This window comes from Prinia subflava, chromosome 7, assembly GCF_021018805.1.
Source record: "Prinia subflava isolate CZ2003 ecotype Zambia chromosome 7, Cam_Psub_1.2, whole genome shotgun sequence".
NCBI lineage: Eukaryota > Metazoa > Chordata > Aves > Passeriformes > Cisticolidae > Prinia > Prinia subflava.
In genome coordinates this window covers 14,084,431-14,228,609 of record NC_086253.1, presented here as the reverse complement: position 1 = coordinate 14,228,609, position 144,179 = coordinate 14,084,431, and positions in this window count along the sequence as shown.

Genomic DNA, 144,179 nt, shown 5'->3' with positions numbered 1-144,179 from the left:
ACTGACTTTGAAGCAAATGTGTCATCAAACAGTGTGCATAATTATGCTTTTATCCATTATATATATACATGCATATGATTTTATCCATTCTGTATATTTGTCATATGACATTTTAATGTGGACCATCGTAAGACACCTTCATTTCCATAAGTGGCTTCTGTTAAGAAGCTCTAAGCTTGTGATAAGTTCATGATCTCTGTCTTCACTAAGTGCATTATTCATGCTACCTCACACAATTGTCTTTCCTCTTTTTCTTGTTTTTGATTTCTACAAGAGACACAAATGAAAGGAACTTGTGCTATTACATTCTGACATTTAGTATTCCTAATAGTCCATCATGCATATAGACAGTAACAGCATTTGCTTTCTCTTGGATCACCTCTTTTCCATCCCCTATTTTTTTAACTGTCATTGCCTTACACAAATATGCAAGGTGAGAGACTTCCCTTGACATTTCTCTGGGAGTAATGATAGTCTCACTGTCTTTTGCTGCTTTTTGTGCCCCTATGACTAAGTCTGAAATTAAAGTTGAGCTTCCTGCTACACAGTCCTTGCCTACTTAGCTGCAGAAATCTGAACATTGGAATCTACATCCTGAGGCAATTAACAGGAACTTTTGCCAGAACATGACTGCACTGTCTCACCAGTTCAGATAGCCCAGAGGACCAGAAATGACCTTGTTGTGGTTTGTTTAAATTCCGTTAATGAACTATTCTGTATCCCCATTTCCCTGGATTAATGGTTTTGTCCCAAAGGTTGTTTCCACCCTCTGAGCTGTCAGTTGTACCTAACCCAACCCCTTTTTCCTGAATGTTCTAAATTAATCCTTCCCTTGTGCCAACCCTTGCCTAAACACCTCCCAGGAATTCCCCTAATCCACCATGTCCCATTGGTCCATGTGACCTGTTCTCCTGTTTTCCTACTGGTTCCTGAGTATGAAACTCCTCCTTGTTCTCGTCTCACATTCTCTCCCTCTCCCTGGTGTTTGGAATTTGATACCTGCCCCTGAGACCTCCCCCATTTATAAGCTGTTGCAGACTGTATTCTGAGTTCTTTGTGTCACTGGTCATTCAGAAGAGTGAACCCTTCTGGATCACAAACAGAGGGCCTCCCTCTCATTCCTTGCCCCCAGCCTGTGCCAATCTACAGAACCTTTGTGCCCTGGAGCAGGAGCTCTGAGCCGCGTCTCCGTTGCCCGCTCGGGAGACGTGTCCCACTCACGGCGCTGTGCCGCGGTGGCCGAGAGAGATGAAAGACTCCGGCACAACGTCAAGACCTTCCACAGATCTGACTGACACTGAATTTAGACTCATTTCAATTTCCTAACAGTTTCGTCCATGTAGAGGTTTACTGCTTACCCCTGTCCTTGTAGCCCATCAGTCTGAAACTTTGTCCTTCTAGACTATGTGGTCCAATATACAGATACTTGCTCATCATGTTACACACAAGAGTTGTTGGAGGGGTTTCAGAGCTATGACACTTCAGAAAAAGATTGGTTTGTGCTCTGCTGCGGTTAATAGCTTTGCAGAACTCATAAAAGCATTCAAAATTGTTCTTGACTGAATCATCATAACAGCAAGCAGGTGCTTATATATAATCATATGTTTTGGGAACTGTCTCAGATCATTTGTCTGGCTCAAAGGATATACCTCACAGCTATTCATCTGAAAGACATAAAATGACTCAAATTGGCCGCTTGGCTTTCATTTCTACCAGAAACTGTGTGCAATTCAAGATCACTTTGTTGTTTACACATCTTAAGCAAGCAACATAGAAATGGCACTTCTACATGTCAGAAGTGGTTTCTTTTCTGTTAATGAGTAAAAAGTCCTTCTACTTTTTCATCCTATTCTGCAAAGCCTATTATGTAAGTTTGATTTGTTTCATGGGTATAAATGTATAAATGTTCTTTCTAGCCACTAATAGTTTTCATCTGAGTTCAGGCAGCTTAACATATAGATTATTACAGGTAAACAAACTCATTGACAGAAAAGCCAATGACCCTTTAACACATATAGTGATGTTTTTTAAAAGAATAGAAAATTTTAACTTTATTGCTTGATTTTAAGATAAAAGAGCTAATTCTTTTTTTAAATGAAAAGTTTAAAATAGTTACATGTTTCTCTTTGAACTGTCCGTATAATCATTGAAGAAATCTCACTTTCTTATACTGCTGCTTCTGGACTTATATCCATGTGATTTAGATTCTTCAAATCAATGTTTCAATTATTTTTAGTCCTTTTAGGTGATACAAGTAGCATACAACTTTTGAATAGAGTAGTTCATAAAGAAGAGCTCCCACAATTCCACAACTGCTCGTTGTTTTCACAACGCAGTTTGTCTAGTTTCTCCTACTACAGTAAAGATGTGCAAAGTGATGAAAGACAGACTACGACTTGATGACGTTTCTTGCTCTTTGCATAGTCAAACTGCAAAGGCAATGCAAAATCAGGGGACAATACTACCAGAAGGAGTGTAACAGCTTTACAACTACTTTGCAGTTTGTTTTGCACAAAACAGTGGTACAGCACACCTGATAGACAGAGACCCCTTAGTCCTCTGAGCAACCTATGTTATTGCATCTCCTTCTTCAGATGCTGAAAGAGTAAAATGGTTTGCTACTGTAAAAAAAAAAAAAAATAGGAACAAAATGGAAAGAATGTATGGTGTCCTCCTGAAAATGGATCATTTTTATTAGGGTTTTTTATTCCCATTTGTTCCTTTGCCCTTAATACTTTAATACCATTACCTTGCAGCAGAGAATCAAACCACTGAAAGAAAAGCTTCCAGGACTTGTTTCTAAGTCTCCAGGAGAGGTTGAACAGTCATCAGGAAAATGTCTTGGTTTCTTTATGACTTCTCTTTTTGCTTTGGGATCAAAACTTGATTTCAAAGTGCATCTATGAAGTTATATCTGACATCTCAGTGAAATACCTGGGAGGGCCCTTCAATGTCAATGAATTGCGTGAGATCTACCAAGTGTTGTGTGCCTTGTTTCGATCAAGCTGTGTGATGAATTGTACATTGATTTAGCAACTGAAGTAAGACCTGCGTGATTGATTATAGAAATTTTTTTGAAGTACTGAAGTGTCCGAAGTCAAGTGTTGCTATACTAAATCAGTAACTCTGGTAATTCAGTGTTTTTATTTTTTTTTCTTTTGCAGAAATGTGCAGACAAAGGCAGATTTCACACTTTAAAAGTAGAAAACTTTTGTTATAACAACTTTTCTCAGTAAAAGTGATTGCCTTTGGAAGGTGTGATATTCATGTGTCTCTCCACAGATTAATTTTCTTATCAGCAGTGGCAAAAGAAAATGGAACTTCTATCTCCTTTACTGTAATTTAGGCATGCCTAAGCATTGCAACCACTATTTTTTCTAGCCCTTTAAGGATAAATTATCAAGTGGTAAGGAAATACTAACCTTGTTTGCATTAGGTTTCTTTCAGTACTGGTTTTTCTACTGGGTGAAAAATAGTCTCTTGTACTGAGATTTTTTGGGGAGTGAAAATCTTCGGATATACAAATTTGCACCGCAGAGAAAGGAAAATGCAGTTTTCATTTTTTTTTCCTCTGCTGCGATAACAAAGACACCAAAAATATTTCATCCTTACATGTTGGTTTTTTTCTATGTGCTGTTCTGCTTAAGTTCATCGTCCAACTAGGGAAAGAAAATCTAGCCTGTTATTAACTATTCATGGAATTCACAGTGGAGTCTAATGTAATTGTGGTGCTGTTGGGCTGATTACTCTCAGGGAGAGGTTTTCTCCTGCCCTTTCCAGACCCAGACCTCCAGCTGACAGTGCAGTCAGCCTGCAATTGGCCATAGGCAGGTGTTCTGAGAAACCCGGAGCAAGTCAATAAACAACTGCAATTGAACCTACACTCTGAAGAAACAGATAGCTCGGGGTAGTTCTGCAGCAGTGGTGTCTGAGCACAGCAACCCAATTCCTCTTCGTAATGGATGACCAGAGGGGAAATAAAATGGATGCAGAGCAAAGTAGGAAAAGAACAAAAAGTTCTCTAGAGACTTAGATGTCAAATGAATGTATAAGGGAACAGTTACAATACGTCTTGTTCAACTGGAATTAAACTTATCTTTAAGGACATTCTCTAACTTCCACTCTCCTAAGAATGACTGATTGTCTTTATTTAGTATAATATTATAAGATATCTACTTAAACCAGCTGTTAATTAATTGCAGAAGTATACTATAAGTAGCTTTTAATGAATAGTACTTATATAGATAAACATTTGTATAGTCAATATATCGATTGAAAGTTTAAGGAGGAGAAAGGCTCAGGCCAATATCTGCAAGACCAGTCAATGTTTCTTTAATTATAATTTTGGAGGGATTCGCACTACTTGTTTTTAAAAAGTGAGGTGATCTGTTGCAGTCATGAGTCTGGTCACACTGGCTTACTCTACGCTCATCTCTGTAAGTATCTTAAGAGTTAGGTTTGCCTGAACTGAGTTTTCTTTGTAGTTTTCCTCTAGAGATTAAAGTGCCCTCCATAGCAAGAATCAATATATGACATCTTTCATGGGAACTGGGCTTGCTAGAATATTTACTAGAAATTAGTGCCTGGAATAGTAAAAAATCTGTCCTTCACAGCTAAAGTTGACCAAATGACTGCAAATAGACTGCAAATGCTTTAGGAATCATGTCAAGAAAACACTTCCCCATGACCCACAGCCTAAAACCATGACAAAGGCCTAGTGCCCTGAATATGAAAAAGAGGACAAGTATTTGGAGGCGCAAAATTGTTTTGCCACTCCAGCTTGTACCAATTATGCCAAAACAAGCTTCTAGGTCTGGTTTTCTACCTCATAATTAAAAAAAAAAAAGAACTTCAAAAATTCCATGCATCTCGCCTGTGGTCCAAAAGTTTTCTGACAATGGAAAACACAGAAATTTAAATCTCATTAATTTGTCCAGAGAACACCAACTTTGATAAGCTTTGATTTGATGTCATGCATGCCATTCTGAAGAGAAGATTCTGAAGAGAATTATAATGTGCTAGAAAAAGGCACTGTAAGAACTAGCACCTAGAAGTTAAATCTGCAGATTCAGCCAGAAGGAAGGCACACAGGTGCTCAGCATGCACTGGAAGAGACTGCTGAAAGAAGTGGTGAATTTTTCATTTCTTGGGGCTTTTATATCAAAACTGACTGCCTGTCTTGAATTGCCTGAGTTGAAATCACATCCTTATGTTCAATAAAGGCATGCCTGGATGTAAGTCTCGATCAAGGATCTCCTGCTAAATAACCTAGTCCTCCTTGTTGACTTTAAAATCAGGCAATCTATTTCTTCTACAGGCTGAGAGGAGAAGAAAAAGATAAATATTATTTCCATATTTTCATTTTGAGAAGGTGCTCAGAGAAGTGTGATGCTGTGATGTATATATAGATAGATGGGCAGATGAGAATTGATGACTTCTTACCTTGAAAAGAAAATTCTCATACTTGCAATATAGTAAGAGGAACATCACAATTAAACAGATTAATTTTTCCTTCAATTATCACCGTTTCTACAGCTGTTGAGAAAATTATATCTTCTTTAATATGCCAAATTTCATATTATAATCAGCAGAGAAAATAAGGTTAATTGGAATTAAATTTATACAGTGGAGAATTCTCTAGTTTAATGTTGTCTAAATGGGTTTTAACATATTGAAACTGCCAGAAATTCACATGTGGTTAAGAACTGTTGAAGAAAAAGAAGAGGAAAGAAAAGTAGGATATCAAGTAAACACAGTTCCAGAAAACTTTTGAAGTAAAATAGTGCATTGCAACTGGCAGCTCCTGTGAAGTTCTACTGCCATTGATCAGTGCTCAGTTAACATAAGTTAAGTGCCAACACTGATAAGGAATAGATAAGTCTCACAAAACATGATTCGCCTAGGTGGCAGGTTATTTTCCTCCATGACACTAATCCTTTATTTCTTGCAAGATGAGAAACTTCAGAGGAAGTTCAGAAGGAACAGCAACTCTCTCAGAGAACAACTAATTTTGATGCTGGTATTTGTTTCAGGTCAGCACCAGTCGTGTTCAGAGTTCCCTCCTGTGCAAAGCTCTCCCACAGAAGCATGGAAAGTGACCTTACACATTTGGTCTTGCAGCTGAAATCACCAAGATACAAGGTGGGAAGTGAAGGGAGCAGAAGCTGAGGTGACTTGCTTGAATACTCAAGTAGATTTGAATTCAGTCCTGGGACTCTGGGATTCTGAGCACAGTGTTGTTTGCTGTCCCTGACTGTGAGAGCTGGGATGTGAATTACCACTAAAGGCTAAGGTAAATACCAAGAGCATAGCCTCTGCTAGTCTGCAGCATCTTCCTGCTGAGGCACCTGGGTGTCCTCAGCCAGCCAGCCAGCCAGCTACTACATAGAAAAAGCACCATTTCATGATCTTGTCTTTTCCAGTTTTTATTGCTGAAGGAGGTGTCTTGGGTTCACACAAACCTTGAGCAAAATTTTAGCTACATAAATCTCACTGGGAAATGTTCTGTTCACTTTGGTGAGAGGAGAGTTTTGCCTCTCAGGCTCATGGATCATAAACAATGCAAAGATAGCTTTGAAAGTGTGGTTTTTCAATGTCATGAGTAGGAAAGAAGTCTTTTCCTGGGCCATCCAAGATACTAACTTTTAGGGGTTGGCCAAAATACATGGACAAAAATAGTCTTCATATGTATAGACATCAACGGTGGGCATATCTGCATTATTACCATTTTATTTTCTTTCTCAGGTGTAAGAAACAAATTTGTAAGTAAATCTTATGATTGCCCCTCCTTTCCTGCATTTGTTATCAGTTGTGGAGTGATTTTGAGCACATGAACTAAATGCCTTACGAGTGAAACAAAACCAAAAGGTGGGTTTGGGGAGAGCCCTGAATGTGCTCTAAGTACTGAGAGGTGCTCTGTCCATGGGGCTAGAAGAGAATTACTCCAAAATAGACCATGGTCAAAGTGTTTGTGGGTGCTGCTCTGCATGATCAAAACTTTTGCTCTGCAGATTTGATCCTATTGTACCACATTCCTTATTAATATAAGCACAAATATCTTTTCAGCAGTTATATATCCAGGTTAGCACTATATTGAAACTGGCCTTTATACATCTTCTGTCTATATGTAACCTAAAAAATTTAAACTAGTGCCCATCATTAGATGTCATATCTAAGGCAGTGTTTGAGCTATATCTGTATAGGTATAAGAATGAGTGAATTCATGTTGCAACCCACATTGATTCCATAGATCTTTTGGCTATCCGAAAAGTCAGATTCTCTCAAAGTTAGGGCTCCCATAGTTCTTTAAATCATGTGATCCCAAAATCATTGGAATTATTCATATAGTCAGAGCAGAAAGGCTGCAAGGTCTTGCTTTTTTTTCTCCTCCAACCCAAGACAAACAAATGAGAGCAGTGCCTTTATCCAGGATGGGTGTTAGGTACATAGGGAACTGCTAGTGCCTGGTTATGCCCACACTGTGCAGAACACACAAGGTTCCTTGTGTCTGTACGCTGGCCCAAGGCAAAACTGTCATGGATTATCAGAAAAAAAAATCAGTTGATATTATATCATGGTATAACCTGAGGCAGTAATGAAAGGAACTCTCTTTTTATGTGTTTCATTTAAATGTTGGCTTCTGTAAGAATGCACTGAAAATAGATCATGTCACTAGCTCATGACTGAGATTTTCCCAACCCAACACCTTGCTCTGTATATTGGAGGAAAATAGATTTTTTATGCTATTAGCTTCAGCATTTACAATTCTATTACAAACATAGAAAACTAAGAAGGAAATAAGTTCACTGTATAGACAGAACTCCTTATGTGGGAATAATATAGATAATTAATACTTAGCTAAAGTATATAATGATGGCTGTATCAATCTGGACTGCTAGTTCCTATGTCCCTTTCATGCCTGTTTTACAGTAAATAAGATTTCTGAACGGCACAAAAGTGTTCTACTTAAGATGACATGATTTCTAGGAAGCTGTTGGATATCAAGGAAAAGAGACAACACCTCCTGGAAGGGCCAGAAGACATTCTCAAGAGAGTAGGTGAAAAGATGATTTTATGACATTGTATTCTGACACTGTGTGAATCAATTTTAATGAAGGAAATTTTACTTGCTTTATTTTGCAGTGATGAATCTGAAAATATTGAATGCTCTAGGCCTGAAGGAAAAAAGATGGTTTTATAATGGAGTTAAACGGTGCTATGTCTTTGTATTGAACATGAATTTGAGAAATAAAACTAGATTAAAATACTTTTGTTGTCATATTTTTTCCTACAGAAATGGAATAAAAGCAGGACTGTATACTTTATCTTTCTCTCAGTAGCTGGGATCTGCCTATAAATTCCTATTGCACATGTTATTTTACTCAGATTTTTAAAGGAGGAAAAGATCCTGCTTCCTAACTCATCCCAGCTTCCAGAGAACCAAATAAACATTTTTTTTTCAGAATTATGAGCAAATTAAAATCATCTAACAGCAATATAATTTAAACTTCTATACATATATATATACAAAAAATGTCAAGGTGATGCCTGAAGTTTCATGTTTTCAGATTCTGTGCTGCCTAGGGGTGCAGTTCTGAGCCTCATGTTAAGTGCTAGTAAGCTCTCTTCACAGAGTAGGTAGAAAAACAAATCCTTTTCCTGCTGAAGACCAAGGACAACTTTCAGGCCCAAAAGCATAAACAACAGTGGAGTGAAAGGGGAAACAAGAAGGATGAGACCTCACAGCCTGGAGCTGTAGTTGGACAATTAAACCCCAATGTGCAAATGGACCGAAACTTATAAAAGTGTGAGACCTCGTGACCGTTTGTCCATTTTGTGACCATTCTAAGTCCACCTTGGGTGTAGCCCTGGTCAGGTTCCTGTCCTGCCCAAGGTGGATCCTGGAGGCCTTTCAATAAATACCTACTTAATTCTCTAGCTCTGTGCAGTCTCTGTTTCAAGTCAGCCTTCCCAAGGCATCACAGGAGTCTTTTAAATCTCCTTGTGAACTGCAACCATTTTTGCAGAGAGATGCAACAAGCAATTAATAATAAAAATACATGATACTTTGAGATGACAGGTGAATGAAACCTCTTCCTGTCACAAGTGTGTCACAAGTAGAAACAATGATATTATACACTTGGAATTTGAGAGGGACATTAGAATTAACATACTTATTTCTCAAAAGAAATGGAAGGATTTACATGTTACAGAGGAAACTAAAAGTACCTTAAAGAGACTTGCTGTATACAGGCTTTGGCTTTGCTACCATTGAAATAAACCAACTTTTCTTACAATGGAGAAAGTTTGGTTAATCACAAGTGCAAAAATTCCCTCCTAACAGCTTCAAAATTTGTCTTACCAATATGATCCTATGGGTTCTGCAATCACATTCTCATGGATATTTATGCATTTCTCTCAAGTAAGAACCAGTCAACATGACACACTAACTGTTCTTTATGGTGGTAATAAGGTCTGATGCCTTTATTCTCAACAGTGGACTATTTCTAAATTTTGGATGCTTCTGAAAGTAAATAGACTAAACTGATTATGTCTATTTATTTAATAAAGCTTTTGGTTTCTTTGGTGTTTGGTTATGCTTTTTAAAAGGTAATGATAGCTGATAAGATCATCTCCATCCTTTTATTCTTTCCACATCTGTTTGAACAATTTTGCCTAACTTATGCAAAAAGTTTGGGATTCTTTTGGTTTTTTTCTTAGTTTTTTTATTCCCTGTCTTTGCATTTGGTTCAAATTATGATGAATTAATTCTCATTACAATCATTGGAATAATTGTGATTGTTTGCTGAAATGAAGAACAATCAAGTTGCCCCAGAAGATTACACACTGCATTACCCAAAAATACCTATAGTGTAGCACCATGGATAGGAACAATTAGAAAGATGAATTCTGCCATGCTACCAGTGTGATAAGAAGCCTCCTTAGTCTCACAGTTATGATTTAATTTCCTGTAAATATCAAAGAATAGCATACAAATTGAGCACTATTTGAAAACTGCTCTTCCTTCAAATGTAATCCACAGGTATGGTTCTGTAGGTACCTGATTCCACTATAAGCATCACGTGTGTGAATGGAAAAGCTGTTTGTTAAGCTTTTATAGTCCTTAATGTTAATTACTGCAATTAATGACTGGAACTGCAATTAGAGTTCAACTAAGGGTTTTCTAAACTAATAATGCCTCATTAATATTGCTCATGACTGTCTACTGGGAATTATTTAGCAGCCATGAGACTTATTATGTATAGGACCTCAGTTTGAACTTTCATGGCCCCTCTTCAGATAAATTAGTGATGTCCCACAAACTCATAGGACCACATCTTCCATTGTTTTTTGGATTTTTTTTGGAAGAAAGATGATTTTAAAGCTAACTTAGCACCCAAAAAAATCAAAATGAAAACTTATAAGTCTTACATCACATAAAAATCTTCTAGATGAGAAAATTTACTATACTTTTCACTCCATAATGCAGGATCCCACTTGGAGGACAAAGACTACCCTGACAATAGACTCAAGCTTCAAGAACAAACCTGCTAAACTCTTTTAGGTCACTACAGCCTTAGAGAGCCTTCCACAATAAGGTTGGATTAACAACAATAAGGTAAATTATGCCTCATCCTTTCAGCTAATAATGTTCCTATAAATTTGACTTCTTTATAAGCATTCCTACCATAAAACTGCATTTGTTCACAGAAGATCTGTGTCTGCTCCACAATACCAGAGCACAGACCTCTTAAATGCATGCCTGCAAAAGATTGTGTACATGCTTGTCTCCAGGTTTGTCAGTGGATTCTTGCCTTTGAATTACTTGATCTGTCAAAGCTGAGACTGTGCTCAGCAGCTTGTGTCTGCAGTTTTGGGTCCCTAACCAAACAAGTTTACCAGGGGCTCTTTGGCCATTTCCTGAATTCTCTTTGAAAACAGGACCCAGTCAGTCTGATGCACTCCTACCCTGCTCATAGGTCCCATGAAAGTGGCTCAAACTAGTACTCAGCTTATTTTTTTTTTCCCTCAGGAGACTCTCTTCTACTGTATGCAGAAGAAGAGAGTATTCTTCTTCTCCAGAAATGCCTGCCATATGAGTACAATTTGGTGTGCTGGGCACATGAGTTTTAAGGCAGATTTTTGGCCAGACTACAGTAATGATGACCACAAGCTTCCTCAAATTGGCCCTTGCACCAGACATTCTTCCCATAATAAACTCTTAACAATACTTTTTTACAAAACATTCCCTTCACAAAAAGTCACTTTCATTTATTTGGCCAAGTATTTTACTTGCTATAAGCTTTCAGCCTAGCATCCATACAAGAGCTGAAAAAAACCCACTAGAATGCCTATCACACAAGGGTACCAATGTTTTAAAACAGCTCATGAGTTTGTGAATTCTAATGAAATCTGAAATCTCACAATGGTTTTTCATCATTATATCCTCACCAATTATTTCAGTGTCACCAGTATGATTTGCTTAGTAGCCACTGTTTTATCTGCTTTGTGTTCTCTTATGAAAGTGCATGTCATGACATGGAAATAATCTATTTCAAAAGTTCTCAAGTAAAATCCAAAAAGATCTTTACATTTGCACCTGAAACTTTAATATTTGAACTCAAAATTATATATTTATTTGTTCAAATGATATTTTTTAATGGAAAGTCTGGAAGATGTGCTCTAAACAAGCTTTAAATGCAATGTACAATTACAACGAGGTTTACGTGACCTGCACTTAATTCTGCACAATGGACACATAGCTGAGGTGGACACGTTAGTCCACCTAAGGTGGCTTTAGTGTTCCTGAGTTTTAGTGGGCAGTCTCTTTCAATAACTGAGGTGAGGACTGCTCACAGATGCCTGATCCAAGTGTAACAGGGAGAGTCTATTCAGAGCAGGTCCTGGCTGTGTGAAATGCTGACACTGAGCTGATGTGACAAACCAAGAAATTTTCTCCCATTTCTCAGTGCTTATTCACACTGAGCTGTGTCATGAGGTAAGTCATGCCAGGTGAAGAATGCAGAGATTTCCCAGATGTGGGGACAAGGAGATAGAACAGACGTGTCATCTTTGTTGCCTGTAATGCATCTATAAATGCACTAGCTACCTGCTGGCAATTCTGTACCAGAATTACATAATAAAAAAAATAAGCTGCATGATAATAAAGCAGAAAGAAAAAAGTAATTTAGTCTAAGAACAAGTGAAAGGGCCCCAGGGTTTAATGAGCTAAGTTACTTGAGTTAGCATAGCAAATTTCCAATGAATTTACCATACCCTGATAATTCACTTTTCTTGTATTGAGTTCTCTGCTTATTCATTGATTATTCTATTTTTTGTTTGTTTGTTTTTAGTAGGAGTGGTGGTTTGTCGGAGTCTAGAACATCTCTCTGGCCACCCTGGAGGGTTTGGAGACCGGACAGGGTGGTCTGGGATCTGTACAAGGGAGTCAGACAGCCTCACACAGAGCCCAGGAGGACACTGCCTCTGATCCCCGGCCATGGGAGAGAATGCCCACATTGTATGAAGAATCATAAGCTGAGAGAATTCAAAATAAGTAATAGTTAGTTTATCACAGAGTGTAAATGTAGAATCTAGGATTTTTAGTATATGGGTTTGAAGAGGAAAGATGGAGGAATTGGGGAGTGGTCCTGTCCTCCTTGTTCTTGCTCTTTTCCCACATTTTCTGCTGAGCTGTATCACAAGGATTGATTTAGAGTAGAAATGACATGTTAAATAGGTAGTAAGTATTGGTAAAAATCTGTAAATAAAAAGTACGTTTTGGACAATGGTTGGATCAGTGAAATGGCACAAAGGGTCCGGGACCCTCTGATCTGCCCCAGTCCGCCACATGTCCTACACTGCTGGAGATGCCTTGCAGAGCTGAGAAAGAACTAAGATAATGTACCCTGCCAGGGCAGCCTGGCAGAGCTGAAAAAGAACTGAGAGATAATGAAGAATAAACAACCTTGGAAACATGCACTGGCGGACTCAGCTTGTCATCTCTGGCTCCGGCGTGAGACCCTTTGGGCAAGAGAAGCTCGAAAGCCTTATTACCTCGGGGAACAGCAACCCCGAGGAAAGTTTGAGGGAACAGCAACCTTGAGAGAAAACCCTTTTACCTTGGGGAACGGCAATCCCGAGGAAAGTCTCAGGGAACAGCAACCCTGAGAAGGAGAGAGAGTCCCAAAAACCTTATTACCTTGGAGAACAGCAACCCCGAGGAGAATCTCAGGGAACAGCAACCCTGAGAGTGGTTAAGGTGGTGCAATGAGAATGAGGAGATCTAAACTAAAGCCCTTCCTCTGCCATGGATTTCCCCTAACACTTTAAAAAGTCTTTTTATTTTTTAGACATCCCTGCATTGAGAGCTATCATTTGGAAAGGTCAGTAAGTTTAAGAAGATATTGGAGACAGTCTAGCTATGATAGCACCTGCAGAAGAATTTGTTTGGAGCAAGTATCTTTGGTACCTTTGAAATGAAAGGTTATTTGCAGGATCTTCTATGAGAAGCATACATCAGGATTTTTGTAGTCTTAAACCAGGACATTTCTAGGGTTTGAAAGTATACTGATTCACTAAAGGTGTATTGTTAGCTGGAGAAGGAGAAAAAAAAGGTGTGGCCTGTTGATTACAGCAGGGAATGACCCAGGATAAACAATTGATTTTACTTCAAGCACTATGAAAGAAAGGATGGATTTCTGGGAAAATGTAAGGAAGGAACAAGTTGGGTTGGTTCACCTGTTGGTCTGTGTACAGAATCAGCATTTCCTGAACCAAGATGGAACCTGCAAATTTTCTGCTGTTCAAAGACGAAAAAGGACATTGATCTTGACATTCAGGCTACTTATAAATATGCAATATGTAGATGCCTAATTCTATACACTCCTTTAATTGTATGGGATAAGATTATAGGCAGTGTTCCCATACTGAGACAGAGCTCTTCCTACTGTAAGTAGGAATATGCATCAATGAAACTCTTGGCTAAATGGTCAGGAAAAGTGGAAGGTGAGTTGGGGCACACAGGAATAGTATCTCTTCAGTGGAACTAAATCCAATGCAACAGCTATAGTTTACATGGTCCTGAATTTTCTATTATCAGTAATGCTGACTATCGTTTAATACCAGAGCCAAATTCACTATAGCTTTTTAAACAGGTAAAAGTGTTATGAAGAGCAGATACAGAGTACAATCTACCCAGTAGGCACTAAATACTGAGGGGGACAAGCTGAAAAACAATTACATTCAAATAGCATGCACAGGCCTGCTCTGTTCTCACTTACCTGCAACAAGTCAGTTTAAATAACAAGATCTTAAAGCACAAAAGAAAAGAAAAGCCTCATGAAAGTCTCTTTCAGGGGCAACTGCATCACCCCAATCCTTTTACTTTGCCTCTTCAAGGAACTCTTTCCCTGATGTGGAGATAAAGAATTAATCATCCTGTTACATAAAATGCATACTCCATGGGGAAGATGTTTAAAGCACGCAAGAGACAGATGAATTTTTTGTAGAGTAAGGTCACCCTCAGGGGGTGAGAGCATGGGGAAAAGTGCTCACTGAGTAATTACTATTTCAGGATCCTCTGGAGAATTGCGGGCTTGATACCATCTGAGAGAGCCTATGATTTTCAATTAACTCTTTGCTCCTGTACAATGGTAATTACCTCAGTATGTGTTGGGGAGCAGAGGAATTGGAAATGGTTTCATTTGCGTGGTGGTCAGTGTCAGCCACAGGTGTGAAACCCAGGCAGGGCTCTCCTGAATTGGTTGTCAAGAGCACAAGAATCTCAGATCTTGAGGAAGACCTCTACTGCAGGGTTGGGAGGAGACAAGTATAGAGCAAACTTCAAGCTTATAATTTCCTTATCTGTTTAGAGTTTCATCTAAAGAAAATGCCTATCAGTGTCCTGCTGACCAGGTGATGCTGGCAGGCTGAAACCAGTGCTGGATTGCACTGAGATTTGGGGGACAGGAACAAATGTTGCATAAGTTCAGTACATGCTGAGGCAGCAGGTACCATCAAGGAAACTAAGATATGATGAGCTAAATAAAAAATGAGAAGATTTTTGAGTTGAGAAAGGGGATGAAAAAAGGGTATCAGGTTATAGAGGCTTCACTATGTTTTAATTACTGCAAACTAAATCTCTGAGGTAGTTTCTTAGACATACTAGAGTTTAAATTAAGTAATTGGGGAGTTTGATGAGGAATACAAGGATTTTAGAATTTAAAGTATTATGTATAGTCAGAGGAGTCTTTTTTCTCAGGTGTCTCCATACTATACAATGATTAACCTTGAATGAAATGTTATGGGAAGCACTGAGAGCTTTTATTCATGAGTCACAAGCATAAAACTTGACCCAAAAGCTCTTTGAAAAAACTCTGCAAGGAGAGAACTTTGTTAGTGTGAAGCCTGTAGCACTTAGGTCAAAATGTGCATTCAGGTATCAGGTAAGGTGTAGCAGAATAACATTTATGTCTTAAAAGGACAGACTTAATGAGCAATATCCATAGAAATAAGAAGAACTTCTGTGTTAAAATGTTTTGAAGAGATAATGTGGTTGCATTTAGGTTATGTGTGACAGAAGTTTCAGATTTCCCACTGAATGTCTTCAAAGAAAAGAAAATACAGTATGAGAAAATGAATACAGTTGTCCTAATATCTATTATTCTCCCATCATTCACTGTGTAAACTTATGTCCTTCTGAATGTACTATCATGAGATTTTCATAGAAAGGACAAATACAAGTTCATGGGAAAGGTATATTGTGCTTGCTGTCTTGGGACAGCAATTGGATTTGTTATGGTGATGGGAAACCCAATGTTCCCAGGTTAGCACCAGTGCAGAATGTGCCCCTAGAAGCCTTAAGGTAACTGCATGAGAGCTGATGACGTTGTTCAGTTGGGAGAGTCCTTCAGCTTTTTGAGGTATAAAGAGTAATTCCATCCTAAATAGCATTAACTACCAAAAATCTCTTCAAGAGCGTGTCTACTCAAACACATGAATACTGAATAAGCAATATAAACTCTGTGCTGGTAGCGTGCATTTGGTAGCAATCTAGTTTGTTATTAATGAATCAGTATATTTTGCTCAGTGGGGCACAAAGGCACATTTAATCTTGAAATATCATTAGTGATGTGTTATTTTGTGTCACATTTCACCTCAAAGATTACTGCATTCACTTCATCTTGAGTAGAAAGTCTAATCCATCAGTTAGTGCCATCTCATTATAGTTCCATCAGAGGCACCTAATGACTATGGATACCTAATACAAGTTTGTAGATGATTTCAAAATGTGGCTCAATGCACTTGGGAGGCATGAACATCTTTCTTATATCTGAGGAAACTGAGAAGAAAGGAAGAAAGAAAGAGGAGCTAAAAAAAGGGGGAAAATTAGAAATAGTAACTCTGTAACTGCAGGAAATGAGTCTTTTAAAATTATTTAAAAGTAAATAAATTTAAATGTAAATAAATCCTTCCATAATTAAATATTTATATAGTCTTTTATGAATGAATGTGTATTTTCTGTTGCAAGTCTGAAACTGCATAGCAATTATAATTATGTTTATTTATATCTATTTTTATATTACCAATTTTATCTACAGATCCATGTTGATGTATACTATGTACACAAACAGGTGGATATAAATGCAGGCATTTTGAGTATGTGTATATACATAAGAATTGCATTTTTTCATCACTAAATACAGACAGTTCTATGCTGGAATTAATTTTCTATCGTAGCTGCACAAAAAGTATTCAGAAGAAGAAAAATTGAATCAAGGAAAAGGCAGAATATTATATACTGAAATAAGATAGACTGCTATGGTCAAAGTACTGCAGAAATGTCAATGTAGTTACAAATAGCCTGACACAGTCCAGTTTCTTACTTTCATTAGAGATTACAATTCTGTGAGAGTAAAATTTATCTCTGTAGTGCAGATTTTGCTGGTTGGTCTAGGCTGGATCTTAAATCAAAATAAAACAAGCAAAACTGCTGGGAGGGTGGTGATCACCTTTGTTTTGCACCTAGAAGTGACCCCCACTCTCCAGCTGGTTTGCAGGGGGAGGCGGGCCTGGTTGGTTTTTTATCCTTTCTGATTGCAGTCTCCTGACAACATACACCATCTAAGTATCTCCACCTAAATTTAGGAAATTATTATCACTCCTCTATCACAGTATAAATATGTCTGACTTCTGCCACAAACTCTGTTGTTTGAGACCAGAGCAAATTACTCAGAAAACCTATGGAATCTCCATCTGTGGAAGTTTGCAAGTTTGCTCAGCTAAGAAAGGGCACAGCCATTCTGCTTTCAGGCTGCTGAGACCTGCTCAGAGCAGAAAAATGGTCTTGAGACACCCAGAGGGGTCTCTTACAAACACAGTTTCTATGATTCTATAAATATGTTTGACTTGTGCTACAAACACTCCAAGTACTGGGAAAAAAACACTCCAAACTTGTTAAAATATTATAATAATTTCAGCTAGGGAATTTTGAATGTTTTCAATTTCTTGTTAATTTATTCCTGAGCTCTGAAATGTTTGAAAACCCTGAAAATAAATGTCTGACTCACAGAAGATATTTTCTATGAAAAACTACCAAATTTACAAATGAGTTCTTTGAAACTAGGAATTTTAGACCAAAATGAAACTAAAGGCTGTCATAATTTGGAATGAATGCCAGTACTATGCCAGATTGCACCATTAGTGAATAAACAGGGGATGATGGCAACAGAGCAACAGTATAATTAGCTCAGTTTAGCATTTTCAGGGTTTTGCATCAGTAGCTCTAGCAGAAAACAGACAGCTCTGCTTTTTGGCCACATCAGTATGCAACCAGCACTGAAGAGATCAGGCATAACCAGTGAGCTGAAAAAAGCAGTTTTCCATGCACACATCTGCTAATCTGAGGCAGAAGGTGTTTGGCTTCATACCTGGGGAGTTTGGTGTGAGCTCCTGGTAGCTTTCAGTGGAGAACAGCCCCCCTTCTCACCACCTTTGTTCTGCAGCATTAACCTGCAGCAATTGTTTAGAAAATGGATGTGAGTATCTTAGTCTTGGGAAGAGCTAAAAGAACATCGATCTAGGGCTGTATTCAAGGCTTTGGACACGCAACACTTCTTCTCAGTAAGAATGTCCTGAAAACAGAGCTAAGGACATTTCCAAAGATTGCTTTTATATGATTCTAACCATGACTTTGTTACCAACTCACACACAGCCTAGAGCAGCAATGTTAATGTTTGAGGGTTTTTTAGCAAAGAACCTATTCTAAAAGAGATGGGAAAATAAATTTGTAAGTGGAATTTCAAAATGCTTTATTCTGTCCTGTGAGTGTTTGAATCTTTATTGTTTGGTAAATGTATTAAAAAAAAAAATAACAGAATGGTGCATTGAGGTTAATAGGTTGTTTCCTTAAGTAGAAAGTCAGAATGCATGATGCAGGACACCTGAGAGCTTTATCTCCAAAAGCATTGGTGTAACAGGATCCTCAGGATAGGATTTCAGATGCCTTAACTGACAAGATGTGTAGTAATACTCATGTGCTATTCCACAAGAAATTTAGCTTTGTAACTATGACTACTTACTGTTACAGAGAACTGGAGGAAGAAAGAATCCATTTTTGTTCAGAAGTGGAAAAAGGTGGTTATTTTCATGAATTTGAAGTAACTAGAGAATTCACCCAGCTTGCTGTAGCCTCTGTAGCTTACCATGTTCATAATGCACTTTATCACAGCAAATTAGCTCATAACTCCCTCAAATCTCAGCTCAGTATTACTTGACTGACCACATTTTGTTTGCTGCAAAATCCTTCTATTTGTTTTGGTGTTGTTTTTTGTAAGAAATGGAACTTTGAATGATGCTTTGTTGGCAGATATATTTGTCTCCCAGGGCCATGAGTTGCATGGGTGTAAGTGAGGGCAGAGCTTGGCTCTAAATGGCTAAAATGCTGCTCTCCTCTGGCTGTGAGATGCCGAGGCAGTATATAAAAATAACACAGAGCATGAAAGCTTCATAAGTGGCAGAAGGAAGGGTCTGAGTGACCTGGTGTGCCTCCTGCTCCCAGGGGGCTGCAGAAAGCTTTCTGTGCCCTCAGCTGGAGAGCTGGAGAGCACAGACCAGCTCCAAGGTGTGGTGCGTGGCTGGGGAGGTGCCACACTCCGAAACCAGAAGCGGTTCCCTCCCTGGCCACAGGGGCTGGGCTGACACTTTGCCTGGAAAAGGGTGGGATGCACCATGAGCTTGGGTGCAGGGCTGCTGGTCCCAGTCTTTGCTCACCACATTTCCAGTTTTGTGTCCATGCTCACTGCAGTTTTCCTGCAATGTGACAAGCGGATGAGTCTTCTACGTTTTGAATGAGTTATAGTTTCCATGGTATATTGTTATGGTAGAGATGAGATAACCTCCCTGGACAGTTCAGTCTGTACAACTGTACTCTCTGCTTCATGGAGCATTTCTGTTTTCAATCATTATACCTCTTGAATGTTTCAGAATGTGTGTTTTTTAGGTAAACTGAAAATGGAAAAGAAATACAAGTGAGGTTCAGTAGAAGAGAGGCAGTTTAATGAGAGAGAAAAGCTAACACTGCAGTTCTTAAAGCACAGGGGAAATTTAAGCATGGAGTACCAGAAATGGGATTTCAGCCTTTGTTCCTAATACGTGTTGCATCTAACAATTCCATTTGTTCCACTGTTCTTCAGTGCCAGAACTAAGCAAATAGTTTGCAATAAATAATTTACCCTTTGAATTTAACCTTCATTCCTGCTCATGGAGTCACAATGTGAAGTGGTTTCAAACTTATTTGCAACTCAAGATCATGCAACTTTTAGGGGTGAAGGGAAGTTGGAGATATTTTTTATTGTGATGTGCCAGTGTGATATGACTCTCCCAAGGGATCACGAGGTACTGCTCATCTTCCCTGATCTGATGGTTGCAGTGGGACGGTGAGGAAGGAAAGCGAAAGCTGTCATTTTGAAATGAAACATGAATTTCTCCTTTTGAAAAGATTAATATCTTGATACTTTTTGAGTAGGAAGGTTGACAAGACTTACTACAAGAACTAGGCAAGATTATTTGTGACTAAGTAATTCTAAATACTTGGTGTAGGGTTGCACCTAAAGGGGACACTTGAAAACGGGGCACCCTAAGATGTCTTCCATAATAAATTTCACCTTTTGCATTGCATTGTGAAATGGACTTTTATGTCAATGAGGAAAGAAAAGGATTCCCTGATGCTTCTACTACAAAACAGAGGCCAAAACCAGGTCACTTTGGGTTGTGTTTTTTATCAATCTTCCATTCCTAGCTCTGGCAAAACATATGGCTAAGATTTCAACCCAAGAGATTGTTGGCTTTGCCTCAAACAGGGACATTTTTGCAATAAGGAGTCACAGAAATTTGGCTAAGAAAATGCCACAAAAGAGTTTCTCATACTGCAGCTCAAGGCGTGCAGAGTAAGCTGTGAGGATTATTGCTGAGCTGCTTTTCCAAAGAGAGAGAGGGAAGAGCAAGTTGTATGTATCTGTAAATATCATAATAAAATACTACTATGGTAACAACTCACTGTTTATCTGCTTAACTTCCATTTGTAAGGATACAAAGAGCACAAATATGGAAAAAGAAATTATATTTTATCTGCTGTTCTTTTGGTGGGTAATTTTATGTCTCAAATAAATATGTAACTTTTCAAAATTAAAAGGGGAATCTTTGGCATTGCCAAAGTGTCGGTCTTTCTCTGGGTGATTATGATGGAAAAAATAAAGCCTCACAAGTGACCTTGCTGGAAGACTACAAGGTTTTGAAAGATCTCAATAGTAAAGAGAAACCTCATGTATCTTCCTTCCAGTTTGGAGATGGGAATCAACAATATTTAGAATGGGTTTGGAGGAAAACATTAGAGAAAAATAAAAATAATTCTATATGCAAATGGGAAAAAGCACTAGAGTAAAACAGTAATAAATTGGTACCAATCTGAAAACAATGAGAGGGTTTAAATTGATCTCTCAGCTTGTAAAAAGCACGTAATTTTTTTTTATAGGTAAGCATGAAGTACTTAAGATTTCAGATAGGTTTCTTACAGACATCCATAAGCAATTTCCCTTTAGCCACAGTGACAGATAAGTATCACAGTGTTTGGACAGTGAGGATTGAAATCACTGAAAGGGGTCTTGATAGTCATATTTTCAGAAATCTAAACTCAGCTGACAAAAAATATTAAAAATTCCACTGTTTTTAAGAAAGAGAAAAAATACCTAGACACTAAAAATTATTGAATCCTTTTTAAAGGTGTGAAAACACCACTTAAATGACAAAAATATATTTCTGTTTTTCTATCTTTATGTCTTTACTATTTTCCTTTTGAAAAAATATGAGGTCTCTTTTATAACTTGCTATCTTAAGTTTTCTCTCTTCATTTATATCCATTCTTGACAACAACATGCAATTCATTTTCTAGCAAAATTGGACAATAGGAAAAAGTAGAATGAAAAACATCCTCACATTTTAATGGAGAGACACTGGCATATGCAGAAGTAAATGCCAGGCGCTATGCACAATCCAAGGATAATCCTTTTGTGTACTACATGAACTTGTGAAATCATTATCCCAACAATTAACCAGCATGATTAATGAGGCTGGGGAAAAAAGAAAGAATAGTTGCTGCTGCTATTCAGTTGATGCAGAATCTAAATGTCCCCTGACTTCATCTATTTTTCTGTACCTCTTCCTGGGGTGTCTTCAGTCTTTTAGAAAGAGATGTTGCCATGAGTCTTGGCCCAGCTATTTTTGACTTTAGCAAACATTACATTGATGTTGTCACACTGTCCCAGCTACCATTCTCTTTTTTCTTTCCAATGAATGCACCAGGGTCTTAAAAAAAAAAAAAAAAAAAAAAAGGAGAGAAGGGAGGGAGGGTGAGCAAGGCACAAATGAGATGAAGCCGAGTGGGCTCTGTTTGCAGGCTGTGGCCTTGCTCCCACTGGGCCCACACAGCATGTGCCCTTTTATCTTAGTGCCTTTAAGCTATGGTGGTCTGTTCAACCTTCTGGGGCTACATATGTCTCTGCACCAGGATAATTGTTCTCAACAGCATGAGCTTAACTCCATCATCCCTCCTGCCTCTTGACTTACTGTAAATTAAACAGTGGCTCTATGAAAAAAAAAAAAAATCAGGCTTGGATGTTTCAGCAGCTCTTTAAGATTACCTTTGTAAAAAGATAGCTTAATTTATAGGAACTATGGAAAATTTTTCTTGTTTCCATGTGTGAAATGGAAACAATTTTAAATATTCCCTTTGCACTTTTTTAACCTTTTTTTTTTTTAAGCCTCTGAAGCAAAGAGCATTCAAAAAGAAATTAGATTAATGGGGAAAGAAGACTAGACATGGACAAACAATATATGCATGGAAAACATGCATGAAGCCAAATTCCCATTCAGAGTTTGCCAAATTACCCACAACTTCTCTTTCAAAGCCCTTCTAATAATGCTCCATTGTATGCAAACCCTATAAGAATAGAGTTAATAACAGTGTATGAGTATCAATTACATATTATGGATGTAACTTTTACAAGCCCCCTCTGCTTGGTAGGAAAGGGGTGATCTTTGTGCCATGCACAGTCAAGAATGCTCTGTCAGCAGTGAGTAAATAATAAAAAATAGTAATAACAGTCAGAAAGTTCAACTCACATTTTAACTACTTGGTCTAAAACTCAAACAATGTAAAGTTTTCACAGATGTTGTCATCCTGATCTGTACTGAAAATGTTCTTTAACTTCTTAAAATCCCTTAAATGTCTTGTTCTTTTTACATATCTTTGTCTTTTTGAAAAGATCAGGAAATTTTAAACTTCCTTTGTCTTCATCCTAATGCCTTTCCCAGCACCTGTATCAATTCAAATGAACATTTTTTAGCAGAGACTTAGGCTAAGTCAAATGACATTTTACCAGCACCTTTTATGCTGGCATCCTTATTCTTCTCTCTCTGGAAATATCTGCATTGAATGATTGATTTTATTTTTAGAAAACACTAGAAGAAATTATCTTTTTTTCAAAATAACAGAGAGAATGGAAATCATTGAGCCATAATTTTTATGTTCTTCACTGGAATCTGTCCAAACTGGGATTTAAGTCAAAGCAGATAGGATCATATGAGGGTTTAGCTCTGTCAGCTGGGCAACTGCAAATTTCAGCATATGCATTATTGCATTGCTGTGTGCAGTGGCGACAGTGCTGATACAGCTCAAGATTTTAGGTCTTCCTTGTAGAACAACCATGATCTCTCATAAAGATTGTGTGCTTTCTGTAATTCTGATAACTATTTCCCTAACTTTACAACAAAAAATTACTTTGTCTGAAAGAACACAAATTTTCCTTTTCTTCACATAATGTATTAAGATGCAGTTATACTGCAGCATAACAAGATTCTTTACTGAATTACTCTCCTTGGGTCCTAAGCAGGACTGCAGAGGCCCCATGTGGAATTTAGATATTGTCTTAGTGGTGTCTCTGTGAACTCAGGACTGTCAGAAAGCCTTTGTGTCCTTTTCAGACTTTTTACACCAGGGATTTGAGGTTAAGCACCAAAGGGAGCTTTACCAACAGATCTTGAAGGCTGTATGGGATTCTTGCCCAGGCTGCAATGTCCTCAAAGGCAATTCACAACTTGAAACTTTTTCTAAACCCAGGTTTTAAAAAGGCCTGTGTTGGCCCTTTCCCCATCTTCCTTAAACAGGTCTTAAAGAGTGTTGCACAAAACCTAAAATAGTTCTGCGTACAGAGTTAAAAGGTCTGGAGATGAATTTTTTGATTTTAAGTAGTTGTTACTGAGCTTCCCAGTCAAGTTATAACTTCTTTATTAGTAAATAAAGACTAAAAGTTCATTGTTAACTTTTCCACACCCTTGCTATGCTGATATCTGTAAAGACAGCATGTTTCATTACCAGGTTTGTCTCAGTGGCAGTAAAAACTCTGGTTCACTGATCCACAACTACTGTAATGGCATTCCCTATAGAAACCTGCTGTAGCTGTTTATGGAAAAATGGATTTACTAGATGTGTATAACATACATACTGAAGTATATATGTGACAGTACACCCACACTCGGTGCAAAATAAACTCTGGTGATGTAACACATTGGTAAAATGTCCAAGCCTACAATGACTGCTGCACACCTCCAAGCTGAACAAGCTGTGGACACCCATGATCCAAAAGCTGTCTAGACCTTCCTTTCCCAACACCTCAGCATTTGAAGCCCCACAATGACACACCTGAGGGTGACATGTGTGACCCCTCTGTGGGACCTTCAAAAGAGGGCAGCAGGACACGCTCTTAAGGGATTTGAGGAGAAGCTGTGAAACTGTTTTTCCTTCAGAAAAAACAGAAAATGTAATGGCACATTCCTTTGGCCTGCAACAGGAGGTAAAGCCTGTCTCACAGCCATAGTTGAATGCTCGTACTGTCTGTGTGCCTGCACCTGCAGTCTGAGGGGCAGATGCTCCTTGCCCCTCTCCATTGCAGCCTCAGGGATCATGCAAGGATAACAGGAAGGCGCACAGTCTCTCACGTGTTAGCTGAAAGACCAGTTTTTGGCCCCTGCCTTGACACTGTCTCGTTCCTCATCAGTGCAGATGAGCTCAGAGATCTGCAATTAGACAGCTGTAGGTTTCCTCTGTGATAGCCCAACAAAATATTCATGTAAGACGGGCCAGATTCAAGCTACATATTTTCTACAGATTTTTTTCTGAGGAAACATTTGGCCTCTGATGTTGCACATTTCTGTGTGTGTGTAATTTGGCGATATCTCCCGTATGTAGCCTCTTTAGGTCCTCTCAGTTGGCTTTGCTTAAGTATCTGATTCATCAGAAAACTTTGTGCAAATTGGGCCTGGTGCAAAGCCAGTTTAAGTCAACACTAAAGCAAACCAGGCCTTTATATACTCTGCTTCAGTATGGATTTATGCATGATGTTTTAGGCATTCACATTAAACAGCTCTAGACCAAATCCTTGTAAATAATAATAGTTGTTTAGAGTATAAATGAAGCAGTAAAACTTACATTTTAAGAGCTACTTGAGCTGTAGCCAAAGTACTAAATAAAAAAATTTTACACATTTAACTGTTGACCATACTGAGCTTACTGGGAGGCTAAAAACAAAGGAAAAACTTCCCCAGCAAAAAAAATCCATGCTAGACTAGACAGAGAAAAAGAGGCTGCTAAGTTGCAAGAAGGTGAAATAAAGTAGAGAGTCAGAAGATAGTTAAAATGCTACTCTTGTCTCTAGCGAGAAACCTGACTACATAGCAGTAAGAATGTCTTTTTATTTCCAGAGCTTACTAAGGCTGTGATAGATGTATATCTGGAATATATTTCTTCTTGTGTGAACAGACTACATATCACTATCATTAACAGTAACTCAGCATGTTTATCACATTGCATTTCAAGGAGGCAAGAAAACACACAGGTTACTGTTCTAGTACTGCAATAAGTCATGGAACTATCAACCTACTCATTGTTTTTAGTGTAAATTTCATATTTCACAAAGTTTTTTCTCCTTAGAAATGGCTTATGCAAAACATAACAGAAATATATTGGAATGCCATGCCTGAGTCTGGGTAGCATTTCTACAGATCAGTTCAAAGCAAAGAGTATTTCTTCACTCGAATGTGTTATGTTGACTGAATAATGTGTTAGTGCAGTCAAGAATACAGTATTTGTCATCTCTGACACTTTGAGAAGATATTTGCTCAAATAGAGTTCAGCCTAGTTCTGCAAAATATTTGTTGCTAGGCTCCTATTCACTATTTGTGGGTAAGATTGGATGCCCCTATTATTTTTAAATTTGTTCCATCTAAGACACTGTTCAGGAGTCGTACTCCTTTCAGCATTCAGATTTTGTATCAGTAAGAAGTAATTACCTCCCTGAGAAAATCCCATTTCCTCCTGATTGAGGCCATGTCACTGCAGCAGAAATGTTATTCAGCAGCCACTGGGCATCCTTGGTGGTGACATCTGTTTGGTTGTCTGGTGAGGGATTGAGGTATAATCAGTCATATAGGTGTTGAATAGTATTGGCTTCCTGACAGACCATCAGAATGGCCATAGAAACAGCTTAAAAATCAGCCTTTTTGTTTCTGCCACCCAGTGAAACGCTGTGACATTTGGAGATCAGTTTTACTTACAGTATTTCAGAAATCAAGACCAGAAGTTACTTCCAAGACAAAAAAATAATATGCTAACAGGGGAAAAAACAGAAATTGCTTTGCCTATCAGTTTTTTCTTTACTGATTTGTGAATGGCCAGCTGACTAACTCACCTATGACATCAGACACAAAGAGGAGTTAAACCTTCCATTTTCTCTAGAATTTCTACATTGATTACATATTATTGCCCTAAATTTAAACAAAGGTAAGGCAAAGCTTACAGTTCTATTGTTATTGGTTTGTAAATAAAAGATGAAGATTAACATGATTAAAGAGAAGTGAAACAGGGGTTCAGCAGTATTAACTCAAGAGAGTAATTCTCCTGGACACTACTGGGACTGTGTCCATGTCTGAGGACAGAAGAATTATGCTCTAAGGAAAGCAAAAAGCAGACCCTGTCTAACCAGTCCCCTAGGGGAAATGGGAGTGATTACAGGGCAGGCTGTTTTATTTTATGGGCATAGGCAGCCAACTGAAAAACATGAGAAGAAACCAATGCAACTGGCATCAAAGATAATATAACTGAGTCCAGACTAGCAGGTGAAGATTATGGGCTATTGTTTGAGAGCTGAGAGGGAAAGCAGGGACATAGCTGCTGAGGTTTTGTATATTAGAGCAAGACCCACAGTAAAAAAACTGTTGATACACCTAATTTTCACAGAAGGAAGATCATATGGATAAAAGAACTGAAGTAGAGATTTGGTGGGTATAGCCTTGGCAGGAAAGCAAGCAAGAGAAATTTGGGGGATTCACCCCACAGAACTGTAGGCACTACACTACAGATAGCTATATTACAGCAAGTCACCCAGACTCCCTTTCAAGCCAGTAGAAATAAATAGTTGCTCTTAGAGAGTAATTCATCTTAACCTCAAGTAAATATCTAAAATATCTGTGATTGTGCCCCAGAAATGCCTGTTTCTCTGCTTTAACCATGCAGCTGTTCAGATGAGACTTTGCACACAGTAGATGGAGATATGGATCATCCCATGAGGTTTCAGAGGGACTGCAGGAACAAGAGACTGCCAGGGCACTGCCTGCAGAAGGTAGGTGCTCCCCCATTCAACTCTCCATAGGCACATGTGGAGGAAATCTGCAACTAACCCAGCAGATTTCTCTTGAATTTCTTTGTTATGTTTGCTCAGTACCTCCACCTCTGCTAGCTGTAGATGGAGGAAAACAAAACAACAGAAAACCATATTGTTCTTTCTTGGTTGTTACATAATTAAAAAAATAAAATATAAAAACAGCTTCTCAGTAGAACAGCATTTCAGTACATATTTTCCAAAATTAACATCTTTTATTTATGTGTAGAATATGTATGCAACAGCCTTAGATGTCATAAAAGAGGCTGGATTCAAGCCACAGCCCAGAAATAAGTGCTTTTGCACTCAGTTCCAATGGTTTCACTGCAAGCTTTGCCTAATGAGTCCTCCAGACTTACTGCAGGCACCACACTCAGCTGGGTTGGTGTCCAGACTTTTTAGCTGCTGGACTTGAAAAAGTGCAGTAAGATCTTAAAGCAGGGAAACTCAACCTACATCAGATAGCTAGCAAGACATATTTATTGCACAAGTACTCTTAGGATCCATTAGGGTCTCCATTAAGACCAGTATATTGAAAAGACTAAAGAAATGGCAGAGGAACTGTTACTTACTTGATGTTATGAACAGCATAGGCAGTACCATAAACTTCCAGAAACAGAAACATAAATCATAAGAAAGTTATTGTTCTTCTGGTAACAGGGAGCTAAGAAAATGTTTTTCTCACATTATTTCTGAAGGTATTTCTAGCTAGGCAACTATATGTCAGACAAACCCAAGACATTACAAGGTAATGTCTTGGAGTAAAACTGCCTGATGATACCACTCAGGAAGATACTACACTTTGCTGACCTTTTCTCTAACACTTGGGTTTAGATTTAGCTGCTGTATAATACCAGAATATTTATGCATTATACAATTCATATGTGTTTTCTGTGACTTTCTGCAAAGCTTTTGTGAGTCGTAAAACCTGATGAAGCTGACATGATAAGAAAGAAAACTCTTACACAGTACTTTTAGAAAGTTGTACTTCAATGCACTGTGATTGTTACTTTTCCTTCAGTTATTGTTTAAAAGAAAAACTAAGGAAGCTGTGATTCTTTGAGCCTTGTTTCACTAGATATTTTACAAGAACTTTAGAGCCAGAAGGACTTTACAGTGCTCTATCCTTGTTCTGTGAGAGGCAATAATGTAAGACAGTTTCAGCCTGAAACATTACTAAAGAACCAGATATTTAGTTTTTCTGACTTAAAGGGAACAAGAATATTTTAATATGCATTCTTTTCAGCAAGAGAAAGAAAATGCATAATAATGCTTTTTTTATTGTGCACATGCCAGAAAGGAAAATATCACCCTCTGAATGTTCCAATCTTAAGAGGCATACAAGAAATGAGGCTCTCCAGCTTTGCCTTCCTGCTTCCCAGCAGTCAGCTGAGGCCTTGGAGCTCACACTCACATTGCTACATTCAACAGCCAGTCTAATCCCTCACCAATTTGTATTTTCAGCTTTCAGTACTTCCTCTGGCCATGAGTTTTACAATTTACGTGTTGTTTGAAAAGTACTTCCTTTTGTTAGGTTTAAGTCTACTGTCTAATAACATTTTATATGACCTGTTGTCAATATGTTGCCTCTGCAACTTCTGCCTGGCAAAATCTGATTTTACAGACCTCTATTATATTTTCCCTTACTCATTGCTTGAAGAGTCATACTTTATTTAGTCGCTCTTCCCCAAAAAAGCTATTCAATAATCTGATTTTTATTGCTCTTTTCTGTACTTTTCCATCTCTACTCTGTAATTTTTGTAATAGTGGGACCAAAAATGCACATAGAATCCCAGAAATGAGTGTGCCATTGATTTCTACAGTGACATAGTAATTTCTGTTCTGCTTTGCTCTTTATTCTTATTCTGACAATTCAGATGATGCTTTTTGCTCTTGTAACTATCAGTAGGCACTGAGCTGACATTTTCCGAGAGCATTCACAATGAGTCTAAAATCTCTTTCCTGAGGCTTATTAGGTAATTTAGAAGCTCTTGAAGTATACATCCAGTTAAAATTGTTTTTCTCACATGCACTGAACTTAGCAGCACTGAATCTAATCTAATGTTTAACCACTTGGATGGTTGATATTGTGAGATGTAGCTGTGACTTCTCACAATCCACTTAGGACTGACTTTGCCATTCCACTATACACCTCACTTTTTACTGCTCCATCTGTAAAACCTATCAATCTCTGTCTAATTTACCAGTGCAGTTAATTTTTTTATTAGCATGGCTTATCTGAAGTCTTGGCATAAATTGCTCCAGGGATTCCTTTAAAGTACCTTGTTTTATATTGTAACTTTTTCATCACTGTGTATGCTTAGTCTTCTGAGACAAGACCTGTTTGAACATTTTTTTGTTCGGTAATTTTCTTTTCCATTTATTTTTCTGCTTCTCCTTCTTTTATTTTAAACCTTAAGCTTCTATTTTATGAGATAGTGTCACGAAATATAAAATAATAATATGGGTCTGAAATCCATTAATTTGTGAAGTGTATTCAGCATTTAATAAAAAGAAGAGTGAATTAAATAATGATAGACTTCCTGTTGGAAAACAAGTGAAAGGTGGCACCAGAATGTATTCCATGCACTATTTGTACCAAAGTTGTAGATATGAAAATAGGCTGCAGCCTACTTCCGAGGCACTATCTCCACTCACAGACAAAAAATTCCTCAGAAGATGTGCAACTGTACAACCTGCATTTTCTTCATCCTTCACAAGAACAAGCAGCTGCTTGAATTATGGTTTAGGATTTAAAATAGAAAATATATCCAAATTTTTTAGCAATATGATATTTCAAGTGAAAAACCTTCCCTATGCACTAGGACTTATCTGAAATCTGCTTTTCATAACAAATCAAAATTTGCAGGAGCTTTTCAAAACTGAGATGTTCCTTGTTTGCTGTTCTCTCTGCTGTTCTCTCCTTGTCAGCTCTAGAGAAATTTTGAAAACTTCTATCTTCTTGATTCTGATGTAGATTATAGAGTGGGAGGTTTTGGTACTACAAAAACAAAGTCATTGCTTGCCTACACTGTAATGAAAGCTGCTGCATGAAACATGACTGTCATAAGTGATGATGGCATTATCTAAAGCATTTGGGTTTATATTTGATTTTAGTGACTGTGCTGATTATAAAATGAAGAGTTCAATTCTAATGGTATGTATGCATTCACTGGGGGAAAAAAACTATTCACTGCCACTGTTCCTTTCTGCACTGACATTGCTGAATCAAATAATAGCTATGAAATGTTGGGCCTGCTACTCTTCTGGCTGGGCAAATTAAGAATAACTCCAGAGGAATCTATGAAACCAAGATAATCCTAATTTATCTCAGTGTCTGTTCATGCATATTCCCCTTCTCATTGTTTTTTTACTTCCTTTCTCAATTTTACTCCTCACTACAAATTGGGTTGGGGCAATTTTATACACCTATAACTAACAAAACAAAATTATCTCAAGTATTTCCAGGGAGAAAATATGTAACACCACATCATGAAGAGTAGTCTTATATGAGAGTAAAACAGATGTATATTTCATTCTGCTCCAGCAGAATGGCTCTCCTCTACAAATGCCATCATCCAGCTGGGACTGAGCTTTTACACAGCATAGATTCTCTCTCATCTTCCCTATTCTCAAGTATCTATTTTTTTCAACCTTGGATAAAGTTTTCAGAGACTGTTTTCAAATGTTTCTGCACTGCAAATGTGTTTTTTTAAATGGAGAGCTTTCTCTCCCCTCTTAATTTGCTACTGCATGTGGCCCTAATGTGCTCATCTCTTTCATCATCTCCTTCTGCATGTTTCCACACTTGGTGTTTTTCTTGCAGCTCCAGTTCCTGTGTTGTGTGGCTATAGGAAGACATCATCTTTGTGTAAATGAAAAATGATTTTTTTTTTATTTGTCATACCTACAAAAAAGTGATGGAAACATTATTCAGGTGGATCTTAAAATATTAAAACTCACTACTGTTCTTGAAAATCAGCAGGTTTTGGAAACAGAATTATGAAGCAAATTTCATAATATCAAAAAGAGGGTGAAGATATTGAAAGAGGTCCTTGGACCTGATTACAAACTTCCAACTGCACTGTCAACCACCAAGTATTTTACTTCCCTCCTGACAGGGACTCTAATGTCAAACCTGCTGGTTTCTAAGCAAGGATGAATAGAGGAGAATTCTGCGTGGATTCTTTTAATCCATAATTTTATTACAAGATTCTAAATGTCTAGCTTCCTAGTGGAGCTCTCACATTACTGTATGAGGTACTTTCTTTCTTTTTTTTTTTTTTTTTGATTTATTTTTCCACTCTAGAGCACAAAAACTTTTTTTAGAAGATAAGAAACAGAGGGTATTTTTCATCAGATCAAAAGGGTTGAAATACTTTCTACTGTCACTTCTTTGTCTGTGGCACTTCAGAGTCTTTTATAGGTTGCTTTTACTTTATTCTGTAGTGGGATAGCTTCCCAAAATGTCCTTCCAGTTTTCCATTTAAGAGATATGTGGGATGAGTAGATTTTGTAGCTGCTAAAGCTATTTATTTTTTTCCTTAATGTGGATTATATTTTGTTGCCTATAAGAAGGCAGTCATGGAAAGGATAATATCATCACTTAATATTTATGAATATATCGTTTTCTTTTAATGGTGAAATCAATTCTTATCCCTAGAACAGTTTGTTTTACTTATAAAATGGCACAATAAGCAGGATCACCAGATAGCTTTTCAGATCCCATAAGTAAAAATATCTGCTTGTTAGCTCTTGTTTTATCTAGCTTTTTGAATCTTGTTCTTGAGCCATTTACAGAGTGTTCAAGGGAGGTTATTCAGTAAGCCTCTAGTTTTATCATATTCTCCTTGGTTGTGCAATTCATTTAAAGACCTGTTCCATATTTCACTGAAGGTTATACACAGAGATGTGGTTATGGATATGTGCATCTGTGTGAGTATTTATGGAATTGTCAGCCTGCAGGGAATTGCCTGTGACGTACACAGATTTATTTATCTGGGTTTTTTGGAGCATAGTTTCAAAATAATTGCCAGGTGAGACTGAGATTTTATTGCTGGTCTTCTCTATTTCACAGCTTTGCTGAAGTGGTTTAATTATCAGCTATTAGAGGTGATAATTCATGCACCAAATCTAAAGGGAGCCTTAAAAAAAAAAAAAAAAAACCAAAAAAACCAAAAAAACAACAAAAAAACCCCTAAACCTCAGCACGCCTCCAATGCTAGAGAGAAGAGTTCTGCATGCTATTTATACCCTTTAAACTTGCCTTTGCTTTACCAAATAAGCCATGGTGTAGTGCTGCCTTTTTTTTTAGTCATTTTGTCCTTCAAGGTGTGGTCACTGGCTGTGATTTGCCAAGGGGCTGGTGGGCTGTGTGACACCACAAATGGTGCTGCAGAGGAGACACAGGCTCACTGCTGCAGCTCACACTCCCCCAGGGCAGAGCTCTGGCAGAATTCCTGCTGTGCCCTGCCAGGGCCAGGCACAGGGGATGCCTCCTGGTGCTTGGGCTCAGGACCGATGAGTGCACACAGAGTGCTGACCCCTAAACTCTCCTCCAAAGGGAAAGCACTTGAGCAAGGGGTTTATGGGGTAAAACGGGGGAAATGGCACCCCCATGGGAAGACTGTCATGAGGAAAGAGCAGGAACAGATCTGGACTTTGAACTATTCTGAAATCATGGTACCAATATCTAGGCATCCCCCATGGAACCACGCTAGTCTGATGTTTATGAAGTTAAAAATAATGCCATAATCTGTGTCTGATGTGAGGTATTGATAAACATCTAGTACACTGATAAGGCAACACATCAATAACAACTTTTTTCTATTTTTATTTTTTTCTCCAACAAAGCTGAATGTCTTTGAATCCAAGGCCCCTCAAACCCAGGTGGCTCAGGCATCTTGGTTTCCTTTTGTTTGTTTTATAAAGCTATATGTACCCTGAAGATGAAATCTCTACTTCCATCACTTGTTCCTGTCTTGTATTTTTTCTCAGCTTTTCTCTATTTGCAAAGCAAATAGAAAACCTGTTTTGAGATCTAAGGAAAACGGTAAAGGTCTTTGTAGATTACAATTACTTCCATTAAATTGCCTTCTGTATTAAAATAATATTATGCTTTAGAAAGTGTCTTACCTGGAGAAAAGTTAGTATTTTTAATTTGTACTAAAGATTTTGATGTAAGCTTATATAAGCATATGAAGTAGTAAAATTATCACTATGGTTAATGTCTTAAAATTCTTAATTAATTTTAAGTAAAATGTCTTCCATTCTGAGCTTCCATTAAAAAAAAAAATCTCAGACATTATTCCCTTATTTTTGCTGAAGTTTCAAATATCAAAAAATGCACTGAATTAAGAAGAACACTGAAACAGAGCCAAAAAGCAGAAAATCAGAAGTAGTTTATACATAAATAAAAAATATTTTAATTAGTAAAAATAAGATAAAAATTAACATAGAAGGAATAGAATAAAAAAGATATGTGAAAAGGAATATAAGCTAAATGTATTATTTATGTTAAAAAGGAAAGTAAAATAAGAAAGCCAGGGAGGTCACATGACTTCATTTTGCAGCAGCCCTCTTGTTAAAGAGTAGAAATTAGTCAAGACACAGGCTCATTTCAAATAATTCTTCTTTATCACAGCGTGGAAAGGGCCCTGGTTTATTCCTCTTTACATCTCAGCCATCCTGACTCCAACCATTCACTGACTCTGGCTGCAGGAATCTCCTGCTGTAGGTTTCCCTGGCAGACTCTCACTGCTGGTTATTTCCTGCTAAACTCTGACTGCATGTGTGAGTTTGCAGACTCTGAGTGCAGCTTTTACCCAGCTAGACTGTGACTGCAGGTTCAGCAGTAATTCTCTCTCCCCAGGATTTTCCTTCTTCATGATTCTCATGATTCTCATATTCCTCCATAATAACCTTCATCAGCTCACCCACTCCCTTTTATCACACTTATCTTTATTTGATATAGCTGTGACTCATCAGGGTGAGACTGTATTGGGTAATTAACACAGCTGTTACTTATCAGGGGCGAGGTCACCTGTTTTCCCTTCTCCTACAACTTCAGTTTTAAATTTATTGATATTACATGTCAAGAAGTTTTGGTTTGCTTTTTTTTTAAATTTATAGATATTTCAAACTCTCAATTTCATCCTGGTTTTGTTTGGTTTTTTCTGCCCTAGAAGGAAATTACATCTCCCCAGTCAATATTTTCTTTTATTATATTTCAAACTGTGGTTTAAAATACTATTCCCTATTTCTCAGTTCATGCAGTGACAGTAGAATTGTGTGTTGCCATTTGTTCTTTTGACTAGAATTTGAGAGAAGGAGGCTGCACTGAATGCCCTAATACTGCTTCAGTGACACCAAGGACTCCATCATCCTGGAGTGGCAATTGAGGGAACTATTGAGGAAACACCACAACTGACACATTTCTTCAGTATTATTGAAGACAATAAGGCAAATTATGCCCCTGACATTAAACATAAATTATGTGCTCTGGATTTTTTTCATATAGATTTGGCTAAAAACCTTGTCCATATTGGATGATAGTACTCTAAGTGTGTTGTAAAGGGATAGGGAAAAGGAAAGCAGAGGAAAAGTAGAGAATTTTGGGGGTTCTTCTATGGATAAAATTACATTTTTATTGACTCATTTTACCTCAGATGAGTATGTTGTGAGGATTTTTAGTTTAGCTTCTTACTGCAGCAGATGGGGATCCCAGCTGCTTGTTTCTTTCCATCCTGACAATCTGGTTATATCAGTTTTTTTAGCAGCTTGCACGTCGAAGGCTTAATCACAAAGAAAGAGGCTAGAAATATCCTTTCTTTAGAAAACAGAACTGAAGCTAGAAATCAATTTCCACCTTTTCTTCCTACTTGGGTCACTGGTAGTGGTGATACCCACTAAGGGCATAGACTTTGCTATACATAATATCTTTGTTAATAGAAGGGTGACCAGAGTATGCCGGGGACACCTTGCTTATCATTAAGCAGCCTATAGTCCTCTTCTCCTACAAAATACAGGTGATCATCAGCCCAAGAGGTGTTTCATCAGACTGGGACGAGGCAGGCTTTGCATTTCCAAGTTAAACTTTGAAAATTTGCTCAGCTTTATAAAATTTGAGGATTTTATTTAACACCAAGTTAAGGTAATTGGACAATGTGAGCTGGATGACGCAGCCTCTTAACCCAAAAGCCGTAATGACAATTTATTTAGAGGGAGACCTGATATTAAACTGCAGCACTGATGGCTGTGACTCCCCAACCAATTGTCTTGAGAAACTTTACTTTTGAGATTGTTCCTAACCTAATGAGGCAGAGTATAGATGGTATTGAATCAGAGAGAAAGACAACATGAATTTTTGAAAGATTCTGAAGAATGAAAGAAGAAAGGGACAGTGAAAAAATTTTAAAAGCTAGTCACATTGAGAATGTCTTCTCTGTCTGGTAAAGTAGACATATAAGAAGAAAAAAACCCAAGCAACTGCAAGACTATTTTCATGAAGTTTTGTGGAGCAGAATTTCAAAGTATTATAGGTAAGGTCTTGAACCCTTCTTCAGCTACACATTTAAAACATAGTGAATACTCTAAGGAGGAAAATCTAAAAGGTTTGTTTAATGAAATGTTTTTCGTGGGACCTTTGCAGAAATGGGAGGAAACAAAGCATTAGCTACAGTGGGAGGAAAGATTTGCAATTAAGTTATTTATCTAATGATACAAAGAAACCTCTGCCTTTCTCTTCCATTACATTCTCTTTTAATATGAAGCAGGACATTCAAACCAAACCTTTTATAGCAGTCATGAATTAAAAAAAAAAAAAATCCCATTTTTGAAACATTCAGCTAGCAGAAAGCATTTGTGGTCTGCTTTTCGAAAGTTTAGTGGATTCACTGTCATGAGTTATATTGATGAAATTTGTTTCTTTTACATGGGAAATTCTATATAGTGCTGTCTCTTCTGAAAATATCAGGTGATAGCTATCTTAGAATGGGTACAAAAGGCTAGTGGATATTTTGACCTTTATCCCTCTGTGCTGCTGCTGCAATGTGTTCAGCTCCCCAGTACTGACACTGGCTGGAACTGCAGGCAGAAAGGAGCAGTCCTCTCTCCAGAAAGTGTTTGAATAGTGTGGAGTGTGGGGCCACATATTAAACAACTCTCCATCTCCATAACACTCTGCTTCATCTTCTCTGAGAGGTATATTGGGCTTTAACTGGATGAATGTTCCTGCTACGAGTGCACAGCGAGTGCTAATTCCTGAGGGGGCTGTTGGTAGCCTCTTTAGAGCTGTAGTAAATAATGACTAAGTCCATGAATTACACAGAGTTAATGCACTGAGGCTTGTGTTCTCTATATGCCTTGTCTTGCATTGTAGCTGGTCTACTATTTACTGTATACTCTGCAGTTTCAAAAAATGTTTAGGCAATCTTTGACCATGAATGCTCTCAGAAGTGCTCTGCTCTGTTTGCTGAACCCCAAAGTGAGGACTGTTGCCCAAAATGTGACTGAAGTATTCAACATCCTTTACTTTTTCAGCCTGGGAAAAAAAAATCCCACGGGAGCTGCTTTGTGGCAGAGCCAAGGTTGATTTTCTTGTGCTATTTCACCTCTTCCAGTTCTAACCTGAAGTGGAAAACATGTTGGTGCATGAAAATTTGAAGATGATTTCCAAACATTTTCTCACTAGCAAAAAGGTACAGTCTGAGCTCAGATTAGATTGCAACTGCTCTATTTATTTGTCTTAGAGAAAGATTTGTCTCTTCTTCTAGCATGATAAATCCCAGCAAAGGAAAACACTATCTCCAAAAACAGAGTGTACCTACCTGTGGAGTGGGAATCACCTTACCTAACTTTATCAGTTTTCTTCTCCAGGTTGACTATGTTCCATCTGCAGGCAAAGGAGAGAGGGGAGCATTTCTAAAAGCTGATTCATCCCATCCTGACTGTTTAATCCAGGTGAGCAAATTGCCACCTGGATGTGGCATTTGATTTTTCTCTCTGCACAAGCTCTAGAGGAAACCTAAATAATCAGTTTAGACTATACAATTTTTAGATGAATGAAGATAAGTGTGATGACTCCTATCCTCAGGTGTGTGTCTGTGTGGGAGAAAAAGCATAGGTGGGGGGAGAGATAAAAGATGGGCACCATTTAAACAGTGTGAGAGTTATCTTAGTCTTTCTGTATGTGTTTGCTTATCTACTGTCTGTGTGTGGTTTTGTTGGTGTGATTTTCTTTTGCTCCAGGATAACCACAAAAAGGGGTTGCAGAGCAAATGATGTTTCCCATCAGCAGCAGGCAATACTGCCAGTCTTGGGATCCTGCTGAATATCCACACAGAGGATCACCAACATCTTGGAAATCTCATGAGCAATACTTCAAAGCACAGACTGGCATCATGTTGCATGGCGCCTTAAGGGTTCAAATGGTTTGGAAGTGAAATCGCTTCCATGGTTTCTGTGATTTGCATGTGAAATTGATTTTATTGGATTTATTTGATCAGGAGGCACAAGTGTTTCCCCAAGGAGTATAAATAAACATGTTACTAGAAGCTGAGTAGATGTGATGAACCATAAATCTGGTAAGCAGTGGCTGAATGTTAGCAAATTTTACGTAACTGCAGTTATTTTATTACGTTTTGATTTCCTGTATCAGTTCAAGTTAGAGAAAGACACAACACAGTGAAAGGACAAATTGAATGAAATTCTGGTGGATGCCAAACCCCATCATTTTCCAAAATACCTTCCTGGCTTTGAAATCTATTAATACTTTGTACTTGAAACCTAGAGACATCGCTTCCTCTGACTGATTAATAATTTTCTTTGAAATGTTAACATTTATTATTCATCACTGATCCCTATTTAAAAGCCCATTTTTCTCCCTCAGTTATGACAGCGGAAAGCTCAAATCTATTACAGCAAAGCCCGCAGTCCTCAGCATCTTTAATTGCTCAGTTGTGGCCTGTACCCCCCTTGCAATGCAGTGTCTCTGCACAGACAGAACGAAGCAGTACCAGCTGCTGATGCACCTGCCAGGCCCTGTGTGGGGGTGTCACACCCCTTGAAGTGACCCTTAGTGTGTCACATCCTCACCAGCACACGCCTTCTGTGATGCCTCTCGTTACCATGTTGTTAGCTTAAATGTCCTGAAAATTAAACTTTTTTTTCCTCTTCTCATTTTATAGAACAAGTAATGGGAACTTCAAATGCCCACTTGTGGAGTCTCATAATGTCTGTGGGCTTTGTCTTTTTTTAAAGCCCATCAGCTCTCCTGAGGCTGCAAGGAGAGGCCAGCCCCAGAGGTCACTTTCAAGCAGACCTGGCTTTTAATGGTGGAAAAGTATGTAGGGCATCATTCTTATAAAAAGGAATTAATCTCACCTAAATTTAGTTGATAAAAATTAGGTTTCTGGTCCCAGCCTGTCAGCCAAATCCTTTTATGGTCAGTGGAGAAGGACATGCTCTTCCAGAGCTGATTTAGTAAGACAAGTGCTGTTCTTGTTTCTTTGTCAAAAAAAAAAAAATTGAGATAGGAGTAATTTTTTTTAATCATAGCTGTCTACCAGTTCTATGTGCAGGATGATGAATGGATGACAACCACTATGAAACAAATTAATCAGCCCAATGTTGGTTCTTATATATGAGTTTGTTCTAAGGAGGAGCCAAAGGTAACAAAGTTTCAGTCCTACACAAGTCCTTCAATAAGATGTGCAGAACTAAACCACAGGTAATTAGAATATAAATTATCTCATTGTTTAATATTCAAGATAAATATTTTCTTATGTTTAGATTTACAGTTTAGGGGGAAAATTACTATTATCTGCAAGGTCCAAAATCAAGGATAATATAGCAAGTAAAGTAAAAAAATCTGCAATAAAAAGTTGTAATTTAATTGAAAGAATTTTGGTTTAGAAAAGTATCATTATTTGCATATTTTTTCCTATTCACATAAACATAAAAAACCTCAAGAAAATAATAATAATAATAAGAATATTAGCTAGGATGGAGACTCCTCACATAAGAATTGGTATTACCCCCTGTGGCTGTTAATTGGTATATGTAATTTCAGTTGCTTGGTAACAACAACCTAGAATTTCCACACTTCTGTGTGTTTAAAATCTCAACCTAAAAATCAGAGTTGTCTGTAGAAAAACATCCAAAGCCAAAAGAAGACAAGTAGAAGTGCTGAGCATGAAAGTTTCACAAGTATTTAGCATTTTGCTGTAATTTCCTGATGCAAAATTAAGCAACATAACTCCATAATTTTCATGAAGTTTTTTGTTGTTTTGTTTTTTTGGGTTTTTTTTTTGTGCATGGAATTCCCAAATAGAAAGGAAACTTCCTAACAGGAATATGGAAGCCTTGTCCCTATTCCCAATTCTAAATTTGATGGTTTCACCGAGTCCAGTGAATTTGCTTGCCTTGGAGAGTCTTGACCTTCTCCCAAGTTGAACAGAGCTCCTCCCTCATATCAGGCAAAGGTAATTGTGGTTGCTCAGGTCTTGGGCCATGCCAGGTCATAGGTACCATGCTGTAAATCCCTTACTGTGGTCCTCATGTACCTGGAGTTATTTCTGACTAATTATTGCTTTGAACTAGAAGCATTCATTTTTTACTCTGTTATTCTCCTTTAAAATGTTCCTTCTAATTTTCCCTTTCTGTTCTATGTAACATTTTTGAAGAGTAGACTGCTTATTTGCTGGAAATGCTTGTGAGGAACAGGGTCCATGATACTTATTTTTCACACTCTTGTGACTATTTGCCCAAAGCCATGTGCTCTTGCTCACCTTAAACCTCATTTCTAAGCTTTTGAGTGTCTTTGCCATCACAAAGCCTTCTGGTTCCTGAATAGAATTTTGAGACACCATGGATATGAATGGTGTCTTTTATCTTTACAGAAAGTCACTAATCTTATGGTGCTCTTTGCTCACCTTCAGATCCTGCACTGTCTCATCCATCAAAATCTTACCTACCCTCATGTTTAAAAGCAAAACCCACAGAAAACTAGTAATCAGCAAAACCCTCTGTGAGAAACAGAATGACATGAGCCTCACAGAGCCATAGGGAAACAAGCCCATTGCTTTTGCTGAGTTTCATCTATATTTAGCATTTTTGCCATGACTAATCCATTCTTTCTCTCTAAATTTGCCATGGCAAAATGACACGCCTGGATCTTTATACTGAACACCAAGCACAGCTAAACCCTTCACATGTGCTATCAGGGAGCTGCTTGCTTTCACCACCAGAAAGGTCATGTCAGAATGGTCAGAATACAGAACAGCCCGGAATAGAGGGAAGTGACATATTGTTATGCAGAAATCACCCTTTTCACTTGTGTATGAAATTACAATGTCTATATGCATCACTCTCTAAAATAAGACCAAACCATATGGAGAGATTTTAACCTCCCTACCATAGCAAAATTGCATTACACCACTGTAATTCTCATCCTCTTTTAACTCTTGCAGTTACTGCAGTTACATGCACAAACAGTCTGCAGTGTTTCTTCTTCCTATTCCTCAGCTGGGTGTTCAGTTTCATGCACAATTCTATGAGAATAATATCACATCAAACTCCTTAAACTTGAACTAGCAAACAACAGAAGGAAGATAATGCTTAACCTCTTACACACCCACGACAGAAAATCAGAAAAAGAAAATAAATGTGGTTATTTGGCCTTCCATCTGTTCTATTTTTCCAGAAAAATGCAAACCATGATCCTGGACACTGCTGTGGTTTCTTGATTTGACATATGTTCCCAGTTTTTGTGAGAGAAGGCAAAGGACAAATGAAGTTCAGTAGACTGTCTCCTTTGAACTGTCCATTTCTGCTCAGATCATGGAGAAAAGAAGCTCTACTCCCAGTATGGAGCAGAATACCGAAGCCAGACTTTTACAATGTGCAGAAGTTTGGACTTTCTTTATGACCTTTCTCTTGATTAAGCTTCTGTGATGATAATGAGAGAATAAATCACCTCTGTTAATTATGAAGTACGAGCTCAACTGCTTAGCTTGTACAGCAGAGCAGAACAAGAGCACAGCCTAATGTTTCCTGTGCCTTAGAGATATTGTCAGCTTCCACCAAGGCTGTGTGTCTTGGCAACCAACCCTTATGGGGTGTGCTCTGCTCCTCCACAAGGAGCCCACCTTTCCCTTCTTGCTGCTGGGGGCTGCACTCATGTCTTGTGATAGCTGGAAAGATGTGCAACACCTTTAAAATGTGCTGTCACAGATGGCTCATTGGACAAGTCTCCTGCCCTGGCTCACAAGCAGAGGAGAAATTTATGTTTCCTACATTTTTCCTATAGCTGCTCAGCAGAGGTTAAGACAGAGCCTCAGGCATGTTCTAAAGCTTCACTAATGTTTTCCATATCTGCAGAAATAGGGCCAAGTCCGAATCCCTTAGCAGTCTATGGTGAAACTCACTTTGAGTATTGGGACAGATATTTGGCCTATGTTCCTTAATTTGTGTTATTTTATCTGGTAGCCCCTTGTGCTTGAGGAATAAACCATTAAGACTGGATTTATATATCCCCTAAGAAAGAATGAGAAGTAACTCAGAATACAGAGAAAAAGGAGAAAAAAAGAGAAACAAAGCTCCAAAACACTTTTTCATGGTACTGACAGCCTACAGAGGAGAGAAATGGGGCAGCTGTGTTGTACTCCCAGTCCTGGAGGACCTAGTGAGGGAATCTGAGCATCAGTCTTGGCAAGGCTGCTCTGCATTGCTGTGAGGCAGGGTGGAGCATCCTGCACTGGGTCACACGGTGAGCAGAACAAATTTGCAAACGTCTCACCTCTTCAGAACATACCAAACCAGTGAAAGCATGCATAGCCTTAAGCTCAACTGCCCATGACGGTGAAATACTTTCTGTGATGGCTTGCTTTGCTTTCTTCATTTTTATTTCCTTTCCCAATGGTAAGTTTCAAATTAACAAAAAATTAGTACTTTTATTTAGATTGCATAATATGCAATTTTTTCAATCCCCCTTCTCAAGGGTGTAGGAGAATTTATGAGGTCCAGCTTAACTGGTCTGCTGCTGTAAGATATTGAAACTGGGGTCGTTCCTGTGTACCAGAACAGCAAAGCCAAGAATATGCTGTGGGACAGACAGCTGGTGACTCAGGAGAAGGGACTTTGAGGCTGCCATGTCCCTCTCCCTGCTGCCTTCTCTGAAAGCTACATAGTGTCGTTGTTTTTTTTTCCATAAAGGACTGTATGTTCCTTGGCACCCTGATTAAAGAACTGCAAATTGGGCAAGGTGTGTGTATGTATGGGGTTGTGGTTTGGCATTTGCTTGCATAGATTTATCTTCTGTTTGGAGCTGCATGAGCTCACTCAGAGAAAATCCCATTCTAAGAGGTGATTGCCAGGAATACAGTAGATAATGTCTGTTACTCCTAGAATTTGTTACCTTCGCTTGCCCAAGAAGTTAATTCTATCATCCAAGCCAATTAGGATGAGGAGAGAACTAGGAAAATAATTTCTAGGGTTTTTAGAATGTGATAAGCCTCAAGATGACTGGTTCCTCCAAAAACATTATTTTTTGGGCTTGACTTTTAGCTCTGTCCTGCCTCAGGGAAGGAAATCTGCCCAGTGCATAAGGGCTTCTCAGGGCAGAAGTTATCTCCAGCCACCTGGGAAGGTGTCCAAGGGTGCCAGTTGTGTGGCCGTGGACTCATGGAGCACTGCCCCACCCTGAACTGCAACTACTCTGTCTTCACTAAGTTTCTATCACCATGAATGTCAGACCATCCAAGTACTTCAGTTAGATCTAAGTGGGCTGAAAAGTATGAGTCTTTTTTCCCCCCTCTTTCTTTAAGTGTGCATGTTATTTTGTGTTCCTGTTAGAGAAGGCAGATGGAAAGATTTGCAACTTGCACTTGAAGCTGAATGTGTTGACATTTACTGTAGACCTTAGAGACTTTATGTGCCTTGACTGTCTCAGATTAAGTTTCAAGAAAGTCTTTGCCCAGACAATCTTTGCCTCCTCAGAGAAAGTTCCACTCCATTAGGGCAATGGAGTTGATGCTAGATTGGAATTGTCTTTCTCTGAAGTTTGTACTGAGCAAGCACTACAAATTAAGTCAGTATACCCAGAATCCACCCTACATATACCATCTAACAGAATCATAGACAAGTAGGTTGTTTTGTATTGGGAGAAACCTTAAAGATCATCTGGTTCCCACACTCTTCATGGACAGCTTTCACTAGAACAGGTTGCTCAAAGCTCCACCCAGCCTGGCCTTGAACACTTCCAGGGATGGAGCATCAATATTTCTCTATTCTAGTGTCTCATCACCCTCACAGTAAAGAACTTCTTCTTGATATCTAATATAAATCTGCTCTCAATTTAAACCCATTCCTCCTTGTCCTGCATACCCTTGTATAAAGTCCCTCTCCATTTCTCTCATAGTACCCCTTTGGATATTGGAATAGGGTGCTATAGGGTCTCCCTGAAGCCTTCTCTTCTCCAGACTGAACACCCCAGGTCTCTCAATCTGTCCTCCCTGGAGGGGTGTTCCAGTGATCATCCTCATGGCCCTCCTGTGTACTCACTCCAACAGTGTTCCTGCTGCACTGAGGACTTCAGACCTGGATGCAGCACTCCAGGCTGGTCTCAGCAGGGCAGAGTAGAGGGCCAGAATCGTCTCCCTCCACTGCTGGTCACTGATACAGCCCAGGATACAGATGGCCTTCTGGGCCATGAGTGCATGCTGCTGGTCATGTCCAACCCCTCAGCCACCCATACCTATCCCAAATCTCAGAGCTTCCCTCAATCCATTCTCTTCCCAGCCTGATTTTGTGCTTGGGATTATCCTGACTCATGTGCAGCATCTTGCACTTGGTCTTGTTTCATAAGGTTCACGTGGGGCTACCTTTGGGAGGCTGGTAACAGAGAATCTCTCTCCTCTGCTGGTGTGCTGCATCCCAGCAAAAAAGTCATTTTTACTGCTTGATATTTGCATGAAACCAGCAGATTTTGTTGCACCAGATATCTCTGTTATGAGCTGAAAGCAGGCAGGGGTATCAGTTGTGGAGATTTTCTTATCACATTTGTGATTTTATTTTGCAATATGTGTTTCTCTAAACAAGCAGAGAGATTAATTTTCATATATGAAAAGATTTACTACCTTCAATATTGCACTGAAGTAGTAATATTTTTTGACCACTCTTGGAGTGAAATATTTTAGTTCATATTTTTAAAGACTGTGAGAAAGTCAGAAATCATGGCAATAAAATAAAGCTGTTTGTTATTCAGAGCAGAATGTTATTAATAGGAATATATTATGGATAAGGGGATAATTCAGTCACTGTACTAACTAAATGTGCCTGTGTCAAGGGCAGGACTGAGGTGAGGTATCTTGTTTTTTATTATTATTTTGTGTTGTTTGTCAACCTGAATACAGCAATGTTGAAGCAGGAGGGAAGACAGACATAGACACGGGCACAGGGTTGAGAATTGATATCCTGTTATGCAGCTGTGCTGCAGTCTTTTCAAGAAAGGCTGCTTCTATAGCATTAAATAAAGCCAGCCACACATTATCCTCTGCTCCTTGGGGGAAAGAGCCTGATGTAATTTGTCTGCATGGTTGGCCCTTTGGTCATTGCAGAATACCTTTCTGGGCTCAGGTTCCCCAGTGCCCTCCTCTTCCCCCAGAATCGACAGGGTCAGTGTAGCACCAGCCCCAGAGAGCCACGGGCAGCTTGTGACAACATCCAGCCTGGACCCTTGGCCCTCTTCCCTGTGCTGATATATTTATTTTCCAACTTTGCAAAGTACTGGATATTGATTTTTGCATTTGTTTGCTATTAAAAAGAAAAAAGGCCACTGAATATGTGCCTCATTTACATCCTCTTTTGCATCATTGTTGCCAATCTAGATATTTTATCTTGACATTCTACATGTAGATTCTTATGTAATGAGGGTTAATTTATGTTCTGGAATTTACTTTCAGCCACAGCTCTATAATATGTACTTACAAGAAGCACTTTTCCAAGTTTAAGTATCCTCCTGTAATGTATGCAACAAGAAAGAGACAGACACAAAGAGTCCTTAGGAATAAGTAAAAATAAGAAAAATTAGTACTTTGCTCTAGAATAATGTTCTGGATGAGCTTATCCTTCCCCACCAACATAACAGATAGTATTAGAAGATTGATCTAGTTAGCTGAGGTTAACCAGACATGTCCTGGGATGCTGAGCATCCCTTATTGTTGCTTTCTGTGAGATTAGATTCACAGTTGGAATAATTGCTGCTACTCACATTTTATGTATCATATTTCACATCACTGTTATTTTGCACTTATTGGGTCACATTGCCAAAATTAATTAATAAACCACAGTTCACAACCTGTCATCTCATGTGTAGCTCCAGCTGGACTGCTCTCTTCTGACACTTGCCTTTGGAATGTGTAGTGTCCCAGTGTAAACAAATGAAGTTCCTTATGTGAAAAAAATGTTCCCAAAGGGAAGAAAATGTTCACAGTCAGACTTTGAGTTTATTGTACATGTTAAGGTCTGATTATTAAAGATACTTCTACCCGAATTAAGGTGCAAATGAGACCATATGCTGAAGTCGATGGTATGGATTTTATTTAACAGTAATGTGAGATAGAGATAGAAAGAAATAGAAAAGAGGGGAGAGAGAGGGGGGAAAGAGAGTGAGAGAGAGACAGATTAAGTAGAAAGATAATCACCACTGCAAGAATCCAGACAGTCTCATTGGTCCTCTTCACCCTGGCTCCTTGGGGCCCTGCAAAATAGAGTTCAGTGGGTTAATACATGTTCAGGTACAGTGGGAACACCCAAGCACCTCCCCTGGAGGGCAGAGGTTTACACTGTCTTTTGCAACACTGGTGGATCTGGCACTGGTGGAAGGCCTCAGAAACAAGTCTGGGAGAGCTTTGGAAGTCTTTGATGGTTTATGGCACCTTCTAAAACATGACATGTCAGCGTAGTTGAGCCAGTTATGCCCCATCAGGAGGGAAGAGTACCCTCAAACCTACCTATGAATGTGAATGTCCTTTGTGAATTTGACCTTCTGGAATAGAGGGAGTGAAAGAAGGAGTTTTACAACAGAGCCAGTTGTGTAAGGAAGGAGAACTGGCATAATTGTCATGGTAAAAAGCACCATCCTGCCTCTGCATGGTTTATTTCTTATCTGGCTCAAAACCCAACTTGTAACTTCTGGGAATGGGCTATGTGGACCAGAGGCTTCACCACCACAGACCCCAAAACTCTCCTGCTTCCCCTCAGCTGGGCAGGGGGAGAGTGTGCAAACCTGGCCTTATCAAATGGCTGATTGTTTCACTAACCATGAACATTTCAGTCTCTCATAGTACAAATTCCCAGAACCCAGCAGGCACATTTTGTGGGGGGTGGGCTTTGGTGGTTTTGGATGAGTAGTTGCTTTTTTGCACAGTTTGCTACTGCAGACAAAATCCTTCTGTGATCTTAACAGTGTTTGAGGCAATTGTGATCTTTACATCTCTAAAAACATGCTTGGAGCTAAGTACATTACTGGAAAGAAAGCATCTTTTTCTCTTTTCCTGCAAAATGTCTAATTGTAAGATGTTTGATTTTATACCCTCTAGGCCATTTATGCATGTAGCAAAATTATTTAGGAAAAATCTGTAAATCTGAATGTGACCCATAAAGCAAAACGATAACAGTGATTCTGATAGCAGGAAAAATATTTCAAAAGGTGATTCACAGACTTCAAATAATGCTCTTTTAACTATGTTTGATTAGCTGGATTAGCTCTTTTCTTTCTCCAGGAAGAGAGATGTGACATGATACATAGAGGGGACACAGTTCATTTAATGTGACAGCTCAGCCCATGGGTGAGGGAAAGGATATTTTTCAAGTCAACGTTAGCTATGAAGCTACTTCTCTAAACTACATCACTAAAATTTCCCATGGTGATATCACAGAGAAGATAACCAGCTTAATAGGACTGCACAACCTTCTCAATCACATCACCTTTGACATTACTGACATAACTGGATATCAGCCATGGAGTTGTTTCTTTAAGGTTCTCTGCATATGCACACATGGGACTCCAGTGTGTTTTTTTTATCTCAACGCCACTTGCATTATGAGTCTTATGAAATCATGTGGATGCCAAAGTACTGCAGTTAATAGGATTAATAAAGACTGCCACGAAATTGACATTTTTTACGGACTCAAAACCAGTTTTATAGATTTCCACTTTATTTTTATGTCTGACACTTTCCACAGCATGATGGATAATGTTACAGTGACAGTAAATAGAGTTGACAGTAGAAAGACTCCTCATGGAAGGCAACATTTTTTTTTAATGGTTCATCTGTTGGATATCTCTGCAGAATTGACTTCAGGTTGTAACCATTTTCATACTATAACCAGAGAGTCATGTGGACTGTGATTTTACCTTGCAGGTTTAGCTAATATAGAATCACAAGGCTTGTGCAAAAGTGATTTTTATTGCAGTCCTCTGAAAAATTTTCACTACATTCTGACTTTGTAGGGCTTTTGACTTTAAGTTTGCTTTTGAATAGTTATCCATAATGGTTGCAGGTGTTTCATTTAAGTCAACTGCAAACCAAAGAAAGAAGTCAGTTGCAGAGAATAAAGAGATTCTGATATTGAGCCATAAGAAATCATTTAAAAATGAATCATATGGTAAAAGCTGCCCCACTTAACTGATTGTACAGAAAGACTTTGCAATAACTAGCCACATTATAATGCATTGTCTGTATCCAGGTGTTTGGGCATCACAGTAATGAGTGCTAGGGAAACACAGAAAATTCATATTAATTAGCAATTTAAATAAGATGATTGGAAAAGCTCTCATGAACACCTTTTCACTAATCCCATTCCTTATGAGTTGCTGTGGGTCTGCCTGGACCAGTCTACATGAGAGATTTTAACTGGCATGGCCATGGACAACTAAGGCTTAAAATTTGCTGATATGATAAAATAGAATAAATATTAATAGATTAAAATTTCCAGATTGATAGATTGCAGATAAACTTGAGAAAGTGTTTATTTGTTCCTTATGGAATGATGGCTTAGCCATAGGGTCCTGGGAATAAATGTCTATTGTCTCCTTTTTTTACAGCTGATTTTGTCTGAAATGGTGCCACCTGATGTTATCCCAAGGCTTGTATTAAAACACAGTCGAGGGAAGCTCAGTGTATTCATATGTAAAAATGATTAGCCAACAGTATGATGAGTCACCACACTGGATCTGCAGTGTTTTACAAAGTTCAGCTTGTGACCTTTTTAGTGTGAATATGATACAATGGAAATGTGCAAGACATCTACATTAAACCTTGGATTCAGTCATTTTACCATCAGTTGGAGGTTTGATGAATTTTATGAACATTGCAGTGCTCGAGGAATATGCACATGGCTTGACAATGAGGTGCTCCTCATGAAGGTAAAGATTGCCAAAGTGTTCCCTTTCCTAAGCTCTCAGCACAGCTTCTGGGATCCACATCTTGGTATAAATCCCAAAATGAGCTTGAAGTACCACAAACCGGCTTTTCAGAGACATTCTTTTTGATTAAATTCATATTTTTCTTTGGCTGGCTACAAATAACCACATTTACTAGCTAATGGAAAACAAAGACCTAAGAGGTGTGAATGTAGAAACCCAGGCAGGTAACGAGGTGAATATATGTCTTTTCTCAGAGGGAATTTCTTTGTGATTTTCTCTAACCTGCACACCTGCTTAAACAATTAATCTTAAAAGTTTTTCTGGGTTTATTTGTTCTTTTCATTGGCACTTCTCTCTATTGCCAAATAATATTTGGCATTTCAGAAGGATTTCAATTTAATGAGAATTTCGGGGCAAAATTCTAAACTTGAACACACTGGTGCACAGCTGAATTATCTCAGTTTATGCTTTGTATATCCTCATATTACATAGATTGAAATGTCATTTATTCCTACTCAACTATGATCTTGGCTTTTCCTTCTGTGCAGATTAATGAAAGTTTTTCCAAAGGGTCTAGGGAGATATTACTTCTGATACAGTGTCATTTTCACTAAGACCTCTGGAAGTGCCAGCATATACACACTCATGAATTTAAGCTGTCTCTACATATTAATGAATTAATTATTCAAATATTACTTAGTTTTTGTTCCTCTTTATCACTATTTCATTTTTAAAGGAGCAAAACAAATAAAGCCAGCAGCAGTTCACAAGACATTGACACTTGTTAGACTCGCAAAAGTTTTATCTAGATACAAGGAAGAGGCAATTATTTAATTGGATTTAAAATCAGTGGGACTAAAAGGAGGTTAATGCAATCTAGTGATCAAAAATCGCTTGTACCACCATTCATGACAAATGTCTGTAAATATTTTGCTGTATTAACTCTAGCTACTGTGTTGTTAAATCTGTTTTGAAAAGTGAATTTGATTTTCCTGTAGCTGGTCACATTTTGATAAACACTTGGTTTTGAAAATTAAGAGAATGACTTAGGAAGCAGGGGCACTGCAAGAGCTGAGGGGAGTTCCCAACAGCACCATAGCTGGTGGGAGTGTTTCTCAGGTGAAATGACTCAAGTGATGATACTGAAGATTAAAAGTATTTCATCTGTGAGTGGGATTTTGAAGAGTTGGGAAGGGGGGGGGTCAGGGTCCTTCTTTGACATGATGTTTGTCAGCCTTTGGTTGGTCACAGAACATAGCTACAGCCTATTAAAGTATGAGTGAAGGCACACTGGGGGCTCATTTAGTGCTAGGACTTGCTGAGCAGCATAAAATGAAGAGCTGTGTTGGGAAGAAATAGTCCTGTATCTGAAGGGAAGTTTGCCTGGTTGTTTTTAGGAATGTTTTGTGGTCTCTTGAGGGCTAAAAAGTCAAAATACTTAGTATTTTGCTAATTTGCACACTTACTCATTTCTCTTGTGGATAGCATAGAGATCTTTTATTTATCTGATGAAAATGCCTGAGGCTCCAAACTTTCGCTTGCCTAACTTCTTGTGTCTGCACTTGAGATAAATGGGTGATCTAGAGAACAGCAGATAGCACTACATGGTCCTGCCCTCCCTGTCTGCAGTTTCCAGGAGTCACTAGCTTGGAGGCTTTCTGAAGCAGATACAGCTTCTCTGGGGCAACTCCACATTCAGTGAATGGAGATCCACCTTCTTTGTATCTAGTTCAGTTTCTTTTTGCTCCTGAACATTTGCAGTGAAATAAAGAGTAAACAGTCACTTCCCAAACACCCATACCAGTAATGACTGCACACATTTTTTTATTCTCCAGGCTGAAGACCCATAGTCTAATTAGATATCCCTTACACAGAAGTGATTTTTCATTATGTTCTTCTTGGGTTGGTTGTTTTTTTCTACTTTTTAAGAACTGTGAGCAAGTATAAAGCATAATACCTGAAATGTGGGCAAACCACAGATTTATTCAGCAAGATTTACTCTCCTTGTTCTGTACTCCTCTCCTAATGAGTCCTACTATTTAGATGACTTGATTGTTATTAATCAGTGAGGTGATAGATCCATGAAATTACCTATTATAACCTCATGATCCTATTACTAATTAGCATCAGTCAGAGAAGTGGTGTTGGATCGGATTTCACGTGTGTTTGGTCAGGGTTTTCTCCATGTGCATTAACTTACATTTTTCTACACTGATCAATAAAATCACTGATGAAAGTCAGTACTGTAAAAGAATGCAACTCTTCAGAGGTGGCCCTCAGCTCTGGTTTTATGCATAGTTTAGAAGACTTCTAATCTTTTCAGGTCCCTCCAATCTTTTTTTTCTGTGACCTATGTGAGTAGGGAGACAAGAATATTATTATTTCTCTAGTGGCTGTCAGAAATAAGAAATCTAATTAAGTCTGTCTTCTAGGTGTGTACTGTCTTGAGGAGGTAGTTGTCAAGATAAAGAACAGTTGAAGTGAAAATAGCAGTGGTTTTGTCTGGCTCAGAAGCATTCCTAAAGCAGACAAACCCCTTTTGTCCTTGTGGCTGCAGATGCCATCTCCAGAAGGTGCTGTCCAGTGCCACCGGGGTCAGCACTGAGGGTCGCCGGGGGACACATGAGTTTCAGCCCACCAGCCACACAAGGGGCAGGCTGTGAGCAGCCACCACAAGAACTGCAGTTCTTCTCTGCACTTTTGGGGTAGGCTTTTCCCACGTTTCTCCAAGGTGTGGGGCCTGGAAAGCTACTGCACTATTTGTTTTTCCTCTCTTGAATTGGTATTTGTATACAAAGCATGGGCAAGGGCTGGGTATAGGATGTGACTTTTTGCTGTTCACTCAGATTCAGAACTTTGGTTACAGGCAGCTCAAAGCTGAATTTTTTGCCCATCATCTCAGGCCAGAGGAAAGAGCTATTCAGGAAACTTCTGTCAAAGGTTCCTCTGAAATTCTCTTCCATCACTTCAAATGCAATATAGTTGATTAAGACTGTTTAAATCAGACTCTATGAAACACAATTTGAAAACATGAAAGATGAAATAAAAATTTTCATTTAAAATATTTAAGATAAAATTAAATTGCTTCACCAATTTTGGGAGTATGTTTTGATTTAGTTTTTGTTTTATCTAAGAAGGCCATTCCTGATTAAAATTATTTTGTCTCTATATTAAAGATGTTCAGAAACTCGACAACTAGGATACAGTGTTTGTGTTCAGGAAACAAAATATCCTATTATGACTATCATAACTTTCTGATATATCTACATATTTTTTTAATCAAGAACCATTGAAATGTTTGTTTCTATTCCAAAAATGGGAAGAAAGAAAATCAAAATGGCAACTGTCTTTTTCTTAGCTCATTTCTATATGTGGAAATTCCTGGCATAGTCCCTCATCTCCTGCTGAGGCTATAGTCAGCAACTTGAGGTTTACATAGTACAAAAATACTGTCAAGGTTTTAAGGACATTAAATAAAGCAGTTCATCAAATTCCTTTTCCTTACAAATGATTCAGATATTTGACAGCAAAATGCCAGCATGTTTAAATAATAATAATAATGAAAGAGGCATCATGTAATCTTAATATCTTCAAGGGGAAAAAAATCCATTCTGGAAGACCTTAGTCAACAAAGAGATATCTGATTTAAACTCTCTGAGATTAGTTGTGTTGTAGCTGCTCTTTGGCATCTTGTTCTTCCAACTGCTGTGACTGAACTATTTCAAACAATGAAAACTGTATCTTTCTGTGGACCGCAATTTAAGAACAAACTTTCTGGACTCTGGATGTTTGAAGTAACTTCAAAACTAAGCTATCAGTGCAGTGGCAGAGCCCGGAGCTTTGGGGCTGATGAATAGCATCCAGCAAGCAGAGATGTGCTTGCTGGGGTGCCAGGTGGATGCAGCAACCTTGGGCTGGTTCATTGCTCTTAATAGCTTTGTGCCTTCACCACTCTCCTGCTGTCATCCCACTAGTCCAAGGTGATGTAAGACAGACAACTTTTAGTATGCTCTCCTGTGTCCCCTGCCAATTTCTTGTAATTAAAACCCCCAAAACCGCCATAGAAAGGTGTTTCAGAATGTTGTAATTAATCAGGAAAACTATTTATGAAGGTTGAAATGATGAAATACATGCACAGGAGTCAGTATGGACATGACACAAGAGGGGTTCTTCCATTTTCTGCTGGTGCCTGAAAAAAAAAAGAAATTACTGCAAAATGACTCATCTGTAACAGCAATGTCAGTTAACAAGAAAATATTTCTCCACTGTGTTTTTTTTCCCCTTGTATTAGGATGGTATCATGGTATTGGAACTCTATCGCAAGTTCTACTTTAACTATAAAATGCTTTGTGAAGAGGCAGGTGAAGAGTCAATAGGTTTTAATTTTTATGAGTCATTCTGTTTAGCTGTAACCTCTGTCATACACTTGAGTGTTGAAATAATTCAAACTTTGCTTTGAGAGGACTGTTTATCAAAAAAATAGTGAATGACAATTCTGATTAGAAAAAAATTCTGAAACTTGTTAAACCTTTAACAGAGAGTTATATGGTGTGATTGCCTGCAATATTAAATGGTATAACCTGATGCTTCAGGTAATTTCTTGAAATGTAATCAGGTCTCCTGTGTCCCTAAATTTATCTTGTGCTTGACATTGAATTTGTTTTTTAAGTGCTGCCTTGTGATTTATTTTAAAGGCCTTAAGTCTGTCAAGCCCTGTCTTTGTCTGGACATTAGGACAAAGTTTTGTCACCTGCAAATATTGATATGTCTGTTTAGCTCTTTTCCAAACAACCTTATTAACTGCAGTTTCAAAAATAGCTCAGCATTTTTTCATTATAAGTTTCTAATTTGGGAGTAAATTACATACTTCTATCTGCTGCATTTTTGTCAATCACTTGCTGATCTTACAGCAGAGTATTCAATTTTCTTTCACGATTACTTTGTTTTCCTAATTGGTTCCTGGGGAAATACCTTTCCAATTAAATACATTGTCTTTCAAGTGAACTTATTTATGAAATGGTCTTCAGTATCCATTGTTTAACACTCTTGATGCATTACAATAGACTAGAAAAGTACAATTTTCCTTAGTAGAAGATATGTCAACTTGGCCTCATAGCATTCTTATTTTGGTGATTTGCTACTTTTTTCTTAATTATTGTTCCAAAAACTTTTCTGAGGATTCCTAGCCTGTAACTCTGAGAATTCCCTGGTTTCCCTTTTTGGAAGGAAAGAGCAATGTTTGCTACCCTGCCATTCTGTGTTTTTTAATGAGCTATTCTGTACTCTTTGTTAGAAGCAGCAGCTATGTTTCTAAGAGATCTCCTGGAGGGTTGCCATCAGTCAGGTGACATGCTGCTCTTTAATTTATCAGTCTAATTTTCCTACTCTTCTTATTTTGACAGATCAGCCTGACACGGTGTGCTCTTTATTTCCTGATAAGGATAGAGCTTGGATAGGTATCTTGGCTGTATTTGCTATGGTGTAAACTGATATTGAATTTTTGGTGCACTGTAATGCTGTTCCTAATATCTAAACTCAACTTCTTTCAGCCTGTCTTTCATTATGTTTTGCAGTCAGGTTCTCTTTTATTATGTAAAATTCAGATTTGGCCATAGGTTTCTGAAAAACCTATTGCATCATGACCTTACTACAATGTCAGGCAATGCAGTTAAGTGGCTTCTGCTTAAAAGTTGTTGTCAGTATATGGACACATAAGGGCTTCTTTCCCAACACAGGCACTGTGCCTGCTCCTATTTAATTCCCTTTCCAAACAGTGGCTATAACCTGTCCCCTTCCATTTCACCCCAGCTGCCCTTGCATTTCTGACATCCCTTGCAGATACCTGCCTGACTGAGGCTGTCCCTGGCTCTTGTCAATATTTCTCTTGTTCCATATCAAAGGGAAGTCTGAGAACTTGGAGAGACTGTGCCAGCAATCTGCTTGCACTTTGGTTTAAGGTGGAGACTATTTCTATGCTGAGGCTTTTCTTGTGCACCTTCCCTCGTGTCACCCTCCCTGTACACCGGGTGTCCAGATGTTCACTGATTCCATGTGGGATATCTGGTGTAACTTGTCTGGTTCCTGCTGTGGGCACACTGGGTCAAAGCATTTTTCAGCCACCTAAATCTAACTTAGAAGACCAAATCTCACTTTTCCTGATATATTGCATTAACATGATGTAACTTCTCTGAAGCATTTTTTTAAATGCTTGCTGCTTCTATTTGAAATATGGTCATTTTATTTAAAATAAAAATTTTAAATGAATAATGTGTTAATAAAGACTGACCTTTCCATTTCCAAAAGTCTAAGTAGAAAACAATTGTACAAAGAGCAGCTTTTAATGGGAAAGTCAGTTTTATGCCAATAGCCTATGTGAAAAGATGATGGCATCATTTCCTGCAAAACCTATTACTGTATAGGGAGATTGTCACTTATTCCAACACAGACTGTGCAAAGATCAATGTTTACCCTTCTCTGAATCACATATAAAACAAATGATGTGAAGAGAAGATTCACCATCTATTTAAAAACACTGGTTTCTATTTTGGACATAACATGTAAAATTTCTGTTTAGCAATTTCCGTTAATTGTTAGATTAACATTTTTGGGAACAGATTGCAAACTTCAAAATGGAAAAGATCATTTTAGGGAGGGAACCAAGGCAGCTGTCAGTGAGCGGAAATTAACATAAATTTGCATAACAGATGTACAGTAAGGTGTCTATGACAGACAATCGCTGAATATTAATGATACAGACCACGACATCATTTGCGTAAACGCTGTCTGCTGGGTATTGAGGCTGCTGCGCTATTTGCAGAAGACAAAGGAGCGCAGAGCTGAACAGATGCACCAAATACATCGATGCATCTTAATTTATGACATCCTCATGAAAGACCTTGTGGTGCGATTTCAGGTTTTATTACAAATAATTCAGAGATAAAGGAACTAAGTAATTATCTTTTCCACTACAGTCAGTCCTTTCAAAGGGGAGGGAAGCTTACTTGTGACAACCATTGTGATGATTTTTCTCTTTTTTTTTGGTGGAAAGCCTCTTTAAGAAAAATACCCCCCATACAAAGAGTCAAATATTCATCATCATTAAAAGATTAGCGCATATTAGCATGCTTCATGGGACTTGCCAGCTAACGTACCGTCACCTCCACAACTGGAGCCCTCCAACAGACAATGCATTTCAACGAATCTGCAAGGAGAAAAGCTGGAGAGAAAGATGATATCAGCTGTTCAAAAAAAAAAAAAATTACCAATGTAATGATGTTTTAGATGACTGTTAATTAGACTTCACCCTCAATCTTTCCTGCCCTTAGTCTTTGTTATAAGCTGCAGGTACAACTGGAACCACCCAAAGATTTAGAGGTATCTATAGAAATACAGAATATTCTTACTATGTTATTCCTGCAGCTGGAGAAACTGATGGAAGTTATTTGCTGATAACAGAAAAAAAAGGTATTTGGGTCCCTGACTATACAGTGCAGTATAGTTAAAGAATGAGGAAGGGATAAATATAAAAAAATAACATCAGACTAGATTTGTAAGCAATATGTATAGAAAACTAGTCAAGGCACAGGATTCTTCTCTTCTGTGCTATTAATTTATTTGGGCCTTAATGGATTTCTCTCCAAGCCCATGCTACCATAAGAAAATGAATTGCTGACATGATGGATCTGTTGGTTGCACATATAGAGTTTTATGTGCATAGTGTTCAATTTCATTCTTGTCAGCTAATCAGCAGCAGCCAGACTTTTTATTTCAAGGGATTTCCTTTTCCCATTTGAACAGAGAATGTAACCCAGTAATCACTCTGCAGAGCCACTCTGTGAGCTGTTATTTCCACCTGCTTTTTCCTCAGAATCTCTATCAAAGCCCTAATCCAGTAACCTGATAAAATCTTTTCAAGGTCCTGTAGGGTCCATTGTGGAACTGTTCATCTGAAAGGATTGTGAAATAACAGGAAAGTTACCATGTCCCCAAAAGAGCCATATGGTAATTATTTTAATGGAAGCTTACTGTATGGCCAGAAGGCAGTTAACATGTTATTTCACATTTTGTGTGAAAGAATGGAAAAACTGCAGTCTGACACTCTTCTGTCCAATTTTGTTCCCAATGCCTTTTACAGAAATGCAGCTTTATTCTGTGTTTCAGTATACTAACAGCAGGTGATAGGCTGATGCCCAGATATGCTAACAAGAGTTAATGGTAAAAATCTCCTTCCTTTTAGACTTTGTCTGCATTCACATTCTAACTCCACTCGGGGAAAGAGATGGTGTGGTAAGTGGGGAAGGAGCTTGTCCAAGGTGTACAAAACAGGGATGAACAATGGAAATGGAAACTTGGATGTGATGGAGATCATTGTGCTTTATTGTCTCAATAACAGAAATATTCTTGCTGACTATGAGTGGCTCAGCATTTAGGTGGTCTAAGGTTTTATACAACTGTTGGTAAGCACGTTGCTGATATTCCCTTCAGTAAATTCTGAGCCTTGTTGACCAACTTCAGCCAACACTGGCAGAGGAGACAGCTCAAAGACAGCTGCACTAAAGAAGTCTGTTTTCCTGTATGAGAACTACTTTAGGACTCTTCCTCCTACTCTGCCTTGTTGGACCACAATTTCCTTTTCATTTTCTGAGTAACCAGCTGGCAGGGTTCCTTGGGCAGCAACAATGGGGAGAAGCTTCTGGCAACTTCTTATAGAAGCCACTCCCATGGGCTCACCCTGCTACCAAAACCTTCCTACCCAACCCGATGCAATTACTACTTTCACAGAAGTCTCCAGGCAGCTCTGCCAGTGTGCTGGCTTCCCACTGGAGGGGCAGTGACCTTTTTGACCTCTGGAGGGAGGTGGTTCATTAATGGCAGCACCCTCATGTTGGGAGCAACTTGGAGAGTGCTTTCAGTATTGAAAACTGAGATTTTGGAGCCCAGCATTTCAAATTGAATTTACAGAGCTCAAGATCACTTTTTGATCTGTCCCTTGATTCGTTAAGAATAAGCAAAATTAATTATGATATATGACTCCATATTCTTTCAGTAAACATAGGTTGCTAATAAATAATGTAAGTAATTTAATGCAAGGTTGAAAGATTATCTACAAAAGGAGATGATTTGTTCTGAATGAATAAAGAAACCCTGTTCCTGGGTACTCTGGAAGTGTGGGGAGTTTGAGCCCAGGTTTGAAGGAAGGAGGAAGAGTAGGTGACTGTTTGTAATTTCTGTTTAATGTTCTTGCTTCATATTTGGGGTTTAGCAAAAAAAAAATTCTCAACTACCACATCAAGGGAGCATTCAGCATGCATTTTTCCTTACAATTTAGCAAGTATGCATGTGAGGACAACAAACCAGTGAGAGGAGCTGCTATGCTTCTGGCTAGGAAGTACAGTCCTGGTAGCTCTTGCAAATGGCTGCATTGTCATGGGGTATAATAGGGCTTCTTTGGTGCCTGCCAGAGGGCTCATGAAACCTGTACATCCTGTCACTGTCCACTTGCCAGCATAACATGAAAACACTTGGCAAATAAAACATGAAGAGCTTCAGAGCTCGATTTGTTTGCTTTTACACTATTATAAAACCATTGATTTCATTGGATTTACTCTGAATTTATGCTGATATAACTGTGAGGGGAAAAAAATGGTTCTGTAGAGGTAATATATATTATTTTATTCATTCAGTCTTTCTCTAAAACAATTTAAAAACCTTGGCAAAGAACCCCTAGGTTGATGCATAATATACCAAACTGAGCAGTAACTAAAATAGATCTTTTTTCCACCACTGTAATTCTCCCTAGGTCACTTTTTGAAAACTACTACAACATATTTTAATAAACAAATACTTTTTGTATTCATTTGGGTTGAGATTTCACAGTGAAGTCACCTTCAGAGTGGTATCCTGGAGCTCAGGCACTCTCAGCAAGATGTGCCTGAGGAATGGGCTGCAGAATTCCCTCGCCTATTTTGGACAAACAAATATAATATTTGTTCTAAATGTCATGTGAAGATCTCCCTCCATGTCTGAACAGGTAGAAGATATAGTGTGGTGACATATTTTCCATTCTGCTTTTTCAGGTGATACAGCAAGTTCATCTACTTTCTGGTTACTTTGTAAATAAAAAATTATTGTTAGCAATGAATAAGTTATAGTTAAGCTACTTTATTACTTTTCTACTTTTGTTGTGAGCTCTCAGACTACTTATTGGCCCATGTTCCACCCAGTCTGTAAAAATCCTCTGGTCAGAAGCTCAGGGATCAGCCTGGCTAAGCATGGGGAGTGTATACTCTGGGGGCAGTGACCCATTTGCTCACAGTCTCCTTGAGAAAGTGAGAGAGAGCAAGATTTTTGATGAGACACGGGAAGGATGCCTTAAAGCTAAGCTGTAGATATTATCAAAAATGCCTTTTCAGTACTTTGGAGCCCACTGTCCTGATCATATCTACAAACTCAATAGAATAGTTTTGGGAAGGAAAAGACTAGAATGACGAATATCACATTAGAGTGAACAAAGGCAGGCAAGGATCTTGTTGCTGTGGTTACTCAAATTGGTTATGCAAAGGGTAGTTCTGGGCTTTGGAGGAAGTGAGGATGATGTTAGTAGATATCCATCTGCAGGTATTAGGAGGGAAGCATTCTATGCAACTTTTACATAAAGGATTTGGAGAAAAAAAAAAGGAGAAAATATATTAAATATATCAGCTTGAGGATGAGCACAAATGGAGAAAAAATAGAGCCAAGAAAATTCCACAGAGGATCCAGAGATGGTGAGGGACAGAGAACACATCAGAAACTTATATAGAAGTTCAAACTAGGAAAAGCATTCAGTGAAACATGAAAGGCAAATGGTGTCAGAGAATTAGTCTGGTGAAAGAAAAGAAAATGGTGAAATAAAGTAAGAGAAGGTAAGTGAAAGGTGAGAGTGACTGGAGTATAAGCTTAGTGTTCAGAGAACTTAAAATGGGAAGGTGAAAAAGGGAAAAAGCAATAAATTTCAGATAAGCTGTGAAGGTGTAAAGAGGAAGAACTTTTTGGTGTGAAATTGATTAAATGCTAAAGAAAATTTTGGTCTCTATTTTTTCATTTAAGATTAAACCCTAGTGAAACATGCCAACCACACAGTCTCAGCAGAAGTAAATTCCAAAACTAATTTGAAGTATCTTACCCCAGAGCACAGCAGCCATACTTTATAGGCAAAGTTTGGAGCAAAGCTTGATGCATGCTGTAGGTAACCAAAAATAAGAATGTGAAATGCCTGTAAGACAGACTAGGCCACAAAAAAGACTTCTGCAAGAAAGTTACTAAAATAATATAAATAATAAGAATGATAAGGAAGTGAAAAGTCCTTCAAAAGGAAAAAATTGTATTGATATATGCATTAGTACCTTTATTATAATCTTGAACCTTCCATCCAAATCAAAAACAGATTGTGGCATAAAATGTTATCCCAGTTCTGAGAAACTGATAATATAATAAATGGAATCTATTCAGTCTGAATAAAGTGGGCAAATATCCACTAAACACCACCTACCTACCTCAAGCCTGAACTGACCCATGTTACTGCTGTTAACTAGTGGAATGTTCTCGGGAAGCCCAGCCAGGAATAAGAAATGTAGCCCTGAGATCGAGGCATATGTGTCAGGAAAACAGCTGTGTAAATAGTGAATCTATTATTTTGCTGGTATTTCTGAAAGTAAAGAAAAAATAATTTCAGGTTTAGTGTGCAAAGGAAACATTTTTAAGGTAAATTAAATTTCTTTGGCCAGAATACTTGTAAATTGCACTGCTTAAATGTTCGGGAGGTTTTTTTGTTTATCTGGGTTATTTTTAATTTAAAAATAAGTTGTTTCAAAATTTTCTAAATGAGAGTTTTGAAAGGAAAAAGTATAAGTACATAATTTTCTTTAAATATCAAACTTATTTTGGTGGGAAAGGAGGGCTACTTTAAGCCTCTTGTGCCTCTAACTAGTCAGTAAATTCAGTGTGTTTGTTATTATAGTTTTTATATTGTGCTGTTCGTTGAATAATTTCCTCCAGAGATACTTTATCCAAAAACTTTCACAGAAAGTTTGTCTAAGTCAATCCATAAATCTGTTTTTCACAATAGCACAAGAAAGAAATGAAGCAGATAGCAAAACTAAAAAAATAAAAGGACCAAACAAAACCAAAAACACAAACATAAAACTAAACAAACCAGACAAAACAAACAAACAAAAACCCCAAAATGTTGTTTACAGGTATCCAACAAAAGAAAATCACTGGATCTAGAATACTGCTGGTGTTTCTTCACTCTCTGGCTTTCATGGGATGCTGATGCTGGTTTTTTAATCCCATTTGAAAGGGGCCAAATATCAGCTGGGAGCCTTGCCATGAGAGGCTGGAGGATGGATGGATGGATGGATGGATGGATGGATGGATGGATGGATGGATGGATGGATGGATGGATGGATGGATGGATGGATGGATGGATGAGGGTTCCCCAGGAAGGGTGAGCAAGGTCTCTGTGCTGGAGAAGAAGCCTGGGGGAGCAGGTGGCACACAGACAAGATAATTGTCAGTTCTAGGATCTAGTGGTGGCAAGGAGAGAAAGAATAGGCTCTAGGAGGAAGATTAGGCTATAAAAAGGAAGGTTTATTGTATTTCCCATGGTCAGAAATTTAGAAAAAAGCTCCATGCCTGAAAACAGGAAGAGTCAAACAGCCCAGGGCAGTTACCCAGCTGAAAGCAGTAAATCTCTTACAAATAGCACCTTCTCAATTTCTTTCTCAAAACCTGTTATTCAGAAGAACTGTAGGATGCCCTTTTCAAGACATATGAGGTTTTCTTATCTGACGAAGGTTATGTTTGCTCATCCCCTTTCCCAAAAACTCACTCAGGCCAGACCTTTTGCCCAAACCACCCAAACTCCTCATCAAGACCATGCTTTGATGGGAGCCACTATGAATACACACAGAAGCTGGAGTGCAGCAAGATGTTTGGAAGACCTGCACTCAGGAGTCTCATGGTTCCTTTCCATCCCGTGCTGCCACTGCCTCCTCCCTCTTCGTGGCTGTCTGAAGTTGGCACTTGTGAGCCAGTGCATGAATTCCAGGCAAACCACAGCTTTGTGAGTTTAGAAACCAAAGGAAAGTGTTAAGAAATGACAAAATTTTGAATATTTTGTGCAATGAAAGTGTTTAACTGAGTTTGGGAACATTTGAACTGTGGTCTTTATTTCTACCTACAAGGAATTTAGGAAACTCGTAAAATACAGCTTTCCAACCAAATTTCAGTCATGCCAGGAATTAAATTGTGCTTCTAACTGAGAATTTGGTTGTGTTTTCTTCATAAGGAATCAGGTTTTTTTCACAAATGTTTTTTCTCTTCTTTTTTTTTTCTGCTTATTCTGTTAATATTTGAGTGTTTAACCTTGGGTTTTGTTCTCACTCCACAATACTAGAAGATCTCTGGGTGACACATATTCCTTAAGCTATTGTCTGACATGCAGGTGGTAAATGTTCAAGGTCATGGTCCTTGTTGAAAGGCAGGAGAATGTGAAACACAAAAAAATGTGCTTCTTTTTCTTTTATTGAAACTGAAGCTTATATTGAATAAGGACCTTCTTCTTCTTTTCACTATAATATGAACACAGAGTATTTGTTTTGGTATTACCAGGACTAATTTTCAGTTTTCAAAGTACAGCACAGAGAAATATGGATGCTGTGAAATACAGGGAAGTTAGTACATGGCTAGTTGATGTCCTCATTGAAACACATATATAATAATTTACTGTCTCAATGTGTTTGCAGAACTGAAAATGGAGGAAGAAGGGCACGGGAGTGGGGATGAATTAATATTTATACTTTTGATGGTTTGCGCCGGGAAAGATTTCATTTTCTTTATGGTATTGGAATATGTTCTGGATTTACACTGAAAACAGTGCTGAAAACTCAGGGATATTTTAGCTCTTGCTGAGCAGCTCTTCCACAGAGCCAAGGCCTTTCCTGTCCACCATTCCACCCCACCAGTGAGGAGGCTGGGGCTGCACAAGGGGCTGGGAGGGGACACAGCCAGGACAGCTGCCCCCAGCTGACCACAGGGATGTTCCAGATCATGTGGCTTTTCAGTGAGCACATAAAGCTGGGGAAGAAGGAGGAAGTGAGGTATTTATGGAGTGATGGTACCATGGGGTGTGATGGAACCCATCTTTTCTGAGAATAGCTGAACACCTGCCTACCAGTGGCAAGAGGTGAATGAGTTCCCCATTTTGCTTTGCATGTGTGTGTGGCTTTTGCTTTACCTCTTAAACTGTCTTTATCTCAACCCACGAGTTTTCTCCTTTTCACTCTTTTGATTCTCTCACCCCAAGCAAGCAGCTGTGTGGGGCTGAGTTGTCAGCTGGGGTTAAACCAGTTTTGTCTTTTTCAAGAGAAAATCATATCTAAATGAGAAAGCGACACTTTTGTGGGGGTTTTTTTTGTGGTTTTTTTGGGGTTTGTTTGTTTGTTTGTTTTATAAATATTAAAATTAGACAGTGGAAACAAAAAAAGAAAAGAAAAATTTCAGAAAATTAATCTGCTTGTCATACCTGTTAACATTACATTTAAAATACTTCTTTCATTCTGAGACAGCAATTTTTCACCCATAAATAAATTTTGTTTGGAAAAATACATATCCTCAAGCCTAGATATTTCATTAGTTAAAAATCTGGCTGCTGAGAATCTGGAACTTCACAAGGAACAACTAGAAGAGGATGTGAAATATCCAGGACATCCGTGCCATAAATGTGTAAACTATAGAGATGTACAGAGATTAGACTTCTGTTTATATGCATTTGTATAGACAAGTATTTTATGTAGCTTTTCCAGGACCAGATTAATCTTGGTATCCAAGCCCAAGAATTAATCTCTATTCATGCTTGCAGCACATGTGATGGGGTTTAAGCATAACCAACTACCATTCCCAGCTCAGGTCTGATTTACTCCCTTGTGTTTCACAGCCCAGTAAGGAGGAGCAAGTTTAAACACTATTTCTGCCACAGAAATGAACCTCTGGTCCTCAGACAGGTCTTATGGAAGACCTGTAGCTGCAAGGAGTCCAGTGCTCTTCATCAGTGATGCAGTGTCATGTAGATGACCTGAGGATCAATACTGGAGGTGCATTATTTAATTTTTAATCAGTTTTTTTTCTCTGTTTATTTCTTTGTCAACAGAGGAAAGTTTCTTCTGTATTTATATGTTAAAGATCTTGTATTCTAACCTATCTGATCTCAGGAGATGGTTAGTGGGGGTTTTTTCAGTTGCATTGTAAAAATTATTTCCTCCAGAACAATTGCCCTGTCAGCAGTGTAGTCAGCAATATTACACATACATTTCATTTTTCCTTCACTCCCAATGTTATATTGCAGTACATTTTTGGAGCAATCTCCTCCATAAATCTGCTCTCTTCAGTTCTAGAAAAGCAATTTGCAATGTTGTGCTTTCTCCCCAAACTTTACCAGGTACTGTTGCTTTCTTGGTGCAAAATAAATAATAGAGTGTGATAAAGACATCTATTTCGACAGTACTGATTAACTAGCACAGCCATGTCCTTTCCGAAAAGCAGCTCCTTTTGAGTGAGCAATCCATTTCAAATGGTCTTTGGTCTTGTTGCTCTGCTGTGTAATCCGTTTTTTGTTTGTGTGTGTGTGTATGGGCTCTTGAATCATAGCCAGCTCCATTGGTTCCAAGTGATCCTTGGAAGTGTGCCAGTGTTGAAGTAGTGAGAGGACAGGAAAAATTAGACGTTCTTCTTTTCTTTTCCCCAAGAAGTTTTTGCAAAAATCAGGACCCTTCTAGGACTGTGCAGGCCCATCACCACAGCCGTTAGGGCTTGGTTCAAAAGAATCAAAAGCCTGCAACCAAATCCATTCTACGTATATATATTTTATAGAACAAGGATTAGTAGTTATCTGTTGTTTTAAGGAAATGAAAGAAACATCACAATGGAACAATTGTTTACATCTGCACCAGCCTTTGAGTTCTGTTACTGCATTCCCAGTAACTACCTGAGCTGGCTCTTCCTGCAGTGGCAGCTGCCTTCTGCCACCATGCTCCTTGTCCTTTGTTGAAAATGGGGCCAAAATTGTTTTACAAATTTCCATCCTATAAAACCAGTTCCAAAGCATTTGTTTCTAACTCTGGATCCATCTAAAAAGAAGATCTTAGAGTTGTTTAATTACCTGCAGAAAGATCTACTTGGCCACTGCATGATTTCTGTTGTCTTTTGACCAAGATGTCCAAAGAGCTGATACAAGCTCAGCTATTTCAGGCTTCAGAGATGTGTTTATGAAATGCTGAGGGGGGCTGATAGCAGGTGTCTAGGCAGAACCAAAATCTCCTGTGTAGAGGACTTGTGATAAAATCAAGGCAGAGTATGTTAGTGTCAAAGAGTGGATGAGTGTTTCTGGAAGAGATAGAAGTATTTTCCTCACAGCATTTAGGCAGGTAGATTTGCTCTGGCATAAAGCAAGGGCACAATGTGCTAAACAATGGCAGGACTTCAGTGTTCAGGCATGTGACCTCCTGTCATGGATTTGTCATTTTTCCCTTAGTCTCTGATAATTTTATTCTTTTTCCTTCTTACATCCTAGCCTATTCTCACTATCATCCCATTCTGATGCACATTCTTAATTTATTTTCTATTCTGCAATTGATATGCTGCACATAAAAAGTGTTACAAAAATTCTGAGGTCTAATGGGCAAATTCTGCCTCAGCTACTAGATTTTCTAGGGCTGCTTGTATCATAGATCCTTGCAAAATCAGGAGTAGATATGAGAATGAAGATACATGACTGAAGTTATACTTAAGTCAAAAGTTACATTCTTTTGTTAGGTACAACAACTGCTGCTTCCTGTCCAGAAAATGAGAATAGCACAACTCTATCATCACTTTTGCAGTCTTGGGAAGGGGAGATCAAACTGGAAGATGTCATGTAGGAGTAGGAAAGTCTCCATGACCCATCTAGAATAACCTTTTCCCACCCTTGAGTGATTTTTATCAGTCTTGTTTTATACTATTTGAATTGATTACTGTGGTCTTGTGTGTCTGACAGTGATCTTGAAACCAGCTTTCTGTGAGCACTGGTTCCAGCTGAAGGTCTCTCAAACTGACTTCCAAGTTCATGGCTAGCTATGCCAAGGATGTCCTCAGATGAGAGCTCTGGTTAGACTTAACTATACTCCCTTAACAACCACAAACAATTTCCCCACTGGTTCTCTGTGTTAAAGAAGGAAACTTGGTTTGAAGATTAATTTCAGCTTCTGCTTTTCCCAGGGTGTTAGAGGTCAGTCCCCTGCTGATTCTGGTTTAACTAAGCCTTCAGGTCATTCCTGAATAGTCTTAGAACTACAAAGCATAGTTTGAGTCCTTGGGAGCAAAGAAAAGTGCTGCAATGCAGATCAGCAACATAAGAATATCAAGATGAAAAATGACAGCCCCTGAGTAATTTCATTAGTGTTGTTAATACTTGAAAGGGCTGAGGGCAGAATTTGTACCAACCTCATGCATCAGAGTAAGATTAAAACTGAATATCTCAAGCCACATCCTGTGGTGATAGAGAGGAAGGAGCAGTTCTCCATTATATGTATACTTGGTAGGGAAGCCAAAAGGGTTGTTGTCTCCTGTTAGTTCCAATGGGTAATTCTAGCCCCATGGTGTGACAATTATTTCCTCTGACTGAGGAAAATACCCAGCCTGGATGCAGATATGTTCCTATATTTTCCTGGATCTAGGAGAGCATTTAGTTTCTATGAATCTGTAACCCCTTATCCTCACATCTGCAAACAGTTGAGAGAATAACTTGGATGTATGTTCAATGACTCTGAAGTTTTAGCTTAGCTCTTGCCTGTTACCCCTGTGTGCAAAGAAAAGCAGAAGGAAGGGAGAAAGGAAGCTTAAGAGAGTGAAGAAAAGGTCAGTGTAAATGAAAAGCAGTGTGGGACTGTGGGTGGGGCAGCAGATGGAAATAAGTCATTTTGTTTCTCCAGAGGTTGTTCCAGCCCAGCTAGATGACAGCAAGCTGATTGCCTCACCTTTACAGTTTATATCAGATTAGGATTGGAGTTTCTTGGTCCAGATGTTGGGACAATGAGTTTCTTTCTGCAGGCTCCCACTCTTAGCTGGAATGTCTAGATGTCATTGTACTACAGATAAGTAAGTAAGTAAATAAATAAATAAATAATCATAGCCATGGCCAACACTTAGATAATGGTGTGCATGGCCTCTCTTCTGACAAGGTGGTTTTGCCTGTGATGATTTCTCCAACCAATACGAATGTCCCTTCACCTAGTTTATTCCAAATTGCTTCCATGAACTGCTGGCACTTGAACTATCCATGAGGGGCCTAACAGTTTGTTGTGTAGGTTGTGCCATAGGGAATAAAATTTGTGCATTAGAATGCAGTGGGGTTAAGCAGGGGAGACTGCAAAATGCAGCAACTACTCTTGGGCTGGAGTTTTCCCAAGCCTCTCAGTTTTCAGAAGCAAATTAAGCTCTCCACTGGGAGCAGGCAGAAAAGCAAGTGTGTTAGTACATCAAGCATGAGCTTCTGAAAGAATCACAGAAACATTTATGTTGGAAGGGACCTTTAAGACTGGGAAATCCAGCTGTTAACCCACCACTGCTATGTCCACCACTAAACCTTGTCCCTGTGTGTCACATCTATGCACCATTAAATACCTCCAGCAGTGGTGAATCCACCACTTGCCTGGACAGCCTGTTCCAGTGCTTGGCCACCTTTCCAGTGAAGACATTTTTCTTAAAACCAAGCTGAAATTTTCTCTGCTACAACCTGAGACCCTTTCCTCTTGTCCTGTATTTTGTTCCTTGGGACAAGAGACCAACATACCCACCTTCCTACAACTTTCCAGGGATTTTTAGAGAGTGTAAAGGTCCCCCATGAGCTCTTTCCCTCCAGACTAAACACCCCCAGCTCCCTCAGCTGCTGCTCATAGGACTTGTGTTCCAGACCCTTTCCCAGCTCTGTTGCCCTTCTCTGGACACGCTCCAGCACCTCAATGTCTTTCTTACAATGAGGGGCCCAAAACTGAACATGGGATTCGAGGTGTGACCTCACCAGTGCCCAGCACAGGGGACAATCCCTGCCCTGGTCGTGCTGCCACACTATTGCTGGTACAGCCCAGGCGCCATTAGCCCTCTTGGCCACCTGGGCACACCTGGCTCATGGTCAGTCACTGTCACAGCACCCCCAGGTCCTTTTCCACTGGGCAGCTTTCCAGACACTCTGCCACCAGCCTGTAGCGCAGCTCCGTAAAACCCTCCTACCCTTCAGTAGGTCAACTCCCACCATACTTGGTGTCATCTGAAAACTTGCTGAGGATGCAATCAAACCCTTCCTCTGGATATATTCCTTAAACCTCATTTCCTTTTTAAGCTTTGCACACAGGAAGAAAGGCGGGGACTAACAGTACAAGACTGTACTTAGGAAGCTTCCTTAGTTTTCCTGAAACTGAAGCAGAGACGTTCCTATGAAATCCTTTCCCTAAATTCCCAGCTTAACTTGAGTAAATTTAAAGGTTGATCCAAAGTGCAGGGAAGTCAATGAAAAACTGTCCATTGACTTAAAAAGACATTGAAAGAGGCCCAGGATGATGAAAGGGCTTTCTACATTGGCTGATCTTTTCAGATTAATTCATGAGAGCCAAGTTCAGTCAAAGTTAAGTGGTTTTGAAACACTCCCCCGAAAGTTTTCTATTTCAATAAAACAATAAATGGTATCCCCCTACTTCAGAACAGTTGCTCTCTGAAACAAGGCCAAGCCATTTCATTAACTTTGGATCATCAAGTCAAAAACAATAATATTTTTTCTGTGTGAGAGTGCATATGCAGCAAGCCTTGTGAAATAAATTTGTTTCTTTTTCTTTGGGGCAACTTCTAATAATTAGGAAACAATTATATGTCAAGCTCATTAAAGCAGGGTTTCTTTAGTATATATAAAACAAACCTTATGTTCTGAAGTGGTTCCAGTGTATTCAAAGCACAGAAATTGGGTCTGAAAGAAAGGACTCACATCTGCCTCTCAAGGTCTACTCTCCCTATAAACTCATGAATAATCATTGTCACTAGCTTATCACTGTCAGATTAGTATTACATTTTCTTTAAACCTGATCCAGATGGCTGCCAAGAGATTTCCAGGCAAATGAACTGTGAGGCAGACTATCTTCAAGGGACATTTTACTGTTTGTACATACAAGTGTGTTCTAGGTCTCCAAAGTAACTTACAAATCTGACAAACTACTTTTATTTTAGTTTTTTTTACTTTGGTGCCTGTGAACTTAATCTTCACCTGCAGCTCATCAACATAATTTTTCTGGCACAGGAATATAGTCAATGATCCATCCTTCATCAGATATTTAATTTACTTGTATTTACCAAGTCATTCAATTAACTAGCTAGTCATTCTTTAACTAGCTAAAGAATAGAAGCAGAAGCCATGAAGTTATGTGTGGCTTTCTGGGCATGCAGTGACTTTGCAAAATTTGACATTCAAAAATACTACCCCAGCATACCTGGAAAACCCATCTGTTTTTTTTTCCTTGTAGTTTTTGTGTTTCCCATTACTCAATGGACGTGCTCACCTGTAATATGTCTGCAGTAAAAAAAATTCCCCTCATAAGAATATGGAGAGATTTCTTTGGCAGTGACTGACGCAAAAGCGTCCCTCTATTTGCAAGTCTGTGATAGAGGACAGGAGAGCTGAATACACAGCAGCCATTCCTACAGGGCATCACTCTATATCCAAATCATATCCCCTTTGATTTCTGAATGATAGACTGTATTTAGCTTCTTTTTAAACAATGCATGTGTGAATGTATATGATATGCAAATGTGTAAAATAAGTTAATGGTTCACTTTCATTTGTGCAATATTTTGATTTTAATTCACATTTTAATATACATTTATGCCATGGTTTAATTTTATGTTTTATTTTAATATTAAGTCATATCCCCAGTTCCACATCCCCCTCAGGAAATGTTTCGTCTGCAAAGAAATATTTGTTCCAGGCCTCCTTTTTTTAATTAAATCATTTCATTTGGGGAAAAAAATCCCTTGAGGGACTTTTTGTTTGTTTGTTTCTATCGTATTTTTTTTATTTTGTTTTTAAAAAGTTACATTTATTCATTTTTGTTGCATGTTTAAATTAATTTTTATTTCAAAAGTCATTATTATTTAACTTCACTGGAAGTAGGTGACATCTTAACTCAGAAAAGATGACTTTTCTATCAATGTTAGCTAATTAATGTAAAAAATTTCCACAAGAAAATATTTCAACTCTTACATCTTCTTAGCCCACATCAGTAACAGTACTATTCCATTCTGAGATTGCCATGCTAAGAAATAATGCAAAAAGAGGCTTTTCTGTTAAAAAAACTCCACAAAAACCCTTAGAAAATAAATGAAAAATCTGCAATGAAACTGTTTTTTTTTTCCCCCAAAGTTCCAAATATAAGGAATTTTGAAGATACTGATTTAATTTTTCATTTGAGGTGGAATAATTTTCCCATGAAAGCTCCTGTGCTTGATATTTTACTGTGGTAAAGGCCACCACAAATCCCTTGTGATTTCTGTGACCTTCAGTCTTGAAATTATCTTGTACTTAGCGTATTATTTTCTCTCAAAAAATAGGCTGAACTTTTTTAAATGATGGAGGGGACATAGACACATTAACATTAATGGTGACTGTGTACCTCAGTCCCCCTAGACAGTTTTGACAATCTCAGCTGCAGATGTCAGATTTGTTATTTTATGATGAACTACTATAGTGGCATTGCATTTGTACAGATAATGGAGTCATTATCTAATCATCATCGTTCCATGTTTCACACTCTGCTTGAACTCGTGTATCAATGATTTTCCGCATGATAAGTGCATTTTTTAGATATATTTGAGATAGCATATAAGGTCTGTAGTGGCCCATTCTGATGGCTGCAGAAATCCCAGTGTCATTATAAAATCCTTGGTGATGTCCAGCCCCAAATCATAATTTCAGCTCATGACATCAAACAGTGAGGCACAGTCTGGGAGTGGAAGATGGCCCTTCCTAGAGTATGAAAACAAAATGGGAAACAAAATGAGGAGACCCTGGAAGGGCAGCACAGCAAATGCCCACACTCTGACCCAACAGTCCCACTGCAGTGTCAGGCAATGCACTCTACCCCCTGTTTATTAACTCGGGGAGATCTGAGGGTGATGGAGGGACTACAGAGTTACTGCTCTGACCAAACTGTGACACTTGGCTCCTTGTATGAAATCAAGAGTTGAAAGGACTGCAACAAGTGTGACTGGTGGTCTTAGCAGTTTTAGTTGGCTGAGAGGAGAATGTCAGGAGGCTGTGACTTCAAGAAGGCATGCCCAGGAACTTCTAAAAGTCAAACACTTTTTCCAGCCCTTGAAGTGACTCACTTTCCCGTGAGAGAAGGTGGCAGAGATGAAGAACTTGTCTATTTTTCTTACTATGGCATAAACTGAAGAGCAGCTCGTATTTGTGTCATGTTCAAGCACCAATAAAAGGGGGACCATAGGATTGTCTTTGCAGCCCTGGTCACATCTCAAACCCAAGATTAAGAGCCATATTATTGCCTCTAAAATGGAGACTCTGCTTCCTTCAAAAACTGACTTTACTCTTGGGGCTTCTCATTCCTCTGTCACATGCTATGTTATGGTGTGTTTTGTCCTATTATCAATAAAAGGACAGAATAGATAAGTTATCAAAGAATATAACATAAATTAAACTAGATTTTCATTTATGGGTTTCTAAGGATGGTTTTGGCTTGCGTTACTTAGTATCATCTATTATTGATCTCACTGCGGAAAAAATGTCATTCACGGTGTTATTACAAAAAAGTACACAGTAAATTTGAAGTGAAAGGAAAGCATGGCAATTGTAGAAACAGCAATAGAAAAAACTCTGCCATGAGTAAATTTAGCCACTCCCCTCTATTCAACCTGCAAATATTACAATGATGTCTTTTCCTCATTGATTAAGACATACAATTTCTCCACTGTCACTGCCTTTCATCTAGTTTGGTATTTCTGTATGGACAGAGATCTTGAATGACTCCGCTCTTGTCTTCATTTCCAGCTTGGTCTCAAATCTTGTCCCCCTTATGGTCATGTTGTTCCACCAAGAAGAATATCCTAAATGTCTTCTCCTCCTTCTGCCTTCTTTTTGATCTGTAAAGAATAATTTTCATTTCTGCTCTTCTACCTTCAAGTCTTGTCAAATGTGAGTAAGATTTTTGTTGTTGTTCTTTTTGTTTTGTTTTTTTTTTCCTTTTTTCTGTCAGAATTTGAGTTTAATAAATTGAAAATCATATCTTGCCATCTCAGGGAGTTTCACTGCATCCATATGAGCTCATAGTCTCATCAGGATAGGTTTTATTGGAGAAAAATTTGAGTGCAACTGTGGGTGCTTGGCAAGCAATTATAAACTATAGTGTTAAATCCATTGTCAAACCTGGTTCTTGGTTTCCAAAAGTGGTAGAAAACTAGAAAGGTAGAAAAGTAGGATGTAGCTTCTGACAGCATTGCTCATTTCTTTATATAAAGAGATTTAATTATTTATAATTAACATAATTTCTGCTGGGCTGCACAGGCTGGACATTTCCCTTCATTTGATACAAGGTAGGATGCTCAGTCACTCACTGCTGAGGTTATCTTTGAAACTTGTTTCTTTTACAAGTCTCTCTGGATATACACTGTGTTGAGAGGGGCAGATATTCTTTCTTCTCTGGGTTGAGAAGAGAGAGCATTAACAATCTCAGAGCTCTGATGTACTCTTCAGTCAGAAATATCTGCAACTTTCATGCTTAGCACCTCTCAGGACTTGAAATGTGTTCCTGAATGTCAGGGAGAAATGCTGTGCTAGCAACACGTGCCCCAGCATCAGTATTTGAAGGTGATATCTTTCTTTTCACCACCTCAGCTTTTCATGCTTCTGTTCATACTCTCATTTATGCAATGGGGAATCCCTGCTAAGCACACTTAGTGAAATCCCAGGCAGGATGTTTTCCTTGTGATTAGTTTGAATATCAAACAGCTGTCTCAATTATATGTTGATGTTACCAAAAGTAATATCTGACATTTACACAGCAACCTGCAACCTTAGGTATTTTCTTAGAATTATATAACAGGGAGGAACAGGCTTCTGTTACAAATTCAGACTATGAAACAAAACCCTGCTACACTAAGACATCCAGCAGAGTGGCACTCACCTTAGCTCCACTCTTTAGTTTGGACATAATTCCTGGTAGGAGCTCACCACTTTTCTATCAGAATCCATGGCCACTCATTCTCTCATTCCTCTATTTAGTGTTCAAAATGGTGAAATCCCAAAAGGCTTTTTTTGACAAAACCTACTTGCTTTTTTTATGAAGAAAATTTGCTCTGGAAGAAAATGCCCTATGGGTTTCCTAAGCAAAAACATATTGATACAGCCTCTGACCAAACAAGTCTTTGAATTTCTGGCTGCCAAGCATTAAAATTGTATCCTACTGCTACATCTTTTTCCTAGGCATCAGCTGTTGGCCCCAGTTGGAGGGGAAAACAGGGATAAATATTTCATTTGATCCAGTAGAACAGTTCATCTCTGAAGTTAGCATTGACCTGTTTTACCCCACTTAAATGTGTCCCCCCCCCCCCCCCCCAAAATTGCAGATGTCTGTTTGTAGTGGAGCTATAAAATCAGAAACAGGTTACAGATTGCTCATCTGACTGTGTGAAAGCTGAGGTGTATTACAGCTATCTAACTAGTCTTTTTCTCCTCTGAATTTTCTCAGGAAATGTTTGCTTGGCCCAGCCAAAGAGTGGTATGTTATCTGTAGAAATTTGAGTAGAATTCAGCTCAACTAGCATTAATTATTTAAGGTTAGGCATCCAGTCTCAAGTCCTCATTTAGACCCTCTTTGTGGTCAGGATAGGCACTCTCCTCCTCTCTAAGGGACACCATCCATCTTCTCCACTGACTCATTAAGGAATCCAGAGTGTAACTCAGGCTAGATGACTTATTTCTGATGAGCTATTAATAGGTTACATTAATTTCCTCCACTCTCTTTTCCCTACGAAAACACACTGTTTTCCATGAGAAAGGAGGAAGGGAGGGTATGGTAGCCTGGACCCTCATGTTGCTCATTAGATGAAAATATCTGTCAAACCTCAGTGTTTCACTGTTTCCACCAGTATCATCATACCAGTCAGGGAATGTGACTTATGGTCTCACCCAGCTCAGTTTGTACTGCCTGTGTGTGTCCAGCCAGTGATGGCTGCAGTTTTCATCCTGCAGGACTGCCAGGCCTGCAGGTGCTGATTCCCAGACAATGCACTGTTGGATGCACAGAGAGAAACAGCAGCTCCTCAGGTGCTCTCTCTCTCTTTATTCCCAAACACGAGGCAGCCAACAAGGGGTAAAGGACCTGTCAGCCAAAACAGATGAATAAAATTCGTAACAAAAGAAAGTCTTCAGGCAGTTGTTTAGACATATCACTGAGAATCCACAGATTCACTTTACCCTCTGCTGCAAACAGCAGGGGAAATTAGGCAGCTGTGTCCTCATTGGTGAGTTTATTACCTAATGCCTGGAAAGTGAATATCAAAGATGCTGGTGTTGCCAAGCAACTGCGTGAGGATGACAGCGGTCAGAGCACACACAAGGACTCTGTTAGAGGAGCACTGTGCAGCAAAAGTCGGCTCCATTCACCATTGTGTGCCATGGCAAGTGATTAACAGGGTGGCTGGTTCTGTCCGAGGATGCACATAGCTCCTCTCTGCTTGTGATGTGTCTCTGACAGCCAGTGAAGGTAAACTGGAGAGAAATGGAGCAGTGATCCTCTGAGCAGCACAATGAACATAAAAAGGAAATCTCCTCGCAGTCAAACATGGTCTGACCTTCAAAATGTCCTAAATGCAGGACTGAGCTCAGGGGTTCTGCAAGTGATAGTGGCAGTATGAGGAGATTTAGCATGCCTAGGGCAAATCTCTGCCTTTGGGCATGGCTGGCAGGAGATGCCATATGTCTGTACCTGTGCCTCCCTTATCCTCTAGAACTGAGTGTTTTCCTGGAGGCAAATGGTTAACTGGGAATGGCTGCTGATCCACGAATGGCTCCTGGTCTAATGAATTGTGGTTGGCTCTGGGCAGGTGCACAGCCAGGGCTGTTCAGCTGGTACCCGTGACTGCTCTCCAGTGCCCAGGAATGCTCCCTGAGACTAATTTGTTACCACAGAAGCAGCCATGATACTGCTCCCTCTGTATTTCTCATCCAGCTTTCCATCTGAAGAGTGGTAGAGCCCCAAGTCCTCTTGTCTCCTTCTCAGATGGCTGTCAGATCCTAACAGTTCACCCCTTGTTTGAGCAGTGCCATGATCTGTGGGGCCGCTTTGGTTAAAACTTTGTCAAACACAGCAGGAGTGTCCTACCCCAGCAGAGACCCTGCAAGAGTCCTCATGCAGCCCTTTGCTTTGCTAGGCTCTTGCACTCTCCATGCTTTCTCTGCCAATAATGAATCACATGACCCAGGGAAAGTTATTTAATATCCCATCCCAAATGGTTGTCTCATCAGCATGCTTGCAGCATTCATTATTTAACAGATAGTGCTGCTATTTAATCTTTGTATTATAGGAGCATCTGGAGGTCTCAGCTGAGAGGCAGTATACAAATACAACGTGAAACACAATTTCTTTTCAAAGACTTAACATTGTAAGCAGAAAAACAGCATTGCAGAGTGATTTGCTCCAGATCCCACAGGGGAGTAATATCAAAGCAGTATCTTCCATCTATTTTTTGACTGCTAAAATAACACTGTTGATGGAACCTTTACATATATAAATAATAGAATATACCAAAGAATAGTGTTTGTTTTATGAAAGAATATCTATGATAAGCCAGAGAAGAGACTTAGAGAAAAGTTTTCCAGAGGATATATAGGTAAAAAAATCACTTAAAGCAGATAAATCAATGAAACTTCAATGAACACCCTCTAAATATGTTCTTCTAAAGAGTACTTCATGAAAACCTGATTTGAGATGAAATCGATGAAGCAGTTTTTTATTGGTTATATATACTGTAATTCTGAATGAAGTAAATTTTTTTCACTGAGAATTGAAGATACCATGAAACCAAACAGTTTTATAAATTCATGTGTATTTGGCCAAAAGAAACATGCCAGAAAATCCATTAGAAAATGATCAACATACTTGGCCAGGTCAACTTGTAGATTGAACTTCTCAATTTTCCTTTCAAAACTGTTCTTAAGAATGTTCATATTTTTTTTTCTTTAACTGAAATGCAGAGCTAAAAAAAATTACTTTGTTTTCAATTTCTTTTTTCTGCAAATTGTTGCTGACTCTAATCGTACTGCATTTTGACTTCTTTGTCCTTTATAGGATATTATTTGCAGAATTACTGCTCACATTTTGAAGCAGACTGTCTTGCATGTCTCGCATTCAATGATATTTATGGTTGTCTGAGTACTTTACTATCTTGGTTCATAAAGATATGTCTAGTAAGCAGAGAATGAAAACATGAAAACAACTTTGAAAAGCATTCCTGACTGATTTGAGTGCAAGCAACACATTGTCTTTTTGTATTATACTTTGTATCTCTGATTGCATCCTAATTCATACAGTCACAGAAAATTGCATTTCTCCCCTTCTGTTTTCTCTATATCATGGCTCGTTCACTTGGAATATGGTCACAACTGTGAACTGCATATTCCAAGTGAAACCCTGGTGTTTTATTAGATCCAAAAGAGGATGCTGAGGTTGCCCTGAGCCATCTGAGGTCAAAATGGAAACTTTGCATAGTCAGGGACATTTAGATCCATGTCTGATGCTTGCACAGCACTGAAGGTGCTCTTTGACTGATGAAGCTGCTCTGTAAGATAGTAATGAATCTGTTAATAAAATCACAAAATGTAGCATGGGAGAAAACTCTTTTAGTGTTCTGAATAACAAGTCCTTCGAAGTTTATAACCTGGCAGCAACTCATCTGGCATGTAGCATCTTTGGCAGGAGCCTGGATGTGCCCATTAGAGATAAAGAAACTTCTACCAATGTCATTTTGCTGGCATGGAATGGGGTGATCATAAAAATTTGCAACTTTGTTGAATCTTAGACATGATTTTCTTTATTGGTTTATTATTTGCTCTTTGTTCAGAATACATCAAATTCTACTGACTGCATATAGAAATGGACAGTAATGTATGCATTTCACAATCAGGCAGAAGTCGAAGACCCACCCTGTTCCAGCAAACACATGTTTAACTTCAGGTGGTTAAGTTGCTTTTCAGGGAACTACTCATTCTAAGAGAAAACATTTCTTTGGGCAAATGTTTGGAGAAGGAACAAAGGAATGAATTGCATAAGTAGCAATTTACTCAAAGTTGCAGAGAATGGTACCAGCAAAAGCAACAGGCACCAGTTTTGCTTTGCATGTCCTGTAAACATGCTGTGCTTTCATCCAGTTGTCTCCTCTGACTGATGGGTTTTGGTCTGGATACATGAAACCTATATTAAAAAAAAAACATGGAGGAAAAGAGAGAAAAGGATTCATCCTCAGATATCTTTTACAGAGATCCTCAGTGCAAGAAAATAACCAGGGACTCTCAGCATGAAGTTGTCATAATTTGATGAAACTGCATCCACACCATCTAGGATTGTCTGTCCTTACTGCAGTGTTCTGTTGCAGTCAATGACAATGAGCACCTCTTCTGAAAATTTCCTTGAACTGTGACACAGTTTGCTCACTTGTTCTTTAATATAGATTTGTCAGTCAAGGTCTGTGTGCGCATTCACAGCCAGGGGATGAGCACCAGAGAGCGAAATGGGGCACAGAGACAGTGACTTGTGGCTGTCCAGCAGGAATCCCCCAGGCTGCTGTCTGGGCTCCCATCAGCAGCAGTTGTTCTGCTGAGTTTCTCATCATGCAATGCTGAATGAAGACATTTCCATCAGTGAATAAAACGGACCCATGTTGAGTCCTCTTGGCTTCGAGCGACTGCAGAGCAACAGCAGAACAGAGCCTTTCCACTTGCAGTGCCTGAACTCCTTGATCACCTTTCTTGACTCCTCCACTTAGTCCATTCAATATAGTCTGGGAAATATTATTTTACAGTATAGCTGTTCTTCCTTGTTTGATTTCTGTAAAACTATCCAATAAGGCTGGGTTAAAATAAACAACGACACCAACAACAAAAAACCCCCACATCAGCTGTGAGCCTGTATTATTTATTACTGTAAGTAAGATATAGTTTATATCACTGGCCTTGGACATATGAGGAAATTATAAAAAAAATCCTGTCCATAATACCATCATTTAATCTTGTGCTAGGATACAAAGGAGTGACTTCCAGAGAGACTAAAAATTAGCCATCAAAACCATTTTCAGGAAGGTTATTTCCACATTTTTATACATTTATAGAGGGAAGGATTTCAGAAAGTCATAAATCTCCTCTTCTGAATACTTGCACTTCAAACATCATAGAACCACAAAATTGTTTGGGTTGAAAAGGATCATAAAGATCACCTAGTTTCAACCCCTGGATATGGCCTAGAGTTCTTGAGAAATTGTACATATTTCTGCAATTTCATTACCTATGAAAATTCTCTTTTGCCAAGAGCTCCTATGATGGAACACTTTTTGAAAAAGAAATCATGAGGCATCATAGGGAAAGATGGAACTTGGTAACAAAATGTGATGTGAACTCATAAAGTTGACTTCACTCAAGTATTGTGAAGAAAATGACAGTATTTCCCTACGAAGACATCTGAGATATCTGAGAGCATATTTGGGGGCTTCAGGTAATTTCTGAGAGGGCATGTGAATATTTGCTAATCAAGGCATTTAATTTTTGAACCGGAAAAAATAATGAAGGTGGATTCACATAGTTTACTTCTGTATTAAAAGTGGAAAGATGATCAAATCATCAAGCTCCTGCTGACACAGCTGAACCAATGTTAACACAGCTGGGAATTTTTTTCCTGGAATTCTCTCATGTGAAAAGGCTGCAGACATGCTAACACTAATATCTCAGAATTTAACACTCTCAGGCTTTAGGGAAATGCAAATTAAATGTAAAATAAGATATGTATGGTGGTTCAAAACTTAGATATGCATTTTTCAGTCTAAACTAATATCCAATTTAAAGCCATTTTAGATCAGGTAAATTTAAATATAATGAGTAAAAATACATTGCATTATGGGTAAGATAACTTTAAAACCCACAGAAATGAAAAAAACAAAACCTGTATCAAGAAATTAAATGTTTCCCAAAGCATCTTCTGTGTCCAAATTAACTCAGTTGTTCCTATTTTTTATTCAGCTAAGATTTTTATACTAAATACTTTCAAGATTATAACTGGCTTTCTCTGTTAAGTTTTCCTCAGCTATAAGAATCTTGATGTACCATGCAATCTACTTTGCAGTTACGTCACGTGTGGCTTTGCTGAAGTTTGAGCAACACTGGTAAATGCTTGCTTCTTTTAAATAATTTATTTATCAATGTATCTATCTTCTACCTATTGTAAAATTGCCACTAGGAGTTTTACAAGTGTAGCTCTAAAAGTTTTTAGATAAATGTTCTGCAAAAATCATTCAACATAGAAAATTTGTAGGAGAACAAATGAGAGAATGTTTATTTCTTGCTACAAAAAATACTGTGATGTGAAAAAGAAAAGTGACTTGTCTTAAATTTAAAATTAACTTCATCCCCTTAGCTGGAGACTTTAATCTGTAGAAAAGCCAGAGGATTTATGAGTGTTAACAGACTTGAATTTTTTATTTCTCCTTCTTTCCTTTTACTTGTTCATTTTCCATCAGTGTGTTCACTAAGAACCTAAGAGCAGAGATTGAAAGATAGTGACTTATTTGATGTGTCTCTATTCTGCCACACAGACAGCAATACAGTTAAAAGCAAGGTGATGGCTGATGGTTTAAAGAAACAAAAAATTTTGAAATTCAGTGGCACCAAGTGTGAAGGAGATAACCATACCTGGAAAGCTCAAAATTTTACATGAACCCTATAACACAATGATCCTTGTGGGTCCCTTCCAACTCAGAAGATTCTGTGATTTTGTGATTCTGTAAATAATATTAATCTTATAGAACTGTGTTAATTTATCCTGAGATGTGAGGCACATCGTTTGATGTTCAAAATACACAAGGAATTTTCCTGCTGCCAATAAGGTTTTTGAAGATAATTGCTGCAAATGTGAGCATTTTACAGTATATATTGCAATATGGATCTACAATATCTTAATGTGCTGAATATCCTTTATCCAAAATTAAACTATTGGTCTGTGGTTCACATATTTCTTTGGTATGTGAATTTTGATTTTAATTTTCTAGTGGAAAAAGGAACTGAACAAGGTCTTCCTGAGACTCATACCCTCACTGTTACAAAAAGGTCTATTATGTAAAGAATTCCCCTCTAATACCCACTTTTAAAGACTTTTGAGATAATTTCAAAGTGATTTTTTTCCAAGACAGGACATGAGGTTCTGCATCCTAATTTAACTGAGGAGTTTCAGCTTCAAAGAAAAGCTGAAGTTTCAGATACTTTTGTGCTTATTTTTTAAAATAAAACCAGCTTCCAATCTAGTAACTTTTTTCAATCACTCTTCTGAAGCAGCATGCTGATATAGAGGGTTTATGTCCTAAAACATGGATTCCAAAGTGAATGTTCTGGCTAAGATTTATGTTTTGTAACATCTGACCTGTAGCACTCACACGCCTTAACAAACCTGGTCCAAAAGAGGCCATATGGCTTTTTGTTCTTGCAATTTCACTGGAATAAATAACGGAGTATCTCACTAAGTTCAATGGAGTTACAGTGGCATGATATTGTTTTTTATAGTGTTGGATTAGGTCTTTCCTAACAAGTGCAATTAGCACCTGATTGATCTGGGAAAAGCAATTTAATAACTAATGAATATTGGAGACATATGATGTAGGAATGTAAATGTACTATAAATAGATTCACTCAAAAACAAATGCGAAAACATAAATAAGGGGAGGAAAAAAAATTAAAAATCAATGTAATGACAGTAATGAAGAAGTGTATTTAAACATCAAAAACATTATTTTTTTCTGAATTGTATTTTCTGTGACTATCAAAAAAGTGACTTTCCTCTTATGTCTTGTACTAGTTGCTTATTTGGATCATTCTGATCAATTCTAGGCTTCCTCCACTAAAAGCTCACTTAGGGAAGCAATGCCAAGCTTCAGTTTGCAACCCAAAAGATATATGGGAAATGCATGTGGAAAATCCCAAGCTCAAAAACTGCAGCAGTAAGGGGGGGAAAAAGTGTTTTCTTAGTTGTTGATTTTCCCATGTTTGATCTCATATCTGTAAAAGAACAGAAAGTTTGACTATTGCTTTAGATTAGGCAAGTATGCAGAAAACCAAAGGAAACAAATATTTGAAAAACCAAGTACTCTATGTGACATGAACATAGAATGAGGGATTAATTGTTTTCAAACTGAACACATGAAGTATACTCCTTTTATAAAAGAAATGTTTGTAATACTCACCACAAAGCTGAAAAGAGTAGGGGAAAAGGAAAGGGAATTGGGTGGGAAGGGGGAAGAAACAAGGAAAAGGGAGGGCAGATCATCTTTGCCTAGTTAAAGCAAAATAAAAGCTGAAATGATCTTTCTGTTAACAGCCTCAGTGATGCTACTTCTGCAATTCTGTTTGGAAATGGAAGCAATAATTGCATTTTCAACTTTGAACCCTTGCCATTCATTTCTGTGCTGTGACCTCAATAGTCTGTTTGATTGCCAGCCTGTTGAGGTACCAAGACCAAAACAGCGGGAAATGACACAGCAGAAATCAAATTGCATGAGTCATTCTTTTTAATTTACTTTATGTTCCTTATATAATTCTGATGGCAGCAGAGCTAAAGTTAATGAACAGTAGTAAAAGCATCTGCTGAAGCTGTGTCAGTAGATTCACCTCTGTGTTCACAACTGCAGCGCTGCAAAATTTATCCAAGGTCTCTTTGAAACAAGTTTTTAAATGAGGTGAAAAGTACCAGAATTATACAGCTCATGAAGGAACCATAGAGTGTTGTGGTACCATAAATAAATGCTGACATTTCCTTGCTAGTAACCACAATAGCAGTGGGTAAAAAAATTTGAAATTCAGGGGGTTAGACTACTATAAATTTTTACCAGGTTAAGCCAAGTGAGAAACTAGAGCACTGTGAAATGTCCACTGTGCCTTTTAACCAGATTACTAAGGGCAAATATCACCTTCTTCCCCTCAGGGGTGCCCAGACTTTCAAAAGTAAAAGAGAAAAGCCCCATCAGATTAGTTTCCGGGCTTTGCAGCAGGAGGCATTGCTTGTATGTAATTGCTCAGTTTCATTATTCATGGGATAAGAGCAAAGTGCTCAGTTGAAAGAAATTGGCAAGGTCTGAAGCACTACAAGGAAGATATTTAAGATTTCATTCAATACAATACTTTATAATAACTCATGAAAAATTCATTTCCTGGAAGAGGAAATATCAAGCATCTACTTAATTTGTGTGTGTTGGTATTGTCATATGCAATCCATGTAAGGATGACCATGAGGGACCAGTTGCTTTCTCATGGGAATCACTTGTGATAGGATAGGGGGTTTTTTGTTTCTACTTTAATTTCAATGGCTGCTCCTGGAAATTAAGTAGTAAAACTGCTTTAATAGCTCAAATCCCCACAAATGCTTCACTGGAATGATCATCTTTCTCCCTCATGCCAATGTGAACAGTGACACTGGCAGGACAGCAGGATGCTGGGTCAGGGATTGGAAGCTTCTTGATGATTCTGAGATTTGTTCATCAAGTTCTTTACCATTAAATCCTTAAATAAAAAACCTTAATCCAATTACTCTTGCTTCTCTTCAGCTGACTTGTGGAGCTAGTAGTCTGAATAGTTTGGCTTGGGAAAGATGCTTACCCACATTTTCCTTGATTCTTCAATCTGACAGATAAAGACAATGTAAAATAAGCAAGGAAGCGCAAACTCAATAAAGGCTGGACTGCATAAGATCAGGTGTAGGTCTAGCACAAGTGTCTGCATTATAAAACTGTGACCTTGAGTCCTGCCTTCAGTTGCTACAAATTCTTAAAGGAGATTGGAAGTCATGGACACCCACTTGCCTTCTGCTGGACATCCATAACTCTCTTGAAACGATGCCCAGATGCACCTCGGGTTTAAGACAAGGCATATTGATCATATTCAAATTCATCATGGCTCAGAAACCAGATTTATCAATTTCTCCACTGAGGCCTGGATATAGGCATTTCAAATTGGATTACATTGAAAATATGCCAAATATTTTGACCAAGTTTTGAATATTTCTCTTCCTGCTTGTGTAAAAAATGCAGAGGCATTTCCCTCCTGGAGAATGTTTTAACCTGACACTTGGAGAGACAGAGGATGTGGAGAGAAAATCTAGGCCATGTACTGTCTGCCTGCTCTCTATAGGTTCAAGAGCTACATTTTGGCTAGGACAGCAGTGGCTTCAGACCCTGCACCCTCCCTTGGGACACAACCATCATGCTTCTAACCAGCTGACCATACTGCATATTGTTTGCATTAGAAACCTAGAAGGTTGAGCCAGGACAGCATAATAAATGTTCCCTGCTCAGGGGATTCCTTTAGGATGTTAGAGTAACACAGAGACCTGTCCTCAGGTGAAAGAGGGATTGGGAATAGCTATGTTCTGTGTTGCAAGGTGGGAGAAGAGGTCACTCTGAATTACCTTGATATCACTGCCCTACTTGTGCATCAGCACTGGGCTGCCCTAAGGAAAATAAAAAAAGGAATATTGTCTCTATTTGTGCTCTCAAAAGAAAAAGGAAGCCACTTCCATTCAGCATCTTTTAGGAAAGGTCACAGGCTCTTTGCTTTAATGAATTCTGTATAGATGTAGGCACCTGAAATGGGCCTTATTTAGGAGATTACTCTATTCATGGAGTTTTCCTGGTAAAGAGTTACATGCAATTCCCTGTTCAGCCTTTGGGATTTCCACTGGAGAAAGTGGAGATTATTTTGAATACTTCTATGATGTACCTTATTTCTCTTAAAAACAGTGTAAGAAGCAGAGAAACTTGCTTCAGTGCTCTGGATTTCAGCCTGAGAAAGGCCAAAACATCTCATTCTCTGCCAAAGCACATGGGTGTCAATGTGGATCCTGTTTCTGTCTGATTTTGTTTATTTTAAAGATCAAGGCTTTTAGTTAAAAAAATATCTAAAGAGTAACTTAAAAGTTGTGCCCCATATAGATTACAAATTGCAAGTACTTTAAAGCCTTAAGAGTGATAGCCAAGGAAAATAAAGAGTTTTGTCTTCATCATGGCCATGACTTCTGGAATCTGTGGAGTGAATACAACCCTTGCAGGTGCAGAGGTATTACTGTCAATCACAGGTGTGCAATGCAGATTTGTGCTGGATAGCAGAGTGATGGGGTGCTCCTGGGGCTCACAAAACAATTCTTTGGGGTGGTAAGGATGAGATCACACTGCCTTTTGATTCCCATGTGTTGGAAGCTCCTGGGAATGCAGCTGACCTTGTGCACAGGTCACAGCTGACCAAACGTGCACTGTGGCTTGTGTGTGCTATAGGTGGAAGGTTGTTGAGGGCGAGGAGGCAGGAGACAAGCAAGGAGTTATGGCTCTGCTGCTGCAGAGGTCAGGGATCTCCAGCTCTCTGGTCTCACGCTCCTAATCCTTGCAAACAAAGTGTCTCTCTCATCCAATAGCTTGGAAATTGTAATAGTGACAACACTTTGTCATCTTAAGTTCAAAAAGAGCTCGATTTGGTTTGGAGCTTCCTCCAAAACTCAGATCCTTACTGTGAAGGAACCAGTGCCTCCTTAGGAAACTGGAACCAACTAGCATTTGTTGAACCATGGCAATTGTAAATAAGGGATCATTACACTTTTATATCCCTTTCATCCTGAATTTTCTGGATGCAGTGTAAGGATTCACTAACTCATAGCCTCATGATAGCACTGAGTTATAGCTGTTTAACAGATCAGTTGATACCAAGAGGTTAAGCAACTGGGTTATTTTCACAGAGGGAATGCCTGCATAGCCAGCAGTGAAAAGATGCCAGAAATTCTGGCATTATGTACTTCTAAATCATTGTGTATCATTCAGAAGACGCTGATAAATATTTGCCTTCCTGAACGCTGAGACACACTGCCCTTTGCCTAAAGTAATGCCATGTTCTCCACTCAGTAGCTGTGTTGTGTCTTGTAATTCTAAGGCCCATGAAAGGATATGACTGTGAAAGACATCAGGAGGACATTTGGTCCATTTCTCCAGATTAGTCATTCCTGAGAGATATCTGTTAGGACAGACTGTTTTCTAGCAGTCTGATGTCCTTAAAGATCTCTAATATTAGAGATCCCCTGGCCTCCACCTGCAAAACCTTTTCAGTGATTTTCTATTCCTATTTTTTTTCCCTAAACTTATTCCTAAACTTTTCATAAAGTCTGACCCACAAGGTTTTTGTAATTTAAGACTTGCTTCTTCTCTCTTTTTGTCCATGAGCACTAGACATTCCTCCTCATCCTTTCACAACAAACATCCTTTCACACACTTGAAAACTGTTGTCCTTCTCCTCGGCCTCCTCTTCTTTACACCTCTTTGAACATGTCAGGGTCACATTTCCTGGACATCTGATTGTTATTGAGTCTCTGTAATACTTCTCTAGCTGGTCCAACTGTCTAGAAAGTTATTGCCTGCAACCAAACCTGAGGCATGCCTGATCATCACGTGCAGTTCACAATAAAACATCTGCTTGTCTGGAGGACTGCTGCCTCATTGTTCCTTATCTTTGATTCCTGAGGCCAGTAGTTTCTATCTGACAGTCTGCCCGAGAGTTCACAGAATCATAGAATTACAGAATGGCTTGGGTTGGGAGGGATCTTAAAGACCATCTAGTTCCAACCTCCCCGCCACAGGCAGAAACATTTTCCCTTAGACCAAGTTGCTCAGGGCCCCATCAAACCTGGCCTTGATCACTTTCAGGCATGGGGCATCCACAGCTTCTCTGGGTGGTTTGTTTCAGTACCTCACCATCTTCTGAGTGAAGAATCTCTTCCCAACATCGAATCTAAATCTTTTTCCATTTAAAATCATTTTCCCTTGTCCTATTACTACATGACTCCCAAAAGCTCCTCTCTGGTTTTCTTATAAACACCTTTACACGTACTGGAAGGCTGCTGTTAGGTTTCCCCAGGACTTTCTCTTCTCCAGGCTGGACTGGAGCAAACTGCCCCAACTGCCTCATCCTGTCTTCAGAGGAGAGGTGCTCCATCCCTCTTCTCTGGAGACAGGATGAGCAGATGGAGCTCTGGTCAGCTCCATGGCCCTCCTCTGGACCATGTCCACATGCTCTAATCCATGCTCTTCCTATGCTGGGGGCCCCAGAACTGCATGCAGCACTCCTGATGGGGTATTTTGTTGCATTTTTTACATTTGTCTGTATAGTACTTTATCTTGGTTTTTTTCAGCCCATTCATTCAACCTGTCAAGACGATTTTTAAATTCAAATCGTACCCTCCAATTTATTTACAATCCCTTCTAGCTTCATGTCAGCTGCAAATTTAATAAGTGTATATTCCATTCAGTAACTCAGGTCATATTGCATACACTTTTATAAGATTTAGGAATACTGAGAGAAATCAGCAGACAATTTAGCAAAAGTTTGTGCTCCTATGTACCGCTCAACTACAAAAAAAGTTTACTTTGCTTTTACTAAATATATCTGAGACTTCCATAGTTTTGGTGTTTTTTTAAAAACTTTCAATATTTTTCTTCTTTATTTTTCTAAATATTTTTCTGAATTTTTTTTTAATATTAACCTTTTTTATTAGTTGTTTTTGAAAGTCTGTAATGGTGTAGAGATACCAGATGTAAAGTACTGCCACTCACATTATGCTAGCATTTTTAATGTTGTACTGAACTATGTAAATCACAAATACAATACAAATGCCACCAAAATGACAGAGATTATCCAAAACTGCTGACACCAGCAGTCTCCAGGGGAAAATTTCTATGTGATCAGTTTTAATCAGGCCTTTCCCTGAAGCTTTTATGTAGGCTTCCACTCATGCAGGTTAGGGCATCTGCCAAAAGAGTATTTTCCTTGCTGTGTACGAAGTTCTGCAAGCAACCATTATAACTCAGAGGAAGGAATGTAAATCCTGATATGTTTGATTTGCTGGGCCATGGTGACACCTTTTCCATCAGAAACAAAGCTTTCTTGTAATTCAGCTTACTCAGCAGGGTTCATAAAGCTGGATAATCCCATGACTTTCAGCTGCTAAACCTGTTGCAGATATTTAATATAAAATGACAAGAGCCACCGCTCCTTAAACTATTTCATTGACACTTAAAATAATTCTGAGGCCTCTGACCCATCATGAACCAAAATTTACAGCAGTAATAGTATCTTTGTTGCAGATCTTTGTGCTTTATGACCATGAGCAACCTGAAGTTTCCTGGGAAGCAGAGGATTAAAAATGAGATTACATAATAATGTTTGTCTTGTTTCTTGCAAAAAGCAGTATGAAAACCACTGAGATATTTAAAAATGTTTTTAATATCGGAATCAACAGATGTCAGGAAAGTATACTTCTCTTTACTAGTCTTCAAAGTTTCACTTATTAATATTTATCTATATTGGTGATTTTTAAAAAGAGATATTCAATGTGAAGCCTTGATTGCATCTTTGGTTACCCCAAAAAAGGAACTTAAATGGATTTATAACTGTTGAATTCTACGTAGTATCTTGTACTGCTTTTGCTTGTACAAGTTATCAGAGTTTTCTGTAATACTCAACAGCTGCTAGACAGGATGCACCTTCTTTTTCACTCTCTTCATGGGTTTTTTTTGTCAGTAAATTGTGTTTCCAGTTTTGTCTGTGAGAAGCTCTAAAGTCCACACATTGGCCCTTTGGACTACACTACCCTGAACTCTTAGCAGGCTGAGAGGGCAAGTCCTGCTAAATATTTAACCAGAAGACCCATGGTCCTTTCTCCTCAGAATAAAAATTGTCACTTCAGATGTTCTCCATCTTCAACAAGATATATCCCAGAGCATAATCTTCAATTTTTCTGCTTTCAACATTTCTGGCAATATCATTTAATTCTGTGTTAGAGCATTTTCTAATGCACTGGCAGATATCTTTAAACTTGGCCTGAAGTAATGTTAACTAAAGTTTCTGGGATAATTTAATCCTAAGGGAATCTGAATATGTTGCCAAGAAGGGGCATTGACACTTACCATTGTGCATTTCTCTTGATACAACCTTATGCAAGATAGCAAACAGTGCCAGCTGAAAGACTCAGTGAATGCAAATATAGAAATTGAGAGGACAGAGACATAAATAGCACTTTAAATATGAAGGAAAAGAAGCTCTGGGCACAAGAGGATTTAATTATTTTTCACTTTTTTCCTCTTAGTAGGATTCTCCAGATCATGGTTGGAATTCATGTTCCTTTTGTTCTTCCTCAGGGATACTGTAGCCATAGTCTCCTTTTTGTGATATCTTTTTTCCAAAGTCCATTATGGCTGGACACTGTGTAAATTGAATATTAGGTCTGGGGAGACTGTCCTGGTATTGCAGGACATGTTGTAACCCCTACAGGGAACTCATTGTTAAATGTGTTCAGAAGCAAATGGATCCAGAGCTGCTGCTGTGTTGCCAAACCACTTGGTATTCTTGATTCTTCTGTATTCCTCAAGGGCTGGTCAGAAAAATTTTGAGTGCAGGAGAATTGTTTTAGAGATTTGTTGTTGTCAAGAGTGAAAGGAAGTTGGCAGCCCAAAACAAAACTGAAAAATGTATCTTGTATTTCTGCAGACAGGAATCATTTTGGAAAGAATCAAGAATAAAGTTTGATAGTGATTCTTAGAAGGAGGTACAAACACTTTGAAACTGGCTAAAGTGAAAATAACATGCATATATTCCTTGCTTCTCATTTGTCATGATACACCAGCTTAGACAAATGTTTTTGCCTTCTTGAAAAGTAGTCTAACCTAATTTTAGTCACAGATTTTCTACTATGGTATATGAGATTTGATAATTAAAAGGATGATTGTATGATGACAGGATAACACGCCTTCTGGATAGGAAGACAGTTGGTAGATGCCATATGTCTTGACTTCTGCACTCCTCTGGAACCTCATGTGCAAGCTTGGGAAACGTGGATTAGATTACAAAAATGGTTAGGTGAGTGCATTACTCATTTGAGAGCTCTGTATTAAAGGAGTAGGTGTCACTAATTCCTGATCAAATTAGAGGGATGGTTTGAGTGGGTGTTTACAGGAATTATCCTGTACGGTATGCAGTGCTTTTTCAAGACAGTATGAAGAACACATTTATTAAGTTCACAGAGAGCACCAACTGGGCAGTATATGTATGACAAAACAGGATTAAAACTACAACACTGTTGATAAATTGGACAAATAGCCTGGAAAAATACAATGTAATTCAATAAAATAAAAAAAAAATGCAATACTCTACCTTTTTCCACAAAGAGTAAACCACATATAAGCTGAAGGGTAATGCAGCAAATCTGCAGAAAGGTTTTAAATGAGTCACCAATAGAAATACCATTGGCTGTAAAAGAGAGACAGATACATGTGTATTTACTCATTAAGTGTCACCTTAACAGCAAGATCTCTAAGTGAGGTTACATCTTCAGTATGTGTCTGTAGCCAGCTTGGTTGATGGAGAACAAGAAAGATGCATATTAGCTGGAGAGAGACCAAAGGACAGCAGTGAGAATGATGAAGAGGGGACATTTGGGGAAAAGTGAATGTATTTTTGATCCAGAGAGTGGAAGTTTAAATAAAAGAAAGCCTAGATGAGGAGGGGGGATGAACCCTTCCCTTTGTCTGCCTGCTGAATAAGAACAAATTATCTCAAATTGTGGCAAGGCAAATACATGCTGAACATAAGGAAATTTTTTCCAGGAAGAAGGAAAATTAAGTTCTTGATCAGAGAGTCTGGGAGATCAGTGGAAATCCCACCTGAGAAATCCTGAAAAGACATTTGGACAAATGCCTATCAGGAATATCATAAGAATAAATTATTCAGTCTCAGAGTGGAGAAATTACTTCAGTTATTTTCTGATTTTATTTCATATAATTCCAAATTTGTCTTCATTTTTGATAATGTGTATTTGGCCAATTCCTTTGGCTGAGATAGTCCTACACTTGACTTTTAGTTTTTCTGTGCTTAAGGCACAATGATTAATCTTTATTTCTGAGAAACTGTCAACCAAAACAAAAGAACTATCTCACTTGACATGTGCCTGACTTATCACAGGATCATGTTATCCATTTTTTTTCCTGATAAATTACAAAGCCATATGAAAAATTGCATGTACTTTTGATAAATTTTCCCTTTTGGCCTCTCCTCTGCCATCAGTTTCGTTGTTTCCCCAGGGACATTTCTCTCATGCCAACAAGTTCAAACAGTTACCAAAACGTATCTGCATCTGGCAAGGACCTTATAGAGAAGAGAACTCTTATAATGGGAACATATCCTCTCTCCCTTCTACTCTGCTGAGGAGAACAGGTAGCATCTGAGTGGAGGGATACACAATAGTCATTCATTCCCATTCTGCCATTAAAATGTTCACTCTGTCAGCTGGTGATCATGCTGTTATCTCTTTGCTCATGCCAGGTGTGGTTCCTGGCTTTGCAAAAACATGCAGAGAATTGTTTTTAGTTCAGTAATGTCCTAAACTGTTACATTTGAAAAACATTTTCAATAAATTCAGATGAAGACTAAGAATATAGAAATCTAGGCAATCACAGGAGAGGCTCCTATTGATTTCCACCAGGGTTGAATCAGATCCCTTACAGAAAACATCCAGAGGTTTATGCACTGGTTATGAAGTTTTTGTTGCCTTGTAATCAGTTCATTTGGTCTCAAATTAATGAAAGCATCTAGAGAAATATATACAAAGAAACAATGCAAGGACATTTGAAGAATGCTGCTTACGCCTTCTTTTACTTCTCTTTGAAATATCTGCCATATGCCAAGTAATGAATAACTCAGGCAACCCAATTTCCCAGTGATAAAACCTTTACAGAGACTCCACTATTGCATAGTCTCTTCTTCTCTGAGTAATGTTATTTAATGTGAATTTTCTGCTGGGAAAGTACAGGTAGCCTAGATAAAATGGAAGTATTTCAAACTTGCTTGAGAGTCAAACTGAATCTTTGCCTCCTTCTGAATACAATAGTTATATCAGTGATCAGTGACATTTCTGCTTTGCATTTTATACATCATTCGTTTCTGTATTTCCCAAATCCATTTCTATAGTCTGACATATCTGTAAAATACCAATATTCTACAGAACACTGCCCAATGCTACTGTATGCCTAGATTTCTTTTCCTGATACTCCCACACAGACACAAAATCATATAATGCTGAAAATGTAGGAATAGCTGTGATTCTAATTTGACCATTTAAAAAATTCTCTGTTGCCTATTAAAATTATTTCAGTCAGTAGTTTGCATTGCACACTGCCAAAGCAGTGAAGTGCAAAGTTTGATTTCATCTAGTAAAGATCATTTAATTAGGAGTCTGCCTGAAGAGATGTCTGTAAGAAATCCACTTTGACAAAACTGGAATATGTCTGGGATTTTTCACCTTGTTTGTTTCTGCTCATTGCCTTGCTTCCACTGACTAATGTGTGGTTCTTCAAAGCCTAAAAGATATATGCTGACAGGTAGACTTTTTTCCTATAGCCCTGAACTGTGTTTGAGCTAAACTTTGCTGAACTAAAAAGTTAAGCAGCCATTGAACTTCTGCACGCACTATTTTTTTCAGACAGCTATTATATTATTCTTATATTTTTGTAGGTGTACCTGAATCGCAAACTGGATGTGGGCAATCATGAGTTGAAAACAAGTGATTAAAAAGCTTTTCCTTCAGCAAGAATTACCAAGAAAAAGCTTGTTTTCAAAAACTGCAGAGCAGTGGGTGGGTTTAGGTCACATTCAGGTGAAGCAAATAGGCAAAGTTCAATGAAAATCTTGCCTTTTACTTCTGACTAAGGGATGCAAACAGTGTGTTACCACAAAAAGCCAAAGCACATAGACAATTTGTGAATTAATATCCATCTTGCAAATCCAGATCAAGACTTGTGTATTTTATGTATTCTGAAGAGGATCCACCTTCAACCAGTACTTGTGGGTGACATGCCTGCACTCTTGACTCAATTTGCTGAAATTCCTGGGGAAAATGTGTTCAGCTTTCCTTGCTCAGGAAAACGAGCATTCTGCAGTCTGCCTCTCAGTGTAGAGTAAAACAAAATCCCCCGGAGCAGGGGCTGGCTCAGAGACACGTACATTATCATCCCCCCGGGCTGATAGCCACAGGCAGCAGTGCAGAATGAGCGGCCGTGCATGCAGCGATTATGCAATACGCATCCGCACCCTCCAGTTCGCATTAGCATCAGTGCGAGCGCCTTATCAGGCTGGGCTGCTTCTCAAATGAATGCTGCCAGCCTGCTGGAATTATCTGCACAGTCAGATACTCATTTTTAGCTTTTTCATCATGGCTGAAGACAGCTCCACTTGATCTCAGCAAAGTTATTTTAAAATCTGAGAGTTTGCCAATGTTTCTTTTTAAAGGATCACATCTAGTGTGACTCATTACTCCTGGATTTCATTTGTCAGAGCAGCCAAGTAGTCTAGCTTTTACATTCCCAATGGCCATTATCTCTGTTTGCTAACAGCTAAATGGCTGATGCATGGATACACATTATTCCTGTGTTTTCTTGCAGAGCGAGATCCTTTGCTGGAAACAAAACATTAAAACAAGGCACTAGAAGAATATGTTAATCCACAGCTTTTAGAGAAAAAAAATTGTTATTGATTAGAAATATGTATATAAGGGATATTTTACTGACACTAGCTCTAGGGAGTTTATTCATTGGATTTCTTAACTTTTGGATTACATAATGGATGTGTTGAAATAGAGTGTCGTGCTACTGACACTATATGTTAAATAATAATTTCTAGCAGTGATCAATATCTTAATTCCAAATACAGAAGCTGGTTCCACAGTATGATCTTTATTCATCAAACTGCTGCCAGAGCCTGCCTAAAAGCAAGGATGTGAAGATCTGTGTGTTCAGCCATCCATTTAAGCCAGTGAAGTGGGTTCCACTGGCCACTGAGTAAACCTGATTTTAGGCAAATTCTTCAGTGAATTGGGGTCTGAATCATTGTAAAATTGCACTGAAGAAACCATTTGATTAACTAATGTGGAGCCTGAACCACGTAATTATGAGATCACGCACAGCTGGGGTAGAATTCATTAGCCAACATTAGAGTTACCTTTCGATAAGCACAAAGAGTAAAATAATTGTTGTTCCATTAAATAGATGTACTGCAGTTTGTGCACTGCAAGTCTGCTATATGGTGCTGCAGATGCTTTCTGATTAGCAGTGAGACATGATGATGATGATGATCTACAGTTGCTCAGAACAATTTCAAGTGATAATTAGCTCAGCAGAGAAAATTCCTACTACTGTTTCAGGAGGTCAAATCAAATCTAATCCAAAATCTTTCAAGCCATTGAAATTTCACATTTATAAAAAGATCCCCTCTAACATGCTCCACGATAAGACTAGCATTAACAGTACAAAAGATATAAAAATTGTTACTGTGATCTTTACACTATTATTTTTTTTAATAAGCAGTGTACCTTGAGTATCCAGTGTACTGTAATACCTTGATACAATTTGTAGATCTATCCATGTGATTGATACTGGGCCAATTTTGAGTTGATAGATGTGTTATAGGCAAGATTTCACTCTCAAAAACAAATAGGAACATCTTCTAAGGTATGTAAATCTAGACAGTGCTGAGACAAAGCAATTGCACATGAATGTGTAGCTACATCTGCAGCACAGCTGTTGAGTGGGGTTTGCAATGAACCAGGCAAGCAGAAATTCCATTGTAGTACAGCAATGAATTATGGTGATACTGTTACCATAAATGTGCATGGTCCAGTCACATAAAGACATCATTTAATCTTTAAAAATGTTACATTTTAAAATATAATATGAATGTGTTACTAGGAAGGAAGAGCAAATAAAAGATCAGCAATATTAAATGGTTGGCTAAATAGGTAACATTTGCTTGTGATGACAATAAAGTGTTGTCATCAAAGATTTTTTTGTCATTTGAAAAGATTTCTTGAACTAGACCTGTGATAATTGTATTTTAAAAGATAAAAGAACACTACCACGTGCTCTGTGCAATTAAACTACTTCTCTGCTGTTGCAAATAAGTGTTTTAAGGTAATTTAAAGAGTCATCAGCAAAAGCATTTTTTAGTACAAAAGCAAAAGCTTGACAAAGTTCATTGGCAAGGTTCACTCTACTACCCACTAGAGGGTTAAAGCTCACAGAGAAAAGCCAGCTAATATCTAAAATTAATGTATCTAAACCAAAATCAGCCCAAAAATTACCTACATGGAGGCTGGGGGTTTGGGGAGAAAAGGGTAAGGATAGGAAAGTGAAGGAAAAAACAGGAATAAGGAGGACCCTCCTGTTGAGTCACAAGGCTAAACTAAGCCACAGACTTGACCAACAGTTTTAACTTAAATATTTAAAAGCACTTGAACTTAACAACACTTAACTGATAGCTGAAGTTAAACAATTTAATAAAAGCTTCATGTAGAATTTACAACAGCAGAACGGTAACTCAGAGGCCTAACTTACAAATCTAATGTATTTAAGAATCCAGGAGACCAACATTCCATTTGCTAGGGCATATTCACACTTGCATGCACACAGACCTAAAGAGTAGGTACAAGGTATACCTGTGAAGAATTCAGTGAAGCTCATTTCAGATGCCTTTGCATCTTCTAAATGGCTGTAGGGTCGAGCCTCAAGGAGTGAGGGATATCAGCCCAGGATCCACCCCTTGTTTGACAGTGATTCTGCAGGTATGCAAAACCTGAGTTTGCTGGTCTGAGAGGAGTCCCACGCAGAGGCAGATTGCTGCTCACCTCCCTCTGTGGTCCAGGAAAGCTCAAAGGGTCTCACTTACAACCATTGTTTGCAGGGTCACAAGAAGGTTGGCTTTAGTCATGATGTTCATCCTGGCCGTAATTCAGGTTGTTAACTTCCTCTGAAAGTTCACTAACAAAAATGTTACTCCATTTGGGTTGCTATTCAGGCAAGAAGTATAAGTTTCCAAGGCTGTTCATTAAAAACAGGAGCTTGTTAGCATAAGGTGGTGGAAGCAGACAGTGTTTCTGATAAGCTCAAGAGGAGCTCAGCCCAGGTGCTGTTCGTCAAGGCTGAGGCCCAGTGAGCATTTCTGAGATCACAGTGTGGCCCCAGGGAGCAGGGGTGGGGGGATGCACCACCACATCTGCTCATGGTATAAACTAATGTGAGATTAGAACATTAAAACTTGGAACAATTCAAACAATTACAGATCCCTTCCAACTTGAGACATTCTATCATTCTGTGATTTGTGATTCTATGAACAGTTCTGAGTCAAAAGACTTTCTGTGTGGTTTAGGAGTCAGCAGAATTTACACATTTCAAATGCCAAAAAAGGTCATATGTGTATCGACACGCTGGCATATCCATAACACCGAGTGAGCACTTTTCAGAGGATCCACAAGCATGGCATTTTCTGACCTCTCTTACATCCAAGCACGCTGGTAAATGTCTGGACTTCAGACATCACCTGTCTGCTTAGGGTGTACTGCAAACCATTATTTGAACAGACTGTATCTGGCCTTGAGAGGGGCCTGTCTGTGGTCCTGAACACACATATTTGTCTTAATATGTCTTCAGTCTAGCTGTGACTGTGTTACATATCTGAGTACCATTTTACATTGGGTATTCATAATAAGGAGGGTAGAGAGAGTAAACCTTCTTTAATTCCCCAGTAATCCCTGCACTGTGTCTCCACCAAGGTCAGTTCTCCCTACAAACGTGTTGACATGGTATTTCAGCATGTAATTTAGAGAGAAAGCAGCTGATAAATTAATTTCTAGCACATCAGCCCTGCATTGCAGGATAAAGCCCAAGCTGGTAGAGGCAGTGTGGCTTGTGGGCAGCCTGGCACTAGCATTCAGGGCCTGTGAATCTTCTGCCTGGCTACGGTGCATTTTTTTTCTGCTGAGTGACCTTGAACATAAAATTTGTCCTCTTATAATATGAATAAGATGATTCAGACTTCAATTTAAAACATTTCAAAATCTATGCTTGAAAAGCTCTATATGAGCATCAGCTATTATTGAAAGCAGTGCTAGGATCTGCACCAGGTCCCCTCTGTTTCTGCATCTATTGTTCCTTAACTTCATCACTGCTTTTGTCTTCACTCCTTTGCCTCCCACAAGCCCCTTCCCATAATCAACCTTCACAGACTGCACTCAAAATAGACCCCTTCAGTAGCCTGAAATAACTACTGCAGTTTAAGACAAGTGAAGAGATAGAGAACAAGTCAGTAAACAAGCTGATGATTTCCCCCAGTAATCCAAAGCAATTATATAAACTTACATATGATCCTTGTGCTCCCATTACTCCTGTGGTCCTTCCTCTTTCCTTCTTTGTTGTTTTGCTGTTATTCTTACTTGACATGCTACACCTGCTCAAGTCCAAATGGCCTGAAAGGCAGGGGATGTATCCTTTTCTCTTTACTGTGTCTTACATACAAATGTAGGAATGAACCTTACGTTTGAGACATTTGCTGCACACTTTGATGATTTACTGTTCTGCATCTTTGTAAACACTTTGTTTTCTCCCCTGCAGGGAATCAACTGCCTCTTTTGGATCTTTTGTCACTGATTCTTTCTGTGTGTTGCAGTTTTTTCTGCCGCAGAGCTGAGATGGATTCTTTTGAAAGCATTTGCTTCACACTCATTTATTTCTTGCAGAGTCATATCACCCCAGGGCTTGATTCTCACTGCCTTTTGCAAATAGTTGCTCCCACTACTTGGAGCTACTGATGATTTCTTCCTGCTTTCTCTGTCTCTGAGGAGTGTGGGTTTTCCCTTGAGAATTGTACCTGATTCCTGAAGAAACTGGAGACTGCATGAGCAGGAGCAAGGGGCTGTGTTACAGCCAAACCCCTAAGGAAGGTGACCACAGGGTGGCACTTCCCCAGGACACCTCTGCAGGTCAGGACTTTGGATTTTTGGAGTGGTATAATCATGTTTCCTCTTCCTCCTCTACTCCTGGATCTATATTATCAATATATATTTTATTTCTAACATAAAATGACTGGGAATGAGGCAGAGGCTGCCTGCCATTAATGTCAGAATTAACATTTCCAAATAAGTCTCTAGAAAACTCCTGCAGACCAAGAAATTATCATTATTTAATGGCACAGTTCGCATCTAATTCTATTCTTAAAATCACAGAATGTTCGGTGTTGGAGGGGACCTTAAAGATCATTTCATTCCAAACCCTCTGCCACCATGGGCAGGGGTGCCTTTCACTAGACCAGTGTGTTCAAAGCCCCATTCAGCCAGTCCTTGAATGCCTTCAGGAATGAAGCACCCACAGCTTCTCTGGGCAACCTGTGCCAGTATCTCACCACCCTCATAGTAAAGAATTTATTCCTAATATCAAATCTAAATCTACCATCCTTCATTTTTAAAACATTACCCCTCATCCTATCACTATGTGTCCTGATAGAATGCCACCCTATCTTTTCTGGAGGCTCTCTTTAAGTACTGGAAGGTTGTAATAAATAAATGTATCCTCTTCATGGAAATCTTAAGTAAAAGGCATGAGAATTACAGCATCTGAAGAGAAACCAGAGTTCCCTTATCTCTTCACTTATTTCATCAGTTCTGGATTGCTCTTAGTAATACTGTGGCAGATTTGAATCCTTTAGACCAAAGTGTTAAATACACAGATTCTGGCATAAACAATAATAGAAAAGACCATGTAAATCTTTTTCTATTATATGTATATGAAGATAACGAAGAGTAGAAGCTTCATTATATCATCTAGCCAGAATGCACTAGGTAGTAGAGCTATACAATTCATTTATTTCAGGTCCTCATTTGACCCACATAAGGTGCTCTTTTTCATTTTTCTTCCTTTCGCTTTTTTTTTCTTTTTTTTTTTTTTTTTTCTTTTTTTTTTTTTTTTTTTTTTCTTTTTCTTTTTTTGAGTCCTAGTTTCCAATGCAAACAAAAGTTCAAAATAAAATTCAGTCCAGAATGTCAGGCTTACTTAACGTGCTGGACCTCTCTTGGAAGACTCACCTGATCCTTCTGGCTCATTTGTGAGTCTTCAGAAATTCTGCCATGGGATATTTATCTGCAGAAAAGAACATAAAGAGGAGAGAGGACATTGGAAATACACCTATATACAAAAGATTACAACAGAAAAAGACATTAACTGTTTCCTTTCCTTGACCATGTATGGCCATTAGCTTAATTGTGTTAAAAAGTAGATTAGACATTAGGAAAAGATCTAGCTATAAGTGCAGGGAAAGCTGGAATAAACTACCAACGAAACTGATAAACTTTAATAAACTACCAAGGAAACTGATAAAACCTTTTCTTGACAAATTTCTATGAAACAGAAATATCTATCAGAGGTGATTTAGTTACCTTTACCTGACTGCAAAGATATAAACCGAACACTAGGAGGTCTCCCTCTATTCTTCCTTGCCTTGAAATACGAATTGGCATTGAAGACACTTCATCACCAGGCCTTAGCTCCCAACAGCATTGTATATGGCTGTAATTGGTTTAACTGTTCCAGAAAAACACTTCTGCCCATATTTTTAAAGAGGAGGGCTTCGGAAATCTGTCAGTGAAATAAAGCCTGAAAGAGAGCATTCCATCTGGGGTAACCCTTTTTTGCCGTATGTCAGTCCCTGTGAAATGTTTTATGTATGTATTCTTTGGAAATCATCTAGCAGAAACAGCTGTGTGTGCTGCCCACCTGCTCAAGCCTACAATCTAGTGTTATTTCAATTAGATTTGATTGCAGGAAAAGTTTATGAAACAGCTATCAATGATTTCATGCCATCTGGCTTCCGCTTTTCTTCTGTTTGGAGAGACCCTGTGTTTACATTGATTGGCCTTCTATATATACAAGCATGATTGAGTTTTATTATTCTTTTTATTTGTCTGATAGCAGTGTGCTTGGTGTCTTGCAGTGTGCTGCACAAACTTACAACGGAAGAGAAGATGCAAAGATTTTGTGTCATGAAGTTTGGATCAGAGACGCATGAGCCCTCAGTTGAGAACACACCAGGAAAGTAGTTATATTTTAAAAATCCTAGTTTATTAACTAGGATATAGTTTTTTTACAGAGGGTAAAATGACTTGGTTTTAGCCATGTAAAAGCTAAGTTCTCAAACAAGACATAATTTGATTCCCTTCCAGAGTCAGCAGAAGGAGACAAACTTTATCAGGAGGAGTGGGTCCAAAGCCATGTCTTAGATGAAGTGGATTGCCTCTGAGACACTGCTTTCTTCTGTTCCTTATCATGGGAGCTTGGACACCCAGCCTAAGATGGGCTTACCTTCTCACCTGCTAAAAGCAGAGATGAGTCATTCCTTGACTACTGAAGTCCTTGGCTACTCTTAAACTCCTCAAATTACAGACATATTCTCTTTGGTTATTAATGTTTTCCAATTAGCTATTTTTAATTGGATAATCTTTGGTTTACTCCCAGGTGCAACATGAACATAAGTCTTTCAAAATGTTGACATTATTTTTCTTTCTCCCCCCAAAATCCTGGTGTTTCTGCTGTCTGTGAGGACTTGGTATGTAAAAATCAATGTGGAAGTGGATGTTTCATTGGTAGAACAACTTTGTCTTCCAGCTTTGATCTGCACTCAGTAATGGCAGGCTTTAACCCTGGTGTAGTTGAATTCAACATTTCAAACAACAGCTGAAAGGTTCATCCCTGTTTGGGCAAACCAGCTCTAGGAAATGACGGTTCAAATTCATACAACCATCTTGTGTGTTTGTGCCTCCTGAGAACAACCAAATTTAGGTGCATGCATTGACTTTGGAATTAACACCATCTGCTCACACTGTGCCTGTTTAAGATTTGCTTATGCCCCTTGCCTCTTACTTCCCTGAAGGGTGACACACTGTGTGGGGCTTGCAGGTGGTCTGGGCATATGCTAGGCTGTCAAACTCAGTGGTCTGGAGGCATCCCTACTCTTTGGAAATACTATAACCTTTTGAAACTCTACAGAAAGGGCTATGATACCATTAGAGGCTCCAAACCTCTTCTATATTGTCATTACAGTGTTTATTCCATAGCTGTGTGCCTGGCTGGAATATTAAGTACCAACAGAAATTAAACTAAAAGAAGCAGGATAAAACTGTAAATGCTCTGGTGAAGAGTGTCTCCCTTTATTTTCTATAGTGCCCACTGCAGTGGGGATTTGCTCCTGACTTTCATTGCTTTGTGCGACTGCAGCATAGATATCAATCTGCTGTTTCTATTTAAACGAGTGTGCAGGCATATAACAAACCTTCAGTGGAAATTAGATGTTTAAACACCTTGCACCTGGCCTCTGGTACTTGCCAGCTGAGATCCTTGCTATCTCATATGCCCTGCTGTCTTTTAAAAACAGATTTAGAACCTTAGAATTCTATATGTTTTCCTTACTTTCACCATGGCACCAAGTTTCAGATGTCTTCCTGGGAAAAGAAAAAATGCACAGGCCATCTGGAGTGGAAAACAATGTACTGTTACCACATTTTTAAACCAAATATTTGAAGAAAGTGAACAATTCTCTTCAAGACCAATGAAAATGCGGGAAGCAGCAAACATATTTGCTTTTGCAGATTTCCTTATGAATTATTTACTACTTTACTAAAACAACTTATGCTAATAATATTCTAATAAGCAGTGCAGGTCTGACTCATGTTCGACTGAAGAGATATGTGAGGAGAACGCAGGAAACTTTGCTGTAGACTCCCATAATTCTCTGGAATACAAATGGTATAATTACCCCAATACTGCTGAATATATATGAATGTAGGCAGCTGTAAAGCATAGCTTCCACATACTTACAAGAATATGTTTAAAGAACAGCTAAATACTGATTTTACCATTATTCCTCTATATTTTATTATGAATTTGCATGACCACAGCATGTAGTGGTCAGACTAAACTTCAGTCAGTGCCATCAGTAAAAAGACCACGTCTGCAAGAACCTTTACAGGTAAAACCAGTGAGCCCTGTTCTGGGAAACACAAGATACTGAGGCATGGGTACATGCACAATAACACCTTGTACAGATGTTGCAAGTTGATTGTTTACAGGAGTAGCACCCTGCTGTATTGCAATCAGCTGCAAGGGGTTTTTTTCTATATATGTGCAAGAACGTTGAGGCACCTAAATCTGAGACATTTCAAACCAGGGAATTAGGAAGATGAAGAACTTTGGGTCTATCTGAAATATGGTGATTTATTCAAACCCATTTCATGAGGCTGTGAAACAGCCAGGTCTTGACTCAGACTTTTTAAGTCCCTACTCAGAACTTTGCCCCAGGATGAATCCTCTTGTAATCAGCAATGCACTTTGAAACTATCTGCTTACAGTCTAATTATCATCAGATCAATTCCTGTAGGTTCAGAAATATAAAAAAATCAAATGTTATTTGGGTTCTGAAAGTGCTAAGATATACGCATGGGCTTAATGCTGATCCTCTGGGTTCAGTGGGACAGATCATATGTTTAAAGTAAGGAACATGGCTAAATCTTTGCAGGAGTGGGACTTAATAGTAAAAATTTAAAATCTCTATAATTATTGGCTGCTCTCCATTCTGATGAATGCAGCCTCCTGGAAAAACGGAAGACACCCCATCACCAACACAGGAAATAACAACCCCAACAAAAAGCTAATACAAAGAGTCTGGAAGAAATGTGTTACTGTCTTGAAAATAAAATCAGCAATACAATTGGCAATTTAAAGAATGGAGACATCACTAAATAAATACATGTGCAAAGCAGAGGCTAGTGGTAATGCCAAAAATAAACCTGCAGAATATGGAAGTGATTGAGATATTTCATTAGAAAACATCTTCATACATTGGGTGCATATGATCTTAGATGTACAGTAGGAATAAACAGAATTTGTCATATATATATGTATATATATGAGATTACAGATATATATAACCTCATATATATGAGATTATAGATATATATAAGCTTGCACAGCATGCTGAATAAATTCAAAGTGGAGGGAAATGAGTAAGAATCAGTAAAATTAATCTTAGTCCGTTATCTGTAAAAAAAAACAAGGAAAATTTTGTTATAAACTTCAAGCCATTATGGGGGTTTTTAGCAGCTTAAAAATCATCTCAGATTTGTCAAGATATGAAAAATAGTTCATGAAATGTCTTGAGTACGTGAAGGTTTATTTATAAGTCTCCACTGGACCCATGCAGATCTTTAGTTTTTCTGCATGGTTTCAGAGTGATATGAAATAACAGTTTGTGGCTTGACACTTTGAGTTGTGTTTCACCTCAGGAGGTTTTTGTTACTCTGGATAGATCTTCAGCTGGTGTAAATTTTATTCCAGCTGAGCATCTGGTCCTTATTTTCACTGGTTTTATACTAGCCAAATTAATAACAAAACTGTGAAGAAATATGTTCATAAAATAAACATGGTATTCAAAATATATTGCAGTAGAAGAATTGTTTCAAAACAGATGCTGGATTGTCCTATTGAATCTTTTCTCTATCTTGTTACATTAGACATTCAAAAGCTAAAGAGAATGGTGACAAGTAGAAGAACTTGAGGAGTATACAGCATCTGGAAGGCAACTGAGAGCAAAATTTACATACACCACACCATCTCTAACTTACAGGAACACTTGCTTTTTCAAAAATATATTGTGTGGCTCAGAAACTCTAACTAATACAGCACTTTCTGTTGCAGAATAGAAAATTACAATTAGGAGGTACCTACAACGACCATCGTGTCCAACTGCCTGACCACTTCAGGGCTGAGCAAAAGTTAAATCACGTTTATTAAGGACATTGTCCAAATACCTCTTTAACACTGACACACTTGTCCGTCGGTGTGCTCACAGAGAGCCAACGGGCTCTGTCACCGCTGGCCCAGACACAGCGACAGAGTGTTAGGGGGTCAGTCCGCAAGCTCGCAAGCAGTACTGACTCCCGTGGGTTCTTTGCCTGGCAGAGGCTTATGCGAGCGATGGAGATTCGACGGGCAGTGGAAAGAAAGGAGGAAACAATTTCAGACGAACAGAGGGTTTATTGCAAACACCTCCTCAGCCCGAAACTGCTCGGGGGGAGAGGGGTGCGGGGGGTTTTTGTCCAAAGGATTTGGAGGGGGGACAAAGGGGGTGGCCAGCCGCTGCCAGCCAACCGGGGCAGGTTGCCAGGGGATACAGGTGTAATAGAACATCGCTTGGACTAATCAGGGGAAAAATAGGAGGGATTTACAAAGGCGGGAGAAATGACAGGCAGCTAACCGTGTGCCGCATGGCAGGTGCCAGAGTCATGTGAGTTAAACAAAGGAACAATCGAGGGGTAGGGTACAGGGAACAAGTACAAAAGTATAGAAAGCTTAACCGATTAAATTAACACACTGCCACATCTCCCCGTTTTCTTTTTACTAAAAGAACAGAAGTGAGGGGGGTCCAGCAGATGCTCAGAGTCCAGGTAACATTTGGCGAATCGAGGTGGTTGAGCTGGCCACTAATCGTCTGCGAGGCTTTCACCGTCACTTTCTTCTTCAAGCTCCTTTTCAAGCTCCTTCAGCTCGTCCTCAGGAGCCGTGACCTTGGCGAGCCGAGCAGCAGCCGGAGAGGGGGTAGATGTGGAACTTAAAACTAACTTAATTAACGATCTCCTGATTAGTCCGAAAGCAAGACAAACAATTAAAATAATAAACAAAATCAACAGACATGTTTTTAAAATGGACCCGGCCCATCCAGATAAACCCCAACCTTTAAGAATGTAAAGAGCACGGTCGGGAGGCTTAGCATCTTGGGTCCGGGTCTGAAAAACAAAACTGGGGGGTCAAAAATTATTAATTTGGGTCACAGAAATAGGTAAAGGACAGGTCATGGTCCCATTCCCACAGGATGGGAAGAGAGGGTCTGGAGGAGACTCGCCTTCGACGGCGGAATGCCGCCGAAGCCACCTGCGGGACGCTGTCGTCACGCTCCCTCTTCCTTTTAATGAATGGTTTTACCCATTTGGCAGGTATCCATTTGATTCCGGTAGGCGTGAGGACACAGGCGTACCCACGCCCCCACGTCACCAGGTCAAATGGACCCTCCACCTTCCCTGACTCAGGCGATCTCACCAGCACCGGGGGCTTGGGGTCGAACTGCCACTCCTTGTTGCACCCAAAGTGTATGGTAATGGGCGGATTGGGATTTTCAAAGGAACAATTTAGAAAATTGATGACATAAAGGGCTCGGGCCAATCTGATTGCCGGCGGTTCCACCTTTAATACCTGTTGCTGTTGTTTAAGGACCCTCTTGATCTCTTGGTGTGTCCTCTCCACGATTGCTTGGCCTGTGGGGGAGTGGGGGATGCCTGTCTTGTGCTCCACTCCCTATTGCTGCAGGAAGCCAGCAAATTCCTTGGATTTGTACGCAGGGCCGTTGTCTGTTTTGATCCCCTTGGGGATGCCCATGAATGAGAAGGCCTGAACAAAGTGTTGGATAACATGTTGGGCCCTCTCACCTGCGTGTGCAGAGGCATAGACAGCGCCAGAGAAGGTATCGACGGAGACGTGAACGTACTTCAGTCTCCCAAATGATGGAATGTGGGTGACATCTGTCTGCCAGAGTTCACAGCTCTCCAACCCGCGAGGGTTGACCCCGGCATGCAGGGTAGGCACAGCGTGGGACTGACAGGAAGGACACGAGCCAACAATCGCCTTAGCTTGTTGACGTGTGAGGTTAAAACGTCTAGCTAAGCTAGGCGCGTTCTGGTGGAACAGCTGATGACTGAGCTTGGCCTGCTCAAAAACGTCAGGCAATGGGGCTATCGCTACAGGGGCAGCAAGAGCATCAGCCCTCCTGTTACCCTCAGCAATAAACCCAGGCAATTCAGTGTGCGACCTGGTATGCATCACATAAAACGGCTGCTCTCGGTGGGAGACAATTTTGACCAATTTCGAGAGCTGCTCATACAGAGCTGTGTTGGACACCTCTTGTAAAATTGCCTGATCTGCTCTAGATACCACCCCCGCTACGTATGCGGAGTCGGTTACAATATTGAGAGGTCCAGAGAATCTCTCAAGTGCTCTGACGACAGCAGCCAACTCGGCTATTTGAGGTGAACCCTCAACTACTTTAATATCTGCCTCCCACTGCCGAGTTTCAGGGTCCTCCCAAGTCATTACTGACTTATGAGAACTTCCGGACGCGTCAGTAAAAACTGTCATCGCATCGAGAGGTCTCCTGCTCTGGACACTCTTTAAAGCCAATTTAAATGTTACGTCCGAATTAAATAGTTTGTGGGCCGGCCGATGAATTGAAATTTGGCCCGTAAAGGAATCTAGAGCGAATTGAAGTGCTTCATTTTCCTGAAGCAGGTGTTCCAACATGGGTTTGGTCATTTGGCCTGTTGACAATCCAATTGGCATGTGAATACATTCGAAGTCGCACCCTGCCAAATCTTTCATCTGCGTTCTTGCTTTGTGGACGAGCTCAGCCATAAGCTCTTGTGGCTGTGTCATTCTTTTGGGCCGATGGTGGCTGAGAAAGACCCACTCTATAATAAGAAGAGGGTCCTTTCTGCCTTGGCCCTTGGTGTTGTGTGCTGATGTTTTTGCACCCGTGTCCCATTGAAAAATGATCCCATGTAGATGTGGCAGCTTACCCAGAATGATGAACCGAAAGGGAAGCTTGGGATCGCATCTGTGTGCCTGTCGTGATGTCATTGCCTGCTGGACCTTCTCCAACGCTGCTTTTGCCTCTGCGGTAAGCACCCTAGGAGAACTGAGCTCCTCTCCCCCTTTCAATAAATTGAAAAGAGGGGCTAGATCCTCGGTGGTCAGACCTAGCCAGGGCCTTACCCAATTCAAGGCACCGCAAAGCTGATGGGCGTCCGCAAGGGTACGGACATTTGTCCAAATTTCCAATTTTTGAGGCACAGTGGTCCTCTTACCAATCTCCAGGCCCAGGTACTTCCAGGGTGGCATCATTTGGATCTTATCTTTTTGCAGCTCGAACCCTGCAGCAACTAACGAATTGGTTACAAGGTCAAGCGCTCGCGTAAGTTCATCTTCGGTCGGCGCGCAAACGAGGATGTCATCCATATAGTGGTGGATGACAACCCCCTCTGTGGCTGCGCGCACAGGGAACAGCAAGGAAGAGACGTACTGCTGACACATCACCGGGGAGGCTTTCAACCCTTGCGGGAGCACCCTCCAGTGGTACCTCTTCCTTGGGGCCGCCCGGTTGATGGAAGGAACCGAGAATGCGAAACGCGGGGCATCATCCGGGTGTAGAGGAATTTGGAAAAAGCAATCTTTTATGTCAATTACAGCCAGATTCCAATTTCATGGCAGCATGGTTGGGGAAGGCATCCCAGGCTGGAGAGACCCCATATCTTCAATTACTTCGTTAATTTGGCAGAGGTCGTGGAGGAGGCGCCATCGTTTTTTGTCACTCTTTCGAATGACAAAAACGGGCGAGTTCCATGGAGAATTGGTCTCCACGATGTGACCTTTAGCTAATTGCTCCTCCACGAGCTCCTGAAGCGCCTGTAATTTCTCTTTTGTTAGCGGCCACTGCTCAACCCAGACTGGTTTATCTGTCGTCCAATTCAGTTTGAGGGTCGGGCGCTTCTCAGCAGCCGCTGCCTGAAAATTTTGCGAGGGGTCGGGAATTTCGATTGTGACCCCCCACTGAGCCATGAGGTCTCTTCCAAGCAGGGGTTCCTTGTAATCTAAAACAAAAGGACGGATGGCAGCCAATTGTCCTTTTGGCCCCATAATTTTTACCACGTTTTTCGACTGTTTTGCGGATTGGAACCCTCCTACACCTTGGATCTGCCCGTCCATGTCCTCCAGGGGCCAGTGCGACGGCCATTCCGTGGTCGGAATAATCGTCACGTCTGCCTCTGAGTGAAAAAGCAGATCTTTATCTATTGACTCATCTCCCACAGTGAGCGTACATCGCACCAAGGGCTTACGGGTGGAAATGTGATGTACAGCATTTACAGTAAAGGTAAGATGTTCTGGGTCACCATAAGGAATTGCTTGTGCAATGACCTGGCCCTCGGGTAAAAATGTGGGTGGATGAGTGCAGCGCAGCCAGAGAATGAGGGCCCTGGGGTTATTGTGAAGTGTCCCTGGGACTACCTCAATCTCCTGCGGAGTGTATTTGCAATCACCGACGATGATGAACTTACCTTCGCCAGTCATTGGCCACTGATGTAACTTCTTTGGGTCTAGGGTCACAAAATGGAAGTCCCTATCCGTCAGGTACAATGGTCTGGTGAGATGCAACCTGTAGGGTTCAAAAAAGGAAGAGGTAGTGAGAATAGGTCTTGCTATATCATGTTCAGGTGTTCTTGAGTCTGGTGTAGAATGTCCATCCAATTGACCCCCTTTGGAGTTCCCTGCCCGGTCCACCCGATTGGGGTCGTCGCGCTGGGTGGACCCGCGCTCCCCTTTCAGTTTTTTTGCTGTGCCTGGGAAGGCACCGGTGTTCCTGGAGATGTATTTTGAGTCCGCTGTAGTGAAGGTTTCTTAGGGCAGTTGGCAGTCCAGTGTCCTTCCTCCTTGCAGAAGAAGCAGCGACCAGGGCAATTGCCGAAGGAGGGTCGCCGCCGAGGCGGACGATGTCGAGGCTGTTGGGATGATTCTGCAGCACGCACAGCCTTGGGCGGAAAGGTTGCCTGGGAGGGTGGTGGTGGGTTCCCCCGGGCAAGGAAGGGCACCTTCATCTGGCACACCTGGAGCATTGACTGGAGAGTGCGGGGCAGATCTAGGGGAAGACTCAAAATTGCCTGTTTACACAGGTCGTTAGCATTAACGAAAACAAGCTCCCCTATAATACCTTCCCGTGCACTTTCTGTTTGAACTTGAACCTCCACTGCTCTGGTGAGCCGCTCTACAAAGGCAACAAATGATTCAGAAGGTCCCTGCCTAATGGTGGTATAGGGTGGTGATGGTGCGTCTGGCTGCAAACAAAAGAAAGCCTTGCAGGCTATATTTTTTATAGTTGAAAGGACTGCTGAGGGTATTAGGGCTGCCTGGGACTCAGGGGAAACATAGGAACCTTCACCAGCAAGCAACTCAAGAGAGAGGGGATTGCCCTCTTCATCGATGGCTGGAAAGGGCAACTGAGGCATTGCTTCTCGCAGGGCCTGTTTAAATGCTGCATCCCAGAGCTTAAACTCTGTGCCATTCATCAGGCAAGAGAAAAGCTGCCGGAGGTCTGCTGGAACAACATGGACACCTGCGAGATCAGCAGTGAGGAAGCCACGGAAGTAGGGACTCTCCCTGCCATATTCCTTGTGCGCCTTGCATAAATCCCAAATGATGCTTTGGGAAAAAGCATGCCAATTGGGTTTTGGTGTGTCACCACCACGTGTTCTGCGGTAGGTGACAGGCGCAGCAGAGAGAGTGACCTCTGGCTCACCCTCGCTCATTTCTTCTGGTTCCCAACCGTGGGAACCAGAAGAGAGGGCGTGGGAAAATTGCCGGCAAGATGGCGTCCTTCCGGGGCAGGGAGAGGGACTCGGCCCTGCCTCAGGGGCGTGTCGAGGGGCAGGGTGAGTGGGCGGGACCTTGGGGGAGGAGGGAGGGGTCTGGGAAGGGGCTATGGGAGGGGCGGAGGGAGGAGCTGAGGGAAGGAAGGGGTTGGAGGGAAGAAAGGGGTTCAGGGGATGGGGGAAGGGTGGTGGCCACGTGGAGGAGTGGGCGCCATTAGGTGGGTCACCGCCGCCATTTTGTGGCCAGTGTGACGCGTTTAAATTAAACTGAACCTTGGGTTTGCAATTCGGGGAAGCAGGGGGAAGGAAAGGTCCTCGGTCAGCTTGGCCGGAGCCTTCCGAGGGGTCCCCAGCAGTCTGTCCCAGGCTACTGGGGCTCGGGGGCCGGGAATTTTTCAGAGAGTCTGGGCGGACAACTCTCTGAGTTGCTGCTTTCCTCAAATTTCCCTTTCTCGGGGCAGAGGGGCTGGGATTGGGTTGAAGGGAAACCGGGGCTAGCTGGGGTTCCTGAGAGCTTTTCTGCACTCCCTTTTTCGTCGCTGCCGTCTTTAATTGCAAAATTAAAAAGGCTAATTTCTGTGTGTTCTTTTCCCCGGCGTTACCTAATTGTAATAGTTTCTTTTCCGCCAGCTCCCAAAACCGGGGGCTGTGTACCATCGGCAGGGACGCCGTCGGGTACTGCAGGAAAAGCCATCGGACCAGCTTTTTTAAACAATCCTTAGAGAACTTAACTTTATTAACTTCTAATAATGCAACACAACTGTAAAACACTCCTTTCTGGGAAGCAGACAGAGAAGCACCCCTTCTGCCTGCGTGATTTCTGGAGCTAGCAAACGAAAGACGCAACGAAAAAAAACCCGCCGCCGCGCTTTTTAAAACCGCTGTTTCACGCGCCTGTCCGCTCTGCAAAAAGCCAGCGCACGCGGCGAAACCGAAACTGGCTGGCCGGCGAAAACCCGCGCCTGCCGGCAGCCGCGCCGTACGAGCTCGCGCTTGCGCACAAAAATAAAAGCTTTAAATCAACCGAGGGAACGAAAAACCGCCGGGGGGGGTGAGCCCGGGACAGGGGCCAAAAAACCCAAATCCCGGGGGCCGCGCGACCTCAGCCAGGGGGGTGCTGTCCCCCACAGGCTGCCAGAAAGGGAAACGCCGTTCCCACTGACCCGCCCCGCGGACTAGGGGGGTCTGCTTACTTACGAACCCCTGGCGTGGTGCTCCAAAGCTGCTCCAGAAGATCCACCGCCGGAGAAGGACCGTCTTCGAGACGCGGCGGAGACGGCTGCCCTCCTCTTCCCCGGGGAGCGATCCCTCGCGGAGGGCGCTCAAACCCGGGCCGATGTGACGTCCAGGGATTATTTCAGGTGAGCTCAGCTCCTTGCTGAGACGCACCAATCCTGCCCGTGGGCTCCGTAAAGGCGCTGAAAGCCCCTTTCCAGTGCCCCACGTTGGGCGCCACACCTCCGTCGGTGTGCTCACAGAGAGCCAACGGGCTCTGTCACCGCTGGCCCAGACACAGCGACAGAGTGTTAGGGGGTCAGTCTGCAAGCTCGCAAGCAGTACTGACTCCCGTGGGTTCTTTGCCTGGCAGAGGCTTATGCGAGCGATGGAGATTCGATGGGCAGTGGAAAGAAAGGAGGAAACAATTTCAGACGAACAGAGGGTTTATTGCAAACACCTCCTCAGCCCGAAACTGCTCGGGGGGAGAGGGGTGCGGGGGGTTTTTATCCAAAGGATTTGGAGGGGGGACAAAGGGGGTGGCCAGCCACTGCCAGCCAACCGGGGCAGGTTGCCAGGGGATACAGGTGTAATAGAACATCGCTTGGACTAATCAGGGGAAAAATAGGAGGGATTTACAAAGGCGGGAGAAATGACAGGCAGCTAACCGTGTGCCGCATGGCAGGTGCCAGAGTCATGTGAGTTAAACAAAGGAACAATCGAGGGGTAGGGTACAGGGAACAAGTACAAAAGTATAGAAAGCTTAACCGATTAAATTAACACACTGCCACACACTTGAGTCATCAACCACTTGTTTGGAAAGCCTGTTCCAGAGTTTGACCACTCCCCCAGCAAATAAATGTTTGTAAATGTCCCACCTAAACCTCTCCTGGTGCAGTTTTGGACCATTCTCATGTGTTCTGTCACTGGATACAAGGGAGATGAGCACCTCCATCTCCACTTCCACTCTTCAGAAGCTGCAGAAAACAATGAGGTCAATGCTCAGCTTCCTTTTCTGCAAACCAGACTAGCCCAGAGCCCTCAGATGCTCCTCACAGGACATTCCTTCCAGACATTTCAACAGCTTTGTTCTCCTCCTGAACAATGTTCTTGAACTGTGGGGTCCAGCACAGCACGCAGCCCTCCAGGTGAGGCCCCCCCAGCGCTGGGCACAGCAGCACAGTCACTGCTCTGCCTGCCTGGGCTGTGTTTGGGGCACCCCAGGGTGGGGTTTGCCCTCGGGGCTGCCAGGGCACCCTGCAGGCTCACACTGAGATGCTGCTTTCCTTGAACCTTGAAAAAACACTGTCTTGAAAAACAAATTACAAATGGGCTGCAAAACCTGTGGCTAGAGAGATAACTTCACTCTGTGACATTCCTTGGCACAGTGTGAGGACATCTGAAATGCAGAACCAAAGAGGCAGTGGAGCTGAACGTGCCTGTCTGTCTAAGCAGACAGTGCTTTTGTGACATGGCAGTGCCACAGCAGCAGCTCCCTCTGGGAGGCCTAAAGCACGGTGTACCTTCACCCAGGCTGCCTGCATGTACACACGGACACCCACTCCACATCATCAGAACCACGGCCTCACACGGTGTCAGGGGAAACGTGTAACGAGTTTGCACTGACAGCACTGAGACAAAGTGCAGGCATCATGCAGCCCAAATTTCTAGGAGCAAGAGGCAACTCAGGCACCTCAGAGTAACAGACCTGTTACATGCCTTGTTCCTCAGGATAAGGAGATCCTCAGCATAAGGAGAGATGCATGCAAAAGAGGCAGCATACTGAGCCCCCTCCAAACCCTGCCTAACAGCCTACAGGAGATTCAGAGGCTTCTGGCCTTTCACCTGTACTTACCTGTGGTCTCTGGTACCTGTACTTGCCTCTCTGTCTTGGGTTGTAATATCTAACTACAAATGTGTATTCTATTTGCCATCTGTTGAAACCAGCTGAGGAGGTGTTTTTCTTTATCTCTGGTATAATTTATTCCTCTTAACTCTGGGGTGGAGGGGGCGAGTGCATTCTGTTAATGGGCCAGCTGTTAAAACCAGAGGAGCAATGTTCCCTATCTCTTCCACAACCCATCCTCCCTGGAGGATATCTGCTGTTAATGAGCCATTAAGGCTCACCACATGACTGATGAAATTAAATCATTCCATGGTGAGATGCTCCACCCACAGGAAGGAGCCAAGCATTCCTACCTGGATAAAACCTGAGATTCAGAACAGCAGAGTGTCTGCTTTTCCACTGGATTCTCAGAGGAAGACTGGACCTGTCTCACCGCCACTTCAGATCATCTCTACTCCAACAGAACCACCTCTGTCATCATCTCTACTCCAACTTTTTTGGGGTTTTTTTGGGTTTTGTTTGTTTGCTTGTTTGTCTTTTGTTTTGTTTGTTTGTTTTTGTTTTGTTTTGGTTTTGGTTTTGGTTTGGTTTTGGTTTGGTTTTGTTTTTTTGTTTTGGGGGAGTTTTTGTTTTGTTTTTGTGGGTTTTGTTTGTTTGTTTGGTACTACTGCATTTGCATTTTTAATATTCCTAGTAAAGAGCTGTTACTCCTATTTCCATATTTTTGCCTGAAAGCTCCTAACTGCAAAATTATAATAAGTTGGAGGGAGGGATTTTTTTACATTCTCCATTCCAAGGGAAACTCCAGTTTTCCTGGACAGGTATCTGTTTTGCCAAACCAAGACACTCTCAAGACAAGGAGATTTTCAGTATGTCACGGAGGGCAGTGGGAGATGAAAATACCGGAGATAAGCCTTCAGAAAATTGATGGGCTTTTAGTATTTCTAGAATTCCTGAAGGAGTTTATTAAATTGCACATTAATTTCTGAGTCCCCCACATATTATTCAAGTTTAATGCCAAGTTCTACCACTGCATCTAGATGAAGTCAATCTGCTCCACTTGATTTTCTGCTCCCATATGCTGGCCATGTCCGGCTTTGTCCTTGTCAGTCATCATCCACCTGAGGTCCAGTTTTTTCTCTGGACAAAACTGTGTGTGGGCCCAAACATGTTCCAGGAGCATCTTGATGGCAACTGGGACACGTTGCCTCCAGTAGACATGTACATGTGCCTGGGACTTCAGCATGCACTGGGGAAAACTCTCACCCAGAATGCGTTGGTATCAGAGAGAGTTGCAGGTACTTGGATGGCAAGGTTTGCTGGAGTAGACCAAGATAGTGTTTAAATTAGCTTAATTATTGATGGTTTCATGTGACTTTGCAGAATTCTGTCACAGACACGTAGCTCTCGAATTGCTCTGGAAATAACAGACATTCCTAGGCAAGCTTCACACAGGCATTTTCAGAGTGCACAGGCAAACTCAGGATAAACATGCAGGGGAGTGGCCTCATTTCCCAGGTAGATAATCAGTGGTTTAGTAATTTTTTTTTTCCTTTCTCTTTAGGTAATCTCTTTTCCTGTTAAAGAAACTATAGTGCTAACACTGTGTTATTAGTTCATGTCAATGATATAATCACTTTGTGATGAATACCAAAAACTCATCAAACTCCTTAGTATAAATAGCATTATTATACATATATGCATGTATTTATAGTTTTCTCTCCATCTTTTGATGTATGAAATGTATATTCATCTTCTATCACCTTTTAATTAAATTTCCAAAATCCAATTTCCAGCATCATTTAGGTCTATGGAGGCATATAGACTTGTAACTGTCCCTTGGTACATTTTAAAACACAATATGAAAAAAAAAAATTACCACATGGGCAATTGGGTGGCTTTTTTTTTGTTTGTTTATGTAAAAATCTCTTACTTGCATTGAATTCGACTGAGGGATTCAAGACCTGGCTATCCTTAAGAAAGGACCTCAAGCTTTAGAACTACAGGAATAGCATGACAAGTCATGCCATTCAGAAGTAGTAAATAATAGGTGGAAGTTCCAGGCAAGAAGAACCCTATTCTGATGATGAGCAAATTTATGATGCTTAAAAATGCACAGTGAGCTTCATAATATGCTTGTGCAGATAGTGAGTGCTTACAAGGAGATTTAGGTAAATGTTTGTTCAGGTGAGTAAAGATGAGATTTCTTGGCTTCCTACATGCATCCCAAATTCCCTTAGAAACAGACTGGGTTACAGGTACCCTGAGAAGATGAAGGGAAGGTATCTCTACCAGAAAAGGCTTCCTATCTTCAGGTATTTGCCTTCCTAAAAGTTTGCTCAGTGGGGTGTGAGAAACAAGGGCTGAGAAGACATTACAGTCTCTCCCTTAACTGGGGTAGTATCTACACTTTCAGTTTATACAAGGAGTAAATTCTCTGGAGTTTTCTCATCTTTGAACGTATTTTTTCTCACAGTTTTAATGAAAGAGAATTCCAAAGGTTTTTACAGAACAGGAAAATTTATGATTGCAACTGAATTCTTACATGAGATGGGAGATGGTTAAATACCTGGAGAAACTATTGCTCATTGATTCTCATCCAGACCTTTTCCAGAAATGACTGAAGGAATCAAATCCCTAAACAAATCCTGACCAGGGAATTTCAAATTGTTCCTCATCTTCATGACAAGCAAAACTCCTTATTCTTTGTACTTCTGCCACGTTTCCTTTTAAAAGATGCCTCTAAGTAAGAAGGAACCAAAGAACTTTGGAGTTCACTCTGCCTAGTATTTAAAGCATTTCATCTGTTAAAAGTAAGTAAGACTGTCCTTTGATAAAAATGCTGAGTGGCATGTCATTCTGCCTTAAATCTGAGCTGAAAAAATTCAATTAGCCATGAGGAAGGATAATGTTAAAATATATACTGCAGTAAGAGGACCAGCAGAGAGAGGGCAATTTAGAATGATAGCTACATCAAGCACAGTAGACTTGATTAAAAATTTAGCAGTTCTGCTGATGAATGTCCTAGTTCAGATTTTGAAAACATCTATGAACTTAATTTTCCACTGATTAAATAATCATTTTATAAACTGTGTATAATTCATGTAATGTTAACTCAAAAATCTTGTGAAATATGACTGCAGCTCAACAGTTAACTCCTGCCCAGTGAAATAGGACTTGCAGCAGACCATTGGCATGAGCTGGACAGGGTAAAACCCCTGATCTTGGCTGCTCAGTGCCTTCAATTTGTCACTGTCACTGAACATAGAAGTATATACACTATCTGAGTTACTCCTGCTGGGCTGAATCTCCATTTCAAGTGCTTCCAAAAAAGAATCTTAGCAGTGGGTGCCTGAATCCAAGGTTCAGCACCTTTATACAAAACCTGCACTTGACAGATGCTGAACAGCAATTGATCTCAGATAAATCCTTAAGAAGTAAGGTGTAATCATCATTGATTTCAAAGAAAATTAGTGCCCTCTAAAGTGTAAAACTGCGATAACCCAGGTTATTCTTCACTGACTTCATCCCAGATGATTGTGGTACCAAATTATAGTACACTGTGGAAAACAGCTCAGTTTTGCTGCAAAAAATAGCCACTGAAGTATAGCATAGAATCATCCACACTTCTTAGAGAGGTAATGGTATTGTCTTGTTTAAAAGTACAGAAGCAAAATTATGGATCAAAAAATAGTTATAGAGATAGCCAGGCAAGACAGATTATGACTTACAGGGATAGAGTATGTTTTGACTTCCTTGATGAGAAAACTCAATGGGACTTAGCAGAAAATGTGAATGTAAAAATAGTGGAAACTAGGAGACAATTGTTAATTATTAGAAAAATTGGATTCTGCAAAGATCTTCGAATCACCTTAGCTGAGTCTAAAATAAAGCTCAGTAGGTCTACAAAATGAGTGATATGGTGTAGAACGACATGGTGAGGTGCTGGGCTCTGAGACCTCAGAGACTGGTTTTCACCCAATGTGAGGAGAAAATAGAACTAAATTTAACTGGGTTTAGATCAACAAGGGAAGAGCAATGAGAAAGTTGAAGACATTGTTCTGCACACATCAAAATAGCAAGGATTTTGAAAGGTCAGAATAAACATATTTTCATTCATATATTGAGCAGAAATGTAGAAAAGCAAATATTTAAGAATATCAGCACAAGAAAGAATGCTTTAAATTTTTGTACGATTTCAAGGGTTCCTAAATGTGATTTTTAGAGTTCTTCTCCATTCAAACATGTTCTTATTTATACTACAACTGATATGGAATGACATAACCTCTTTGGAAGAAAATGGGAGAAATTAATATCCCAGTTATAACTTTGCAAAGTGTTCTTGGTGTAAATCCAAATAAAACCCAACAAAGATGGACTGGCTCACAGCTTTGAAATGTGCTTGAACTACGCTGTAAATATTGAAATTACATTTGCCTTGCAGTTTTGCCTGGGTGTCATTATGAGGTGTTAGTTTCACTGATGCCACAAGGACTGTGAACTCAGATTAGAATTTGTGAGAACTTTGACATGCACATTTGCAAAAAATCCTCAGTGCATTGTAATGCAGTTTTGGCTCTGCCTTGCACCTCTGAGGACCCTCATGTATTCCAGAATTTGGAGGCAGTAAAGAAGCCAAAAACACACTTGAGAAAAAAAGGCAAATGTATATGCCTTACACTTCTTCAGAGAATGCTGCAATTGCTCATATGTGGAACTTCTAATGGCCAAGATTTCTAGCAGCCCCTTTCCTGTTTTCTTCACCTCCAATCGATGCCAAAATATCTTATTTTTCTCATGCTGTAGCAGATTTCATGGGTAATTTCTATACTTGTCTTGCTCTGGAGGCTATTAAAAGCCTGGAGGAAAAGCATATTGACTGGGAGGTTTTTCTTGGCTGAAGCCCATAATAGTGAAGCAGTGCACCCACGTAATCAGGATCCACCCTCACAAGTTTAAAGCTCAGTCTAAAATCCGCCAGCCATTCAGAGGAGAAGCACATCATTTAATACATGTCAGAATTGCATGCAAATGGCTAAATATAGTGAAATATTATCAATGTGTGCAATGTGACAAGTGAGCCATGCTCATGGAGCCCAAGCTGAGTGCCTGTTGCTGAGGACCAGCCGGTCTGCAGAGTCAGGCTCCCAGAGCCCTTGCTCACTGGCCTTTAAGACACATTCTGAAAGTAAAAAGATAAAACTGATAATCCTCCATTCACTCCCCTTCTTGATAATACAAGTTATCAAGACTCCTGACTGTGATTTATCCCCTGCCCCTCGTTCAGAGACAAGAAATGAAAGTGGTTTCTGTCCCTGAAGATGAGTGGAAATGTTTAGATTGCAGATGTTCCTTTGCTCAGATGAGTCTCTGCTTTCAAAATCTCCTTTTTGCTGGTGGAGGAAGCAACATGGTCTCAGCTAAATGCTACAATGCTTGTTCTGTCACCAGGTGACATCATGTTACCATGGCAATGCTTGGCAGCATTTTGTAGAGGATTTCTGCATTTCAGATAACAGAATTTAAAAGAGCTTTGGTCTGAACTTTTTAGGGTCATTTCAAAACAGAAGATCCTGTCTTACCTGTTTTAAGGAAAAGTGGTGGGGTGGGAGGGGGGATGGAATCCAAATCTGAAATTGGGCCACAGCAAGCAAGCTAGGGATAGCTCATGTAAAACTGAGAGGAATTGACCTTCAAGGTGCACTAGGTATCCCCTCCACCCAGTTATTTCTTTACTTAAGCCTGAGCTGTGATGGTGCTGGACTTTCCACTTATAGGCATATGTCCTACAGAACACACATTTGTTCACAAATTAATAGCTATCATCTGTCATGTAAAATGGTGTTTCAAATTTACATCATTGGCTTTTACCAAGAGGTTCCCTCATCACTAGCTGTCATTCTCAGGAGGAGCAGGAAGTGGTCTGAAAAACCAGTGGCTTCTTCTGAATAATGGGAATATCTGCTTTTGAAAGCAAGGTCATTTCATCAGATCAACTTTTTGATATATGCTGTTTTGCACTCTGTTAGATGGGTAAAACTTGACTTAAAGAACAGTGATGGTATCTGAAACTCATAAAATAAAATAATTACCATCCAAAAAGTCAGGTTGGAGTTTATGAATTTCAGCACAAAAGTATGGCATCATGGGAAGTTGGATTATTTTATTAGGCAATAGAAAAATCTGTGTTTTCAATATTCAGCTTGCTACATTATTGATCACACGTGTACATTCTGGTTTTGAGAACAAAGGAAAAATTATTCAGTGTACATTTAAGGCAGCAAGAAAATAACAGATTCTTACAAAAACTAATAGGAATTCCTAAATTCTTACACTTTTCTTTCAAAAGAGCCTTCAAGCAGAAAGCGTGCAGGACAATTATGGATCTATAGATCTGGGAAGCATGCAAACAAAAATGCATAACAAGCAATAATAAAGTCAATCACCAAAGTTCTTGCCTTTGGGTAACTGCAGTTTAACTGCTTCTCATTTTTGCTAACACTTAGAAAAACAAGGGAGACTTCAACAATATTCTCTTTTCAAAGTTTGTTCTGGTGTGGGCAAGTATTTGCAATTTGCATGAAATGGTACTAAATATCTTTTATCTCCCACAAATAAGTATCAAGTAATCATTTTAATGAATGGGAACACCCAATGATACACAGACATTAATGTCAATTCCTCTATATTTATTAAATAACTATACATTTCCTCATACATTATTGCACTAAAGTGTGTGATTCTTCCCAGACTCAGAGCACGACTTGAACATTATTGAAAAATTGTGAGTAAACATGGGAAAACTGCAAGGAATTTGCACATTAACTTATAGTAGTTAGAGTTTAAATAACCCCATTAATGTGTGATATTATGAAGTTTATTACTTAGAGCCATGATGAGCATAACGAGTGAGCAAATGGGTGTACAGCAGAATAAATAACACTTCTTTGCTTACAAACATCCCCATAAGTTACAATAATAAAGTGTATAAAGTGACAACCCATGAAGAAGCATCGTTCAGTTGCCTACACTAAACTTTTCTTCCTAGGCAGTAAAAGAAGGTACAATAAATTTTTTATGTGTAAAGTTAATTTTTCATTATACCAACTAACACAAACGCAATCAAAATGTCAGCAAAGGTTTTGGTTTGATTTAGCCCATTACTTTAAAAGGTGTTACTCATCTCAAAGGTGGTTTTTGACATTCTTAATGTGTTTGTGAAGAGTTTTATGGTCTACAGCTAAGACATCCTGAAAGTTTCCACTTTTGTAAATCAAGAGGGAAGTAGAGGGGGTAAGTGGAGTTTTATAGGTTTGTTTTGCCATATACAAACCTAGAGTCAAATGTCACTGAAACCTACTTTGATTGCACTCAAAAGTGCATCTTTTAGAAGTGAGTAGGGCAACACTTTGCTTTTGGTGCAGTGCTGTCTTTCTCCAGTGTTTCTTTCCAGGTGGCAAATTCCATTGAAGGCAGCAGATTTCATCACAGGAAAGAGTAAACAGGATTTGTCCTATAGCAAAAATAAAATTCCACATTGCATTTGAATGTAAGGCACAAGTTTAGTATTAGCTTTGCTACCCATGTTCCACGTGCAGACAGTGGCAGAAAGCCCAACAGAGCTTGGCCTCTCCAGCCATTTCTCAGGAACTGGACTGGGAGATTCCCTCCTTGCACTGTGCTGCAGAACTTGAGTTTTCAAAGGGTCAAGCATATGAAAAAATGGTGAAAAGTTACTCATGAGCAATTAGCATTTCTATCTGCAACAGAAATATCAGGATCTGGGGTGCTTGAAGTTAGAAATTTTACTTCTCAAAAAAAAAAACGCAAAACAAAACAAAACAAAAGCACAAAAAAGTCACCAAAAAAACCCCCAAACCCTAGCATTTTAATAAAGAATCATTTATTCCAAAGTGAAATTAAAAGTTAGATTCTCATTTTTCTGATGTATAAAAAATCCAACCTGCAAGTATCAAAATAACCCAATAGTTTGGGGTTTTTTTCCAGTGTAGTCAAAATCCTTTATGTCAGTAAGGTTTCTGACTTTGGCTCAGTTGCAGGAGGTGCAGGACTCTGCTGCAGCCATTGTGTCAATGCATCTGAATTGTGGTGCCTGTAGCACACCAGCTGCTGGGAGGACAAAAAAGTTGAGAATGATCTATTTGAGATATAACCATTCTGAATTTTAACCCATGTTCATTACTTGCCTTGTTCCCAGAAAGTTTTCCTTTATAGACTTGATGAGCACTGATAAATAAAAAGAGTAAACTGAGGAAAAAAAGGCAACTTGGATAAATAACCAAGATATGATGATTCATTTTCTCAAAAATTTCATGTTGATATATTAGCCACTACCAGAGATGGAAACATGGGATTCCTAAACTTCTTATTTGCTCTAACACTGCCATTCTTGACTTCCATAAATTAGGAACCTAGAAGTCCCAAGACAGAATTAGAAAGAGATTATTCTCACCTGATTTCAGCTGTCTGAATGTTAGGAATTAATTTAAGTGGTTTTTAGATTAAAGTCTGATGGACTGAATTTCACAGTCAGTCCACTTGAGAAAACCAGCTAGTTTGGGAATCCTGGGCTTCTGAAGCTTCTTCCATCTCCTTGATGTACCTAAAGTTGCAAGTAACAGAATGAATAAAAATATATTATCATATCCCTGCCTGACACAAATTTGATTGAAAATAAGGCTGTCCTGCATGAGTGCAGTGTACTCCCATCATGATGCATGGGGCATTTGTGGCAATAGTACATAACTCAGTGAGTGCTACGAGAATGCTCTCTGCAAAGTTCAAGACCTCTAATATCTCTGCTGGTACACAGTGCCTGGTGAGTAACAGCCATACAGCTGGAATAGTCTTTCTTCAGTTTAGCAAGAGGTGAGGTTTGATTGATAATAGATGGGGTGCTCAATTCCCTCTGAAACTGTTATAAATCAGTCAGATAGTTACAAACTGAAAAAAATAAGTCAGGATTAGTGAAGGATTTTTCAAAGACTTTTGCAGGCTGTAGGTATTGCTCTGCTGAAAGTCAGAAGAACAGGGAACTAAATTGGGTTTTTTCCATCGTCCAAGAAAAAAAAAAACTATCAATCCCAGGTCTGTAAGGAGAAAAGGACCTGGGTACTTTGAAGATGTGTCCCAAACTTTCTGCACCATTTAGGTCCTAGTGCAGTGCTTCAGTATGATTCACCTCAGGACCTTAATAGGAGAGGCAGAACTTGGGAATTACACCTTTATGATTACAAGATAGAGCCTGCCTATGTCTCTCCATTGCAGAGCATGACTCTGCAAGTTAAGAAAGGGAATTATTCCCTCTAAAGAAGGTATTTCAGTGTAACCACATCAACCTAACTGATCCAAGAAAATCACCAAGGATTATGAGGAATCTCTCATTTTAAACTAAGCACAGAAATGACCACAAATAAAGTATTGCCAGAGAGCAACTAGGAAAGAGCTGGTAGCAATGTCTATTATTAATGTTATCTACCCATTGCCCTGAAGAGATCCCACTTTCTGTTGCTTACTCTCTGCCAAGCTTCAACTGTTCAAGCTGAAATTTGACTTGGCAGCAGCACCCAAAGGGGGGTCACAAAGCTCATCTAGGGCAGAACACAGACATGCTCTTGCATCTGTAATAGCAGATTGCTCTTGTGTAACCCTGCTGGAGACAGAACCTATGTCTTACCACTTATAATCACTCTGGCCAGAGCATACTCACATTTCTCCTACAAAGGGCCCCCAACTTCAGAAGCAGGACTGTTCCAGTAACCAGAACACAAAACAACTTACTGGTGGATTTCTTAGATGTGGAAGATTCTCTATTTTAAAAAAGGAGTTATTTGATGTGTTTTTTAAAGAAAAATATATTCATCAGTTTAACTTGATGGGGTTCTGGACACTGTGCAGGATGGTGATGAGTCACAGGAAATCCTCATGAGGAAACCACTGCATGCTGCATTCAAACCATGCTAGTGGGCATCACCATGTCTAAAGTGCAGTAAGAGCTGAAGAAGTGACCAGGAGAGTCAGTAGGCTCAAGGAGAGGTTTTCATCTCATTTAAGTGCACCTACAGTGCAGATACCAGAAGCTAGACAAGTAACCTAGGACTCAACTCACATTCTGTGGTCAGAAATAAGTGTTTTTAAGTAGTGAATCATCTGACCTATTTTACCTGTCTAAGAGGAATTGTACTGTGATGTAAGAGGTCCTGTTTCTTTCCATTAAGACAACCTTAAAGGGACTAACTGTGACATAGACTAGCTGTCTGCACACCAGACATCTGCATTAGTTGGATGAAACTCATGGTCTGCTTTTGTGCTGTACATAGATCTTTCTGGAAAGAGAGTGAATGCCAAGGAGAATACAGCAAAAAGAGAGCTTGCACTGCAGAATTCACTAGGTTGCAAAGACCTGGTGCTGTAAAAAGAAATTCACTCCTACCAAGTGCAGGATGACTACAGTGTTGAGAAAGAGTAATCTTTCTACAGTGCTTTCTACAGAGAAAACTGAGTACAATACACTGACTACAGTATCTGAGCAAACAGAGTTACCCATGGATAAATATACAAGGGCTAGTGAAATAAAACTAGTTTAGTATCTGAATTTGGAGAGAAAGTGGGAAATAGGAAAAGGCTTTTCCCTTCCCCAGGAACGAGTATTTTTTGAAATTGTAGCCCAACTTTGGAAAAAAGTATCTTTTATACTTTGTCATATTGACAGTACAGAATTGCATCCTTTCTGTGGGGATGTATTGTCTGTAGGACACTTAAGAAGATTTGTCACCAAGAAGCTCCAAATACATTAGGCAGGAGCATACCTTCCCCACTCTGTTCAAGTACTAATCCACAGTAATACCAAATGCAGAGGTAAACAAAGGGCATATCTCCTGAAGGTACTGCCTCTGAATTCAACAATTAGCTCAGCATTAAGAGAATCAAAACCCAGATACCCAGATGACACAGCTGAGGCATCCCAGAAGGCACTCCTCAGTGCATGGTTGAACCTCTGCAAAGAGCCCTGCTATTAAGCAGGAACTATTTCTCCACTTGTCTCAGACAGTCTGCACCTTTAAGGGCATAGTCAGCTGCTGGTCTTAGGAAGACACAAGAAAGTCTAGAGACCACAGAGATAACCAGATTCTCCATTGCCACTGGCCTAACCACAGAAAGCAAGAGGAGGATCTGTGGAGGATCTTGAGGAACATAGAGCTGTGGAATAATTCAGGTTGGAAAAGACCTAAGATCATTGAGTGCAACCACTGGGCACAGACAAGTCCAACACTAAAACATGTCACTAAGGGCCACAGCTACATGGAAGGCCCAGAAAACAAAGTAAATTAAACAACTGCAGAAGGGCAGCAGTCAGATGCCAATACTGTAATGGGGGTAATGATGTGACTTCTGATCTCATCTATCATCTGGCCTTAGATGGGATTAAAAACTTACACAGAAAAAAAACCCCCATAAATTTACAATACAGAGAACCAGCTGGACTCCATGTCCTGCCACAAAGTTAGCAGCAAGAAGGAGGAACCAATGAAAAAAAAAAAAACCCAACCAGAAAAAAAAGGCTGGATTAGATATTCTGAAAGTGTGAAACGCCTCCTAGTTGTAGAGATGTTATGGTACAGATGTATTCAAACATGGATATTTTCAGAAAATAACTTCATTAATAGAGTTTGAGGGAGCAGAATAAATGGTAGGAGAATAAACTGGTGAATGCATTCAGAAATCCATTTACTTGCTAATGTAAAGAACCCTAGTTGCATTCCTTCACAAGGAAATTATTCAGCCCACAGTTAGATGATTTAGCTTTATAAACTTTAGCCTTTATGTTGTTACTTAGCAAGTGTTACAGAAAACATAGTTCAACACACTATGATAAAAAATAAGTGGTGATCAAGTAATTAAAAACATCCATTCTGGAAGGTTGTGTGGGTAGTACTATTGGTTCCAAAATCTGTATTAATGCTAGTCTTTACTACCTCTGCAGTGCTTGCTATACAGTATGAAAAAAGCAGTATTTTGATAAAATTTGTGATATTAATAGGTATTAATGCATTGGTGGTCATCTTGATTAACCCACCAGAGATTAAATCAGGAATCTTCTGGAATTAAAGCCTGAACTGGTACAGGCAAAGTTAGCAATAAGAAATCCTCTAAGAAATAAATTTGCATCCTCAGGGATCCTCAGAAAGAAGACAAAGTTTGGACTGCAAGGGACATATTAGAATTTTGGTGGGTTTCGCAATATCAAAGTATAGAAAAAGATATGGCCTCTTTAGATTTTCATTTTAATGCTGCCTCAACAGGAGTTTAAAATGGAGTAAATTATTATGGTGTTAATTATTTTTCTCCTGGCTTGTACAAAACATGGAGTCTCTCACATGTGTGTATCATACACTGTTGAAATATTGCACTCCATTTTTTTCTAGATAATATTATCAAATAATATCAAGGGCAAATGTTAGGATCTGGAAAAATAAAAATTATGTTGAAAAAAAATTGTACATTTGAAGAGTTGGAAACATACAAAATAAAAATGTGTATGTTAAGCAAAATAGATCTGGAAAAGAATTCCCAAAAACAAATAACTCTTGTCATCTGAAGAGTCAGGTATGCCCTGCAGTCATATAATATTTGATGTAACAAAACTTCTCTGATACAGATTTCAATGCACTGTAACATTATCCTTCATTAAGATGGCAGTTAAAATTTTTACTACAATTTTCTATCTGAGTCTTACTAATTTTATCTTTAAGGCTGTTCTTTTATTCTCCCTACCCACATAGCATTATGCTCTATATCTCAAGCTTTTAGGAAATTGAATCCAGTATGTATTCAAGAGAATTAAATTTAAATTGCTTGGTTTTGAATGGCTAAAAGATTGAATACTGAAGAAATTTTTAGAAATTCTCAACACTGATAATCAGTAACTTAAGGATAACCTTGTAGTTAAGGCGCAGAACTAGACATCACGAGATTTGGATTCACTGTGCTACTTCAAGTCTTTTTTTTTTGTAAGCTGATGCAAATATCCATGTTCCCCATCTGTATCATGGGAACATAATTATTCCTCTGTCTGCATTGCCTAGGAGTCCTGCAAGCTGCTCTTCAGACTTGTAATAGTGCCTCATCTGTGAATGCTCTACAAGAGAAAGGCCTTTGTACTCTTATACAAGGCAGGAATGATCTTATTATGATCTTGAACAACACTGCAGCACTGGGATCTGAATGTGCTTGTAACTCCTTCTGCTGCAGAAATACAAGTATTAATAATAATTAACAATATTAGCACCTTTTAATTGTGCTGCACTTGTATTCTCCTTCTTACCTCTTTGCTCTGGGTTAGGGAACTCCCTATTGTCTGCTTTAGCTATGGTAAATACCAGTGTTGCTCAATATTATTATAGTTGTTAGCAATTTATTCAAAGAACATCTTATGACTGCAAATAAAACAAGCAGGTGTCTGCACTGAGGAGTTTATAAACTACATTAGAGATAGCACAGCAAGACATGAACAGAGAGGAAGCATTAGAATTCAGTGCCTTTCACAGAGGTACAAAGCCATAGGCTTTTCTTTTCCCTCTTCTTTTCTCCTCATTCATTTTCTTCTTGTTTTCTTGGAATCCTGATGTGTGGGCAACTTTTGAATTCTCCAAACACTGGGCAAAATATGCTTAGCACCTAAGTTTAGGCCACAATACATGGGAAGTCTTGAGGGAGATGAATGATACAAGAAATCCCATTCTCCTTGCACATCCCTGAATAAATGCCACTGCTTGAAAAAAAATTGTGATCTCTTACTCATCAAACATGCAATTGCTCACCTCCTTCCTTGTGGACAGTTGCACAAAGAACAGGAATAACCCTTTGGCTTCCAGCAGCGCCTTATCCCAAAGTAGAATTGGCACTTTATAGTATGCAAACCATTGCTCAACAAAAACGAGAAGGAGTAAATTTAGGTCCTGGTATAAAGACTGTTAACATCAGAAGTGAAATTCCTATTGGGCATTTGGCCAGGTCTCTTTCTTAGCCTGTGTAACCTGAAAAGGTCATGGGATACAGTCCAGGTGCACAGCACTTCATGGAGGAGTTATGGAGCCTCCACAAGAGTCAGAGGCATAAGAAAGGAGAAAGAAGTTGCTGCTTTCATTATGAGATTTCACACTGGAAATGAAAATATCACCCCAGAGCAAAATGCTAACTTAGTTACCCTACAGACAACTCCAACTGAAAAAGAATTACAGGTTAAAAAGGAAAGGAAGAACCTGTCAGCAGGGCTAATAGGAGCTAGGGTGTCTTCAAGAGTGGAAAATGTGAAAGGCTGAACTGCTGCCAAAACCCATGATGAAGTCAAATCCAGCAGGGAGATTCTGTGTTTCGTCAGTAAGCTCTGGATCAGGCCCTTCATTTCCCCTTTGCTCACTGCAATGAGCAAGAAGTGGTGGAAAGAAAAGTGACTCACTCTTGTAGGAGGCTGCTGGGCCCCTTTGCCAGGCAGTTGGCTGACAGCATATTGCTCTGTAGGGCATGTTATATCTCTGCACTTTCCTTATCAAAATGTCAATACTTTCTCATTGCCTTTGAGTGTTCCTAGGAAAGACTACAGACTTCAGGAAATGAAAGTCATGAGATCCAAAAGGCTGAGATTGGTGTTCCTAGGAAAAGGCCCAAGAAGGAGGCAGGAACCCCCGAAGAAGGGTAAATAGTTATTTACTTTGTTTTTTTGTATGGCTACAGTTGCAGTTTTGAAAGGCAGGAACAGAAGTTCAAGGCCTGCCCTGCCCCTGAATAATTGAGTAATATAAAATTTTTGAAGTCAGGAAAAGTAACTAAGGAATCCCACCATCAACTCTGAAGAATGCAGTACATATTCTCTTTCACCAGCCTTTATTTTTGCTTCTCAGCTACTATCTACATTTGTTGAATAGCAGTGCTTTATCCTAGGGAAAGGGACACATCTGCAACAAAATAGTGATTGCTCTTAGTCCATGAATACTTTGTCAGTATTTCAGTGGGGCTGGGTTTCACTCCTGTGCTCCTACTCTGACTAAGCGTTGTTCCCATTTTGTCTGTGGCATTGAACATTTTGAATTTGTAACATCAAAACTGCAGAAGCAAGCACTAAAAGTTACTGTTTGTTACAAATTATTGTAAAATATCATTATTTGATTTAATATCATAGGATTTAAAAGTGGAAATTATCTCTTTGGCAGCAAGATTGTGCTCCAGTGTTAGACTTGAAGAGCCCATCTCCCACCAATGTACCATCCTGTGCAAATTCCAGTAGGTCCCACTTGTAAGGTTGTTCTTTGGCACAGCTGGACTATGTAGAAAAGAAAACAAAATCTTGGGCTTTGTCAATTTCTCCAAGCAACTCTGTGAGCTGATTTTTCATGTAAGCAGTGGAAACCACAAAGTAATAAACTCTCTGAAAATGCAGCCTGAATTTCAGGCAAAAATGCCACATAAATTGATTGTTTACATAAAATGAGCTTTTTTAAGTAACAGGGAAAAAATGTAAGGTGTGAAACAGCGACAGCAATAACAACTTAGTTACTAACAGGCTAGGATTTCAGTTTCAAGGTAAATTTGCATTCACATAGATGTACCAGGTTAGATTTTATACGAGAAAGTCATCAAAAAGAAAAATTCAAACAGATCACAGACACTTACTCGTTCTTCTGCCATATATGAATTTTATGTGCATGTTTGGTGGCTGATTACTTGGCTAGAGACAAATTTGTTGTATTACCCTGCAGCTTGTTCATTAAAATTCTGTTTTACTCCAGCAGCCAGTATTGTGCTGCATCCTGACAACTGCACAGAGGAAAAGTGCCACAACAGACACATGCCAGCTGTCCCTTCCAATCCAGAAAACTACTGCTTCCCCACTTGGAAATATGGTATTTACCCTTTTCCTGGGGAAATAACATGTTCTGCAGCAAGACAATGGAAGGCACAGTTCATGCACAGCTAAAGTACACTCATGGTAAGCACAACAGCCTGATTTCTCTCTGCATTGCTTCATTTTCACACAGATGCATACCGAAATGATTCTTACTCGTCTGGTTTTCTGGCAGCCACAGAATCTAACTCCTGTTCTGCCACCTCTGACATGGCTTCTGAGTCTGTGGAAGGTGTCTGGCCCCGTGCTCAGCCCCGCAGTGCACAGAAGATCCATGAGCTCGCAGGGAGCTGCCCGGCTGCCCAGCACCGGCTCTGGGCATGTCTGAGAATTCCAGGGACACATGTCACAGCCTTATCTCCTGGATTAGGGACAGGAATTCCTCCTCTGCTTCAAAATATGGGCATTATGCCAAATTCCTGGATACCTAAAATTAAGCCTCAAGGCCATAACTAAACAAGGACTTAGGTACCCAAAGTGGACCTTAGAAGGAATTCAGGCACCTGAGTACAAAATGGTCTCAATACAGTTGTGGAACACTGCTCTTCATCTATTTTCCAAGCTTAGAGCAGCTCAAGGGCCAGAGATGCAAAGTCTCCAAGCAGCAAAAAGTGGGTTTGCAGTGCCAATATAATTGTTCCAGAGGTGCCATAAGTGGATTTGACAGTACCTAACTGAAGTCTTAGAAACCCTAACTTTGCAATTTGAGTAAAACAGTTCCATTTTCAATGGTGTTGGTGGCTCACAGCACCAAATCTGCTGATGGCCAGCACCCACAGGGAAAAGGACATGGACTCTGATTCTTTCTGATTCCTGGATTCTGATTCCTTCTTCTAAGTAACTAAATTTATACTCTCATTTAAATTGTCAATAATCAGTGCAGGAAGTTAAACAAGGGTATTATAATATACAGGGAAAGTATTTGCTTTTAAAAGGTACCTAAATACAGCTATTGAATTCCAGCATCTTTCAGGGCCATATTGTTAGGTTATATTATATTTGAAATGCAAAGGGGGAATGTGCATAGAAAAACTCTCTGCAGCAAGTTATGCTTGGTTGACTTTCACATTGACTTGGTGTTTGCTCATTCAGCATTAGAGAGGTATTTGGGCCAAGGCTCTAATAGGTGAAGAATCAGAGCAGGAGGAGATTTTGCGTCAGTGTGTGGGCTGTGAATGCAACAAGGAGGTGATTAAATAGACACTGGCAGCACAAGATAAAGTTAGCAATTATGAGACCATTTCCAGGAACAGGCAGCCCAGAATAAAATTATTTTGCTAAAAACCAGCAGGTAAAAGTAAAAAAAACCCCATCTTTCAAAGCGGTCTACTCTTGTGAAAATATTGGTTCTCCTTTCCTTTTCCTTTAGAGCTGCAAACTACATGGTTGCACAGTTTCCCTGTTTCTTGGTGATTATGTTTAATATTCTTGCCTCTCTTTGCAAAGCTAGTAGGGCTCACACAGAACATTAGGCTGGAGAGTGATACTGTCTGTTTGCAATGCTAAGACATCAGGAAAAGGAGACTGTAAACTTTTTATGCCCTCTCACCCCGATGCTGTGAGCCCAGCACGAAGGAGCAGCTGCCCACAGTGTGCATCCCTACTGTGCTTCCCCATACATAGGGCGAGGGGCAGCAACATCACCACATGCTCTGCTTAGTGCCAGTTGTGATGTGAAATCATTAGAAACTGGGCAAAGATCACAGATTTCTTCCCTACAGGCTTCCAGATTCATGACAGATGACAACTCTTTTCAGATACTCCTGACATGATTGGTTTTAAAATGCATTTCTGAGAAGTGAAGACCAAATCCTGTAAACTGTGCACATAAGTCATCCAGCCCCCTGCCCTTTGTTATGGAATTATACATGCACCATTGTCATATTGCAGAAGTCGTTTTATATCGATCAACAGGAGATATTGAATATGCATTTATACATGCTGTGAGCACCTCAGGTGTTGAGAAAATTATGTTATGAGACATAAAAGCATTTCCACTGTAAGAAGACTGAATTGGAAACTCTACCTCTTTTAAATACTGTGTTACCTGTGCAACAAACTTGCTGTCCTTACACATATCCACCGAGATAAAAACAGGAGATGTTTTTGGAGATTTCAAGAGCAGCTGAGTTTAAAGATTAATTTATTAAAAGAAAATATCTGAAAGATATCTGCTCTGTCCAGGATTTCACATTTTTGTTTATATCTCATAAATGTAGATACCTCATAAAGTAGCCTTTAAATGCTTCCCTCTGCAGCCAAGTCCTTTCCTCAGAATATAGAGAGTCAAATAATGTGCATAGCCCTGAAACTGGTCTCAGCTAAGTACATCACTAATGATGATGTGGTTTCTCAACATTTAAAGTCAGTGGGGAGAATTAAAGTCACCTGGTATCTTTTGCCCTTTGTGTAACCAGGCTGTAGCATTTTGTCAGTGCTCCTTCCATTTCCCCTGACCTTCGGTGTCTAGCCTCGATTTTCTTCCATCACTGCAGGTAACACAAATAACACAATTTCTATAAGAGTCACCATAGAGACAGATCCACCACTAAATCCAGAGCTTCATCCCTGCAGTCAAACCTTGATACATCAAACCTGAACACTGAATCTGGAAGCTTTGACTTCTACAATGAGGGGATTGACAAAACTAGCCTGGAGCTAAGCAGAAATAAGATTACTGACGTACAAGGTTTTACTCAATGTTAAAGAGATAGCACAAGTAAGCTCTATCCTGTGCACAAGAAAAGGGGTGGAAGGATTTTGCCTCTGTGATTTTTTTTAAGGAAAAAATATTCTTGTAAATCTATGCTGTGAGGCATAGGGCACGTAGAGCCAATGATGCTGATCCAGGAAAAGTTGTGTGGACACCTGTAAGATCTGTGCATGCTGCTGTTTCTTGAGCAGTGTTGCCATAATGTGTTGGCACACATGCCATGGCATAACAACAACACAATAACCCAAAGACTTACAAAAAGAGTGCAGGTTAGAGGACCCATGTTCTCCAAGGAGTGGTTTTGCACACAGAACTGAGGTATTTTACAGTTATACCAAGTAAACAATGCAGTAGATTTGAGTGCTGGGATTTTTTCTGTGTGAAAAAGTCCAAAGATATTTCATACAGGCTTATTCCTATTCTGGCAAAACATACAAAAGAACAAATGATTCAATCTTTTCCACTAAATACAGCTTCAGGCATATAATTAGCAATCTAGAGAGGATGATTGCAAGTGAACGGGCATGAAAAGTTACACTGTTATCACAGATGAAGTTATAATATTTCATTATCATTCCATGATGCATGAATTAATTGATATTTATTCACAGAGGTACATTGGAAATAGTGGTGCCTTTTATGATAATTATACCTATTTTTCAATCTGAGGGGAAAAAGAACTGCCTTAAACACTATGACTTATGAGACAAACCTTCAAAGAGCAACTAAGTACTTGTACCTACAAAAATACTGCAGTTATGTGCATTTCTTTTATATATTCATGGTTCCCATAGCTATGCCTATGTATATATGCAAAGTGTTTATGGCCCATCATGATGTATGTGAGAATATGAACATACTCCTTGAGGGAAAAATAGTGGGTTTAAGTGTTCATTTTATGGGAAATAATTAGTCTACCCACTAGTGAAATACTCTCACCCCTCAAGTGAAATGACAAGAGTTATTTAACATCTTGGAAGGTTACATAGATCCTAAACAGGATGGAAAAAAGCATACCTGTTTGTGTGGGTTTGTCTCTAAGGATTATGCTGCTGCATTCTACAGGCTTAACATCAATCCTGGGGTTTAAACTTTTAAATTCTTAATCACTGGAAGCAAATAGCAGGTTGAGCTAAGCTGTGAACTTTGGTGTATTTTTGAACTGCTTTGTGAAGCCTGGATTGGCTTTGTGATTGGTTGGACAAGGGCAGCAGACAGGAGCATTTAGAAATAGTTTTTGAAAATATTTGAGCGGTTTTTGCCCTACACAGAGTTAATATTTATTACCATGGTGAAAAGAGGTGGGCTTGGTGCAGTGCTTTCTTTGCTCGCTAAGACTAGAAGCTGCTTCTCCCATATGCAGTAAAAGTTGCTGATTTGGCCATGAAATCTCAGACATACCAGAAAACATCAGGAAATCAAAGAAAAGCCAGATAGTATGTGGACAGCTGGAAACAAGGTGAACAAAGGATGCCAAAACAGAAAAGGAGGATTTCATAAGTATTGGAGGTAAAATGGGTGACACTGAATATGTTGAAAACCCAGGGAAGTAGAATGCTTGTAAACTCTGAGAAGGAGATGGTTGAGAAGAATTATATACATTTAGAAATAGCCAAGTACAAGAAGTTTCAAGTGGAAACTGCAGAGGATTTCTTTACAGATTCATCTGGTCAAATGAAGCTGGGAACTGCATAAGAGAAACATGAACTTGTCTTTCAGGGCCACTTGCAAGATGGTAAAGCTGGGTCCAAAAAGGATTCTTCAGTCCAAGATTACTGTGCTAAAAAGAATGGAAAGAACAGCTTGTAAAGGAGACTAGACAATAACAAACTGTGCTGTCTTCTTGGAGCCAAATCTCATGACATCATTTTGGGAAGGCATTTTGAGGTTGGCAGGAAAATTTTCACTAGTGAAGTTGCACATTAGCACAAATGACACTTTGGTACGTGATAACACGTGAAGAGTTTGAAGGGGCTGGGTAGTGAGGCAATTTGCTGTGGTCCTCTGTCCCTGGAGACTCCCAAGCTGAATAGCTGCATGATGATGTTTGATATAAAGAAATGATGCCCATAGTGGAAGAAGCGTGAAAAATGTTCACTGTCCATTGCATTATGGAAGAAGCTTTCTGCTGAGGAAGAGGCTGAATTATAAAAATGGAAAACTTCCAAAAGTCTGAAGGTTCAGAGAGGACAAGAGGAAGACAAATAGTATTCATTTCATGCCAAATAAAGGCAAAGACCCCAAAATTAAACAAACTCTCAAGGGAAAGAGCAAAAACCATCCCTTAATACATCAATATATCCCTACATCAATATCAGGATTCTATGTAATAACCAGGAAGAATTTTACTTGCTTGTTTAGGACCATTTACCTGTTTTAATCACTGGTACTAAACCAGCATGATTTGACTGGAATTTTAAAACTGCAAGTTCTGTTTTATGTAGGAAGGGTGTTGTGGAAAAAGGGGAAGAAAAAATGTCATGGCCTCTCCATAATTTTCTGATATAGTAATCATCATGAATACCTGTAGAACAAATTTCAAAAACTAGCAAGTGGAGTACTAGTGTCTGACACAGATCACTAGATCACACTATGGAGCTGCACAAGAGGATCTTTAAGATTCTTTCTATAATAGTGTGTGATAAAAAATGCACACTATGGTAGGGGCATCAATTTCACTTATATGTGATAAATTGTCAACTTTGACATTGTTGGTGTGTCCTTGGAAATTTTTAATTTTAATGATGAACGTCCTGTAATACAAAAAGCAAGATAGAAATGCAATAATTATAAATTTGAAAGCTGAGGCATACTGAGTGCCAAGTGACTGACTTTGTTGCCTTTGTCCTGTGTAAACAGAACAAACCCTGTGTATTTGCCATCTTAATGGACCAATTTGCTATATGGGAAATATGAGCTGGCTCAGCTTGATTTCATGGTAGCTTTCAAGAACCTCTGAAAGAATGAAAACTCTGAAAATAGAGTGCCAATCAATGTACCAGACAAATCACCACAAAGGTCCCTAGCTGTCAGATAGACATATTCAGTCTAGAATAAAGATTCAAAGTTTAAGCACAAACAGATGATTGGAACAATTTACCAGATATACATTTGGTTGTTCAGTGAGATTGTGTGGTGTGGCGGTGTCAGAGTAACAGGATCATTTTTTCCAAGAGATATCCCTCATTTTTTCTGTAGCTAGTGGGACTGAATGAGAAGTTAATTCAGGAAAATTCTATGGACTACATTAGGCAGGGAGCTGGGGTAAATGTTTACAACATTGAAATCCCAATATTTCTGTAAAATTTAGGAAGCAAAATGTTAAACCCTACAGGGTCACTACAACTCAGTCCTCATTATCTCAGTGTCTTTGGAGCACTAGACTTCTTGCATGCTTTAGAAAACAACTGTCTAGTCTCAAAGTTTTGATTTAATTCTAATGGGTTTTTTCCCAGATTTGTACAACTAATGTATAAATCCTTTCAAATGTATGGTCTTGTACCAATGTGACAGAATTCTTGGCTAACACAATTTTCACTTTTCTTTTACAGAAATTCTGCTCTTACTCCTTTTCTTTTCCTTGGTTTCTTCACTCATTACATTTAAGTGCATTTTTGTGTGGCAAAATAGAGGTTTGATTTGTTTGTTTGTAGGCAGGTAATACTTTGTACAAGTATTGACTGTACACTGTGTATGTTGATGTGATTGATGAGGAAAACTGCAGCTTTTGTTTAAAACAAAGTGTACCTGTGATTGAAATGCTTTCTCAGAGCCTTTGAATATGCTAATAAAGTTATACGTATACTTTTTCTTCAGATCAGCAGAGAAAGCTGCTGTTTTGGGATCAGCAGGACCCCGCGTTGTCACTCTGTATCATGGGACACACTGAAGGCTCCCTGACCTACTGACCCCCCTGGTCCATCTCATCCACTCAGGAGGCAGCAGTGCTGTCAACACAAGCAACTGACCCAAGGAAATTCAGAACAAAGAACATGTGCAAGTTTGGAGGTCATGTGATGGTGATTTGACTCAAAGGAAAGTCTCACACCGCACTATCCCCCAGACCTAACTGGGTGCCCTGTCACAGCTAGCACGTCTCTTGGAGAAAGCAAAGAGGACTGCTGAGAGTTTCTTGGCTGTGTGCTTGCATACAGCTCAAAACCCTAATAATCTTGTGTTTAACAATTTTTCATTGAATGTATTAAATGTAATTGTGATTCTGAGACCTGCTTAGTTTAGGAGTGATCAAACTGAAGTGGTTATTTTGGTATCATCAATGCAGGGTCTTTTCCAAATTCAGTTGGAGATCCAGGAGTAGGTCTTTCTTCTTGGAAAGAAGACTTCTTGACTTCTCTATGGTACTAGTTAGGTGTTCAGCAAGAGGCACTGTTACCTGTGCCGTATCTCATTTCTGACATAAACTGTGGTATTTGTTACCAATCAAATCCATTTAATGTGTAAGATATTGAAGAGAGTATCTACAGAGGTGTCTGTTTGTTTATTGGGTAGATTGACATCTTTTATACCCATTTTTGGCTCAGGGTGGAATATTGTTTGAGCTGAGCCTTCAGAGTTGCAGATTATCATATCTAGGCAGAAAAATGCAGCCAACATCTTGCTGTACTACATTCCTTATTACCTTGCAGGTTTTTACCTGTGTATATAAATCAGCAAGGAAACAGGGATAGAAGTACATCAGGTAGCCAACAGAATCCATCACAACAAAAAAGGATCAAGACTATCTAAAGTATCCTGATAGACCTCTGTCTAACAAATATATTTGTTAAACTTGTAAAAAAGCTCAAGTGATACTGATTTCAGTTTCTCAAGTTACTGCCGTTGTTAACTACCCTTTATGTCATAAAGTCTCACCTAGCACTGGTGAGTCACTGAGTCAGCTGGTCAGAGCATGGTGCTAACAACAGGGTTGTGGGTTTACTCCCTCTATGGGCCATTTACTTAAGAGTTGGATTCGATGATCCTTATAGCTCCCTTCCAACTCAGAATAATCTGTGAACATTTAACCTGAACTTTTTTGCTTCAGAGATTCTTTCAGAGTTCATTTCTCTCTGAAATGCAGTAGCCCATTCACAAGTAACATAAGGAAAGGATTATCATCTCCTTGCAGATTTATTTTACATATTTAAGCACTGCTGCACTTCTCTCTAGTTTCCTCAAGACTTAAAAATTCTGTTTCTTAAAACTCTCACTCATTGCTCATATCTCAATTCCAACTCACTGCTTTCCTCCTCTCTTTCTCTGTCTTTCTTGGGCCATAAGAAAGACAGTTTTATCAATGCTGACTAGCACAGAAAGATTCATTTCTATACGATGTTTCCCTGAGAACCTTATACGCCCCAATGACATTACTTTTCAACAGTAATAGGGTGGTTTGGGTTTATGACTCACTGTTCTTGCCAGGCCCTCCTCTCCCAAACTACTTCCTGGCGAGTTGTTCCTCATTATGTATTTCTACAGTTCATAATGTTTGATAAAATATATAACTTTGTACTTGTCCTTATTGAATTGAGTCCCACTTTTTCAGAACATTTCTTCAATTTATCAAGATCATTTTGCACTTTAATCCTGTTCTTCAATCTCATTACAGCCTGGATGATTCTGGATCACCTGCAGATTTAATAAACTCGTATTCTATTCCTTCATCCAAGACGTAAGTGAAAATATTGGCTAGGCTCAGGAAAAACTGGCTGAAATCTACTTAGACATCCTTCTATTCTGACATTAAATTAAAAACAGCTTTGTATCCACCCTGTAGCAGTTTTACTTAGTTTTCTTGACTTGCTTATGAAAGTTTTATGTGAAGATATATCAAAAGGCTACATAGGATACATGGCTGCTATGGTTTCTTCCTTATCCCTCAACCAGTTTGACATGATTTCTTCTGGCATGATTCAAATAGACATGGATTCCTCATCCTGGAAAAAAAACAGATAGTCTATAAAATCCTGGAAGTTGGGAAGAAAGTATAAAATAAATGATTGTTCACTGTCCCTGATAAGGCAAACAAATGTCCTCTAATGTGGTTTCAAGGCCATGGCTGACTTCCACAGTTCTGCCAGCTGGGTTCTCATGTCTCCACATCAGGGACTATTATGTCTCATCTCCTTCTTGCATAGGACCATCATTGTGGTAATCATTTTCTTTATAGGTTGGTGATAAATACAATTTCATATATCACAAATGATAATTGAAATGCTACAGGTTTCTTCACTTCATCCCAATATACTCCTTAAGCAAGGCAGTTGCTTATTTACAGAAGAGTTTCTGTGCCAGTGATGTTTACCAGACACTAAAGAACAGTTTTCTGGTCTGTACCATCTCTGATTGAAGAGATTTGCCTGGTTCCCATGAGAGTCACACAGCCTAGATGAAGATTAACAAGCAGCAGGTATAAGCAGGCTACAGGCAGTGCCTGATTTGAATCAGAAGTGACTATTTCAGATTACATGCATATCTCAACAGTGGAGAAAAAGTGTAGAGGCTACAGGGGAATGAAGTCTTTCTGTATCTCAGGATCAACTGAGTGAGGAAAAAGCCATCTATGGACAGAGGTTTTAAGTGCTATTTTCATAAAAACTGAGGGAAGGCTTGTAGGAAGAATCAAACATGAGTTCATGTGCTGTGGATAAAAACATAGACCAGTTGCTCATCTAAGGGCTATTAATTTATATTTTTGACTTACTCAAAAGAATCAAGGGGGAAAAAAACCACTTTTAAGAGAAAGCTTTCACTAAAACAAAAGCCAATGGGAATGAGGCTGTCATCAAAGATGAAGTTTTAAGTGGACCTTCATTTCAACTTTCACATTTCAAATGTTTCCCACCGCACAGTGACAGGAAAACTCTTTACAGTCTGCCACCACTCAGCAGCCATATAACACTGAGTTAATCTCATTGCTCAACTTCTTTTTTTTACTTTTGCCTCTTTTGCTATTAAACTGTAAATAAAATCTTTCAGGCAAACTATCACACAATTTGTGTTATGTAAACACATCATACAATGTTGACCATGCTCAGCTACAGCCTCTAGGTGCTGCATAGAACAAGTAGATTGCAAGCACAGATGCAGTATCACTTTCATGGCTAATTAATATTCCACCAAGATGATTCCTGTTTATTTTGATTTATAATCTTTTATCATATTCATGCCTTAAAGTCAGTCTTGTATATACAAAGCTTTGTAGGAAAACACAATATACTTTATCCTCTTCTGTTTGTTATAAAGACATAGTGTGGGGTCCTAGAGAAACACAGAGAAGTCTGCAAATCATTCTGGAGGAAAAAGAAAGGATTCCTGTGGCGATTCAGTCCTCTATGAGCAAGGGGGCTGTGACACTTCCCCCAGGGCTCCTGAGTGTCCTTGGCACCCACCCCATGATCAGGATAGGAAAGAACAGGACGGGCTCTGCTTGTCACTCCAAGGATCGAATTTATTAACAGAAACACAAAGTGAACCTCACCCAAAGGAAAGACAGAGGCAAAGACCCCCAACATGCGCTTACAGTGATTTATAAACAGAGAAGGTCTCAGGGGAGGGTACAAACCCTTGGCCAATTAGGTACAACTAGGGGAGGATCATGAGGTGGGGTTTACAGCACAATGACCAATGGGGAACACAAAGGGTGGGGAACAATTTGAACCAGCCACTGGGGTGTCCAAGGTTAGGGGATGTCCAGAGAGGGAGGGACTGGCACAGGGTAGGATACACAGGTGGGTAGGAGGAGTGACTCGGAACAAAGGGTGGATCCAAGGGGGGAGTGACAACTGGATAAAGGGATACAGTAAGGATTAAACCAACTATACAAGGAGGTGGGCGGGTGCAGATAAACCATTTGAGGGACTAGAATCAGGAAAGAATGCACCACCACAGATTGCTTTTCTCAGACATTATTTATTCAGTAAAATTAAGCACATTAATCAATAAATTAATAGAGATAATTTTCTTACAGTCTACCTGAGTCATTACTTAGACTACTTTATATTTTTATAAGAGTTTTGATACCTTGTTATTCTGAAATATTCAAGTAACCTGAGACTGAGAATGATAGCTCTTTATTTATTCTTCTTCTCTGTCAGTCTCATATTCTCATTAGATTTTTGTTACCTATGCCAGGACAAAAATATTCTAATTTATCTGTTTTTCTGTTCTCTGGTAATGAATTAACGGTGATGGGAACCATAGCAACTGAAGCAAAAACTTCATTAAGCAAGAACAATTTTTCAGTTTACACTGTACAATGTGAAATTGCTTTCAGTAACAAAGCCCTCCGCAGAACAATTATAACTAGAACAAAGAAAGCAGGAAAGCAGTTAAGCTGAACCCTGGTCCAGAGGAGTCTGTATTTCAAGCTTTGAAATGTTGACCAGGTTTCCATCTTAGGAATAATGCTCAAATATATATAGCCACTACCTGTCAAAAAAACCCACACAGAAACTTCATAGGTTTCAAGCAAAAATTTGACAACTTTCACACTATTCATCCTGAAATGTTATTCTATGCAAACTAACATAGTTAACACCATCAGAGCTATTAAAGAAAACCTTCCCAGCTGAAATAAATGGAATGAACTACATAAAGTATAGATGTGAGAAATGCAGCTGTTCCATCACCCTGTGCTCTTGATGTTGCCAACTGTTTTTGTGCTATGAAAAGATATAGCCATAGGCATCAGAAACTATGACCTGAGGTATCTGGAGTCAGATGAGAGTTTAGCTCTTGTAAATTAAATCTCACTCAACATGTTTACGATCAAGGCCTACTTAGGTGACAAAAAGGGTGGGTGAGTCAATGATGTCAATGACATCTCAGAAGGTTACCATTCAAGAAATATTTTAGAAGATAGAAGTATTCAGAAGTGAATTAATAGTGGAAGCAAACATCCTAGCCAGAAAAACCAGGTATCCCAGGTTTTCTGTAAGCAACAAACTAAACCATCTGAAACATATACTGATACAACTCAATTACCCTGTCATTTAATGAGAAAGGAGGACAAGAAGTGACCAACGGCTGCCTTGAATGCATTGTGAACATTTCTTTTTTTATGTATTAAAGTCCAGGAGAGGAGGCTTTTCTAAGTAATAAAGCAGAACTGATTAAGAACATGACAGAGAAACAACTTAGAAAGAACTACCATAAAACTGAAGAGCCTGTGATCCATAGGGAAGAGAGCAGCAAAATAAAACCTTTGGTACTTGAGGAAGACTGACTTCAAGAAACTCAGAGATACTGAGAGATACCATGAGAACAAGTGTAAGTGCACATGGCACAAAGGGAGATATGAAGAGAAAGAAACACAGAAATCACAGAAAAACTTCCTATCAGTAGTGAATAGACAAGACCAGGAAGTTATATTCCCTGTTGCTCAGCAGGGAGGAACACTGAAGGACACTGAGAAGCCTGAAGTGTTTAGTGGCTCCATTACTCAGTTCTCACTAAAAAGGTCAACTGCAAGTACAGAACTAGCACAATTAATACTGGCAGCTAAAAGGATTCTATCTCAGGCTGGAATATATAAAAGGGAAATGCATAATGCATAGCTAAAAAGGATGCTCTCAAATTGGCTAGATTTGATAAATGTTATGTGAGAGTGACTAAAGAAATCTTAAAGCCAGTACTGGCTATTTCTGAGACTTCATAAAATGGGTGAGGCACCTGAAGACAGCAAAAGAGCAAATGTAGTACCTGTCTTTTGAAGTAGGAAAAGGAGGCAGTGAACACAAAAGCACAAGAGATGTTCCAGATCAGAACAGAGGTCATTGAGCATAGCCAGTGTTAAATGTCCAGGTAAAAGTACAGCAAGCAGAAACCAAGGGAGTAGTGATACTTCCCAGCCTGCAGGAGGTAGCTTGTTTAAAAAGTCTGTTCTAACAAGGATGAAAGATTTAAGCGAAAATACAGGCAGTGTAGAAGTATAGAGTAAAGATTATCATAAAAACTTGTTACATACATACATACATACATACATATGTGTAAACAGAAGGGCTGTAATGCAGTTATCACAATTTTATCATAACAAAATATCTTCTTGTCTTTGAAGTAGTATGTAATATTAACAGAGATCTGACCTCCTGTCTGACTCCAAGATACTGGACAAGGTTCACCTTGCTTGCTTTGATTCCTAAATTGGAATGAAGGTGGAACTCATTCAGAGTACAGGTATTTGGAAGAAAGCTGCAGGCAATGGCTGGATTATGGGAAATAAAAGGCAAACAGATTGGATATTTGTCTATTTTTTTACTCTTTTGCTTGGGGTTTTTCTCAGTTATTTCTTGAGACTTTTATATCAAAAATCCTTTTTAAAGAGTGGCTACTGCCATGGGAGTATAAAACTTTCAGCTTTGATTTTCCACTCCCAATATGCATACACACCATGTTTCTTCTGTTGAGTCATCTTTGTTTCTGGTGATGCTACATGTCTATTGCACTGTCCTCACTTTATCAGGGAATAAACAATCTTAAGAAGAAATTTAACACAGCAAGTTGAAAATCTAACTGTGAATGTAATGAATAACTTTTTGAAATAGAATATTATGTACAACTCTGCTTTTATCTTAGAGAGGAAAGGAAATTTCTTCACACTTTTCTATAACATATGTTGTTTTGAAGTTTCAAAGTTAATCCTAATGGATAGAGTCTTTAGATTTTCAGCATACAAATCCACATATTATACTTTTTCCTTGTCTGAGGTGAAGTGGTAATGCATTCCCAAGAATAAAGAAGTTGTGATTTCACCTAAGAAGATGTCACAGTTTCAAGACATAATACACTAATATTACTTTATGCCTCTTTTTTTCCATTGCAAAATTACTGTACTCTCACTTTTGTGATGATTCTGTAGTTGTCAGCTGTAATTAAAAAAACAATATAAAACACATAAATTATAATGATAACATTTGATAAATATATTGTAAATAATTAGAGTGTATATATAAATAAATGTGATTATTATGGATTTTGAGGCAAAACCAGATCTAAATTGGTAAAAAAATTGTTAAATAAGATTATGAAAGAACCCGAATTTTCAAGCATGGCAAAAAGCTCTGTCAAAAACCACAGGAAAATGTAGTATTCTTAGACATAACCATTTGGTCATTTCTTGCAATAGTCTCAGGTTAATAAAACAGAAGCAGCATAAAATAAGAGTACAGGAAGAATGTGAATATTTACACATTTATATGTCACTGCAGAAAGACAAACTTAAACTACAGAAACAGAATGCATCCAAAAATCACTAAAAAGTGCGTTCTTTACTCAGATGTCAAGCATATTTAGGAGGCTAGTGTGAACTCAACTTCAGCATGTAGGTGCAGATAAGGCTTCATGAAAAGTTAGGAGTGAGGAATGTACTTCAAAGTTTGTGAAGATGTTAATAACAAATCTTGTTTGGGTGTGAGGCTTCACCATGCCAGTGGCTTTGGAGGGTACTTTATCATGAAGGCATGGATGCAAAACTTCAGAGCTTCCAAAAGTAAACTAATAAAATTGAGAATTTTTAGGTTAATTAAATCCCATTAAATTCAGGAAAATATTGAAAATTATGCATTTTGAGAGGCCCAAAAGCTGCTTTCCACATTTTTATAACTTTGAAAAGCCAAAAATGTATTGGGAGCATGCCTGAAGTAGACTAGTATACATATATAATAGCATGCCTGCTATTAACTCTGTGATGTAAGGAGAGAAGACAGGTTTTTTAAGGAGGTGTTAAGTTATTCAAAATAGCATATTTGACCTCCAAAAGGATCTGACTCATTGCACCTCACAGGATGCAAAAATGTTGAAAGAAGCCAACATCCTCTACTAAAAGCAGTGAAAGAAGTGGCTGTGACAGTGCGAGTTTGAAAACAAACTCAAGATTTGCTTTGGACCAAGAAGTGTTCCATGCTGGCCTCAAGATCAAATTTTTTATCCCTTCAACCAGGAAAACTTCTCTCACCAGATAATCACCTCAAGCAGAAAAAATGAGATTCTGCCCAGGTTATTTGGAGGCTGCTATTCACACACTGTAAACATTTTCTGTGCACTTGCTAGTGCTTGCTGCTGGAATATCAAGGGGTCCCCTGCTTTCAAAAGGTCTTCACCAGTAAAGTCAGACTTGAAGAATTTAACCATCAGTTTTATTCTAATCTGGATGCATTATCAGTTGTATCAAGGAGTACTCATGCAGTTAGAGTTACAGGTATTAGTTTTATTGCCTTTAAGAGCTACCCAAGGAAGAGACGCTTTATTAAAAATTTTAAATCTCTGTAAGCATGACTGGGAAGCTAGAGTATGACCTGATCTGGCAATTATCATGAAGATCTGTTTGGAGAAAGATGTCTGTGTAGCAAACTCAAGGCCAGCAAACAAAATTGGCTGTGATTTTACATGTCTGAATGTGTCTGGAGATACAGCTGAGCTAATGTGGACACCTTGTAACCTGCTCTGAGAATCCTGACTTTCTCCTGACCCTCTGTACAACTTCTAGAGTTATTAGATGCTATGAGGGCAGTTTTTTGCAGTGCCTTCTATCTCACACACCTAAGTTATATACCTGGTGTGAGACGGTTGCTGTAAACTTCTGGAAAACCAAATGTGATTATAACCTTTGGAACCAAATGTGATTATAAAGCTGAGCAACAGTCTGCAAGGACTCAAGTGTTGTTCATATAGGCAGTCAGCTGCTGGCCAAGAGCACCAATTTAGATCTTCAGTGAATGCAGGAAAGGTCAAGGCTTCTTGTTTAGCCAACAAAAATTATGCATATTTTATTTTTGTAAGAAATAAAGTATTAGGTTTTGATGGCAATGCCCTAAAAAAAAAAAATCTGTCAAATTGTTTCTGAATTCCTTAGTGGTAAAATTTGCATAGGGAACAAAAATACTGCCCTTAAAGATTATTTTTATGACTTATTTAAATACAAATTTTTTAGCTGCATTCCAAGTCTTCTTACAAATGATTGACTATATTTGGGAAGTGAATGCAAAAAGTTTTTGGAAGGATTTTTCTCAGAACTGGTTTTGTGTTATCCATATGTGTCCAGATGTGTAATCTGTTACAGCTGTTACAGGAATAGTGTCTGAACCCTTACATGGCTTTCATGATATCTGTGAACCTCTCCTTGTGGAAAGGACCTGGCTAGCTGTGATCTGTCCAAACAGAACAACCATGTCACCAGGGTAAACAGGACAAAAGCTGAATGGCCTGCATGAAAACTGAAGGTACTCCTTTGTCTAAGGGGCTAGTGAAATTGTTACCTTTGAAAATTTGAAAGCTTCAGTCTGTTGTTTAGACCCTCCACAGAATCAGTGTGGAGACAAAATCTTCCAACAGCCATCCAGCCCACATCAGGAATAGAATATTGCTAACAGAAATTAAAAGATTTCCCAAAAATGTATCCTTTTCTTTTTTTGAAGGTTAATAACTATGTGAAACTTTTATCTAAAGAGAAAATGAAGTTAGAAAATATCAACCTGGCATTCTTTCTGTCTGGAAATGTGGTATCAGGCATTTCAAACACGAGTAATTTTGGCTTTAGGAACCATTTCTGAATGCTTTTTTTCAGTTTATGGAGGGCTTTATAAAAGACAATTGTTTGCATTCGGTGTGTGAAATGCAATTAATTGTAGATGACTTTGATGGATGCTGCTTCTGAAATGAAATGAATGCTTTCAGATGAAATTCAGAAGGGACTTAGTCATTTGGGTATGAGTATCATATTCATAGATCAGAACATTTATAGCCAGGCCAGGGAAAAAAAAAAAAAAAAGCTAAGCACAGTTGGTATTTGGCTTTTAAAACTCCTTAGAAACAAGGTGGAGATCACAACCCCGATCAGCAAGTGAACCTGTCAATCTTGAGTTCTCTCCAGAAGCTTCTGAAGATGATACCAATGAGCCAGCTAGATAATTCTGTGGCAGAACTGAGACATTTAGGGCTTAAGAACTGAGCTATTCCCTCCAGACCTCAACTAGCAGTTGAGGCTTTGAAAAAATCAACAATAGAATATCAAAAGCAAGAACTTCTTTGTCAGAGGCTTCTGAGTCCCTGAAAACATGG